We start from the raw sequence: 123410 nt of genomic DNA, 5'->3' as shown, positions 1-123410 counted from the left end.
TCTTTTTTTGCTGTTCGTATTTTAGTTCACATCAATATCTAAGTATAGTCTGGACTCGTAAGAACTTTTAATAATTCTTAATTTAATTTAATTTAATTTTTTTTTAATTTTTATTTAATTTGCCATTTCTTAACTCCCACTGTCTTAAGTTGAATGGTGTGTGATATGTGCCTCTTTTGAGTGTGTGTATGAGGACTCTGTACTGCAAACAAAATCTACCTCTGGGTACAAAAATCATTTTTATTTCAATTTATGGAGAAAAATCTTAACCCAAGATCAACTTGTTAACTTTCAACAAAATCTTATTGTCTTACTCAGTGGGGAGTTGTCTTATGTTACCATTGACATGCAGTAAAATATAAATATAGGTTTGTGTATGTTAAACTCTTTTATTTTATGTTAAATCATTTAGAGCCCAAATTAAGTTAACACCCTACGGACTTATATAAACCATTAACTTATTAGCTTGTATTTTAGTATCAAAATGGTTCTTTATTAGTCATTATTTAGCACTTACTAATGCCTTATTCTGTACGACAATATTCTATAACTAGTAGGCCATTAACTCAGAGTTTTCCCTCAATAACCTCCTAATAACTGCTTATTAATGGTAAATAAGTTGTTTTACATGAATTCTAACCACAATGTTTTGCTCACTTTAGACCCAGTATAACAATAGTTATTCCCCCTTAATAACATTTTTATATATGTGGTGTATTTTTGGTAGCTTCTAATGCAACAAATACTGCAACTTAGAGGAGGAAACATTAGGTAAGAAGTGTCAATCTCATACATATTTTTGAAAATATTCTGAGTGCGAAAAACCTCATTTAGAGCTCATTTATTTTTTTGGACACTAAAATAGACTTATCATAGATATAATAATAGTGAACTCAAAAGAAGAAAATGCAGGCACTCTGGTGGATTGGTGGAAAAGTTAAAAACCCTTTATTTTAACATTGGTTACATATAAAAAAAACACCAACGCGTGTCAGCTTGCGCCTTCCTCAGGGTGTATATGATATGATATGATATGATATGATATAATAATAGATTTGATTTATTAAATGTTATTAGAAGATAATAAGTGTGGTCCTACCACCTTATATGGCCCGTACAGAGCAAATAAAGATTGTCACTCATTGATTGACTTACTTATTTTCTATAACATCATATCTGCTTCTGGCAAACTGAATTGAAGACTGTGCACCTTACCTCCTTTTCTTGCCTATGTTTACATTATATCGTATATATTTTTCTTTAAATTTGCTTGCCTATGTATGTTTATGTCTATATTTTATATATTTATATATTATTTATTGTCGCACTGCTTTTTGGAGTCAGCTCTCAAACCTCATTGTACATGTGTATAGTGACAATAAAGGCATTCTATTCTATTCTAAATAATCTGTAAATAAGAGGTTATTGAGGGAAACATTTGGTTAATGACCTAGTAACTGCAGAATATGATAACACATTAATAAGAGCCTAATAAGGACGCATAAAGTCAAAAGCCAAGAGCCAAAATGATACTAATATAAATACTAATAAGCAACTAGTTATTGGAGAATATATGTGAATATACCTAAATTCAAAAAAGTAATCAATTCTTTCAACCTCCCAAGCAGAGGCGGTTCTACACAGGGGCCTCCAGGGGCCACTGCCCCTGTGAAGAAGCCCTCGGCCCCTGCTGTGGCCCCTGCTGTGGCCCCTGTGTCAAATTAATAATAAAATGATCAATTTAAAACGATGAACGACGGAACAATTCTTACCTATTTTTACAATATCGCATTGTACACAAAAGGAACCCAAAATGTGTACATTGTGTAGTTAAATAAAAGCAATAAAAGCTTGTGTATATTGAAAAAAAAGATCATTCTCACTGTACTGCACTTTCAAAACAAATAAAAAGTAATTGTGCACAAAGATGAGAAATACCATTTTCGTACAAAAATAACTGTTCTTGTTGGTAAGTCTCATTGTTTCAATCATTGTATTTGTATCTTCCAAATATACACCACTGGTCAAAAGTTTTAGAACACACCAACTTTTCCAGAATTTAATTGAAAGTGATGCAGTTTAATGTCTCAGTGTACTCTAAAATGAATGCACATTTGCAGCATTTAAAATTCTTTATTGAGTATGATAGTTTTGAAAGTAAAAAAAAGATTCAAAATCACATTTTATGTTGGACTAAAGGACTAAAAAAAGACACAAAATGACCCAAAAAAAGACACAAAATGACAAAAAAAGACACAAAATGACTTTATAAAGACACAAAATGACCAAAAAAGACACAAAATGACTTAATAAAGACACAAAATGACCAAAAAAGACACAAAAAGACACAAAATGACTTACAAAGACATGAAAAGAATTCAAAAATGGACAAAATAGCCCGAGACTCCTGAAAAAGGCCTTCTTGTATAATTCTGAAACGTACATTTTTACATTTTTCAGCTTTGGTTAAGCTTACCTTTTTTTTATTTACCTCTGGCAGTTCACCACTTACCTTTGTACCCTTTCAAGCTGTTCATTTGACTTGAACTGCTTGAATTTCAATAAAAAACTGGAAAAATTGGGGTGTTCTAAAACTTTTGACCGGTAATGTACTTAAATTAGATTTTTAAATAAGGTAAAATAAAGGTTTTGAATGCTTAAATATCATCTTTGCAGTTTTTAAATATGCCCCTCCTTGGCCCCCCACAGTAAAACTGGTCTAGAACCGCCACTGCTCCCAAGACGAATCAAACCTTCTAAACAAATGAATTACAGTGAGTGACGTGTAAATCTTGTTTCTCCATAGATCCAGAGAGGATTTCACGGAGCGATAGGACACACGAGGCGACAGCATCATCATCATCATCATCACGTGCTGATGAGGAGATGAACGGAGACCAGCCCTTTCCGCGGGGCTGTTGACTAAGTGCTGTCAAAAGTGCCGCGCTGAAAAACATGTTGACTCGCGCGCCTCGCGGTGAGTATGTGGCACATCAAAGCAGCACATTAAGTGAAGCTGTTGAAGTTGTCTCGCGCCATGCTAACTTCCAGTCTGTGAACGCAGCGTGGAGAGGCAGCCAGAAGAAAAAATGTCATCTAATAGGCTGACAGCGAATCAAAGGCAGCCCTGAGAGGCAACAGCAAACTTAAAGCCAACTCGTTATCAGCAAAGACAATTACTGACATTAGTCAAAACAGGGAGCTGAAGAATCTGAGGCCTTTGTTCTAAAGTCTGCAGTAACAGCTTCACTTCATCAGGGGATGAGACGCTGAGATGCCATTGTTTGTTTATTTATTTATTTTCTTAGTATTCTAGCATTTTACATAATGATAAGGTGGGATAAGGTGGAGGATATGTTTTTCAGACCAAACTATTAACAGAATTGTTTAAAAGAGCTTGGTACAGGAAAACAATCGGTAACGCTTTTTAATAAGGTCCTTAATAACCATTAATTAACAAGTAGGCCTAATAAGGCATTGTTCTCGCTTTAGATCCAGTAGTTGCAAAAAGCATAGTTAACTTCAGTGGCGGTTCTAGACCAGTGTTCCTGTGGGGGCCAAGGAGGGGCCAGAGTTTAATCAGAGGGGCACATTAAAAAATGGCAAAGGTGATATTTAAGCATTCCAAAGCTTTATTTTAGCTCATTTAAAAATCTAATTTAAGTATATTTGGAAGATGCAAATACACTGATTGAAACAATGAGACTCACCAACAATAACAATTATTTTTGTACAACAATGAAATTTCTCAGTTTTGTGCACAATTACTTTTTATTTTATTTTGAAAGTGCAGTACAGTGAGAATAATCTTTTTTTTCTTAATACACAAGCTTTTATTGCACAATTAAACTATTTTACAGTGTACACATGCTGGGTTCCTTTTGTGTACCATGAGGTATTGTTTGAACCAAATATAGGTAAGAATTGTTCCGTTGTTCGTCGTTATAAATAGATCATTTTGTTATTAATTTGACACAGAACCGCCACTGGTTAACGTATAGTTAACTTATAATAGATGAGCAATAAAGTATGTTTTATTATCAATAAGCAAACAAAATAAGATTAATAAAGGCATGGCAAAGACATAATGGGTGGGCCATGGGTGTTTGTAATGCCATTATTAACACTTATATAAGCTTATAAACACACAATAATGTTAATAAGCATCTTGTAAGGACTTACAAGGGCCTTATTACTTGTTAATACATGGTTATTACAAGGACCTAAATATAAAGCGTTACCCAGAATTGTTTAAAAGAGCTTGCCACAGAAAAACAATCGGTAACGCTTTATAATAAGGTCCTTAATAACCATTAATTAACAAGTAATAAGGCATTGTTCTCGCTTTAGATCCGGTAGTTGCAAAAAGCATAGTTAACTTATAGTTAACTTATAATAGATGAGCAATAAAGTATGTTTTAATATCAATAAGCAAACAAAATAAGATTAATAAAGGCATGGCAAAGACATAATGGGTGGGTCATGGGTGTTTGTAATGCCATTATTAACACTTATATAAGCTTATAAACACACAATAATGTTAATAAGCATCTTGTAAGGACTTACAAGAGCCTTATTACTTGTTAATTAATGGTTATTACAAGGACCTTAATATAAAGTGTTACCAAACAATCTGCTGATTGTATAATCATTTAATGTTAATCATCATTATTTGCTCTAGGGATGTTTCAGTTATTAAAATCAGAAGCAGGATCTGCGTATTAGGAAAATGTACCATGTGGCCTTTATGTGATACATGTAAAAAAAAATTCCTAAGACACTTATACCATATAATCAATGTTTTTAAAGAAGAGTTTGAAGATGTGAATGACAGTTGGCAGAAAGCCAATCATCATCTGTTAATGTTTACAAGATATTTCTATCAGGACTCAGTGGTCTAAGAATGGCATAGCCTTCAGTGCAGAAAAATAAGTTTAATTTGAAAAGTAAGCCAAATCATAAGGACTGTACTCCTACACCAAACCACAGATTATTTCATCCATTTCTTTCTGAATGTTTTCCTTTTGTTTCTCCCCTTTTTCTATATTTATGTATTGAACTCACAATTAACATGATCATTAATATCATTTATTTACCTATTTATTAACTTATTTATTTATTTCTCTCCTCCTCAGACATACACTACTGGTCAAAAGTTTTAGAACACACCCAACTTTTCCAGAATTTAACTGAAAATTATGCAGTTTAATGTCTCAGTGTACTCTGAAATTAGTGCACATTTGCAACATATACAATTCTTTATTGAGCATGATAGTGTTTTGAAAGTAAAAAAAAGATTCAAACTCACATTTTATGTTGGACTAAAGGACTAAAAAAAGACACAAAATGACCAAAAAAAGACACAAAATGACAAAAAAAAAAGACACCAAAAGACACAAAATGACTAAAAAAGACACAAAATGACTTACAAAGACATGAAAGTAATTCAAAAATGGACAAAATAGCCCAAGACTCCATAGAGTTAAGTTGTTAACCCATTTCTTGTTCCCTGAAAAAAGGCCTACTTGTATAATTCTGAAATGTACATTATCTTTCAGTTTTGGTTAAGTTTACCTTTTTTTATTTACCTCTGGCAGTTCACCACTTACCTTTGTACCCTTTCAAGCTGTTCATTTGACTTGAACTGCTTGAATTTCAGTAAAAAATGAAAAAATTGGGGTGTTCTAAAACTTTTGACCGGTAGTGTGTTACATATATATGATTATATGACACACTCACACATCACACTTTAATCCATGCACACAAACAAACAAAAACAAAAAACATTTGTACCATATTCAACACCTGACATCTGTTTCATACGTTAATGTCTGTATATATTTCGTGAAAGCTTTGTGTGTCTTCTTTGTCACTTGTTTGTACTGTCAGACTGACAACATTTGAAATAAATAAATAATACATTTGGCCTGCATCTCAAGTTTTACATGAAAACAAATAATTTGTGAATGCCATTTATACAGTCTATGCATTATCACACATGTGACAAAATGACAAAATAAGCTACTGTATATTAATTGACAAACAGTTAACTGGTTTACGTATATTTATTACATCGTGATCAGACATTTGGACATAAAATTACAGATGAACACATTTTTATAAATACATTGGAGTTATGTGCACAGCATCGAATGTAAATACTCAAAAATGTTGTAAAAAAAGGAATGTTTGGAGCCATTTTTATTCCAGTGGAAACACAGTGCACTGTATTAAATACATAAGTTACACACAGAGGAACAGGACACATAAGACATTGTGCTTACTTACTTTTTGAAAAACATCACATTTCAGCAGGCTGATGTGCATCTTACACATACTTTAAGACAACAGAGAGAAGCCACAACACAGACTGTATTTAAAAAACAGAAAACAGTCACCACAAACATCTCAACAGACAGAACATTCATTCTCTACATCATATGATAACAAGCATTTCTGTACTTTGGCCTTTGGAGTATATCATTTACATTTATTCATGATGAAAAGGAAATATTTTCATATCGGATCCCAACTCTGTTTCTGACTGTGTACATTCTCCTTTATTTCTAACATTGATTCTCGTCATGAATCACTTTTCTTGGCCAGTTGTCCTTTGAAAAAGAGATCACAATGTTCTCACCTGGGTAGTGCAAATGTGAGCAACTGTACAATCGTAAATACACCAAATCTCACAATAAACGAATAACTTTTGGTCCTTTTATCACATCTTTAAGTGATTGGTTGAAGTGTTTTTTTAAACCTCTTGCTGATCAGAAAATTATTTAATAGAAACACAAAAAACAGGCAACGCTTTCTTTTTTCATGGCTGAAATGTTTAAATAAAAAGTGAAAAAGCTGCAATAGTGTAAACAAAATCACAACAATTTATGAATATATGAACTATATAATGACAGTCAATTCTGAGTATTTCCGTTTTGATGCGATTTTCTTTCAAATATTAACATGTTGGTGAGAATTTCAGGTCGTCTGGCACTAAACGCTGAAGATAAACATGAAGTTCAGATGGTGAAATGTGTCAATTGTAGTCTACATCCCTGAATGTTCAACCAAGGCTTACTTCACTGCTTTCGCACTTCTCACTTTAAAGCCTGAAACTGTTTTCTTGTCATTCGAGGTCAAACAGATGCTCCTCATCCTCTTCAGTCATGCCGTGCTGCAGACCAGCTGCTTTCACTGTTGGCATCAGAGATTCTTGATCATTCAGATTCAACACTTCGTCTTTGAGGAAAAGAGATCTTGAAGAGGTGGAAAACAAAGACAGAATGGTCAATTATTGCAGCCCATTAGTCATTTACTGATTTTTTTTTTTTTTTTGGAAAAATCTTTTTATTGGTATTTGTAATTAAACAAAAAACAGGTTACGGATTCTGTAAGTGTACACAATAACTCCCCCCTTTCCCCCACCCATCCCACCCCATTGTCCCATATCCTCTACAAAAAAAAGGAGAATACAACAGAGAAAGTAATGCAATAAGGAAAACAGGAGAGAAAAAAAAAAAGGTAACAGCTGAATTGGCTGCTAAAATAAAAAAAAAGGCTATACATGTATATATATATATATATATACATACACATATATACATACACATATACATACACATATATATACATATACATACATACACATATATACACATATATATACATATACATACATACACATACACATATACATACGTACATACACACATACATACACATATATGCACACATACATACATACACAAATATATACACATAAATACACATATAAATACATATACATACCTATAGAGTATTTAAAAATAAATAAAAAAATAAAATAAAGAAAGAAAAATTGACTGATTTTTTTGGGAGTTTGCAATAAACAAAACTCACTTCTGGACTTGTGGAGAGAAGTTCTGTTTACTTGTTGCTTTGTTCTCCTGCATTATGGAGTTTCTGCTAACACACTCCTTCTTGAATCCTGGCAGTGACGCTTCAGCCAGGGCCGTCTACGGAAAAGATTGTTCAGAAATCAAACTGCAACCTAGATCAGCTCCACCTCCTGCAATCAGGAAAAGTGTCTAAAAACTCCAACACCTCTCACCTGCAGGCTGGCGTTCAGAACGGTCCCAAAATCAAGGTTGACGGACACATTTTTCATCAGCGATGGACTCCTGAGGAAAAACAAAGGTAACAGAATTTTAACACTGACACAATCCATGTCTTATTCATGGCAAGCAAATCAATATCTTGTATATATTCAACAAGCAACAACATGGTAAACAGCAATAGTTTGAGGCAAGGTCACTTGTGATGACAAATAATTCAGTCGCATGAACAATCACAAATGAAACTTCAACTAGAGCCTTGAACTGTCACCAGAATCACTCCATTCATATGTATTATTTACTCACTGAGGCCTATTAACAAGGAACACATGTGCAGTACTGTCGTAATAACTATCCAACAGTATTTTGTCACAGGACTATGTGTTTTGTCAGTTCAACTTCAGGGTCCCCATGACTTTCCGCGGACTACACTGTAAAAAAAACCCTGTTGTTTTTACGGTAAAAAACTGGCAGCTGTGGTTGCCAGAACTTTACTGTAATAAATACGGTGCAACTTTTTTTAATGTTACGGTAAAAAGATACTAGCACTGTTGATTTCACATTTAAGATTGCGATTTTCTTTAATTTTTTTACTGTATAAATAAAAGGTTTTTCCATCAAAAGAAACACTGTTTTGCCATATAATCGACAAGAAATACTTTATAAATGCCGCATAAATGAAAGATTTTACCTTTAAATATTACAGTATATTTCTGTTAGAGATATGCTGTTTAGTACATTTAACAGTGAGAAAAAAATATAAAGTATATATATTACATTAAATACATATTACAGTGTATTTTACAGGGGAGTAATGTATGTTTCAAAAAACAAAACTGTAAAAACTACTGTTTTGGCTGTTATATACATTTACGATGTTTCATTTTTACTGAAACTGAATTAACTCATTTATCATTTTACGGTCTTTCACTGTCACGGTTTAGCAGTTTTTCACCGTAAAATCTACATACATTTTTTACAGTGTATAATACATTTTCCATGACTTTTGACAACCTATAAGTACACACACACACACACACACACACACAGGACTGTAGACTTTACTCCTCATGTTAAATATTGTATGAGAATAACAATAGTCTTGCAGTGATATTGAAACATGAGGGGAAACAGAATCAAGTTTACTATCAGTGTTTTCTTAATGCATTTAATTATGAACTCCTTTTGAAAAACAATGCTGCAGCATGAGTAGGTAGCCTACATAACATTTCATGGCTCCCTATTAGACGATAGAAATTGTATTGGTCAGTAGAGAGCCATGAAATATTAAATGTACACTTGGCTGGCATTATTCAGACACAATTTCAGCTAGCTGGCATACATGTGGAGAGAGACTACGCGCTCAGAGAAAATTAAAACATAAATGATGGTAAACAAAACCTCATTCATCAATGCATGTTAGAGCTACAACATGTTAACAGCTACAGCAACTAACTTCAGTCACATTTTACTCTACGTGGAAGGTTATCCATGAATGAAAAGTAACAATTATTTAAACAGTAAACTAGGGCAAGCGCAATATTTTTTAAAGGCAAAATGTGTGTTAAAAACCTGAATTAAGTATTGTTGTGCTGCAAGACTACAGAAGAAATCGTTGCAAAAAAACTATGGGAACAAATTATCATTCCCTTCAATATTGTAAATCCTATCACCATTTCCATAGTGCAATCACAATATTAGTCAAAATTATTGCTTCTTTCACAAATTGTGCAGCCCGGCTTAAAACACAGCAAAGTTCCTCAACATTTCCAAAATGTTCAAGAATTTGATTAATTCCATGATCCATGACCTTTCCATGACCGTGGGAACCCTTTCCCTTTTGTTTGTGCATCAGTATTTTTTTGGAAATATATTTGATCTCAGGACTAGTTTTTCATGTTGTACTTCATATCTCACAACAATTTGCAAGAATTTATTAGCATGTTAAATTGCCTACTCTCTCAATGTTTCTGTTTTTCTATTTTACACACTTGAGTATATCTGCTTCTGCACTTTGTGCCATTAAAATTGTATGTTTTTTTTGTTTTGAACAGATTAAACGAACCTGGTCTCACAGGAATCCGTGGAATAGCCACGGATTCGCTTAACTCAAAATCTGTGGAATAGCCACGGAATAACTCAAATTTCCGTGAAACTGACACGGATTTCGCTACAATGCAAGTTAATGACTAATGACAAGTTAATGTAAGTTAATGGATATTTTTTCCTATTGGTTTGTTCCAAGCGACGTGACTTTCAAGATCCCGGCGGTCAGAATAAAAAACATGGCGGACCGTTCTCTCATTTTTAGTGAAAAAATCAATATTTTGACTTAGTTTCTGCATAAAAATGGATTTTGATCACATTTCTAGCGAGAAATATATGTTTTATTTTCTAAATATTCACTCAGTGAATGTACATAATCACTTTGTATGTTGGAATAGCCACGGGATATGACTGTCATTAACTTGCATTGTAGCGAAATCCGTGTCAGTTTCAAAGAAATTTGAGTGATTCCGTGGCTATTCCACAGATTTTGAGTTAAGCAAATCCGTGGCTATTTCACGGATTCCTGTGAGACCAGGTTGGATTAAACACATCTTGAATATCATGATATTTTATCTGAATCAGCAGATAAGTGTAATAAACAGGAGGTCATGTAGTGTACCCTGTGATCTTCTGGGATCTCCTCCTCTGGTATTCCACCTCATCCACCGTCCACACGGCGCCTTTCACATTCTCCACACGCACAAAACACTTGTGCAGACTCAGGTTGTGGCGCACTGCATTCTGATCCAGAGAAAATCAAGAGTGAAGGAGATATTACTGAATACATGCTACATAAATCAGGTATGACACACACACACACACACTGGGATTACAGAGTTAATTATGTCAGGGTGTGATACCTTCCACGTGGCGGCGTTGCGTCTGAAATAAGCAAACGTCCGTGTGAACCAGTTGTATATCTCGTTGAGTGTTAGTTGCATGTCTGATGTTTCCATGATAGCCTGTAGAAGGAGGGGAAATTAAAAAAAATGGAGCACATTACGGGATCAAATTAAAGCCCTGGCTTTATCACTTGTGAAAGGAGGACACAGTCAGTGTTTTATATTGTCTTTCTATGAATCAAATGCTATTTTAGAATTTAAAAAAAACACTGACTGAAGACATGTTTGGGGCTGCATATTTTTAAAAAAATCATCATTGATCAATTTGAAAAGCTCCACAGGTTCCACAAAAGAGAACAAAACAGCATTTTTGCTTTGAAAAGTTACTTAAATGTCATGGTTAATCGACTATAAAGACTTAAAAACAGGTTGTTTAGTGGTAAGAAAGGCTTTCAACGTGAAAATGTTCACATTCTAGAGACAAGAAAAAGCAAAATAGGAAAACAGTAAAAAGCATAAAGGAGGGACCATCTGGATGCGTCTAAATTTCAAATTATAACATAATTACATAAGTAAAGAAAGAAATCACTGTTATTCCAAGTAATAGACTGTACCTGTCTTATCAGTGTTGCATAGGTGAAAGGTGGTCTGATATCAGTGTTCTTGTAGAGCTCATATTCATTTTCTGAAACAAGACATAGTAAGTGGAAACAAGAGATTGCAACTTCTGAAGGTGGGAATACTGAATAGCTGATGATAGGCTGCCAAGCCAGTGGGAATGTGTCAGAAGAAGTTGGTGTGGGAATAGTTTGGAAAGTGTGACTGTATGGAATTAATCTGAATGTAATTAAAAGTTGAATAATACCAATAATGTATACAAAATGTGAAATTTCTAGCTGGAAAGCATGAATGAGCAACTAATGCATAAAAAAAGGGTTTCACGTTGCTAAAAAAAATTCTGGACTATGTGGAATATTTCTGAAATAATTAAATGAATGATGAAATATGAATGAGCATTCCCACCAACTGGAGTACAAAATGTGCTATGAAGTAGTTTTTTTTTTTTTTCCAATATATTTATTGTCTTTTTCTCATAATATAATGTCCCGTCAATGAAACATTCAATAACAACTTAACAGTTTGGGACTGGAAATACTTATATTGCATAAACACACATACACACACACACACACACGCACACACACGCACACGACTTGCACCAGTATCAGACAGGATTAACATAAAATAAAATTAAACTGTTCCCCTACATTTTTCACAGTCGCCGCTCAGGTAAAGCCTACTACTATTCCAGCTTCGTTGATAATCATGTACGGTTCCCAAAGCTGAACAAAGTCTTTCTGTTTGTCTTAGCAATGTAAGTTAGTCTTTCGAGGAACATGGTCTCACAGGAATCCGTGAAATAGCCACGGATTTGCTTAACTCAAAATCCGTGAAACTGACACGGATTTCGCTACAATGCAAGTTAATGACAGTCATATCCCGTGGCTATTCCATGGATATTTTTTCCTATTGGTTTGTTCCAAGTCACGTGACTTTTAAGGTCCCGGCGGTCAGAACAAAAAACATGGCGGACAGTTCTCTCATTTTTAGTGAAAAAATCAATATTTTGACTTAGTTTCTGCACAAAAATGGATTTTGATCACATTTCTAGCGAGAAATATATGTTTTATTTTCTAAATCTTCACTCAGTGAATGTACATAATCACTTTGTATGTTGGAATAGCCACGGGATATGACTGTCATTAACTTGCATTGTAGCGAAATCCGTGTCAGTTTCACGGAAATTTGAGTGATTCCGTGGCTATTCCACAGATTTTGAGTTAAGCAAATCCGTGGCTATTTCACGGATTCCTGTGAGACCAGGTTGCTTTCGAGTCCATTGCAGTCCAAAAGCTCCCTCGTCCACATTCTCAATGATGGAGCGTCCATACTCATCCAACATAATGCAATAGCTAAGTATTTATTTATTAAGTGAGGACAGTATTTTGTTTACCTGAGGACAGCGAGTACACCAAAGGGTGATGGCGGCGTCTTATGGCCCCGGCACATGATGCATCAGAGGGCGACTCTTCCTCGCTCCCCTGGGACGGCGTGCTGACGGGGGCCGAAGGTCGGGGGGACACCTGGGGCGAGTCTGACAGGCTCAGTGAGGGCAGGTTGTTGGCGGAGCCGAGCTGAGAGCGACACAAGCGGAAGATCCCAGTTAACAAAGAAATGGGTGCGACGAGAAGAGTGACAGAGAAACAAAACAGAGCGGGAGATTTTTAACAGAGTGTAACAGAGCGATTCGATTCGCCTCCTCAGAGGTGATTCCACTAATATCGCAAGAAGAAGGAAGCCAATTATTGTTAATTATAGGGTGAAATTGTTTGGTGAGTGTTGTGATTATGGTGCAATATTTGCAAGATTAACATCTGATTAGCTTCCACATTATGAGAGCATGTCTACTGTCTGAAAACACAATGGCAGCCATCTGGTGCCAACAGCTGGGCACCGAAAGGAAAGGAAGCGCTCAGGACTCACATCGTGCAGTGAGTCACACTCAATCATGAAGGAGATCTCAACAAAGGAAAAGTAATTTCAGAGTTATGGAATAAAACACAAAATGATAAAACTTTTGTCATCCGATCTGGCATCCTTTTTCTTTTTCTATCTACTGTTTCTGACCTGAAGATGTACCCTGAATTCATGTTTTTTTTGTTCTAAGAAAACATATTTGTGCAACTCATCCAACTGTGAAAGTTCACCAGGTCAATTACAGGCTGGTGGCATCTTCATCAGAGCTGCAGAAGATGAGATTGCAGCCACACACGTGTGCTTTTCACTCCCAAACCTCATATCTAGCTTACAGTTTACGCCGTCCACTTTCCGGCTCATTTATTTATTCATCTCTGTTGTTCACACACACTTTCTACCTGTGGACCGTGCGGGTCAGCGGCAGAGCCATCAGACGGTGGCGACTGAAGACTCGCGGGTGCAGAGATCGACTGGGACTCTAAAGATGGCAGATGCAGGTGAGCCATCATTGCTCGCAGACGCTCCCGTTCTTTGCGAAGCTGTTAGAGGAGATGAAGGCAGGGAGAGGGAATCAGTGTCACTTCAAAATCACTGAACACAGATTGCTGAAATGGGACGCTGTGAACCAAATATGCTTTGCAAAGTGCATTTTCCTGCAGGGTCAAACAACAGAAAGGAGGTTATTTTTTGGCAAACAGTACATGAATATTTACCATGAGCACGACTGTGTTTATGTGGTGAAATGTGGGGAAAAGAATCCAGTGTTTTAGACTATTATTGCTAGAACCTGGTCTCACAGAAATCCGTGGAATAGCCACGGATTCCGCTTAACTCAAAATCCGTGGAATAGCCACGGAATCGCTCAAATTTCCGTGAAACTGACACGGATTTCGCTACAATGCAAGTTAATGACAGTCATATCCCGTGGCTATTGGTTTGTTCCAAGTCACGTGACTTTCAAGGTCCCAGCGGTCAGAACAAAAAACATGGTGGACAGTTCTCAAATTTTTAGTGAAAAATCAATATTTTGACCTAGTTTCTGCATAAAAATGGATTTTGATCACATTTCTAGCGAGAAATATATGTTTTATTTTCTAAATCTTCACTCAGTGAATGTACATAATCACTTTGTATGTTGGAATAGCCACGGGATATGACTGTCATTAACTTGCATTGTAGCGAAATCTGTGTCAGTTTCACGGAAATTTCAGCGATTCCGTAGCTATTCCACGGATTTTGAGTTAAGCGAAATCCGTGGCTATTTCACGGATTCCTGTGAGACCAGGTTGTATTGCTACTATAAATATCAGAGAGGTCTGCTTGGCATCTACTTCACATCCAAGCAGTAATTCTAACTTTTGTTTTCAGACATCTTTACGGCACTGAGGCCTACCTGAAGCTCGAGTTGCTGAACCACCTGCATCTGGACTCTGCACTGCGCTGTGCTTCTGTCATCCAGAGTGTGCTCGCTGCCTATGTGCCTGAAACACACAAACAGAGGTGCGTTTAATGAATATGAAAATATGTCTGTTGTGTATCAAATACACTGAAAGGTCTGCAGCTTGCTCCTTTACAAAGATAGCAGCTGTACTTATCTGCAGTGGCTTCCAATGAAGACCAAGAGTCATGGTTGAAAGACAAACACATTTTTCAAAACCGCAACCCCCAAAGTATGTTTTCGTTAAGAAATTGCCAAAATACACTGTTTTTCATAGAAAGAAACTAAAAAAAGAAAAGCTCTATCATTGAAACATGAACTTTCCGTCAGTCATTGATCATAGGTTAAGAAAGTTTCCGTTAGAAAAAGTAACCAAAACGAAGCTTAACATTGTGAATCGTCTGTCCAAATCACTTTATTCTACGTCTCGTGTAAAATGCCAGCAGAAATAAATTGTTTGTCATAACTAGATCCTGTTAAAAACTTTAAATTCTGCTCCTCAGCGACACTGTGAAGCTGTGATTGATTCTGCTGATACGAACGTTAACATGACAAATATTCACTGAAAATCTGTTTACACAGAGCTGAGAGGAGAGGACAGTAGAGGCTGTAAAATGCATATAGTTCAATACATAAATATATAGCATGTGGAGAAAAAGTTATTTCCCCAATATTCATGACACTAGTGGGCACTTGGAAAAATGTTGGATATATCAATTCCATTTCATTCCAATTTTTAAAAAAAATATTTATGAGATCAATTTAACCAGCGTTTTTTTTTTCTTTCTTTTTTAATGCTGTATGTTGTTATAACTGTGTTACTCTGCACAAAAGACATTTTCGAGTTGTTCACACTTCCAGCCATGATTCCACAGAGGTGCAGGATTTATAGATTTTATATATATTTTATATATTGCAGTGAAATACAAGGCCACAGTGAGTAAGTGTTTAGAAGAGTTGTTAATGATAGCTTCCAAAAAGCAGTTCAGTTGTTTTTAAATGACCTAATGTTTTTTTTTCAAAGATCACCAGGGATTTATCTTTCAGAGAAATGGATCCATAGCTCTGTGACTTGAATGTAATGATAAAACTGTGGCTACAAACATTCTAGAGCCACAGGGGTATTTCATACTGATGAGATTTTCATCAAAAGACTCCTTAAAGGTGAGACACAACAGGCAAAAACATTGTTTTTTCATGCACTGGTCAATTTTGAGGTTTGGGGCTATTTTTCTCCCATAACATGTCTTTTTTCAGAATAGTGGAACGAAAACATGCAAAATAAACATATAGGTGTATAATTTACTATATTTTACCAATCTGCGCCTGTAGATTTCTCTTAATTCACTAAAAGTTATCGTTTTAGTGCAACATATACTGCCAACGTAGTCTAAACCTCGTCATCACAGGCATTGTTAGGAAGCTCCCACTCTCCTGCACACCATTATGTGTTCTATTTTGCTGTTGCAATAAATTAGATTCAATATTTAGTCTTCAAATAGTCATTTTCATTAAAAATGCATAAAATATTTATACATAACGTTTTTTTTTTAGGCTGTTAGCCATACACCTCAACTTCAGCTCCACTTACATCCACATTCAGACTTACCAGTTTTATTCCTGACTATAATCTGAAGATTTTTACTAAGCGGTTTGTCCATATATCATTCATACCCTGATTTATAGAATATTTTGGTCCTAAAAACATGACGAAAATGTATTTAAAAAAAATGTTTTTTGACAGTATTTTCCCATTTCTGAAATAATAAAAAGAGATATCCCAATTTCCTTCTGAAAAAAAAACTTTGAATCTAATATACCAACAACATAAAACAATAACTTTGAAATTTGCTTTAAGCAATGTTCAGTTTAATGTCCTGGAAATATATGCAAATTAGTGCATATCTAATGAGTTAACACCTTATTCGAAAATCTGGACATAACATTTCAGAAAACTTATAATGCAAAAAAATATTGTCTTTATGTCAATAAAAAACTGGGAAAGTTTCATGTATATATTTATATTTTTATATTATTTATAAGGTAGAAAAATACCTTTTGAGTCTCAATAAGGTAAACAATAAGGTGCAAAGAGTCAGAAATGACATACTGTAAATATTCACTAAACAAGCTTAATTTGGCAGTGTTTTATTTGGACCTATTGTCTCCTAAGTACATGTATAAATTTATTGATAAAACTTACCTGATGAACTGGCTAAAGCTGTCACACACCGACTCACATCCCGGCCAATTACACACACCGTGACCGTAGAGAGCGTGCGTGGCGGCGCCACCATCTTTGACAGCACTAGAGTGAAAGTATTGTCATGATTAAAAGCCACGGCAGGCAGAGACAACAGCAAACAAAACTAGAGCAAAGCAGCAATAAAACAGACATAAGGGTGTTTTCTTTTCTTTTCAGGTGGCAGAAAATGACAGAGAGAGGTGGAGAGGAGCACTTAAAAAACAAATGGAAAACTATTTACTTTTGATTTGGGACATGTAGTCATGTAAACTTTTTCTTTGCTCAACCACTTCAGGTGGTGCAGCACAAAGCAAACAAACAAGACAAAATATATCGTCCCAGGGGGAATTAAAAGTGAAGTCTCGCCGCAAAAGCAAACAGCTTGTCGCCCCGCACCTTGAGAGAAAATGTCTACAGATGACGAGTCTTTGATGTTTAGAAAGAAAAAGCAATATCATCTGAGCTCTCACAATCACCAGTTTACAGCAGCAACACGCAGGTCTTACCATTCTGCCCTGCGAGGGGAAGGAGACTGCTGGTCATTGCTCTGCCTCCCTGCTGTGTTGTTTGCAGAAGAGTCCTGATTGCCCTTCAATGTCATTTTATCTTCCATTATTCCGTTTGTGAGCTCTTTCCATATCTGCTGCATCTCTGCAGGGCTGACACCAGCTAAAACATAAAAAAAAATACAGTATATTTTGCATTTCTTTAAAAAGAAAAGTGTTTTGTTTTACATGTTCTACATGTTGGAACTGCAAAAAGGAGGGAGGGCTTATTAACTATATATAATACATGAGAGGAAGCTGACTTGTGCATGTAGCTTAGTGGCATATCTTTCCAGAATTATGATAATTTCTTTATAATGAGAATTTTTTGTTTTTAAGCTGTTCACACCTGCACTTTTTTATCCGTACTTCACATTCACCAAGTTTCTACTTCTAGAAATAGAAGAGCATTTCTTTCACTTGACCTCATGTTACCTCTCCGCTGCAATCCAACAATAATTATCACAGTTAGGATATGAGTAATAATGAATATTCTACTTTTAGGTTTCACTTTCATCACCATGTCTTTTGAGCTTGTGTGCAGTTATGTAACTGATCATAAAATCAAAAACATCTCAGTGACAAATGCATGTCCATTTTTGTCTATTTATCTCAAATCACACTAAAATCACAGGCAATATACAGAAGATTTAAAAACACAGTACATGCAAATGAATCAGCTGACATGGCTATTGCTTTACACAGCTTTACTGCTTGAGAGAGATGAAAAATAGTGACCTGGAGAGAGAGCAGGAGAGGACAGGAGCGGTCTCTGCACCCGGAGGAGCTGCTGCTGCTGCTGCTGGAGCTGGAGGAGCTGCTGGAACACGAGCTGCTGTGCAGGGAGCTGGAGGACGCAGGGAGAAAAGATGAGGTACTACTCAAGTACAACTTTGCTCTCACACCTTTTTTTCGGAGTATTGATCCTGAGATAAAATCTGTGGCATATACTGCATCAAGTGAAAAAGAAAACAGAAAACAACTCTTGATTCTGACATTACTGTAAAATACCTTCCTCCATCTGTCCTATTGAAATATAGTTTCATTATTTATGGCTTTCGGGCCACCAGAAATCGTAGTTTATGTTGCTGCAAACTGCAGCATTGACTGTTTACTCGAACTTTTAGCACATTCTGCAGCTTCTCTTACGAAATACATTCTGCCGCATGCAGTATGCATACAGTTGGGACATACTACTTCACTGGCCTTGAACTTTGACCCTCTTGCTCATGTATCTGTTACAGTCTGTAGCACTTCTGTTCAAGATTGTTTGTCAGAATTACCAGAAAAGCATGCTGGCTTGCATACTGCAAAATGTGACTGACTGCAGTAGGACATCCTGGTATTTTGTACATATCGTTTAGGAGATAAGGCGCGCAGAGTCAGTAACTTATTTTAAATCACTTCTTAAAACCCACTTTTATAGACTTGCTTTTATGTAATGCTGTCTGTCTCACCACTCCTTTTTACTTCTTCACTTTTTACTTTTTTTACTCCTTTTACCTTTTATTTACTGTGTATCTGAGAATGTCTTGTGATTGTTCCTGCTCTGTCTCTTATTGGTTTTCTTTAATGTTTAAAATAGTTTTTAGCCTTATGGCATCATTCTCGTTGTGCTTAACTGCTCTCTGTCCAAGCACTTTGTAATTATATAAATTAATATAAATTAAGTTATTATTATTATTATTATTATTAATAATAATAATAATAATAATAATAATAGTAGTACTAGTATCATTATTATTATTATTATTTTTATTTTTTTATTTTTTTGGCATATTGCATCTGACATACTAAATCTTTCTTAAAATGTAATGCACCCTTACTTTATCACATTTTATTGATTTTACTCATTAAAGTTTTTTTATGCCAAGCTGGGTATGTAAACTTAAGTGCAAAACAAACAACAAAAAAAACATAAATAGACAGAATTACAACAAAACAGATCCCAAATAACGACTCACCTCTTTGACTTTCTTGCTGGGCTTTTGTTGAAGCAGCTGCAGGTGAATCTGTTGTTGCTGCTTCTTGTAAAACTCTTTCAGATGTTGCTAGAAAAATAGTGATGGATCATTATTATAGACATTTTTATATTATTATTATTATGACTAATATTATAGGCATTAACCTCATTCTCAAACAACCAACAATGATACAAGTGAAACAGCACAAATACTGCATCCCTACATCTTTCTTTTGAGAGGTTTTCACACACATGATATGTTTTGTTGACTACTACCAATAATGAGCCAATTTGAAATGTGAGGGACAATTTCACTATTATTTTTGTACATAAAAATGTGTTATTTTGGTTCTAAATGGTCTTGGGTCTTAAAAATCTGGCACAAAAAATTAAGATCACATGAAAAATTCTAGTCAGGATATAAAAATGCTAACCTGTGTTTATTAAATGTTTCCAGTATTATTGTTTTACGCCATATATGTGTGCATATCTTTGACAATAAGCTTGTTATGAATACATAGATGATAAATACTTGATTGTGCTCCTTTTTGTTTTTGAGATGCAGTCATGTTGTTACCATACTATATTTAGTCCCTGGGCACATGGGACTACAGCTGTTTTTTCCCAAAATATAATGAAATATATATTTAAGAAGCTGTATTCCCATGTGCCTGAAAACTAATTATAGTTCGCTGAGAAAATATAACTTTTAAGTCAAACAGATTGACCGATGTTGAAAATTTCTTCAGATTTCTGTTTAGACGTACCCAGAGAACACTTCCACCAAAGAGAATAAAACTTTCAGTTGAGGGCGCAAATTGTTTAAAGATGGTAAAAAAAAAAATTGCCAAAAATGAATGAATGAAACTTCAGTAGGTAAAGTTAAATTAATGTTAACCAAAATAATTATATGCTACTGTATTGTAATGTTTTATTTTATTTATGCCTTTGCAGTCAAGTTTGCTGCTAACAAATGTACTTAGCATAGCTAATATTCTTGGGAGGCTAAAAGCTAATGCTAGCTAGGCCAAATAGTTAATATTACAAAACATTAACACTGATAACAGACACCTTATAACAGAATAGTTTAGACACTAGACAATAGACACTCTTCCTGCAATAGACCAATTTTTCAGCAGATTTGTGGTAACCTGGCCAAAAAAATTAAGATCTAAAATCAGATCAAGATCTCTCCGTCACAAGATGGGGGCGCTTATGGAAACATTACCGCTTTTGTCCACAAGGGCTGCCAAAATCAACACAAAATTAAAGTTTGTTGTAGTTGCTTTAAGTGTTTACCTTGATCTCTATTAACTTGGGTAACTATATACTGGTACATTTTCAGGTTTTTGGATATTTTTCTCCCAAAACATGTCTTCTTTCTGGATAGTGGAATGAAAATGTCCAGAACAAGCATTTAGGTGTATATTTCCCTATATGTTGTTGATTTCTCCTAAATTCACTAAAAGTTAGCATTGTACTGCAGCGTGTACTACCATGAATGTAGTCTAAACCTCGTCATCACAGGCATTGTTAGAAAGCTCTCACTCTCCGGCACAATATTATGTGTTTCACATGTTCTATATTGTTGTTGCTATGAATAACAACCAGTATTTTGTCTTCCAATAGGCATTTCCATTAAGAATGTATGAAATCTTTAAAGGCCGTTTTCTCAAAATGAGTTTTTTCTCATGCTCTGAGCCATAAATCTCAACTTCAGCTCCACTCACAGACACCAAACTGACCAGTTTTATTCCTAACTGTGTTCTGAAGGTTTGACTATATATCATTCAGACCCTGATTTACACAACATTTTGTTCCTAAAAGCATGACGTTTTTTTTGTTTTGTTCTTTATGGCTTTTGACAGCATTTTCCTATTTTTTAAATTATAAAATAAGATATCCCAACTTCCTTCAGGAAAAAAACTTTGAATCTAATATATCGACAAAATAAAATAATAACTTTGAAATTTGCTTTATTCAATGTTTAGATGTATGTCCTGGAAATGTATGCAAATTAGCGCACAACAAGTTCCCAGCTCATTTGCATATCCAAACATAACATTTCAGAAAACTTGTAATGGTGAAGTGAACTGGTGAAGTTTCATGGTGATATCTAAAAGTTCTAGAAAAGATGCCCTTTTCACCTGTAGTGTCCCATTATATTATACATTATATTACATTCAATCCTTTCCTTACAGGAATTCCAGTCCAAAAAATGTGTGTATACAACAAAACTGAAACTAATTTTACATGGGAAGCATCCAGTAAACTCAGAGTAGCATTAGTGTGCCTATGTTAGGGTTAGTATAGGCAAGGCAAGGCAAGTTTATTTATATAGCACAATTCGGACACAGGGCCATTCAAAGTGCTTTACAGGGGCAAGATTAAAATACATAAAACACATTAGAAGACATTTAAAAGCGAATTTTAAAAAAAAGTGAATGAATAAAACATTTAAAAGCGAATGAATAAAAATTACAGGTTAAAATGGAAACAGAAAAGTCTTCAGACTTGATTTAAAAGAGCTGAGAGTTGCAGCAGACCTCAAGTTCTCTGGGAGTTTGTTCCAGAGATTTGGTGCATAAAAACTAAACGCTGCTTCTCCTTGTTTAGTCCTAACTCTGGGGACTGTAAGTAGACCTGTCCCAGACGACCTAAGGGCTCTGGACGGCTCATAACGTATCAGCAGATCGCTAATATGATAATAATAATAATAATAATACATTAAATTTTTATAGCGCTTTTAAAGGTACTCAAAGTCGCTTTACATGACAGGAAATTAGACACACACAAACACAAAATACAGAATATATTCTGGCCCTAGACCATTTAGGGCTTTATAAACCAACATTAATATTTTGAAATCAATTCTTTGAGTGACAGGAAGCCAGTGTAAAGACCTCAGAATTGGAGTGATGTGATCCAATTTTTTGGTCCTGGTGAGTACAGTTTTTTGGAAGCCCTGCAAGGACACTAGTATATATAGTATAAATACCTGCTGGAGCAGAAGGGCTTGTTGCTTCTGGTGGATCAGAGCCTGCAGCTGGTTGGGCGACAGGAGCTGCTGCATCTGCTGTGGAGCCATCATAGCCAGAAACACCTTCAAGAAGAAGAGTTAGGATAAAATGATAAAAGACCCCAGTCTGCAGAGTGAAGACAAGCGGACGAGTGAGCGAGACAGAAGGCAAGTGTCAGGTGTTAAACAGTAATAACCAGCGAATAGGAATCTTTCCAATCCAATTAGAAGAGCAGTGCTGTCAACCTTTAGTGAACATCATCATGCTGGATTGTGTCGTCGACCCTAAATGAGATGGGAGATGGAGGCTGACCAAATAATTAGCAACACAATTACATGCTTGTTGTGACTCCTAATAGAAGTGTATGGGTATTAATAAAGGCAAACACTCACAGAATAATAACTGATCTGCACTGTTACGGATTGACTGACAAATAACAGAGTGATTGTCTCCTTTTGTGTTCAAACAGAGGCAAAAGCAATTGCCATGAACGCATTAAGAAACAACAAAAGCCACTTACAAATCCAACGTGTTGAATTATAAACAATGCTAGAGTATATTAGTAATTCTGTCAATTGATTGTTGGGGAAAATATAATTTATGGTTTTAACAAAAGCTTCTTATTTTCTACATATAAAAGACTGCACACAGACACGTGTAAAGGCTGTGACCTGATGTTCTGCAAAGGTGTAAGTGAAGCCGTATTTCTATATTGAAGTAATATCTTAGCGGCTTGCAGGATGTAATGAAAGACGAGCACATAAGGGAGCTCAAGTTTGTCATTTTTGTCCTCAGTCCTTTGTGGTAATACCTTCTGTGTCTACAACAAGACTGATAAGAGAAAGTAAGGAAATAAGATGAAGATTTCACACTTTGGCACAGCAGGTGTAACAATCTATGCTGCTTATTTAACAATAGGTTGATTAACTGATTAGGAATTTAAGATTTTACAGCCTGCTGAATGTGATTATTTGCTGCTTTTCTGTTTTATATTCAAATTGAACATCTTTTAAAGCTAAAAGAACCATTTTTGAAGAGACAGTAACATAAAAACAGAAATCAATAGCACAGAGAAGGTGGAAAAGGCTTAATATGTGCAGCATTTATTCAAATATTTGCAGTTTACAAAAAAAGTTTCTCTAAATGTAACTGTAGCAGGACAAAGAGGCATTGCAAATATTAATAAAGTACAACTTACTAACCAGCTCATAAATCTAGTGTTTAATAAAACTCACAATAAATTCTCCAGCAGTTGAAGTGTGACAAAACAAACACTTTAAAGAGGCAAGTTCTGGGAAATTGTGTTTTGTTTTTTTTGTTTGTTTTGTTTTTCCAGAAAATGCATTGATTAAAGTTTCAGTATGCAATCCTAGAGAACAATGTGGCCATCAAGTGAAGTCAAATGTATTTATGAAACACATTTAAAAACAATTCCAGTTGACCAAAGTGCTCTACAAACCAGAGCAGGTAGTTAAAATTCACAAATAAAAGATACAATGACGTAAACATCAGAGCACACAGCACATAGGAAATCATAGGCATCAGTCTGAAATCATTCACACTCAAACACTAAACTCATGTTTTGAGCCTGGACTTGAAGAGATAATGGAGGGGACATATTTTCCACCCAAGTACTGAAGCTTTTGGTTGGTGTTTCATCCCTACCAGCCAACCAAATCATCAACAATCAGCTAACTTTCTCAAAAATTGCATACTGCTCCTTTAAACTGATTGATCATTTAAAAAAAAAAATCCATAATGAAAACTACTGGTGGTTGCAGCCATAAAACTTAAACTTTTTATGTCTTTCCTGAAACTTCCTGTGCATGTCATTTTTTAGAGACTGCACCGACACACAGACCTGGTTTCATTATCATGCTTTACAAATCACTGGGTCACCCTCCGTGGTGTGTGGATTGGATGCTGCAGCTACAAAAGAAATGCATTACAGCTGGAAGTCCTTTTTTTTCAATATAAGAGGAAACCAGTCTTCATTGTAAATTGTCTTCATTTATGTGATTTTGCAGAGTTTGCAGATTGAAAAACTTTCATATCACAAGCCATTATCATTATTATTATGAGGACTAGAGTCACACTCGGCGTTGCATCGTGGCGTTGTGACATTGTCACTTACTGTCGTCACATTCGCTGAGAAGTAAATCAGCTCGTGTGGCTGCAGACAGTTCTAGCAGACCCTTTATATCAGGGGTGTCAAACTCTGGCCCGCGGGCCAAATTTGGCCCCCAGTGTAATTTTATTTGGCCCGCGAGGCAATACCAAATTATTATATTATTATTGTAAATGAATGACATTGATGTGTTTTTTATTTTAAATTTGATTTTGGATGTCTGCACTATTTAGTTATATATTGTATGTTTATAAGCGTTGCTGGTTCCATATTTAATGTTAAAGCAAAACATGTTTGGTATATATTAAAAGGTTTATTTGTTCAATGTTGGCCCACGATTTTATTCAAGTTTTCCATTTTGGCCCATTGTGTATTTGAGTTTGACACCCCTGCTTTATATGGACGGTGCCTATGTTGTTAATTCTTTTACAGGTTTAGAAAGTGAATTAAGAGAAAAGGGCAGAAAAGCTGACATGCCATGAGAGCAGACTGAAGGGAACGATGGCGTTCATTATCCTGTTGTTCCCTTGATCCCTCCGATTAAGATTCCCAGGGATGGAATCACAACAGACAACCATAAAATTACGTTGGGTCATGCTTATTTGCCGTGCACTTGCATCTGTTTGGCCTAGGTCTGTGGACAATTATTCCTCCCTGGCTCTGACTCTCAAACTAATAATGAAGGACAAACAGAGTTCTGCGTGTCAACTCCCAACCCGGATCAGATCTCATATGAAATCCCTGCCACTGTCAACAGAGCTGCAGGCTCCGGGTTTGGTGTCCTGTCAGAGGACGTCCAATATGGAGCTGGTATTTCTCTTGACATCTGTTTGCCTATAAGACTGTTCTATTTCCCGCTTATGAAGAGGAGGATGAGTGGGAGGCTGAGGAGTAGGATGAAGATACCTGTTTACGATGGAGACTCTGCCAGTTTTCACCACTCACTCCACTGCAGGAGTCCCCATTAGCCACTCTCTCTCCTGCACCGACGTCTTTGTGACTGAGCAGGCTGCTGGCTGGGGTTTGACGGGCTGCCGTGGGACTGAGAGGAGACTCAGGCATACTAGCTCAGGTCCTAAAAGAAAACAGTCAACACTAAATAAGATACAAGACTCCAACACTGGAGATGCAGCTCAGCAGCATGGCTTAATTACACCTTTGTGTGGCTTTACATTAAAAAAACAGGCAAAAAAAGAGAAAAATTCCAAATATGAGCTTTTTGAGGTGCTGATTAATAGGATACATAAACAGAAATTAGAAAAGACTACATTTGCACAAGGGAAATGAACAATACAAGGCTTCAAATGCAATTAAATTCTACAGATGTAATTTACAAAAAAAACTAAAGAGATAAACAAATCTGTGATTTGCAATCTAAGAATTTAGTTGCATGTGAGGTAAACCAGCAGAAAAAGCGTCAAAAGTTAATTTACAATTAAAAAGTAAAATCATTCAGACTTCATGCACAAACAACATAAACACACTACATTTACAGCAGGTTACCAAGTGAAAGTGTTCATATACATTTATTATAAAATATTTCTGAACATGCATATGACAGAATATAGTCAGCAAATGTGTCTGTGGATTCTTATTAGCAGGGTGAGAAAATCTTTGCATTGAGTTTTACAAATCCAACTTTTAATTAACTTATCTCAGCAGTGCATGAAGAAGAAACTACATTTTTTAAAAGATCCTACATAAATATTCAAGAGAGCTTGTAAAATACAGCCTATTTCTTCTACAACTGTGCAGAAATAAGAGTGTAACTTTAAGCATTAACTCCTCAAAACAAAAAAAAACAAAAGTCAGATCCAAGCTCTCTGACACCTCTATTTCCGTTAGGATTATATTAAAACAACATACCGTTAGTGTAATTCAGAGCAGCCAGGCAGGAGTTGATGTCTTCAAGTCATGCAGTTTGGAGTGAGGATGGGAGAGAACTGATGGAGTTGTGTGTCTACCTGAGGGGGAGGAGTCACATGTCGGCTGCTGAATTAGACAGGGATGATAGCAGATGATTATGTGACAAACAGGAAAATCAGATTTTGTTATACATCATTTTTATTTTAGGAAAAAAAGTCACAGTGCTTACCTGGTGAGTGTCTCCACATTTGTAGTGATGGTGAAAAAAAAAAGTCTTCTTTGCATTAATCAATAACCCTCACATCTGCACTGCATAATATATAATAAAAAACACCATGCATATTGCAACATAATATATAGATAAAACATGCTGGTCTTTCTTGTCACCTAAAATCCATTTTTGCAGGTATTTCTATTCTCTGTTGATATTCATAGACATGCACAATCGATCAAAAAAATAAATAACAAAACGGCTCAAAACAAGCATAATTTATTGTCTTTCATGATTAAAACAAAAATGGTTCGCTTTGAGAAAGGACAAGTATATTTGTCTGTGACTTTATTTAGATATGCAGTATCAACAACAAAAAGAAGTCTGCAGCTACACAACTGTCAAACTGTTATCAAAGAGCTATTTACAGTAGTGTCGGCACTTTTATTTGAATAACTTATCAGTGCATCTGTTAAAAAAACAAATAAAAGTGTTTTAATTTTAGCTGTTGATAAATGCAGTTTGCCCCAGAGTGTAAAAGCTTCAACACTGCGACAATGACAAATAACTCCTGAGATGAGTCATGACGACATGACTGCACAGTCATGTCGTCATGACTTTAACTTCTTTCTTTTTCTTTACCACTTTCTTTTTTACACTCTTCCAGCAGCTACTTTGATTGTCAACCTCTTTATTGCAAAATATGTTTTACAGACTGCAGGAACATGATGAAGGAAGGTAATGAGGACCAAAGGCCAGGCTGCCATAGCATCAGGAGTAATTATACTTTGGTGAGACAAGAGGCACATCAAGGTAAAGAACAAAGAATTCATTACTTTATATTTCTGCACACACACAATGTTAAGTGTATCTCTCTTTCCATTGCATAAGAAAAAACATGGCATAGCTATGAATCTATACAAAATAATGTAATATTAAAGATTAACAGCATGTAAATGTTATATCACATTGATATAAAAGCATGTCTTAATCAGGACAGAGCAGTTAATGATTGAATTATAGACACTGTTACAAAGGTAACTTTCTGCCACCTACTGGATTAGTATTTACCTGCCCTCCAGCTTTTACTGGAAGTAGAAGAGTAATGTAAAAGGGGAGAAAAATATCCCATTTCCATTTAGTTTCCACTTTATTCTACTTAAACTGCTTTACCTCTATGGAGTCTATGGGCTATTTTGTCCATTTTTGAATCCTTTTCATGTCTTTTCGTGTCTTTTGGTCATTTGTGTCATTTTGTGTCTTTTTTTAGTCATTTTGTGTCTTTCTTTAGTCTTTTTGTGTTTTTTTTGTCTTTTTTTTGTCATTTTGTGTCTTTTTTTGGTCATTTTGTGTCTATTATAGTCCTTTAGTCCAACATAAAATGTGATTTTTAATCTTTTTTTAAACTTTCAAAACACTATCATGCTCAATAAAGAATTTTAAATGTTGCAAATGTCAACAGGTTTCAAATATAACATAAGAGGGTTACATCCAGTTCTTATATATTTTATTCTTAATTAAATATATCTGACCTTGTCTCCAGTTTTACTTGGTATATCATCATCAAACTGAAACTGGCCTCGTGGAGTTTACAGCCAGAACTTTAGAGGTAAATTGACAGTAGGGCTCCACGCTGCTTTGTTTTCTAGTCTGGATGTGATGAAGAAGTCGTGATTTGGCGATTTTGGAGACTCCAGAGGGTTAAGGCTTTCTGAGATGAAGTTAAAAGTTTATTTTGTAAGGTGAAGGTTTTATGAGCTCTTTGACAACTGGGGACATACAGCAGGCAGGAAATCGGAGCTCTTGCACTGGTCGTGTCATGAACCGGCTGTCATATGACGCTTTCATGCCTTTAAGTGCAGGGTCACTCAGTCTGGAGTTTACACGTTGAGTGGCATGACCTCTCCCAGCTGCTGCCCTGCAGTATGAGTCAAGCAGTATCTCTGGAGGATAGTAGTGTCTCAAGCAGCTGGGGGGTTGTACCCAGGGCTGGTAGCGTGGCTGGGTCCAGTCCATCTGATATCTCCTTGGTTCCTGCAGAGGGCATTGTGGCTCCACACAACATAAAGTTCTGCTCTCATAGAGGCTTCCCAGGAAGCAGCTGGTCTCCATCCAAGCCAGACATCCTGCCACTTTATCACACCTCTCTTTCTCCCTTTTCCTCCTTCCCTTGGCCTTTCTGTACTGCCCGAAGTTCCCCTGCTGGAAGTCTCTCAGGTGAGCTTGGTGGACCCCCCAGTAGTGTCCCCGCCCGTCCTCGCAGCGGCTCACCTTCACAAAGCAGTCGTTCACGGACAAGTTGTGCCGGACGCTGTTCCTCCAGCCTGGACCCCGGCTCCTGAGGTAGGGAAACCGCTCCTCCATCGCTCTGTAGATGGACGCCAGGTTGAGTTTCTGTGACGGGGAGGACAGGAGGACTTTTGCAATCAAGGCAATGTAGGAGAGTGGAGGCTTTGAGAAGAGCGGGGTGTCCTCAGAGGAGGGATTGTCTGAGGAGCTCATCATATTGTCTGGTGGATGAGCTGCATCTGCTGTTGTTGCAGCCGTTCCCTGTGCAATCATTTCTCTGCTGCTCTCTGCTGCATTTAGAAAGTCACATCCTGCTTCTTCTTCTTTCATGTATGAAGAATCTGTGAGATGTTGTTTTCCTTTCTCTGTGTTCATTGTTTATTTTTAAGTAGTAGCCCTGGCAGGAAATTTGAAGTGTCCTGTTCATATCAGATCAGCCTCTTGACAGTTTGCTTCTTTCCTGTTGGACGTAATCTCCCAGACAGCTTTTACATGCTTTTATACTGTTCATACCAAATACGGGGGGAGGTTCGCACTCTTACACTCTTACACTCTTACACTCTTACTCTCTTACTCTCTTACTCTCTTACTCACTGTTAAAATATGTTTTTTATTTGCTCGGTAAGATTAAGGACGAACCGCTTTGGCTGGACATGCCACTTTGTCACAGTTGCAAGATAAACACAGGAAATAGTACAAACACGATAGAATGAATACTGATTTGGGGATAAGCACATAAAAGAATGAGCTCATGTGGAAGTTATTGCACCATCAGAGAGTCAGCGCCTGGTCAGTGGAAATTATTTTGGAGGCCTAAACTGGGCTGGCCAACATGCAGAAAATAAATATTTACATTTTTTTTTACCTAATAGCTCAATATTGATATTCTGTCAATAATAGGGTTGACTATAGGTGCTATTGGTAAAATATTGAGATACAATTTTTGATTAATAGCCTAAGATATGTGGATATTATGAGGTGAGTAAAGAAAGAAGTATACAGATCCCTTACTTCAGTAAAAGCATTACTACCACACTGTGAAATTACTCCACTACAAATAACAGTCCTGCATTCAGAACTCACCCAAGTAAAAGTAGCAACGTATCAGCATCAAAATGTACTAATAGTACCAAAAGTAAAAGTACTTGTTATACAGAACAGCCCCACTCAGATTGTTTTATATATTCAAAATATTGTATTAGATTATTTGTATTGATGCACTTTTTTGGTAAAGATGGGGCTCATTTTGACTACTTTATATACTTTTATGAGGTTTAATAAAAATAATTAAAACATGTGTAATCACTTTAAATTTATCATGTTTTTCATGTTAAATCTCAACCTGAAACGTAACTAAAGCTGTCAGCACAGTACTTGAGTAAATATACTTAGTTACATTCCACCACTGGTATAGACAAATAATGGCACAGCTAAAACAGTCTATTATGTCTTAAAATCACCTCCCTGTACTGTGATGCAGCCATTAAAACCCAGAAAAGGTAACATTGTCATATTAGGATACCGAAAATCTAAAATAATATCTAATCTCATGAGGATATTGATATAATAGAGATTAATTTCCCACCCTTAGAATAAACAGTATGCAAAGTTCCATTTTAGGCCTCATGTGACCATTTTTCAGCCAAAAGCAACAAAAAACCAATCGCTGCGTGCGTGGTTAATCTCATGCTTGTTTTCCAAATAGCATTACAACTCTCCAGGGAGAAATCAATGAAGTTACATAAGAATAAAGTTCACAAAACTTTTAGGTGTTGGAGAAGTTTTGCTGCAAGGAAATAAAATAATTTTCAGTCCATATACAACCGCTCTGATATATTCTCCTCCTGAGCTTTGACTACTGTACATAGTTTAAGTCCCTTCTGGCCTATTTATAGTGTTGGCCCTTGCAACAATGTCATCTGTAACTCGACTCCAACTGTTAAGTCAGAGCATGTTGAATGTCAGTTGCCAGAGGCAGAAGCGCTGCAGCTCACTTCCCGCTGACTCTCCTACAGAGAGCCCCATGGAGTTCGTGGGACAACTGAGACCTTCCGGGGCCTGGAGCCTCTTAGGAGTGCCGGGCCTCAGCTCCTCAGACCCGGACGACGATGACTGCGAGGTGGTGATCGGCATCAGGCCCAAATCTTCTCCTCTCCCACGGAGAAGGAGCTCTGACAGCGATGACGACTCGGAGCCCGAGCCGCCCCTGTCTGGCTCCAGGAGAGTGTCCTTTGCAGACGCCAAGGGCCTCAGTTTAGTGCAAGTGAAGAAGTTTGACACTTGGGATATACCCAAGCTGCCGGGATGTGAATTTTCTGAGGGCGAAGGTAAAGATGAAGAGGAATACTTCCTGTCTCCTCTCACTTTCTCCCTTCCAGTGCCTACTGAGGAGCTGTTGGTCAGAGTCCGGGAGCAGAAAGTGGAGTTGGAGGCCGTGGAGTTACTTCCAGGGACCACAGTGCTGAGAGGAGTGATCCGTGTCCTCAACGTCTCCTTCAATAAAGCGGTATACATCCGAACCACTTTGGACGCCTGGTCCAGCCACTTTGACCTCCTGGCAGAGTACATGCCCGGTTCCAGTGACAGTCTCATGGACCTTTTCTCGTTTAAGCTCACCCTAGTGCCCCCGTTCGGGGAGCAGGGGGCCAGAGTTGACTTTTGTCTGCGTTACGAGACACCGGTGGGGACATTCTGGGCCAACAATAACAACAGAAACTACGTTCTCTCCTGTCACCAGAGAATAAAAGAGAGGAGAGAGAAACCACAGAAGGAAAATGTGTTTAAAAAAAGCTGCCTTAAGACTGTCTGGTGAGAAAATAAAGTGTTTCACTCTTAGGGCTTTTTGAATATCAGCACTGATGATGTTTTAGACAGAATTCAGTATATTTAATTACATCAATCATACATGGTCACTCGTGATTAAGACTGGCCAATTTCTCACAAACAATTAAAAAATATTGGCTTCTGTTAAACCCACAAAAATTGTAATTGTTGTGATAATTATTGTATTGAGAGTTGGGGGAAATGGGTCAAATTACATTGAATTCTGCTTGTAAGTGCAAAGGGAAAAACAAGCAAGTCAGGTTTATTTAGGTGTCGACTATATGAGATCTGTATTTTTTAGGTTTTAAGCGGATCTGTGGACAGGTGTTCTTTATTCAGTATTTTTTCTAGGTTTGTGCAAGATTAAGATGCACTTATTTGGCAGCACGTTTCCCCCAAGAAAATCTTTATTTTTTAAATTAAAAACATGCAGTTAAACGTAATTCGGGACCAGTATTATTAACACATCTATGTACAAAGATGTGGAAAAGCAAGATAAATAAATAAACAAAACCCCAAAAAAGCTTAAAGACAAAACAACATTAGGTCTGGAAAAAGTAATTTAGGTCATTCTGATGCTTCCACAATGATTTTACCTTCATTCAGCTTTGTTAGGTGCTGCATTTTAAGTGTTATAATTGTAGGGAAAACTCTGATATTATTGCTGAATGAATAAGTGTTATGGTGCAGACGTTATGCAAACGATCCATGCTATTAATGAATGGGAAAATAGCTAAATATTTTAAAAATCCAATATGGATTATCACATATGGCACTGATAAACACCATCAGCAAAATTATTTCAACTATTTTTTAATCTAAAGGGTCTCAACATTGTTGTCTGTGGACTGGTGATAATCATATTTAAGTCTCACTGGTCACAATTTTATTGATTCACAGTCAGAACTTCTCCGCTGTTGAAGACTTTTCTGCAACGGAAGCTACATCTCAAGAAAACATTTCAACAGGTGAATACTTATTTTGCTGATTGTGAAGATATTTGTGGAATTTCAATAACAGCAAGCCTCAATATAGATTTAAATGTGTCTTTTCTCCAGATGTGGTAAAACATGAAGAGGAAGCAGACATAATGAAAGCCAAGCAAATCTCCGGTGGCCAGTCAGAAGCATCAGAGGAAGAACGACAGAAATTACTGGTGAGTAAAAATAAACAAACACAAAAACAAGATTGTATGTGCTTTTTTTTTTTCTTTTTTTTTTTTATTAAAGTATTTATTTAATTTTTAATTTTTCAACATATAATACAGACACTTACAAACAACCGAGACGGACACCAAAAACAGACAGGAAGAAAAAATAAATAAATAAAAAATAAAATAAAAAATAAAAAAGTAAATAAATAAAAAATAAATAAATAAATAATAATAATAAATAATAATAATAATAATAAAAAAATAATAAAAAAAAGATTGTATGTGCTTGTGTTTGCTTTTCTTTCCTTTTGTATTCTATTGTTTTAGCACAAAAGTCCAGTTTATTAATCCATTTTATGGTTTGTCTTCAGACTTTCTAGCCAAATATCCAAACTTTAAAGGTACATTTTAAATAATGTGTGCTCAAGTGTATTTGCAGATTAAGTTGGCAGAATACTTTCTATGCATAAATTAAAGTAACTAAGGCTATCTAATTCTTCTGAAATCCTAAATCACCCATCAGACACAGCAAATTATTTCTGATTGTTAAAACAAGCTCTTATTTCCAAACTTGATTTGACAGTTTGTTGCATTATTGGCTATAAAAAGGGAGCTTAAAGGCAGTGTGCATGCCTGTGAGGTACAGGATGAACAGAAAAGTTAACACGACCCCTGGTGCACTTTCTGAGAGACTATCACATGACCGGGACTTGAGTAGCACCAGAGAGACATAATGTACTGTGCAGCTAAAGTACACTCTGTGCATGCAGCTTGTGCTTCCTCCGTGTCTCATATTTGATCTTGCACACTATTTTATTACTGTTTCAATCATTTCTATTTCATTTAAAAAAGATGCAGTTTATGATATTGTGTAATCTGAGCATGTAACTGTGAGTGCAACTTTAAATGTCACCCCACTCCCTTTTCTTTAGACAGCATAACTTCTGTGTGAGCAAACTGAAATTAATCTCCCCCTGTTGTTGATGGATAGATCAAGAGCAAAGCGAACTGCAGCCGGAGAAGTCGTAGGAAGGCTGCACGGGTGGCTCGGGTGAGGGACTACTTTTCTCAGAGAAACGGAGGAGTGGACGACTCTGAAAGAGATGAATCACCTCCAGATGCAAAACAGGAAGCTCAAGAAGAAGCCTCAGTGAGAAAGCACTGTGATGTGCGATCATCTCCTGAGGGGAAATCTCTGGAAACATGCAGTGAACCTGTGTTTGATGTTCAACCGGCACGCAACTTCACATCCGAGAAATCTGAAAGCAACGACGTGGCTGACTCGATCACATTAACAGGAAGTGAGAGTGTCACAGGTATTCTAGACAACCCCTCGAATGATGATCCTGCACAATGCCAAAATATCAACAAGTCTGTCTCAGAAGCTGAGCAATGCAACAGAGCAGATGAACCAGCTGACAGCGTTATTTCTGCAGTGAGCAGTGAAAGCCTTGTTAGCCAGAGCAGCAGCTTCACTTTTGGAACTGTGGTGGCTCCGCTGTATCACCAGGTGTCTGGCAGAGTGGGGACTGAAAGTCAGAGCGCAGGAGGTTTGGGAAATCCAGAGCGAGCTCAAAGTTACCCTCATACTGAAAGAAGAGAGACTACTTGCGCTGATCCAACAGAGGCTCAAGATGAAGATGACAGCGTTCAGGAAAATTTGAATAAAACTCAAAAATCAAACCAAGAATGCTTAGATGCCACAGTGAATAATCCTCCCGTGGAAAAAGACGAAGAAGAAACAAGTTTGACACCAAATGACATCCTGGATCATACAGAAATTCTGCAGGATCAAGATGATATTATATCTGCAGAACAGAGATGCACAAACACATCAGAGGTTCCAAAATCAATTTCAGGAGACACAACAGGCATTCAACAGGCTGTAAACATTTTGAATACAGATTTGTTGAACCCACAATTACCCACTGAGGGAGAAGAACAGGAAGGCAATCTAACCCATGACATCCCACTGAAAGAGGATGCATGTATACAACTTAATCTAGATGAAACACCTGCAGAAAGTAAAGCACAAGAGCTAACAACAAGTCTAGAGACCTTATTTAAGCCACTTCAGCTTTCTCAGAGTGCATCAGGGTGCATTAGTGAGGAGACAAACCCCATCAGTATTAGTGGAGCAAATGATAAAGATGTTGGCAAAACAGTAACTCTGTCAACCACCAATGCCATTTCAGAGGAGGGTGAACTATTCGAAGCTACTAACTACATCAATAATTCAGCCATGAAAGAAACTGAGAATAGCTACATTTCTTGTTTTGAAATTGAGGAGGAAAAGGATGTCACAACGCCTCAGATATCTCCTGAAACTAATACTGTGGAAGAAGGAAATAAAGGGGTAAACAACTCCCATAAACACTCAGCTGAAATTAAGGAAATCAGTGATGTACCTGAGTCAACGACACAAGAAACAATAAGCAATCACATGCATGAGGACGAGTTTGTGGAGCTCAGAAATGAAGACACACAAAAAATAGAGCATCATGAAATGGAAGCTGCTGACGCAAAACAGGAGGATTTTTATTCTGCAGGCATCGCTGAGCTAAACTGGGAAATGATGGTTGAGGAAGAGGAGAAAAACATATTGACAGATGAAGAAAAATGTGAGGCATTAATGGTGGAGAAAGACCACGGGAAGTTTGAGGACGCAGAGAGCGAAACAGCAGCAGAAAATAGGGAAACAACAGAGACAGAAGGAGAGAAACAAGAGGTGGAAATGCTGGAGGACATCACAGCTGCAAGAGAGAAAGAAAACAAGGCTGAAGATGCAGATGTTTTAGAGTGCAAGCTGAGGACTGGAGAGGAGGAATTTGGGGCTGGAAAAGACAGGGAAGACCTTGAGGAAGAATTAACAAATGTTCAAGCCACAAAGACAGATGGAGAGGAAGAAGAGAAAAGAGAGGAACAAGAGGACAGTGAGGAAGAGAAACTCTTTTCAGAGATACAAGAGGGCAGTATTTGGGAGACAAATGTCCAACATGAAGAGGAGATAGAGTGGGAGGAAGAAATGGAAATCGACTGGTTAGATGACAATGAAGCAGATGTGTGGGAGTTGGAGAATCAGGTAGAAGCGAGGGAGGGAAACGGAGAAGAGGAGAATCCAGATTACAAGGAAACAGTAGAGTCAGAGAGCACGCCAATAGAAGACAGGGAAAATGAACCGAGGTTAGATATTACACAAAACGAGGATGATTCATGTGCTCCGGTGAACAATGTGCAGGAGAAGAGAGTAACTGACATAGAAAATGTTCACACCCCAGCTGAAATGTATCTTCACAACGAGGATGTCACACATGACCTCTCAGCAGCTGTAGATGAGAGCGAATCCGTCACAGAAGACGGAGGTTTGTGCCTTTTTACCGATGAACCTGAGAGCAACCAAGCAAGCCACGACAGCGCCTCGGCAGAGTCGGACTCAGACGACGAGGTGGAGCTGTACATGCACTGTCTGAGGGCCGTTCACGTGGGTGAGCAGGCCCAGAAAGACAGGAGCAAAGATGCAGGTTTCAGTGTGGGCAAAAGGCCCTCTGTGAGCAGAAGCAAGCTGCTGTCCACACCCATGCCGTCCATCAGCGAGTCTCTGGATGAGGAACACCTCAGCCGCCTTCAGGATAAACACGAGGACGACGACACAGCAGACTTCCAACCCACAGCTGCAGCTCTGCCAGGAAAGGAAAGCACCAACACAAGTGTTTCATGGTGGAGAGAGACTTTTTCCTGCAGCAATATCTTAAAAACACTGTTATACGGCACCTTGTTAGTGGTGTTTTTAGTTGTCGCCTACTGTTGTGATTTTCTCGCCTATTTTGGGCTTTACTTGATAACAGTAGTTTGGCTCTACTGTCAAGGACAGAGGCAGCCAGAACAACAAAAACAACAAAAGAATAGGTTGAATAAGCTGTAAAAAGCTGTTTGGTGCTGATGTGACACCCACAAAACTAATAACTCTCCCTTCTTTCTACATACACTACTGGTCAAAAGTTTTAGAACACACCAACTTTTCCAGAATTTAATTGAAAATTATGCAGTTCAATGTCTCAGTGTACTCTGAAATGAATGCACATTTGCAACATTTAAAATTCTTTATTGAGCATGATAGTGTTTTGAAAATAAAAAAAGATTCAAAATCACATTTTACGTTGAACTAAAGGACTAAAAAAAGACACAAAATGACCAAAAAAAAGACACAAAATGACAAAAAAAAGACACCAAAAGACACAAAATGACTTACAAAGACATGAAAAGAATTCAAAAATGGACAAAATAGCCCAAGACTCCATAGAGTTAAGTTGTTAACCCATTTCTTGTTCCCTGAAAAAAAGGCCTACTTGTATAATTCTGAAATGTACATTATCTTTCAGTTTTGGTTCAGCTTACCTTTTTTTATTTACCTCTGGCAGTTCACCACTTACCTTTGTACCCTTTCAAGCTGTTCATTTGACTTGAACGGCTTGAATTTCAATAAAAAATGGAAAAATTGGGGTGTTCTAAAACTTTTGACCGGTAGTGTATTTTCATACCAACATTTCTTTTTTGACCTAAATGGAATAAGTATAGGACAAGGAGAACAAGAAGAAGAAAAAGGAAAAACAGTGCATAAAAAGGGCATTTAAAGTATATATGACACATATCAGGATAAACTCTGTATATTCCCTATGGGAGTTAACTCTATGAACCAATTTTCTTTATGTTTTACTGTAAATAAAACTTAAAGGCTGCGGACCATTGCTCACACTGATCAGTTCTGCAGAGTGTTAATGGGTTGACTGTTGATTGTTGAGGTGTAAATGAAACTCATCAGTGTGTTGGATGCTACCTAGAAATCATTTTGTTTGTGTAGGGAACATTTAGATTTAATTTAAGTCTGGAATTAATAAATTTTACTGTCCAAAAGTAATGCACTGTGTTCAATGGCTTTTTATTCATATTATTCTAGCAATAGCAGCACGCTTTTCACCTGGGCCAATGCAGTCTATGAACAATCTGAAATTATGTTACTTTAACTTTTAAACAAATTGAGGATGGGTGTCGTATAGAGCCCGGCCAATATGGGTTTTTTAAAGACGATGCCGATACTGATTTTAGAGGGTAAATATTCACTCATTGTGCACCAATTTTTCACCACTCTGCAAAGGTACCAAGATAGCTACTTCTGCATTGTCAGCAAATTATATGAATGATAACTGAGAAAATAAAGAATTAATAGGGAGTAAATAAATAGCTGAATAAACATAATTACAGTTCTATTGCAGTCAATCGCTGACTATTTAAAAGAAAAGAAAAGAAAATGAATGGCTAACGCAATTTCTAAATCACTCCAAACTACATTTTCTACATTATGTATTATGTAAAAAATCTCATATTGGCTCATGTCGGCCTTTGATAGGCCAAAATCTGTCAACTGATACATCTGTTGGGCTCTAGTATCTAATGAATATTGTGATAAGACCTCAGAAAGTTTTACATCTAATTCTACTACCCATTGTCTTTTGGAACCAAAAATTTCATGGCAATCGGTCCCGTTAATGTTGAAATATTATAGTCTGTGTGGCTCAAAACTGGGTTACTGCATCATTAAAAAACTGTCTATAATATGGGATTTTTCTGTCATAAACTGGACTGCACGCTGATACACTTGGAATAAAGTTTACTTCCTCTGAAAGTATGCAGGTTAGTAACAGATAATCTGTGCTTTTCAAAAGAAAATATGAATTCCATCAGGCGTATGTTATGTCAGAGATCTGCGGTCGAACCCTGAAACTCAAGAACAAAGAAACCGGATTCTGACCTGATGGTTTGGATTTGTGTTTCTGGTGTGTTGAAATGTTTTTATCTTGAGCTGCATTCTGATCAACTCCGGTATCATGTTATCACCACTTATCAGTATTAAAATATGTTTGGCATCAAGCTGACCATCGGAAGTATTAAGCTGTGTTTTCACACTGTTTAGATGTTATGTCCGGGCTTTCGAAGGTTTAGCTTGAAAATCAATATTTACACACGAACAAACAGCTATAGAGGTCAATAGTTCTTAAGGATTATTCCGTCCTTTTCTTTCTCTGGAAAAGAGTGACACATTTCAATTGAGTACAGGACAAACCAAATCCATGTGCATTTTTTTGGTGTGCTGTCTTAAGCGCACAACAATAAATCTAGTTGAATAGTTTCCAAGCCTGCTCAAGGTTGGGAAATTACTTCTCAGAATGGAGGAACATAACGTTAAATCATGTGACTAGTGATTGCATGTAGTCAGTGGCGGTTCTACACCAAGGTTATTATAGTTAACGAAAACTAACGAAATAACGAAAACTAGAATTAAAAAAACATTTTCGTTAACTGAAATAAAAATAAAAACTAGAGTTTTAAAAAAAACGATAACTAACTGAAACTGTTTTTTGTGGTTACAAAACTAACTAAAACTAACTGAAATTATAGTGAAAATGTCCTTAGTTTTCGTTTTTTTGTCAACTTTTTCCATTCATAATTCAGTGTTTCTATTTGAACATGCAACACATGGTGAATATGTTTACAGAGACTGGGATGTCTACACTCCAACCAAAATTCAAATCACCTGGAACTGTAAGAGTTAATAACCTTATTGGGGCTAATATGGATAAACCAAAGGAAATAAAGGCAAAAAATGTTATGACCTCTTTGAATCTGGCACCCAACATATAGCCCTTTTAAAAAAACTAAAACTAACACTAAAACTAATAAAAACTAAACTAAAACTAAGCATTTTCAAAAAATAAGAACTGAACTAAAACTAAAAAGCTCACTCTAAAAACTAATTAAAACTAACTGAATTTGAAAACAAAAATTCACAACGAAATTAAAACTAAAACTAATGAAAAATCCAAAACTATTATAACCTTGTTCTACACAGGGGCCTCCAGGGGCCACTGCCCCTGTGAAGAAGCCCTTGGCCCCTGCTGTGGCCCCTGTGTCAAATTAATAATAAAATGATCGATTTATAACGATGAACAGCAGAACAATTCTCACCTATTTTTTGTTCAAACAATATCTCATTGTACACAAAAGGAACCCAAAATGTGTACATTGTAGAATAGTTTAATTGTGCAATAAAAGCGTGTGTATACAAAGAAAAGATCATTCTCATTGTACTGCACTTTCAAAATTTTAAAAAAGTAAATATGCACAAAAATGAGAAATGTCATTGTCATACAAAAATAGTTGTTATTGTTGGTAAGTCTCATTGTTTCAATCAGTGTATTTGTATCTTCCAAATATACTTAAATGAGATTTTTAAATAAGCTAAAATAAGGGTTTGAATGCTTAAATATCACCTTTGCCATTTTTTAATGCGCCCCTCTGATTAAGCACTGGCCCCTGCTTGGCCCCCACAGTAAAACCGGTCTAGAACCGCCACTGCATGTAGTTCCTGCTCCCTGTTTGAACTTTGGCTTTTAGCTTTTTGAGCTGAACACAGCTGCAGTAATGTGCTCACCAAGGGACTTCACTGCAGTCCACTGGGAGGTTATCACTGTCTTTTACCATATGAGTGAGGACTTTTTAGCCACCAATAGAAGCACAATAACATTTTCGGCAATTCAGACATACAGAAGGGTATATCTTTCTGTGTAAAAAAGAATAATGACCTATGCATACATTTCAAATGGATAAGGTTCCAGTTATATCCTCCACGGAAAATGATCGACTGTAGGTTTCTTTTTTTTTTTTCAGAACTTTTCAGATTCTGATTTTTCAGAACCCAAAACACACAGAACTGCTCAGACATGACAAAAAAGAGGAGTAAAAAAACAAAACAGTATAGGTACAGCATATAGAAAATTGTTATGGACAAAATAACAAATGACAGTGGGCACATTTTCAGACCAGTCCCTTCCCTATTAATCTCCTGCAGCAAGACACAACAGTATCAAGATGACGTAGGTTTCCTTTTTAATAAACTGATTATCTGTGAGTTCTGCAGTTTAACCCAAGTTTTTCTGTCTTTCAGAGGTTCGAAATTAGATTACAAATCAGATATATAGTGCCAAACTTCTTCTGTCAGTATGTTTGCATACAATGTTTATTTTTTTAGCATGAAATCATAATGTCTTTTGAACAGAATTGAAGTTCCAGCAAACTCCATTAGAGCAATAATCATTTTGTTAGCTGTGCAGGTGGAGCTTATGTTGGCCATGTATCACCAGGGCTTGTTGGCTGACCCGTCCACCTGTCAGACTGCATATTCTGATAACAACAACAGTGTTTAATAGCTGCAGACTGCACCCAGCCAACTGTCCTGTCTTCATTTCCGCACACACACACACACACACACACACACACACACACACACACACACACACACACACACGCACACACACACACACATTCTTGTACTTCTATCTTTGTGAGGACCCTCATTGGAATAGTTAAATTGGATTTTTCATTCATTTCTATTTAAATTTTGTTGTGAATTTTTGTTTTCAAATTCAGTTAGTATTAGAATTTAATATTCTTTTTTTTAATGCTTTAGTTTTAGTTTAGTTTTTATTAGTTTTAGTTTTTTGTAATGGGGTATTTGTTGGGTGGGAGATTAATAGAGGTCACAGTAAATTTTGCCTTTATTTCCTTTGTCTTATCCATCTTCATTATGTATGAAAAAAGTTGACAAAGACGAAAACGAAGGACATTTTCACTATAATTTTAGTTAGTTCTAGTTAGTTTCTAACCACAAAATACAGTTTTAGGTTAATATCATTTTTTAAACATGAACCTAACTGTAACCTTTAACCCTTAAAACAAAGTCTGAAATTTCAAAAAAAGGAAGTGAGGACCGGCCGAAATGTCCTCACTTTGCAAAAATGTCCTGACTCTGTTGGTTAAAAACGTGTTCCGGTCCCCACTATGTAGGAAGTACAAGAACACACACACACACACACACACACACACACACACACACACACACTCTTGTACTTCTATCTTTGTGAGGACCCTCATTGGAACAGTGAATTCCCATGCAAGGTTATAATAGTTTTGGATTTTTCACTAGTTTTAGTTTTAATTTTCTTGTGAATTTTTGTTTTCAAATTGAGTTAGTTTTAATGAGTTTTTAGAGTGAGTTTGCTAGTTTTAGTTTAGTTTTTATTAGTTTTATTTTTTTGTAATGGGGTATTTGTTGGGTGGGAGATTAAAAGAGGTCACAGTAAATTTTGCCTTTATTTCCTTTGCCTTATCCATCTTCATTATGTATGAAAAAAGTTGACAAAGACGAAAATGAAGGGCAATTTCACTATAATTTTAGTTAGTTTTGTAACCACGCAATACAGTTTCAGTTAATTATCATTATCATGTAACCTTTAACCCTTAAAACAAAGTCTGAAATCTCAAAAAAGCCTTTAAAGAAGTGAGGACCTGCCGAAATGTCCTCACTTCGGAAAATGTCCTCACTCTGTTGGTTAAGAACGCGTTCTGGTCCTCACTATGTAGGAAATACAAGAACACACACACACACACACACTTCTCTCTGACATCTTTCTAGGTCTTTTATTGCTCAAGTGCAGTAATAAATCAAATGTGCTATGATTTGCGCCTCATTTAAAACCAAAAAGTGTTTTAATTAGCAATAAATCTGCCTTTATACATACATAGTTTAAGAGACATTTTTATGTTTACTTAAAGAAATATTAACATGGAAACGTATCATCTGTAGCACATGAATTCTTTAAAAGTGAGATGAAATGAATTTAATGCATAAACATACAAATAAAACTATTAAGAAGGATTTTATGACCTCCTTCGTTTCTTTGTTACAAGCAACTTTTCCTGTTTACTCTTAGAGGTTTTATAAGACCTCACATGCTCATGCTCCATTAATACCCACTAATATTACAGTGTTTTTCATGGTGTAATTACATCCAACCACGAGAATATCACAGTGCAACAAGCAGACGTAGCTGTTGCTAAAAAGACAAGAAGGCCACCATCATGTGCTGTGAGTTATTTTTGGAAGGGAGGGGAATTATGTTTTGTAATAAAGTCTAAATAGACCTTGTTGCTAAATACAGGCTGGATATCTAACTTTAAATACAACTATATTGTCTTTACTTTCCAGTGAATCCAACTTATAATCAGGAGAAATGGGGTGTATAAACCGTAAAAAAAAAAATGTTTATGTTTCATCTGCTACAAACGAACCCATAAAAATCTACCCTGCCAATCATATTCTTTTTGATAAATGCAGGCTTAAATATACAGGCATATTAACTTTGTCAGCTAAACTTTGTTTTTCTTTGTGTGTCTGAAAATACTGAAATGACAATTAAGTGAATCTTCAATATCATATATTTGAGTGGACCATATATGAAAATCTGTTTAAGTCAAGTTAGAAATATATGTATGTTTCTGTGGAATTCATAGTCTTTGAATACATTGTCTCGTCTTTTATTTGTTTGTTTTTTTGCCAAGGTAAACTATCAGATTTATTTCCTCTGCACACCTGTATACAGATCATTTAGAGATTATCAGGTACCAGTTCAGGCATCAGCTCTGTTGTCAGACGTTATGGCAAAATATTCAGCATGGCCAGTGAATGATTTCTAGACAAAAATCATTTTCAGAATAGACTCAAAGTGTATCACTGGCTGCGCTCATGTTAAGTTTTTTTTTCAATCAAATTGAAACTAGACCAGAGACTGACAATAGAGGCTCAACAGTTGGGCTGTGAGCGCCCCCTGGTGGATTTTTGAGTTATTTACTGACCATCTGGGAGCATACAGACCTGTGGTTTACAATCATCTGCTGCAGCATAAATATATAGAAATAACTCCCTCAGATGTTAGTGTTGCATGATGTGTTGACAGCACTGACTGTAAGAACTCTGCCTGCTCCTGCTATTGTTCCACCACTACAGACACATTATTTATGTCTATGTTCATAAATTGCATAGTCTAACATTGCTATGTCATTTGCTATGGTCTATGTCTAGTACCATCAGGTTGAATGCACTTATTGTAAGTCGCTTTGGACAAAAGCGTCTGCTAAATGACATGTAATGTAATGTAATGTAATTTAGAAAAGTAGGACTCAGATTCATTGCATCAACAGGGGTCATTAATATACATAGAAAATCTCCCCTCCACAAAACATAACGACAAACCAAAAACTGGCCTAAAAAGTAATGACACAGAACAGAAGAGCAATATAAATATAAATGCAAATATAACAAAGCAAATATAGAAACCCAAAGGAAGAAGTCCAATCATTATACAACAAAAAAATCCAATCATTATACCACAAAAATGTCTTTATCACAGAAAGGATGAAAGGTCAAGATCCTCATTGAGGCCAGGAAAGCTGGTGGCAGAGGTTTTGTTTTGAAACAAAATTTTGAACTGAGCCATGTTGGTTTTGAAAAAGCTGACTCTTCAGAGTGAAACGGATCATTGGACATGAATCCAGTGCGCCTCTCTCTGCTTGAGGCGCCTGACTCTGTCCCCACCATCGACACAGAGCCCTATCTGGGGTCAAGACCTGATGACCTTATGCCCCCTAGTGACTTTATTATGCAACTCACTGAATGGATTTTAAAAAACAATGTCTTCCTATTTCAAGTCCAACTGTATAGACAAGAAAAAGGAACAGCTATGGGTGCTTGTTTTGCGCCAAATTATGCAAACTTGTTTTTGGGACTATGGGAGCAACAGTATATTTTTTCAAATCACAACCCATTCAAAGACAAAATTGTGTAGCGGCATGCAGGAGATAGCTAGCCTGGCTAACACCAGACTAATCTCAAATGAGATTTAGTCTGGAAACCAGCCATTCATTTCTCCGTAGAGGAGGCGTGGTTTACGATCCTCCAGAGCCGTTTATTTATATCTGATGATATATGATATGATGTTAAAGCAAAAACAACAATAAATAAATGTACACTAATTAGATAGGATAGAAGTCATCACAGCAGCTTAAGATACATAAGTTACGAAGATATAAAATACAAATAAGAAATTATATACTACATAAATATACATACATTACACATTATATACATAAAATACTGACATGGCTACTATTGATCGTTATTGTTAATATTGCACATAGTCTTTTTTCCTGAGAGTATATAGTATTGCACAGATATGGCACATTAGCGAGAATAGATTTTTGCATTGGCCTGAGAACTTTATTTTGTGTCCTGTCATGGGGTGTTGTGATAACTAACTGAAGTTGTTTGATTTCCAAGCTACACATAAACATAATAATAAAAAGTCTATATCATATAGTAAATGGGGTGGATATTAATTTGGGACACATTTCTTTGTCAGTACCTGCCATTCCTTTTATAGTACCTGGTATGGCAGGGGGTCTGGCTTTATGTAAGTATAGGTTTTATTTGTGTTTATAGAAGGTAAATGAATCGCGCTTTGTCGAGAAAGTCATCTTTCTCATCAGTTAAAGACAGGTGGGGAAAGTGTCACCTGAGAACATCAGAGACATAAGTTTTTACTCTTTTTATTTCTATCTTTTGAGAAATATTACCCATTTATTTCTCATAAAAATATATTTTTTGTTTTTTTTATCAACAAGTAACAAGTAATTCCTGACAAAGAGAAAATATAAAAACAAAAAAATCTGATTCAACAAGCAAAACACAGCATTGGGAAACAAACAGATTTTGTGTCCTGTCATGACATGTTGTGATTGTTTCAGAAGTTGTCTGATTTACAAGCTGCACGTAAACGCTCCACGGCACGCACGCAGGCTTCAGGTACGCTTCCAGGCCTGTGATTGGACGACGGACTGTCAGTTCCGAAGCATGTCTGTCAAAGCCGACCAATCAGATTGCGTCTTGTTGGCCGGTGGCACCGGTTCGCCGGTCGGTTTGCAGCTGGGAAAAGGGGAAGCGACTGGCAGAGGGACAGCATCGGCGGTGCGGCGCGGTGCTATGGACCTCCGGGACAATGTCGAGACAGGGGAGACGGAAAACCACACGGAGCTCTTCTACGTGCCGATCCCGGACGAAGAGCCATACAAGCAGGAGCAGGAGAAGCTGTCGGGGGTCGTCAAAAGCGTCCACAGAAAACTGCGCAGGAAATACAGAGAGGGTAAGCTGCCTCAGTGGGCCCCTCTGTCTCTCTGTGGCCCTGCAGCCGAGTGGCTAGCACTCAACTTTGGCTTTAATACAGAAAATTAAACCCTTTCTGTTAACATCAATACCGGAAAAGATAACTTTTCCTGGTCGGTAACGCTACTCCTTCTAGCTAACGGTCTTGCTCTGAGTCCTGTTAGCTGGTATGGAGGCAGGTCGCAGCAAGCAAAGGCCTTTAAAGCTACTTAATAATACACACCAGTGCTGCAGCCATCTATAAACTTTATTGCCAGCATGTATTGTCCCTCTTTTAAAAGCAGTGTGCATTATTTTAATATGTTACTAATCAGAGGCACTAACAAAGACTATCTATTGACAATGAATTACCTTCTATTGCCCCTTTATTGCCAATAAATGATAACTTGTTTGGGCTGGACAAACACTTGGTGCAACTTTTACAACCAAGTTATCTTTATTATTAAGTACTGATGTTATTCTCAACTAGACAACACTTCCAAAAGAAGTTCTTATGCAAGAAATAGTAAATACAAAAAGCAACCCATGGATGGAGTTTTTAAAGAAAACAAACACACTAGCTTCTGAGAGTGGATCTAAACTCAGCTTATTATGTGTCAAACTGCAGGGAGTGATCAAAAGTGTTGGGATTTGGAGAGCTCACAAGAAGATTGACCCTTTGTTCTAAATTTTTAAAAAAAAGATTGAGCCTGACTTGCTAGAAAGTAAGTCAGATGTTTCATAACAGGTGACAGAGGTCGGGCTGGACAGGATGGCTTCAATGGCATAATACAAATTCTATAATTATATATATATATATATATAGTAAATGGGATATTAATTTAGGAAACATTTCATAGTCCAAATGGCCTATGGCTGTTGCCATTACTTTTACAATAAATGAATCGCTCATTGGTGAGAAAATCATCTTTCTAAAATTTTACTCTTTTTAGTTCTATTTTTTGAGGAATATTTCCCATTTATTTCTCATAAATATAGTTGGTTTTTTTTTTGTTTTTTTGTTTGTTTTTTTAACTCAACAACGCAACAGCTTCCAAGTAAGTAATTCCTGACAAAGAGAAAATATAAAAATTAAAAAATCTGATTCAACAAGTAAAACACAGAATTGGGAAACAAACAGAATAAAATAAAAATATAAGTTAAAAAAACAATTTTGTAAATATTTAACAACAAATAAACAAAAACAGGTTGGATACAGATAAGTGGATCTAACAAACAGGTTAAAAACTTAAAATTTATCAACATTTAATACATTAACGTATATGTATTTACACAGTATATCATTATACATTCACCCCTACATATGCAGTCACATACAGACAAATCTGACACTTATGGATACAACTTACTTCTGCTTTTGCGAGTTGGGGAAGTACAAAAGTAAATCTAAAAAAATAACCAGATCAGATGATACTGTATGTATTAAAACTATGATTTCTCAGCATAAATGTTCACCTGACATCTTACCCCTTGAACACCTCACCTGTCTTCACTCAGAACAAGCCCAAAACTTTTTGCAAAACAAATTTGCAGGACTGTAATTGCCCCTTCCGTATGCAGAATGCAAAACTAAATCCAGCTTTATTATCTTGTGTTCTTTTGTTGCTCTGACTGAAATAAATTGAGTTAATGGATGTCTTTTTGAAGCTCTGTAAAGACTGTATCATGGGATAATTTCAACAAACGGCTAGTCAGTGTGTGTTCATCTCTGGCTGTTTGTCTTGAGTAGAAAAACATCTGTCTTCTTTCCTATTATGAGTCAATCTGGATGAGAGCATGATGTGAAATGGGAAGTTTGGAAAAACCCTTTTGCAAGACATCAGCACAAATATATGACACCGAGTGTCAATTTGAGTACTTGAGATCTTCATTGCTCAAAGAAGAAAAACTGACATTTGAAGACTGTTGTCAGTTTTACCAGTAATGCCTACCCACACTGACGCTTCTTTGCTGTTTTTGATGCTCATTCTCTTGTTCAGAGGAAATGCGTAGTCCTACTGGAGACTGTGTGGGAGGGCAACAAAAAAATGCAAATTCAAAACGGCAGGTGCAAAATCTTTATCTTGAGAAAAGGAAACTTGGTGTTAGTTCTTCATTATCTTGTCATTATAGCATAACAAGAGATAACAGTTGGTAAGCTATAGTATTTCTTTGACTTTGCAAGTTTAAAAATCACAATTATTATGATTTAGGTTGTCTCCTGCTTGAATTCTTTGTTGCTTTGTTTCAATGACTGCTTCTGAATCATCAAAAATATGCATGTGACTATTTCACTGTTTATTAATCTCGAAGCAAGCAGCAGGAAGAGAAGACTTGGCACAAGACAACTTTTACTAGTTTAACAGTAATATTTGTGGGGTCAATATTGTGCTGTGCAAATGTTGCCACATTCTCTACTATCAGTTATGCAGTAAGCAATGCATACTGAGGTCAGGTTTTGCTGTTATTTGTGTAGACTCTGGCCTAGTTTTCCACCATAAAACCACTACATAACTATGATGTAGTGTTTTAAAATGATGTTAGATCACGTCATTGAGTAAATCAGATAATATTCAGCCTAAAGAGAGAATAGCGGGTTGTTTTAGGAGACTAGAGCTGTGCAGAGAAGTTGTCCTGCTAGCAGACCTCATGAGTGGTTAATAAGTAAAGCATGATCTGGTAGGCTTGGCATTGAATCACAGTGGTCATGCTTCCAGAGCGCTGCTGTTTACCACCACTCCTCTTGTTGTCCTTTCATTTCTGCAAATCTGAACCAGAGTTTTTCCTTGTGGTCATGGGATTTCTCCCTTATCAGTGTGTTTGCCTATGCTGCTGGCTGTAAACTGTGGAGACGTGCTGAAAGGGAATTGCTGTGGACTTTAATATAACTGTGAAATGGCTATTTGTGTACGGTTTTAAGAGGAACAGTTCCACTTCTGTGCTGGCAGGGACGAGTGAACATGTAGGCAATGTAGCAGTAAGTGTGGTCTGAGCCTTTTTAGCAGGTTTTTCCAAAGGAGTGCTGCCATGTTTTGTTGCTAAAGAGGATGACCAAAGTTGGCAAGTAGGTAGTGAATGTTTGCTGCTTGCTGTGGATAAAAGTGTCAAGTGACTTAAAGAGGACACAAATAAGACTTCTGCACGATGATACCAGTAATCTAAGCTAACTTTGAACCTCTCAGCTGATTCTGCTAAATTGTGAGGTCTGTGGTTTACTTGTTTTTGTTTTTTTATTTGTTAGTTCTGTCCTGAGTTTACTTTTTATTTCCCTCAGTGGGCGACTTTGACAAGATCTGGCGCGAGCACTGTGAAGATGAGCAGACGCTGAGTGAGTACGCCCTTGCCATGAAGAATCTCGCCGACAACCACTGGACCAAAAACTGCGAGGGAGAGGGACGCATCGAATGGTGTCGCAGGTACGGCTGCCTTCAGATGTCTATCAGCTGCAGATTCAGACCTCATGACGGTGAAGTCTGACTTGTTTAACCCATAAGAACCCATGGTGACACCCGTGTAACAAACACGTTAAATCTTCTATTTTTTGTTCCGAGGCTAAGTTTAAACCCATTTAACAATTCTAATCCATTAACAGGGTGTCGTGTATTGCATTTAACTTGTGCTGACCATATTTCCTGAACAAATTAAAGTCACAATTTTGATATATGTTATGGAGATGCAACCAAAAAGACACATGGTTATTTGTATTTATTTATTATCGATTTATTATTATTATTATGCTACTTAAAAACAAATCTAACAGATAATTTGTTGTTAAACAGAACTAATAATGTCACAATTTTGATAAATGTTGTGGAGATGCAGAGAAAAAGGCAAATTTGTGTCTAGTTTTTTAAATTTTAAAATACGAAATATGACAAACATAAATATTATAAACATAAATACTATAAGCGAAAACTTGTTCCGACCATATTTCCTGAACAAATTAAAGTCACAATTTTGATATATGTTATGGAGATGCAACCAAAAAGACACATGGTTATTTGTATTTATTTATTATCGATTTATTATTATTATTATGCTACTTAAAAACAAATCTAAAAGATAATTTGTTGTTAAACAGAACTAATAATGTCACAATTTTGATAAATGTTGTGGAGATGCAGAGAAAAAGGCACATTTGTGTCTAGTTTTTTAAATTTTAAAATACGAAATATTATAAACATAAATACTATAAGCGCCCAATGAAACGTTTATGTCACATCACAGATCTTTGACATTTAGGGATAGTGTTTTTTAACTCATCAGAAATGGTGCTATATCCCCCATAACTTTCCTTTAAGAATAACTGGGTCTGGGTTCTTATGGGTTAAAAAACAAACCTGTAGGATGTGCCTTTGCGACATGTCGCTTTCACTTGCACGGAAAATTTGAGTAGTGTTTCTGATTCCACACAGTGTCTGTCAAGAATACTTTCTGGATGGCGGAATGAAAAGAATGTTAGAAAAGGATGATAAAAGTGCCAGGCTAGCCATGGGACTGACTGCAGCGTCTGTAAGTGCCCAACCGCACAGCATCAACCCCAGGTAAGCACACTAACCTTATCACAAAGCAAAATACAGTAGCTGGCCTGAAGCTTGCTTTACAGATCAAAAAACCTGTTTGTTTTTCTCCGGTTTCCTACATAAAGAATCTCCAGTCATAATTGCAAATTATGTGTGAACCTTGCTCCTCGTCAAAGCATCTTTACTGTCACTAGTAGTTTAAATCAAAGAAATGTAACGGACCATGGCATGTGATGCTGTATGTGTTTGTTGTAGGGGTAAAAAATGATCTGTTGATTTTATTTTAATGATGTGGTTGTTACAAGACAAAGAGACACTGTTGGATGCTAAAGTCACATGTTTGTTTCAACACTTGCTCCACATTTGCGTTGCAGTTCTATCTCTCAGCTGGGGAAAATGCGCCTTCTTGACGTGGGAAGCTGCTTCAACCCTTTCCTGAAGTTTGATGAATTCCTGACAGTTGGTATTGACATAGTGCCTGCAGTTGAGGTATGGATGCTTATTTTTTTTCTGCTCAATTTTTTTTTTTAATGTTTAGACAAACAAAATGCGTGAGGTTTCTGTTTTGTCACTGCTGGCATTACGACGCAAAAGCAACACCAGAAATGACTCATGCAGGGGTATGTTGTGGTTGTGAGCAAATTCTGCAGAAAGCAGAACAAAAAGTGTTGTGCATTCTGCAGCTGCAAATACAGAAACTACATAACTGGAATGACTGACAAATCACGATAAAGTGCAAAAGATCACATAACTATTATGATTAGGATGCAGGCTATAGATTTTTTTTTTTAAAAACAGGTACTGATCATTTCCTGCTTCTTATGGTCATTAAATTTTGTATTTAAAAAAGAAGCCAATCACCTTAAGTTTATGCACACCTGAGGCTAAGAAAAGTCAAGATGTAGTGGAAAAAAAGATGGACGATTTAATTTTCATAGATTTAAGCAATATCACAAAAACCAACAACAGGTCTGAATCTACCTGATGTTCTTTTATTTTATTTATTGTTTATTGTTTATTGTTAAAAAGATCCCCATTAGCTGTCACCAAAAGTGGGACGAGCTAGTCTTCCTGGCGTCCACAAGACAAAACAAAAATCACTTAACAATTAAACATTGTAGACATTATTATATACATCATCAGAAATCATTCCGAATAAGTTATTACATTCATATCTATTACATTAATTCTCACTTTCATACAGTAAATATGTTAATTCGCTACTCACATATTTAAATAGTGCATTCTCAAGTAATAATTAAAAGATACTTTACTATTCAGTTCACGTATATTCAGTGGGCAATTATTCCAATAACTGATAGCACGATAAATAACTGTTCTCTCTAAGGCATTTGATTTTGGACATGGTAACATCATCTGACCACCATTAGCTGACCTTGTCACATAAGAATGAACCTGATCACATCTGACAATTTGGTTATATAAGAAAACAGGTTGAAAAGAATATTTATTTTATATTGTAAAATCTTTAAAGCAATTTGACTTTGTTCCATCTCTACATTTTGAATTATCAGCCATTCATTTATCAGTACCAGTATATGTTGTGCATCCCTAATTCCAACTATTTGTGCTGAACTCCTGCCTGTTTTCTCTCCTTCAGAGCGTGTACAAGTGTGACTTCCTCAACCTTCAGCTCCAGCAGCCGCTCCAGCTGGCGAGTGACGCGGTCGAGGCCTTCCTCCGCCAGCTCCACAACCCCATCGACTCGCTGCCCGCCCAGCTGTTCCACGTGGTGGTCTTCTCCCTGCTCCTCTCCTACTTCCCCTCTCCTTACCAGCGCTGGATCTGCTGCAAGAAGGCCCACGAGCTGCTGGAGCTGCACGGCCTGCTGCTCATCATCACGCCTGACTCCTCCCACCAAAACCGCCACGCCCTCATGATGCGCAGCTGGCGGGTGGCGGTGGAGTCGCTGGGCTTCAAGCGCTACAAATACGTCAAGTACTCCCACATGCATCTCATCGCCTTCCGTAAGGTGTGCCTGGCCACCACCAGCGACCTGGTGTCACGCAACTACCCAGAGATGCTCTACATCCCTCAGGACTTCCACTCCAACGAGGAGGAAGAGTGTTCCGACGTTCCCGTGCAGGTGCGCTCCGAGTTTGAGGATGACCAGATGGCTTGGGGCTTCACGGAGCTACCTGACACGCCGTATGATTCGGATTCTGGGGAGAGCCAGAGCAGCTCGGTGCCTGGCTTCCATGAGCTAGAAGACCCCATCCTGCTTCAGAGCTAGGCGAAACCAGCTAACCCCCTCCTCTACTCCTCCTTCTCCTCCTCCTCCTCTCTCTCCTCTTCTCTACGTAACTATCACCTCCCCTTCAACTGCTGCGCTGCCAAATTCAACCTGCTGCATTCTTCTCCCACTTCTCCCTCCCTCCCCTCAAAACAATGCAGTTTGCACAGTGTGAAAGAGAGAAGTTTACAGATTATTTTCTCATATCCACACTCCTCTCGAGAGTACACACACATACACACACACAAAAAACGCATAAACACACACACTAAGATGGTTATATTTTGATAAATATCTAGGTTTTTTAAGAGTTGGAAAGTGAATGCCCTTAAGATATCTAAATCCCTGCTCCTTAATTTCCATACCATCTTCCAATCAGCTTTCAATAACAAAAGTCGGCTTGTCTGCATTCTGTACTCAGTCTCTGTTTGAATAAGCTAGAGTGGCAGGCTGCTTAGTACAAAAGACAAACACAGCAACCTGAGCAGTCTGACAGGAGTATGATTGCACTGGAGAGACTGAGATGGAACGACTGGACTGGTACGCTTGCTTCTGTCACAGTCATGCAGCTAGACTTTCTGAAAATTTCTTGATGTGCATTTAGTTTTCCAAGACAAAAAAAACAACATTGTTTTGAAATATATATTCTCAAACAGTCAAAACATTGGTGTTGTCCAGTGTAAAGTGTGGCAATGCCATTTTAACTTGGCATCCTCTGAATGATTTGTGTATCTTTTACAAGAAAGTGGTATTTGTAGCATTTTAAACATTTTCAGAACCATACGGTAGGAGTATTACTAGGTTTACTAATGTGAAACTGTAACTGTGTTTACTCATTGTGTAACAAGGTACGAGTGTTTCAAAGTAGCTGTTAGACTTTTTCCCTCCTTGTTGTCGTCACAGATGTTAAGACTGAATTATCTCCTGTTAGATCTCCGGTACATTTTTGTTTTCTAGCAGAGAAATATTACAACACTGCAAGGCGGTGACCCATATCAAATGAACTTTAAAGCACCAGTATCCTTTGACACAATTTTGTAACTTTGATGTGAAACTGCAGTAAGTACCCTGCCTCCCAAAAAAAAAAAGAAAAAACATCCAGATCTGAGCTCCTCATAGAAAATTCACCTCGACAGAAGAAATTTGCACTAATTTACTGTTTTGTCATACAGAACCTCTGAAACAGGTGAGAAAATTTGTAGATTTTAGCAATAGCCAGCGAGACCAGATGTGAAGATGTTGTGTCTGGCAGGGAGGGGGGAGGTTTTAGCTAAAGACACTACCAGATGAAATGTTAGTGTGTGATCCTGCCTGTCCCTGAATGGGCTAAACGTGTGATTGGGTTTGTCAGTATGAATGAAGGAATGGATTGATGTGTTTTTGTCAGTGGCACTTTATCATTGATCCCAAAGGGTGTCACAAGATGTAATTATTTTCCTATGATGACAGTTTTACAACCAATATGATGGGGCCCATAAGATAATACCAGTAAGTATAAGGTGCCTTCTTTCTTCACATTTATTGTATGTTGCAAGCAGACTTTCATCCCCCTGGAGAAAATGAAACTCATAGCTTTTAACAGTAAAACAGTTCAGGCTTCTTTGGCCAAACAGTGCAGACTAACTGACCGGTTCTCTTTTTGTCATATAAATGAATAACAATAAACATTTCCAGTGTTGATGTAATGCAGCGTGTTGTTGCCATCCCCATATCATTTTCCAGTCAATGCACATCTCTCTGCTGATATCTTCTTCGTTCATAAAAATATTTCACAATACCACACATATTCAGACTTTGACGTTTTGTGATTTAATTGGTGCATTTGTCTTCCAATATTTCTTTTGGCCCATTTTGCATGAGTTGTTTCATCTTCATTCTCAACAATGCAGAACAATGTGTGCTTATAGTATGGTTGTATTTCTCTTTTATAAATGAAGTAAATGTAACGTGTCTGCTTGTTTTTTGTTGTTTGTTTTTGTGTATATTGCACACAGAATGGGTCATTGATTGATAGGTCTTCTCAAATACAGAGTATTTATCAATATATAGGATAGGATATTAGGTTTACTTCATATGTACTGTACATTATGCATAGCAGACACCTAGCCTTTATGAACATTTTGACACTAAGGCCATGTCCTCAATATTTATTTCAGGGGTTAAGGTTCACACTTGAAACTTATGCAAGTATTTTACTAGCTCGAATATCTCAAACTTACTATCTCAAAGTGAATTAATAAAGTAAATGTGAAAAAAATACCATTTTTAAAATCTTGGCTGCTATATTTTGGCTGATATTTTGGGCATTTTTGACCAAAGTGCTGCAGCAGTAGGTAGACATTCCCAGAACCCCCTCAAATCTGAAACATGGACAGATTAGATTAAGAGATAGAGAGTTGGTTTAATTTTCCAGTTTTATTCAGTTGGAACGAACATTGTTGGGGTTAAAATTTGACTCTTGACCTTTAAAGAACAATATTTAGTCAAGATCCTTGTGAGATACACGACTGAAAGCTCTGGAAAAGAGAGAAAACTTGTGTAAACCTTACATTCAAACCTTTTTTGGTTACATACATACAGTTATGGAATTTAACTAGAGTAAATTTACACAAGTACTGTACAGATATACTTGTACTTTACTTGAGAATTTCCATTTTTTGGAACTTTATACTTCTACTCCACTACATTTTGGGGCAAATATTGTACTTTTTACTCCACTACATTTAGCTGACAGCTTTAGTTACTTTTCAGGTCAACATTTAACACAAAAAGCATGATTAATTCAAAGTGAATCTAAACATATATTTAATTAAACCTAATAACAGTATATTGAGTAGTTCAAATGAGCCATATTGTTACAAAATGTAAACACTGCTTGCATAAATGCATCAATACAAATAATCTAATAATATATTTAGAATATACATTTACAATCTGAGTGGGTCCATTCTGCGGAAGGCCTGAAAGGCATGGTGAACTTTTTTTCTTTCTTTTTTCGGGCATTGTTGTCTCATATGTACCAGTTAAATTTAGGTTTTGGTTAACAATGAAAAAAGACAAAACCTTTCCTAAATTCCTAAATTCGCCTTGCCTTTTCAGGGCTTCCGTACCATTCTGCATAAGGAATACTCTCACTTTTGATACTTTATAACTATAATTAAGTACATTTTGATGCTGGTACTTTTGAATGCACACCTTTTACTTGTAGTTAAGTAATTTCACAGTCTGGTATTAGTACTTTTACTTAACCCATTGACGCCTGGAAAGCGTTTACGTCGTTTTGTAGTATTTTTATAAGCTCTCAAATACCTTTTTGAATTTCATTTCTATCTGCTACAGAGGCTGAAAAATCTATTATTTAGTAGAAGAATTGACACTTTTTTTCCCAGAATTTTCCAGAATTTCCAGAAAATTAGAGGCTTATTTTAAAATCGCCCAGCAATTTTTCAGGCCTCAATGGGTTAAGTAAGGGATCTGAATATTTTTTACAATCACTGCATGCAATCTTATTTACGGAAGAGGATTAGTTTACTTTAAAGTCAGAATTCTGACTTTATTCTCAGAATTCTGAGTTTAAAGTCAGAATTCTGTATTCCGTATTAATTAATCTGGAAGTATTTTGCCTTTACCGTCGGCGAAAGGCATTTGATCCTGTAGGCTTGCCGTAGTCGAATCCATCATGGCGCCTGTCAACTGACTCAAAACTTTTGTCGTTCCAAACTTTTTTTTAACGGACATGTCTCTCACTCTCCTGACAGCTGGTTTCAGGGCACTCCATCTTTTTAAAGCCGCATTTGACATGAGATGAAGAAAGAGCACGAAAAAAGATTGTCAAGATGTAAATATTTCTGTGTGCTAACTTCTGTGTGACCGCTGTAAAGATGCATCGCTAGTTGCTAACTAGCCACTTTCAGATGTCATAACGGACAATAACCCGACTGAAACTCACTCACGTGCCTGTTTTTAACTTCCGGTAGCTGATCGGTCTGTTTGATATCTAAAAATGTGTCGTTTTCTACGCTACTGTGTCAGCCACTTCCTCCATGCAGCGATGACCCGGCTGGAGGAGGTGAACGGGGACGTGAGCCTGTGGTCGTCGGTCCGGTGTCTGGGCTCCCTCGCCGGGCTCAACCTGCTGCTCGCCCTGTGTCTGGGGCTCTATGCTCGCTGGGAGAGGACCGCCGACACCACTCTGCTTGTCACCTTCATAGTGGCTCTGATTGTTCTCGGAATAGCGAGTATAGTTTACTACTACTTCAACATGGAGAGAGTCAGCCTCAGCCTCCTCCACCTGTGGTTCGGGTTCCTGCTGGGGCTGCAGTGTTTCCTCAACAGTCCCGCCCTGCAGGGCGACGTGAAGGAGCAGGCAGCCAACTACCTGCTGCTGGCCAGCGTGGCTCTGAGGACGCTGTGGGCGCTGCTGGAGAGACTGTTTGGATGCGCCAAGTACCGTCCTGCCTTCCTCACCTCTGCAGAGCGGCTGGAGCTGGTGGGCTTTGCCACCGCCAGCACGGTGCTGCTCATCCAGAAGTCCCTGAGCGTGATGGTGCTGGTGGTGGCGCTGGCCACGCTGATGGTTGCCCTCCGGATGAAGGCTCTCCTGGCGCTGCCCAACTTGGTTTGCTTTGCTGTCATCACCGCCGTGCTGTTCTTCAGATCTCTGAACATCACCATCAATCCTTTCGCCCTCGCTTGCTTCTTCAGCCAGCTCATCTGCGACCCTCTGCTGGATGTCTACTTCAGCGGGCTCTCTGTGACCGAGCGATGGCAGCCTTTCCTGGTGTGGCGAGGTCTGTGGCGCCGGCTGTCGCTCCTGCCTCTGCTGGTGGTGGAGGTGGCCTTCATCATTCTAGCTGCTCGAAAGCTGACAGACCTGGAGCAGTGGTACCTGATGATCCCAGGCTTTGTTGTCTGTGTGCTCTTCTGGGCCATCTGCCACATGGTGTTTGTCGTCACAGTGTGGGGCTTTCACACCAAGCTCAGCGAATGCCAGAGGCTGTGTTTGTCCCAGGGGTCAGGGGTCAGCGGCCTGGACAAGGTTATGGCCTCGAAGGGCATGAGACATTTCTGCCTCATCTCTGAACGCCTGGTGCTCTTCTCTCTGGTGTCAACTGTTGCTGTTGCAGCTCTTTGTTGGCAGGTGAGGGCAGCCAGACAACATACAGTACAGGCCAAAAGTTTGGACACACCTTCTCATTCAATGCGTTTCCTTTATTTTCATGACTATTTACATTGTAGATTCATCAAAACTATTAATGAACACATGTGGAATTATGTACTTAACAAAAAAGTGTGAAATAACTGAAAACATGTCTTATATTCTAGTAAGCAAAGGGTGGTTACTTTGAGGAATCTAAAATACAAGACATGTTTTCAGTTATTTCACACTTTTCTTGTTAAGTACATAATTCAATATGTGTTCATTCATAGTTTTGATGCCTTCAGCGAGAATCTACAATGTAAATAGTCATGAAAATAAAGAAAAACACATTGAATGAGAAGGTGTGTCCAAACTTTTGGCCTGTACTGTATATCTTATAGTTTTATAGAGAGATGCCACACAGCATCAAAGGAAGAGAAATGGCATTGTTTGGGTATTTATTCATCCTTAGAGCAGTGGTTCCCAACCTTTTTGGCTTGAGAACCCTTAAATGTTTACACGAGGCCCCTCATCAGTAGTTCTAGTATTTTCCATGAATTCATGAGAAAAAAAGTAACGATTAGAGGAAATTAAATATAAGAGACACATTTTGTCCTTCTCTCTTCTACTGTTAATCGTCTTCTAGCCCCTCACATTTATCTTGCAAACCCCTGTGGGGGTCCTGAACCTCAGGTTGGGATCCACTGGTTTGGACTATGGGACAGTCTTGAGAGTGTGCCTAACATTTATTTATTTCCTGTTATTAAAAGGCAAACTGCATTGCTCAGTTTCCTTAATATTTTTATTTGAACTGAATTTGAACAAAACAGCTTAAACTCTTATTGTTGCTTGCTCCTACTCCACATTCAATCAGGATTCAAATGTGTTATTAGGAGTAAATTGCTATCCTGAAGTGAAGTATTGTATTATATTTGCTAAAATGTTGCAAATGTAACAAATTAATATCCATGTTACAGTTTCTTCCATAGCATTTTCCTTCAAATGCCATGCTCTTGTAAGTGAAGTGTAGACTAATATTTTATTGGGTCATGATTGTTCTCTGCAGGCCTCCAGCAGCATCTTTGTGAGCATGTTCCTGCTCGTCCTGCCTCTGGAGTCTCTGTTTCACGGCCTTTTCCATGAGCTGGGGAACACCCTGGGAGGAACCTGTGTGGGCTACGCCGTGGTCATCCCCACCAACTACTGCAGGTAGTGTGCAACACATACAGTACAGGCCAAAAGTTTGGACACACACCTTCTCATTCAATGCGTTTTTCAATATCACAAAAACCAACAACAGGTCTGAATCTACCTGATGTTCTTTTATTTTATATTGTAAAATCTTTAAAGCAATTTGACTTTGTTCTATCTCTACATTTTGAATGATCAGCCATTAATTTATCAGTACCAGTATACAGTACAGGCCAAAAGTTTGGACACTACTCATTCAATGCGTTTTTCTTTATTTTCATGACTATTTACATTGTAGATTCTCACTGAAGGCATCAAAACTATGAATGAACACATATGGAATTATGTACTTAACAAAAAAAGTGTGAAATAACTGAAAACATGTCTTGTATTTTAGATTCCTCAAAGTAACCACCCTTTGCTTACTAGAATATAAGACATGTTTTCAGTTATTTCACACTTTTTTGTTAAGTACATAATTCCACATGTGTTCATTAATAGTTTTGATGAATTTACAATGTCAATAGCCATGGATATAAAGGAAACGCATTGAATGAGAAGGCGTGTCCAAACTTTTCGCCTGTACTGTAACTGCTGGCAGAGAAGGAAACACTTACCTTCCAGTAGAAGGCCCTACTAAAAAATGAATCTAACACATCCCATAATATGGTGACAGTTCTAAGAGGTATACATCAAAACATTCCTTGGCTTTAAATCAATATTCTTCTGTATATGATTCCTGGTTTGAAGTGTCAAGTGCATCTTGCCACAAAACAGTTTAGACATCAATGTTTTGCATTTCCTGCACATTGTGATTCAAGTTTAAACATGGCCATGTCTATAATTAGAATTTTGTTAGCAGGCAAATGCTACATTCCTGCAATGTGTGCTGGCTCAGTATTCAAAGCCAAATAGCTGTATGTCATAGTGTATTCATGAAGCTGTTGCTGACTCATTGGACCCCCCCTGACCTGTGCTGAATGTAGGGGTGTGCCATATCGTATCGTTCACAATAATATCAGTATATTTTTTTTATGGTTAAAAAAAATGCATATCATGATATTGGCAATGTTCTTACTTCTTGATGTAGTGGTTAAAGTTGTTTTTATCACAAAAAGCTACTTACTCCCTGTCGCTAAACACATGCAGCTTTCAAAATAAGAGCACAGTGTGTTAAGAGAATCCACCACAGAATTTACAAGAAGACTGTCAAAATAAGATTCCTTAAATAAAAAAAACAAGAACCTTTATTCTCCTTTACAAAATTTCATTAAAATATGCCCCCGGAACCCCTAAATGTTTTTTTTTAATTATTTGCTCATACTCAAGAGTCAGGAGGAAATGTTTTTGTATTTAGCAACTGTTGAGATTTGCACTTCACACTACATTTTAGATTTTTAATTATTTATAAAGACAAAAAAAAAATCAATTTTAAGTATTTCCTAATATCATCAAGAATATCGTTATCGCAAAAATAGCCTGCAATATCGTGATATTCTTTTAGGGCCATATCGCCCAGCCCTAGCTGAATGATCTAAATGCTAATTATTTTTTGTCTGCCTCACAGTCCTGACGGGCAGCCCATGCTGCTGCCTCCAGATCAGGTTCATGCGCTGAACAGGCGCTCTACGGGCATGTTGAACAATGTGCAGCGCTTCTTTGCCCACCACATGATTGAGGCTTTTGGCTGCGACTACTCTACCAGCGGGGTGAGCCTGGAGGCTCTGCAGGCCAAGATCAAATCCTTCTTGGAGCTTCGCACGGCAGACGGGCCTCGACACGACACCTACATGATCTTCTACAGCGGTCACAGTCACCGCTCCGGAGAGTGGGCATTAGCAGGTGAGTGGGGCATCACGTTTAGGCAATTCTGATTAATTATGATGATGATATGATGTTAAAGTTGGTTAATTGACCATTTTAATAGTAATATGATTATTAGACTGTACAATAAATTGTATATTAATTGTGAAAGTTAATGGAGCTTGATTAGGTACAGTAGTGTTGAGTGCGTTGTCATCGTATCAAATTCATTACTTACTTCTGGCGTTCTTTACTATGACATCTTTTTAGGTCTTATTTTAAACACATTTCTAGTGCTTTTTTTACATTATACTAAAGGAGATTTGTAGCCTGGCTTTGGTCTGGACACCTACAATGCTTTTCTCCGTAGAGGAGGTGTGGTTTACGATCCTCCGGAGCCGTTTATTGGGCGCTTAGAATGTCTATCAAAAGCGTCTGTAGGTAGCTCTTAGCCAATCAGATCAGTTATACCAGATGACGTAGTAGAGCTACAGAAATGGATGTTTGTTGTGTGTGTGTCTGTGAGAGAGTGTTGCTTGCTGCTTTGCTTCTCCAGTTCTCGCTTTCTGCAAGATTATTTATTTTCACGCTTTATTCCCCCTCATGTCATTCAGCCACACACATCCACTGATTTTATGGGCAATAAACAAGCTGCTGCGGGTCTCTGGGGGCTCCGCTGTCCCCCGGCTGGTAGCCAGATCACCGTCGGTGACCCGCGGTCTCGCCGGCTTGGTGCTAATCACCGGCGAGACCGATGATGCGCTACCGGTGATCTCGTTACGAGCCGGGGGACAGCGGAGCCACCGAGAGACCTTTCGCCTTTCAACTTTCGCTCTAAACTATTTAAAACACCATCTACAGCTAAAGAGAGTTTCGCGTCTGCAGCAGCCATGTTGGATCTGTAAGAAAACTACAAGCTTCCAAGTGCCGAGTAGTACGCGTCATCGTCTTGCCGTCCCTCCCCGCTCTGTGATTGGATCCCTAAAACAGGGCTAAGAAACCTTCCTGGTTGCCAGACCGCCTGGAGGTTCGAAATTAAATTCGAGCGCGCAAGGCAGTCTGGGTATACCCAGGCTAGGAGATTTGTATATATACCAAGATCTTTTCTAAGACATTTTTAAAAAAATACTACATATGCTATGAAAGTTCTTAATTACATTTTTACAGCACACTAAACTATGACTTTACTTAAATGATATTTTAATGGTATACTATACTGTTACTTTTTTATGACATTGTTCTGGCATGCCATATCGGTGTTTTCATCAATCTGAGAATCATATTATTCTTGTCATGCACTTTTTGTTTCTGTGTAATCCAGGATTGTCACGATACTAAAATTTTCAACTCAATACCGATACTCAGGAAAATATTCGATACTCGATACCATTTTCGATACCACAAGGATAAAAACAAAGACCCCAAAATTTAACAGAAATATTTTTGTTAACAAGAAAAATGCAACATGCAAAAATTAACAGAACCACAGGTTAAATATTTATAATAAAAAACAGTTGTGCAAAAAGAAACTGCAACTATGATAACAAGCTTCAGGTCTGAGGTAGTGCAAAAAAATAATTAAATACAATAAACAATAACAATAAGAACAATATTTTGAGGTTGTATGGTTTAGCTGCTTAATAAATTGTTGGATCGATACTTTTGAAAATGAGTATTGTATTCGGATACAACGTTTTAGTATCGATCCTTTTTTGAGTATCGATACTTTTGACAACCCTAATGTAATCTAGCCTGGGTATACCCAGGCTGCCTTGCGCGCTCGAATTTAATTTCGAACCTCCAGGAGGTCTGGAAACCAGGAAGCTTTCTTAGCCTGTTTTAGGGATCCAATCACAGAGCGGGGAGGGACCGCAAGACGATGACGCGTACTACTCGGCACTTGGAAGCTTGTAGTTTTCTTACAGATCCAACATGGCTGCTGCAGACACGAAACTCTCTTTAGCTGTAGATGGTGTTTTAAATAGTTAAGAGCGAAAGTTGAAAGGCGAAAGGTCTCTCGGTGGCTCCGCTGTCCCCCGGCTCGTAGCCAGATCACCGGTAGCGGGGCTATTAGCGCCGCTAGCGGCTAGCGGCGCTAATCACCGGCGCTAGCGTAACGGCGGTGATCTCGCTACGAGCCAGGGGACAGCGGAGCCCCCAGAGACCCGCAGCAGCTTGTTTATTGCCCATAAAATCAGTGGATGTGTGTCTGAAGGACATGAGGGGGAATAAAGCGTGAAAATAAATAATCTTGCAGAAAGCGAGAACTGGAGAAGCAAAGCAGCAAGCAACACTCTCTCACAGACACACACACAAGAAACATCCATTTCTGTTGCTCTACTACATCATCTGGTATAACTTATCTGATTGGCTAAGAGCTACCTACAGACGCTTTTGATAGACATTCTAAGGGCCCAATAAACGGCTCCGGAGGATCCTAAACCACACCTCCTCTACGGAGAAATGAATGGTTGGTTGCCAGACCAGATCTCATTTGAGATTAGGTCTGGTGTTAGCCAGGTTAAGTGTTATCTGTAATCAGCTGGTTTCTGTGTTCATCACTAGGGGGAGACACTCTTCGTCTGGATCAGATCTTGGAGTGGTGGAGGGAGAAAAACGCCAGCTTCTGCTCCCGGCTCATCTTAGTGCTGGACTGTGACAACTCACTGCCGTGGGTGAAGGAAGTCAGGAAGGTGGAGGGTCTGTATGTGGCCGTGCAGGGAGCGACGCTAGCTCGAGTGACGGACGTCGAGTTGCAGGATCCGCCACAGCTGGGAGACTTCACCTCTCAGTGGGTCGAGTATAACTGCAACTCCAACTCCAACATCCAGTGGTCTGGAAGGGGAAGGCCGGTTTCTGCCACCTACGGTATCTCCAAACACTGGAGTGACTATATGCTGCACCTGCCGTCAGGAAGTGACGTCACCAACCACTGGAGCATGTACTTCCCTCGGATGACCTACCCGGTGGTCCAGTTGGCGCTGTGGTGCAGCGGGCTCAATGTGCTCTGGCTCTGCAGCGTCTGCCTGCGATGTCTTAAGAGAGTTAAACTCAACTGGTTTCCACCAGCGATACTGGACACTGGTCAGGGCTTCAAACTGGTCAGATCATAGAAATATGAACACAGGCTATTTTTATTTTCAGAATATATTTCCCCGACCCTGAAAATAGGCAGCTAACCAGTAGTTACTGAGAAACTAATCACTTAGTTACTGATTTGGAATTTGTCTTTTTTAGTACCAGTTTTTATAGTCTTTGCAAAGTTTTCTATTATTTTGAGTTTCTAGCTACGATTTAGATGTCGTAACATCCCTGTTGAACAAATATGTCAACATAGAGACTAAGGATGAATCTATTTAGCTAATTTTGGCGTTGCGTATTTACTTTCAGATTTGATTCCACCTTGACTTTAAGAACATTCGTGCCTTGTACCAAAAAATTACCAAAGAACATCCAGGTCTTTAGGCTGATTTTTTCTGTTTTTTAACTTTAACCAAAGTTGCCGTGGTACATGAATCATTTAAGCAATCTAGAGACAAATTTCTAGAGCTCAAAATGTATTGTTCTTGTATTTTGATTGTAAAATGATTCCTTTTTTACTGCATTTTTACGCTCCAAGCTTTGAGTATATTCAATGCACTGCTTTATGACTGTTGTAACAGCATTTTATAATGCTTTAGGGGTGACTTTTAAATGCTCTCCAGCTGCTTCAGGGAGTTCAGGAACGGTTGTTTTATTTTTAAATTAAAAAAAGAAACTATACTGATGAATGCACTACACACAGAAATGTGTGCGAACTACAGTATTTATGTCATTTTAAACCCCCAGGATTGATATGATCCATTTACTTCCTGGGGTTTAAAGTTTTCTGAGCTATGCAAGATTATTCAGGTGAAAGATGGGTGAAACTATGCAATAAAGGAGAAGTGGAATTCACTGCTCAACTTTAATTAAATGGTCTCTTGAATATATTCTGCCATAAACTTAATGAAACATGAGAAGAGTGACAAGAAATCTGTCTAATTATCCATTCATACAAGTTAAAAAAACACTTTGCCTGGGCTTGTTTTTCATAGAACTCCAAAGAAGCTAATTGGCCAAAGTTAGTTTGATTAGAATATACATTTTTTTCTGATTACTGCTGTTTGTATGGTATGTGGCAAAGGTGTCTGCTTCTAAGTGGAGTGCATGGTTCCAAGGTTTCATGACAATCATGAGTTGAGGTACGTGTCTAACCAGTTTAACTTATCAGCAGAATAGTTGTCTGCATTCATTCATTATCCTTAATCGCTTATCCGCTCTCGGGGCTGGAGAATAGAATAGAATGTATCTTTATTGTCTGTTCAACAGAGCAGAAATTTGTCTTTCGACACGGCTATAAAAATTCATGCAAAACACACAACAATTACATGAAGTGACGTAAAACAACAACACTTCAGTAAAAACACAACATCAATAAAAAGAATGACGTGGGGTACAGTGTTACCGGCCACTATTTATTATTCCTAAACATTTAATCCAAATGGCTATAATTTAATGGTTTGATTCTGCAAACTGTCTTTTTAATTTAGAATTTCCTGTCCCAGCTGACATTGGACAGGTCGCCAGACACACACACTCTCATTCACTCCTACGGGCAATTTAGAGTCACCAATTAAACCTTAGTGCATGTTTTTGGACTGTGGGAGGAAGAGAACCCACGCTGACAATGTACATCAACCAACCGACTCTTCCTGTATGGATAAAACTTCTGTTAGTAAAAAACAAACATTAAACTTTTGTCTGTGAGGAGTAAATTATAAGTGGGAATTCAGGTGATGTAGCAGCACAAAGACAGGAATAGGTACAGATAAATAGACCTAGAAATAAAATAAGCGGTTGATATAACTGGTCCAATGGTTAAGTAAAAAAAAGACAAAGTTCCCTTTTTTTTGTCAAACTAGTTTTATGAAATTTTCTATTGATTTTTATAGCATCTTGTGCTATGACGTTTTTTATATAGTTTTATGGCACACTATACGATGACATTCGTAATGACATTTTTGCATCTTACATTTTTTGATAACATTTTTATAGCATGTGAGTAATGTCATAGTACAGTAATACTATATTTTTTTTATCACTTTATGGCGTACTATGCTATGACTTTTTTCTTTTTTATACAACATACTATAATTTGACGTTTTTTATCACTTTTTTACGGCATACTAATAACATTTTTTTAAAATTTTTTATGACATACTGTGGGAGCCAAGTTAATAAATAGAAAAAAATTCAGTGTGTTTTATGTTAAGTTACAATCAGTCATAAAAACATAATTAGATGTAATTCATGTTCATATAAGAATAATATTTGTATAAAGATGTTATTTTTTGTACCTTTTATTTAACTTTATGTTACTGTGACTTTAAGAGAAAGATTTTTTTTGTTTTTTGGACCATGGGATTTGAAGTAAGTTCCATTAGTTGAGGCTCACTGAAGGACCGGGCTACATGGTTTCCTTATCGCAGTTATATTTATTCATAGGGGAAATCAACAATACTCTTGTAAGAACAGAACCGTGGAATAAAGATTTTTGTTATAGTTTTTACATCAGAGTGCTGAGGAAGTTTTTTCCTTGTTCCTAATAACTTCCCTGCGTCTGAAAAGTCTGTCCATCTATCTGACTCAATACTTGGTTGGGGCTATTTGACTTGAACTACTGGAAATGAACATTTCTACGATATTCTAATGTATAGAGATGCACCTGTAAGTGGCAGCAGCTTTCTCATGTTACATTAACACACATCTCTGAGACAGTGATCCAAAACTCTGCAGTTCTAAATGTTCTAAACAAATAGATTTTATGTATTTATTTGCATATCTTTATAATTATGTTTGAAAAATATATATTGACTGCTTTCAGATAACTATGTTGATTGTTGCACCAAACACCAAAACAAATTTCTTCTATGTATGTGAAAAGCCACTTGGCAATAAACCTCTTTCTGGTTTTGATTCTCTTACAATTTTTATTTCATACTGTATTTTAATTTCTTTTATGACATATTTATGGCATGGAATGCTATGACATTTTATGACATACTATTTTATATTCATCTTTGGACAAAAAACACTATGACCAATTTTTGACTTCTTTGACATAATACACTGTGGTGTTTTTTTGTTTTGTTTTGTTTTTTCAGCATACTATAATATGGTGCGTCTTTTTTGAGGGGGTTATTTTTGGACATCCCATAATATGGTCCCTTTTCACGATTTGTGGACAAACTATACTACAACATGTATGGGCAAACCATAATTGACCCAATTTAAGCATTTTTAGGCATTTTCAAATTCGACCACTTTTGACAAAAAATCAGCAAAACTTTTTTTAGTTTTTAGACATCGCATAACATGGTGTTTTTTTGTCATTTCTATATTATGCTCTAATTTGTATCAACAGACTATAATTTACCCATTTTAAGCATTTTTAGGCATTTTAAAATTTGACCATTTATGACAAAAATCGACATACGTATCCCATAATATGGTGTTTTTTCACTATTTTTGGACAAACTATTTTACCATGTGTATCAACAGACTATAACTGACCCATTTTAAGCATTTGTAGACATTTAGAAATTTAACCTTTTTTTTTGTGGACATACTATTATGGTGTGTTTTTAATATATTTTTGGACAAATCATACTATTACCTTGATCAACGTGGTATTCTATTGTGTTGCTTGTCATTTTTGGACAAAAAACACTACTTTTTTATGACACTATGGGTTTTTTTTCCACCTTTGGACATACTTTAATATGGTGTGTTTTTGATATTTTTGTTCAAAATATAATATTACCATTATCAGCTTATTAGTCTCTTAGCATTTTTGGCCAAAAAATACTATAACTTTCGACATACTGGCGTTTTTTCATTGTTGGACATGCTATAATATGGTGGGTTTTTTTAATATATACATTTTTTGGATAAAACTATACTATTACCATTATAAGCGTAGTATTCTATGGCGTTTGTCATTTTTGGACAAAAAACAAGATTTAATTTTTTTTTTTCGGTATACTTCACTATACCGTTACTAATACTTCCCCATTACATTTTTATGACATACTATACTGTGACTTCTTCCATTTTGAGGGGCATACTATGGGTTTTTCATCACATTTTGGCATGCTATTCGATAATGTTTTACTGATGAATTGTGACTCTTTGACTTTTTAATGACATTTTTATAGCATACAATATATATAAAGATAATTCAAATACATAGCAAAGCACACACACACACTCATATTTACCGCTTTGTGGAGTGATTTGTTAAAAACCAAGCAGACCAAGTTCAGGTTTTCTTTTGATTTTATTGAAAACATTATAAAATTATGTGATGCAGCAGCATATTTCAGTTTTTATGATCTTTTAACATGTTCACATTTACACAAACCAGGTTGAAAATGGCTTTTACAGCAAGTTGCGAATGATCATTGTCAAGGAGACCAGAACACTGGGCAGAGACAGAAAAGAACATCTACCTCCCCCATGTGGCTGCTCATGAAACTACATTAAACTCTCTGGAAAAGGTCCTAATTTGTGGGGACCAGATCCTATTTTGTTTCATAGCTCATTGAGTTCATTTCGTTTTTATTTAATTAAATATTTTTATGATTTCAGAGCTGATGTGCAAATTCATGACTTGGGTTGGTAGAAGTCTTCAGAACACTTCTACCAATCCAAAGCATGGACACAGGTAGACCGTGAACCCCAGCCCATGTCTAAAAAGCTTTAATTTAAGAAAGAAAGGAGGAAAACAGGAAAAAAACAACCTTCTGCTAAGTTCACAAGCAACTGAATTAGCACAGCACGGGTAACAAGTACAAACCTTGACATGTCAAGTAAACAAAGTTTTTAAATTTGCACAGCAATCTCTATTCAAAAAGAGGGTAAAATATTCAAACAGTTACAGCCTGATAAGCATGAGAATGAGCCTCGCAGAAACATTTAGTGTATATGGCAAAAAAAAAAACCCTGATAAATTATGATCAAACCCTCTCATTTGAACAGCAGATTCTGCTTGATTACATTCACAAGATAATTATTATAGTGTCATTACACACCAGCCTATTTTACAACAGGAACATTTGGACCTAAAGTTACAGATGTTGTCTACTTTGTCTTCAACTATGCAGTATGTAGCCACTGGGACACAATGAGTGACACACAAAAATTTACAGCTCATTCTTTGACAGCCACGAGACCTGAACAGGACAAAGACTGAAGCTTTCTGAGGGACATCTTAGGGAACAATGGATATCCAACCAGACTGGAACAGTTATAGTTTCAGGTTGACCAATTTGGACTTTTTAAAATGTAAAGCTTTTCTTTTTTTTAAATAATGTATCATGAAAAGTTCAAAACATCTAAGGCTGCAACTTACTATTATTACTTTAATCTGCAGGTTTTTTTTGTCTCATTTTGTCCACACATGGTCAGAAAAAAGCTTAATAAGTATAGTTACTTGTCTTCAAATTCCTTGTGTCTGCCAAACAGAATGTCCAAATCTAAATATTCAGTTTACTATCACACAAAAAAAGAAAAGCAGTAAATTCCCCCTCGGAGAGGCTGCTACCAGAGAACGTTTGACATTTTTGCTTAAAAAGAAATCACTAAAGAATCGAATGAAACTGTAGAGATGATTTCACATAAAAAGACAATCAAAGTTGCAGAAATGGGAGAGTTGAGGTATCCAACTTGTGACAAAAACAAATTTGTTTTTGACCTCCAGAGTCAATTTCCTTTTGTAACATAAAAATAGCTGACACGACTGATCCCGGTGGCTTTGGGACTGTGCTTCAGCTGAAATGAAAAGCAATCTGAATGAGGTTTAACAGCTGTTTGAGCAGCTCAAGTGGGTCTGAGTGGCATTTATGGCTTTAGCAAGAATGGGATCAAAGCTTTGGCTTGTTGCATGTGCAATATGGCAATCCCACAGAAGAATGGTTCTCTTCCAAAAGCAAAAACACCACTAAACCTTCATTTTCTCATCTTAAGATAAGGCTGGTTTCAAGTTGTTTCAGTCAGTTCAGACATCAGAACATGATATTTTAATAAAATATATGAGTTAAATTTTAAAAAATGGCATAAAAGGAATCGGATTAGGAAATGTGCATTCTGATGTGACTGAATCAGTTGAGTCGAGCCTTATTTACAGTCCTGTTGCACCGGAGGAACGTTTAGATCTCTGCCGTTCGTTTCTGTTGGTGCTGAATGTCTCCATCAGGTGGGAGCACGGCTTTCCATCACTGTGATTGTCATGGATGTGTTCATTAGAGTGCTGCAGCTTCCTCAGCGCCTCCTTTCACAAAAAGGAACTTGAGTACAATCTAGTGTTCATAATGGTTTACCCTAAAGCAATAACAGCAATGGTTACAAAAAACCTCTACCAAAAAACACCCAAATCAACCCCCATATATCATGGATAATCAGTAATTAAATAACTAGAATATGGTACATCTTGATTTTTTTTTTTTTTTTAACTGAGAGTAAAGCCTGAGGAGAGAAAGGCTTTGGCCACTATTTTCTCTCAGTCAGACTGAGCGAGGATCACCAGCAGTTAGAGGACCTTGAGGCTCAGTGCAAACTGCAAATTAAAAGCTGATTTTTGTGTCCCACATGTAAATATCTATCCGGAACCTGCAACCAAGCCAAAGAAAAGAGTGCTCTAAACTGTAGGAAAAAAAAAACCAGACAAAAAGTGGAATTTAAACTGACAAATGACAAAACAGAAATGTGTTATTATTAACCAAGCTCCATTTAACTGTTGCCTGGTAAAATTCCCAGGTTGATACTGAACATTGGTTACCTACACCTACGTCACTGCTCCAAATACTCTCCTTTTTAAATCACCTGCACTGATGCGACTGCACAGAACGAAGCTTATTTACAGCGGCCGACATGTTCCTCACGCTTCTCTTCTAAGACAAAGTGTACAGCTGAGAAAATGGAAAAACTGCCGTTACTTATTGGTCACAAAACTCTTTGATTCAGCCTTCTCTTTTTCCCCTCATCGCTAAACGTTCAAAGTATAAATAACACAAAAAAATGTATCTTGTCCTGTGTAAAATTCCCCAAATGCTCTTAAAAAAATAGAACGAGGTAAATTCCTGTAGTAAGACAATAACTAGACAATGCACCGAATGAAAATTCCCCCTTCCACCCCCTCGCCTCTGTTGAATGACTACTTGGTTCATGTAGGCACAAAATAAGTCTACACAGCACATACATGTGTCCGTCTGTTTGCCTCTACATTTGTCTTTGTTTCATGATTCCCCTTCAGTCTTCTTATTTTTCCCATCACACCTCGTCCTTCCCTCTTCAGTTGCTGCTGATCGGCCGGTGACAACTCGTGTTGCTCCCTCAGGTCTTCCTCTGCCGCACCGTCTCAGAGCTGCCGTTCAGTTTGCTCCGCCCCGACGGGGTGGCTGTGCTGCCGTTGCCCAGAGGACGGTCCCGGTCTGTGGGGACTTCCTGTTTGCGTCGGCGGGTCTCTTTGTAACGGAGCGTGATGTCACTGGAGGAGATGGAAGGAGAAAAAACACATCAGTCTCTGGAAGAGACTAGTTTCTAATATTTTCTGTTTCCTCTTAAACCCTCTAAACTCACAAGGGTTGTTTGAAAGGCATGTAAAAGAAGAAAAAGCTGCAAAGTTAAACCATTTATCATAGATAAGATAAAAACAAAAAAACAGGAAAAAATTAAATTTAAGCTTAAAAAAAATATTTTCCATGTCTCATTTAACCCATAAGAACCCATGGTGACACGAGTGTAACAAACATTTTAAATGTTCTTGAATCTCCCATATTCAGCTTTATGCTTCACCTTAACTCATTAGGTCCCTAATCGTCCAAATCCAAAATGTGGATGTGACTGGAAACAGATATCTAAAAAAAGTAGCTAAATACAAAAAGCTTATTTTTTGTTACTAGGCTAAGTTTAAACCCATTTAACAATTCTAATCTGTTAATAGTGTGTCCTTTATTGCATTTAACCCTATTAGGGTTGGGTTTTTTTTATCTATTATTGATTTATCATTATTTTGTTACTTAAAAACAAATCTGAAAAACAATTTGTTGTTAAAAAGCACTATTAATGTCACAATTTTAATGTATGTTGTGGAGATGCAGAGAAAAAGGCAAATTTGTGTTTTCTGTAAGCAAAAGGTGTCAAGTTTATTTATTTTAAAATTAGAAATATAAAAATAAATACCATAAACGCATCACAGATCTTTGACATTTAGGGGTAGTATTTAAAATTAAAAAAAGGCAGAAATGTGTTCTATGTGGTCCACTTGGTCTGTGGTATATCCAACAAAATTTCCTTTAAGGATAACTGGGTCTGGGTTGTTATGGGTTACATTTTTTCGAAAAAGAAACCATTTGCATTAACCACATCATGTAAGAAACATTAAATTCTGCACTCCTCAGTGCAACTGTGAAGCCATGATTGACTCCATTGAGACCAACAGTCTGCAGGCTGTTTTAACAGAGCAGAGAGGAGTGGACAAGAGAGGTTGGAGTTCTGTATGTTCAGTGTGTGTGGCCCACATTTCCCCCCCAAATACTGGTAAACGTTTATGCTGCTGATGAACATTTTCAGCAGACTTATTGGTGGAGTACAAAAACTCTTTAATATCTCGAGAGGTGAAGTGAAACATCCCCATAATACTCACCTTGGGTCTGCTGATGCTAATGCAGTGTGTTAGATGAAGGAGAGGAAAAATGACACACCTGAACCTGCACAACTGGGTCAAATAGTATTTGCAAATAATATTGTTGTTTGTTTGTTTGAAGCTGGGTTAGCAGCATCAACTTGACAAAGTGTACATACCCCAAAAATGGTCAAAATGCTTATTTTCTTGGATAAAGGCAGCCTATTTGTAACTAAAGAAAGCTAAAACAAACCATTAAAAGTGTTTGCAAGTACGATTTCACCCAGGTCTGAGAACTATAACATGGCATGCTTTAGTGTCTTTGATGCACTGTGCTGCAGTATGCAATAGTAAGTAATAATATGCATGACTCAATTGATCTGTGATATGTGCAAACACTTTCTGAGTTTCATTCAATGAGCCCTCGCGTCTCCTGTCTATCACTTCTGCAGTGTCAGCACAATCGGGCTGTCTTCTGTATTAAACTGAGAATAAAAATGGCGTGAAGGGAAATGCTAAAAAAAAGGAAGAATGATAAAATTCACCACAGCAAAAAAAAACAACAACTGAAAAGTGCCATGCAGGAGAAGTGGAGCAATATCTGTGTCGTCTCAAGGATCTTTTGGGTATTATAATGGTGTTTTAGAAGGGGAAATAAAAAAACAACACTGCTGATAGGAGGGAACACCTCTGTCCTATACCTACCTCACTGGACATGGACATTACTGCTGAGCATGAGCAAGGAGGAGTTGGGAAGGAGAAAGGGAGGACGGGGGAGGCGGGGAGGGGGAGAAAATAGACGAGAAGCTTAACATGCTGGGATATGGCTACGCTGAACAGGAAACCAAAAGAAACCTAAAATATATATCGCTGCATGAGGTCATGAGGAAAAATAAAATAAAAAAACGAGCCTCCTGATAATAACTCTCCTTGGATAGGTCTTGGCCATATCCAGATATTAAATAAATGATTGATATCATGTTAATAACACACATTTGATAATATCATGTAAATAAACATTTTTGCTTCTTTTTTGGATACTTTTGTACAGTAATGGTTAAAGACTCTACAACTCCCTATACTCAAATTAAATAATAAACTAAATTGCATATATTTGCCAGAAAAAGCGACGTAAGTTAAAGATGTATTTGTCTAATCATGTTTTTTTCTCTCTAAGTTTTCTATAGATATTGCAATAATATTGTTATTGTGAGTTCTTGTAGTGACTCTGATTCTTGTTTTGTTTTTATTTTTCATTTTATTTTCTTCTTTTTTTTTTTTGTTGGGACAGTTAGATTGTATAAATTATATGTTGATTGTAATTCAATGATTGTACATATTGCTTTCTTTTATTGTTATTCGTTTTTCTTTTCTTTCAAAATGAACACCAGAATTATAATAATTTATTGTAAATATTGCTTTCCTTATCTTGTTATCTTTTTTTCTGATGGTTGCTTTGGCAATATATACATTGTTACGTCATGCCAATAAAGCCAATTGAATTTAATTGAATTGAATTGACTCACATAAAACCATGTTCAAAATGAAATAGATTTTCGGGATTAAAGAGCACTTTCAAAATGCAATAGTGAGATAAAATGGTTATTTATTCAACTGCAAAAGCCAGTACTACCTTGCTATAAAACAGCAGCAGACTAGCTGAACTGAATGTTTAACTCTTCTTGTATTTCAATCTTTAGTGTGTTTTGATTTATTTACATTTTAGACAACGCCCCAAATTCTTCCAGTGATGCCCCCCACTGGTTCTTACCGGATGAAAAACCGCCACAGGGTCCAGGTAAAGATAAGGAGGATTCCTAAGAACCAGCACTGCGTGATGAAGAAGGGGATGGGCAGCATGATGGTGTTGGGATCATACTTGACCACTATGAGGAACTCAGTCACTGTGATTGCTGCCACCAGCCACGCCTGCTGACCCAGTTTTTTGTGGAACTTCCTGCAAAGAGATTACAGAAGGTGTTGTTATGGAAAAGTCATATAAATGGCAGGATGTTTTATTGTTTAAGGGTAGGCTTGTGGTGTGGACAACACCCACAATACACTAACTATTGTTGGAGTGTGACATCATACACAGGCAAAAAAAAAGCTTTCTACACAATACTCTGGAATACAGTTTCTGTGAGAGGTTCATGTAATGTGGAGCTGGTAATTTTTGTAGTCCCAGTTTCCTTCCATTGCAAACTGAGTCCCTATCCCATATATGGATTGGTGTGTGTGTGTGTGTGTGTGTGTGTGTGAGATGATTGGGAACTTTCTTTGAGTGGTCTCCACTTCTTATTCATTTTCGGACATGCAATATTTATTTGGGCTTTATTATATTGTTTATTGAGATTTTTTGCTAAATGTCTGAAAAAAAAAAGCTTTTTATTATTTTGTATTTTATCATACCTGTTTTATTATTATTGTTATTATTATTATTATTAATAATAACATTTTGTTTGTTTTTAACATGTTCAACCAAAAAAAAAAAAGACTATTAGGACTATCTCTCTCCACTACAAAAAGCCGAAGTGTTGTCAGTTGTTAAAGGAAAAGCAAAGTGTTTGCATATTTGTCAGACAAGCAGAAATGCTTGTTTTCAGCAGGCGGATGTGATAAGAAGCTTACACTATCAGGGAGGTAAATATACTCACTCCTTAAGCTGCTCTGTGGGTTTATGAACAACATTCTCACATGCACTGATACTGGTATTAACAGTGAACTGATAATATGAGATTTAATGGTCTGCAGAGATAACCAGCACAAACTGACGATCTACATGAAGTCATTAGCAGCTAAATGTCCCTTTACAGAACACTTTGTGGGAATTATTTGCACTCTTTGAACATGTTTTTGACAATTCATCCCTCACTATCCTTTTTCACATTTAGAAAAATTGGATAGCAAGTACTTTTACTAACTAAACTTTCTATATGATAATCACTTAAGAAGATTTGAATAGCATTCAGTGCGTTAACATGCATGATATTGGCATCTAATAGGACTAATGTCCTTGTCCCAGTTTACATGCAATTGAGATGCGTTTCAGTGGGTTAATATGGCCCCCTTTCCGGTTGACCTCAGTTCAACACTTTGTGCCGTCGCTACTTACCGGCGACCGGCTAATGTGCCACCAGCTAATGCGACCGGCTAATGTGCAACCAGCTAATGTGCCACCGGCTAATGTGCCACCAGCTATTGTGAATGGCTAATGCAACCAGCTAATGTGCCACCAGCTAATGCGACCGGCTAATGTGCAACCAGCTAATGTGCCACCGGCTAATGTGCCACCAGCTATTGCGACCGGCTAATGCAACCAGCTAATGTGCCACCAGCTAATGCAACCAGCTAATGTGCCACCGGCTAATGTGCCACCAGCTAATGCAACCGGCTAATGTGCCACCGGCTAATGTGCCACCAGCTAATGTGCCACCGGCCAATGCCACCGGCTAATGTGCCACCGGCTAATGTGCCACCGGCCAATGCAACCGGCTAATGTGCCACCGGCTAATGTGACCGGCTTTCTTGGATGTTTTTGTTCCGGGGTCATACGCCAGGGCGGGGGTGGAGCGTGCCCACATGCGTTGTCTTGTCATACATGCCGGCTAAAATCCTATTCCAATCACATTATCTGGGTGTCCTAATCGGAGTTGGAGAACTGCGACATCAGTCATACTAACAAGTTTACAAGCACTCCAGAATCCAGTTATAGTCAGATTAAGGCAATAATTCGTTTTTTCAAGTGTCATGTAAATGTACTGACTAACAGCACATTACAGCTATGTTGTGCACTCATAATAAGTAAATGGATGCAAGTTTCTAACAGTCTTTGTTGTGATTTAGTATTCCAGACACTGTATGAATTTACTCACTCCACATGTGATTAACTTATGAACCTGCACCTCCCACCAGCCGACTTCACGCAGCTGCTACTCACGGGTCATCCATGAAGTCGTAGATTTCCCTCATGGCTACACCTCCCACGTTGACAAAAAACACCAGACGGAGCAGCACCAGGTAGTGTTCAGGAGGCATCCACAACACAAACTTCAGGTAGAACGTGTTCAGCTCCGCCAGCAGGAACTGGGGTGGAAGGGGATAAAATAACACACATCTTAATTTAGGGGTAATGAGAATATAACACACATAAAATAACATAATATAAGAAAAATTGTGCTCCACAAGTTATAAAAACATATCTACATTTGTAGATCATTCACGATTTATTTAGAAATAGTAATGTTATAGAATTAAAAACATGCCAATAATTGACATTATAAGTTCATCAACTGATTTAAAATTTCTGAGACAAATGTAGAATCTGTGTAGCCGAATTCCTTCAGGAAAAAGCTGAGCATATATTGTATATCTTATATAACCAATATAAAAATGTATAATAAAAGAAATCTCAAAAACAACAAACATTTAGGGTAACATTTGGGTTAAGACGCTGAGGCAACATGGACATGTATGTTGAATCTATGATGAGGGTACGTGTTTAATTTTCACCATTTTTCATTATACTGTAATCTCACTCTTTTTTTAATAATATAACACAGTGTCAATTTATCGTGTCAATAAAAACAGGATATTTCTTACCATAAAGATGATGCCTAAAACTGCAAGCCAGCGACGAAGGTTTGAAGCAGGCTTCCACTCAAACTTCACCCAACTGTACGGAGTGAACTGGAATGCTATACGCTTTATCTTCCCCCTGAGAGAGAACACAGGAGAGAGAGGTTAGAAATAAAAATACAAACTAACACAGCTTTGTTGGTACAAACTGCCATCACAGGTCGCGACAGCACCACACAAAGTTAAAATATTTAAAAAGCCAGGGGCACGGTGGCGCAGTTGGTGGCGCTCTCGCCTCACGGCTAGAAGGTCCTGGGTTCGATTCCTGGGTTCAAGAGCGCTAAAACATGTAGAGAACATGCAAACTCCACACAGAAAGGTCTTTTTGCCGACACCGACCAGCGCTACGGACACCGGAGACATGGAGCTGGGGACACGCCTCCAACGCCCACAGCGTCCTGGCGCAGTTGGTAGCGCTCTCGAACCCAGGAATCGAACCCAGGACCTTCTAGCTGTGAGGCGAGAGCGCTGTATCCCCTGTATCCCCCCCGAGGATCCCCTTACAGGGACCTCTCACAAAAACATGCATTGATCTGGTTGCTATAGTGCCTCCCTCTGGTCGGTCGGGGCGCCTGATGGGGGCGAGAGGTGGGAATAACGTGATCCTCCCACGCGCTACGTCCCACCGGGGAATCTCCCCGTCAAGAAGGGCCTGCTAACTCCACATGTATAGGAGGAAGCATGTGACTAGTTCAGGGCTCTCCCCTGGCCGACAGGGACGAGGTAGCGCCCAGTTTGTCACATAGGACAAACTGGGTGATAAATAAAATGGGTTACAAAATCGTGGGATAAAAAAATAAAATAAAATAAAATATTTCAAAAGCCAAAGAGGGAGAACTTTGTTAATATTTTTAAGCAAGAACATAAGAGCATAATAATATTTTTGTATTATTAGTATTGTTATAATTAGTTATTATTATTATTTATTTTTTTATTTATAGAGCACTTTTCAAAACGCATGTTACAAAGTGCTTTACAAAGACAAGTTAAAAACAGACATGAAACTACAGATAAAAAAATGCTAGAGAATGACATAGTTCTGTGCAATTAAAAGACAGTTCAAGGGAAGGTAAAGTTCAGGTAAAATCAGGAAAGGCTATTCGATAAAAGTATGTCTTAAGAAGAGATTTAAAAGAGATCACTGATTCAGCCGACCTGATTTCCTCGGGCAGGTACCTTATACCTTAGACCTTACATCTGACATACACTTTTAAAATTGACACACTTTAGGTGTCATTATTTCCATTCTATAGGAAAAGAGTTCTGATTGTAGGTTTTTGAATATTTCAGTAAACCAAATCCAGGGTTTCCGCCAATGAACTGTAAGCATGGGCAATAGCTCCCCTCGGAACTTAATTATTTTCAAAAACTAAACCACGTTAAAAAAGTAGAAACCTCCATTAAGGAAGTGTGTAGGTTGTGGGCTTTAAGTTAGCGAGTGTACAGTAGAGAGAGAGGAGAGTGTTAAGTTATAGCTGTGAACGTAACAGGGCAATGTGTGTCCAGTTTAGGCTATTTGTAAATACTAAAACTCCTGAAGACCCAAGCTTAGTCCGCTTCACATGCTTTCCAGCTGCTGATTAAAGTGAAGGCAGCTACACTTTTCACTTTCCTGGCATAAACCCTGACATCCTGCCATAGAAAGACACTTGTTTTATGTGACATTTAGTGTTGAAGTCGTACTTGTATGTAGGAATGTTCCACAGGCCCTGCCACTGGTAGGGCTTCATTGACAACCAGGCCAGAGTCTTCATGCCACAGAAGATCCCCAGACCATTACACACCAGCACATCCATGATCCACTGGAGAGGAAAAAACACATTTTTATAAATGGACAAAAAAAGGTCTAGTAGCACGCCTACACAACTGTCGTCCACCTACAAGTTTGTTGGGTTTAATCTTTTCTTTGGACTGTGTAGGCATGGACAGAATGGTCTCCCTGACTCTGCTATTCGTTTTGTTGCAAGCTAGAAGGGAAAACTCAAACTTAAGCATTCTTTTAAGACTATTAGTGAGCCGGCTTAGGACCAGATTTAAGAATAAAGGGGACACGCCGGACAAAAGCACCAAATTTCTTCCACATGCTCTCTATCACCATAGGTTTAAATTTTTGGTAGGAGCCACATCATCAAGATTGTGGATCGGAGATGACACCCATATAAAGTCTATGAGAACCAATATATCTTCCAATCCACTTAAAAGGTCAATCTTGGTGTCAAAATATGCATTTTCTGGGTAAAGGAATCATTTAAAGCTATTGAGAATATCACTAGAGATCTGACATGAGATTAAAGCGTTCCCTTGATTTTTTTTTGAGCAGTGTACATTGCAGCTAATCCGCACTCTCCCGTGAACATAGATTAATTTTCAGCTCAGGATTCCTTGCTGCAGCACTTGAAGACCTACCAGTCTGGGTGAAAATGAACATATCTATTTGATCAAATAATTATCTAGTGATATTCTCAATAGCTTTAAATGATTCCTTGACACAGAAAATGTATATTTTGACACCAAGATTGACCTTCTAATTGGCTTGGAAGATATAGAGTTTCTCATAGACTTTATATGGCTGCCATCTCCGATCCACAATCTTGATGAAGTGGCTCCTACCAAAAATTGAAACCTATCGTGATAGAGAGCATGTGGAAAAAATGTGGTGCTTTTGTCCGACGTGTCCCCTTTATTTGGCTAAGCCGCCTGACTATATGGTGTTTGTGACCTTAGAAAAAATCTTGCCATAGCGCCTCATTTTTTAATGTACACCTTCAGAGGCATGATAACCGTTTGTTTTCAGATGGGTTTCTCTCTTTAAATTATATATATAGTAGACATTAACAACTCACTATGTGTAAACTTGTACTGTTACAAATATTTACTGTAAATAAGCAGTTGTATAACAGGTTAAGTAAATGCCTCCACTGTCTATTTGCACAGTCTACTTAATCTGTTTTTACAGTCAACAGTTTATTATTTTTAAATACCCAACAATGTGTCTGTTTATTCTATTTTGCTGCTCTAATGTTCATATGATTCCCCCTGCTTTCAGGCTCCCACTGGTATAATATGTTCTGATCACACAAACAAATGACCATTAATAGCCATCATAAATCTCAATAAAGCTCAACAGCAGGCATCGGGTGACAACGCTTCTTCTTCTTCAACTCTTCATGTAAGACACTGCTCTACATTGAACTTGAGTAAATTACTATTATTACACACTTACTGAACATTTTCTAACAGATTAATTTACTGCACCATAAACCTCTGATGTCAACAATACTGTACAGACATGTTTTTTAGTTTATTTCTACAGTTATACTACTTTTTGTCTGTTCACAGCTGTAAGACATGTCTGTTCTCGAACAAACACACTCCGGGCCTCTTACTAAAACAAATTTACCAAATATTTCAGTTGGCCTGACTCATTTTCAGTTGATTCGGCTCCATGAAGCAAATTTAGTTTCCCAGCAGAAGTGGCTGTAGAAACTGAGCTGGAAATATCTTTTTATGCTCGCTAAAAGAACCAAATCAGCTAAGCATGCAACTGGCTTTTGGTAAACTCAATTTATGGTTTGTTCACTGCTGCATATATGCAATATTTTACACCATTCTGAAAACACACGTTTATTCTACAGTAATCAAAGAAGAAGAGCTGTAATATTTGTACGTACATGGTCCCACCAGCACTCTGAGAAGTTAGGTAACTGGTGCTCCAGGCTGTATTCCAGGAACTCAAACATGACACTGATTATCATACACATCCACCAATCCCGAATCATCAGAGTCTGAGGAAGAAAGGAGAGCAGTAGAGGAGGGGGAGTAGGAGGAGGTGAATGGTGTGGAGTGGGAGGAGGTCAGATACCATAGAAAATAACTTAACATTTTTTTTTTTTGCTGCAAATGCAACAGAGCATACCAGTTCTGTCAATCTGTTTAATATAGCCACAGGCTGCAGATCCTGATCAGTTACAGAAAAAACTCAGTTTTTAAAGACAGTTTTTTCTAAATTTAGGAAGCAGGCAATAAATCACAGGTCTTATCATGATTTACTAATAATATAAGAGTAATGATTCAGGGGTTTGCAATCTTATTGAATCACATTTAAGAACAGGTTTATTAATATTTAATCATGCTTTATCTGTAAAAAAAAAAAAAAAAAAAAAAAAAAAAAAGAACTTAGAAATGGTTCTGTGCTAACAAGACTGTTTTCACAATGCAGCAACTGAAAAGTAATTCGTTTAGATTTAGCATCTGAAAATCTCACGGGCAGTTCTTTGGACAGAAGCAGTTAAAGTTGATGTGCACACAGGTTTATAGTGTTCATACAAACCTTTATATACCATCCCAGGAAGTGAGCAGGAACAAAGCCATCCATCTTGTCCTGTAGAGTATAAAACAAATTATGTTAACAAAACGTGAATCTTAGATTTATGATGTAAAAATCAGTTCTAACACACTATAATTGGCCGCACTAATTAAGATTAAACAATTATTATGCTGCCTTTCACTTGTCCATGATGCACACGTTTTGTCTTGTGTTATAAATCCAGCGCTTGTCTTCCTTTAGTGACGTGCTTTCGCCTGTGTTCACTGCTTGCCGGCTGGAATTACTGAATTTAGTTTACCAAAATGTTGAAGAAATACTTAGTGGTTTCCACTGAACTGTGGCAGTGCACTACAACATATTAATCTAATTTATTTTGCTCAAATGTATTATTTTTATATACTCAATATATGTTAAGCAGTTTTCAGTAGGTTGTTGAAGTGCACTTATTATTTATTTCTTATTGTTATACTTAACCCATTTAAGCCAGGAAAGCATTACCGAATTTCTACCATTAAAACCGGGAAATCGGATACGTCATTTTGTAGTATTTGTAGTTTTTTCCACCTATTTTCATTCTCTTGGCCAATGAAATGCATCGGAATACATGTGGGAGTGTCGCAATGCAACATGGGACTTTTCCAGAACTTTGAAATCATCACCAAAAAAAGACACAAATGACAAAAAAAAGACACAAAGACACAACATGACCAAAAAGACACAAAATGACAAAAAAAACACACAAAATGACAAAAAAAAGTCACAAAAAGACACAAAATAACTAAAAAAAAGACACAAAAAAGACACAAATGACTAAAAAAAGACACAAAAAGACCAAAGAAGACACAAAATGACAATACATGTGGGAGTGTCACAATGCAACATGGGACTTTTCCAGAACTTTGAAATTGTGGTGGAAGACGACTATAGCGGAGGAAGCTCGGATATAAAAGCTATAAGTTCTCAAATACTTTTTGAATTTCATTTCTATCTACTACAGAGGCTGAAAATTCTATTATTTAGTAGGAAGTGTTGACACTTCTGTTGAATTTCTAGAAAAAAATTCTTATTTTAAAATCGGCCATAGGTTTTACAGGCATTTTTTCCAGGCGTTTTAGGCCTAAATGGGTTAAAGTTCTAGAAAATCCAATCCATTGTTAAAAAAGTTGTTTTTAAGTTCAATAAATGCATTATGTTTACAAAAGTCAATAATTAATCGTGTTAAATTATCTGTCTACCGCATCTAGTTCAGACTGACAGCAACCAGAAATGAGCACAGTGAGTACTGGGTCACTGAACAGGACAAAACTTGGCCAGGCATCATAAAGCACAGAAATAATATGTTTTCTAGTCTGTCTCCTTTAACAGCAACCACATATGACTTGTACTAATTTCTTTCTGCGCAGCAATCAAGTACATTTTAGTTTCTTTATGTCTATCCACCTATAGGTCTAAACTTGTCAACAACTTTAAATTTGTTTCATTTTGATATTTTTACAAGGTTATTCACAGAGGTTGGCAGTAATTTAATGCGGTGAATTCGACCCACTGTCCGACACTGAAATCAGGCCAACAGGAGAGATGGGGTGTGGGTCACCGAGGCGTCAGCAGCAGCAGCAGACTGCCTCCCGAGGGGGATAGAGGACCTGGTTCTACTGATGGGCTATAAACTGTGCCAGACGAGCCTCTGGAGCCAGTCAGCACACAGCCACACCAACTGTGCGTGTGTGTATTAAAGAGAAAGAGACAGGGCGGGAGAACTAGCGTCAAACAGAGAATTTGTGTGTGAATGGATGAGGGAAAGAATGAGATAGATTTAGCCTGTCGCACTATTTGAGATCTGGATCATTTCCTTACTAGGAATAATTCAGGGCAGAGTGTACCCAATGTAAAAATAACAGTCGAAAATGTTATTTCTTGGATGGTTGACTGTTACTCGCCAGGAACTTGAATGACGAATGGTACTGCATATTCAAAATATGTTTCAAACATAATGAAAAAGCGCACTTTTCACTCACAAATGAGTCACAAAAATTGCAAGTGTGCAGGTAAAATGAATGAACCCAGATGGTTCTGTGCTAACAAGACTGTTTTCACAATGCAGCAACTGAAAAGTATTTCGTTTAGATTCAGCATCTGAAAATCTCACGGGCAGTTCTTTGGACAGAAGCAGTACACTCAAGGTTCATACACTTTTTGAGTGGCACTCAAGGACATTCAAGGTCCATTTTGAAGCTTTTCCAGGACCTTACAACGGTTGTAAGTTGCATGTTTTAGATGAGTACTTACATGCTTAAAGGGGTAATTTCACTCAACCATACCAACAGCGATGGTTTTAAACTTTTAACAACCAAGGTTATTATAGTTAACGAAAACTAAAGAAATAACGAAAACTAGAATTGAAAAAACATTTTCGTTAACTGAAATAAAAATAAAAACGGGAGTTTTTTAAAAAACAGTAACTAACTGAAACTGTATTGTGTGGTTACAAAACTAACTAAAATTATAGTGAAAATGTCCTTAGTTTTCGTCTTTGACAACTTTTTTCATACATAAACCTTTTTGGTTGATATGAAATCTATTTCATCTATCTGGTTTTATGACTTAGTAAATTTATTGGGGCTGAGATGGATCAGACAGAGGAAATAAAGGAAACATTTATTGTGACCTTATTGAATCTGGCATCCAAAAAATACCCCATTACAAAAAACTAAAACTAACACTAAAACTAATTAAAACTAAACTAAAACTAAGCATTTTCCAAAAAATAAAACTAATCAAAACTAGCAAACTCACTCTAAAAACGAATTAAAACTAACTGAATTTGAAAACAAAAATTGACAACAAAATTAAAACTAATGAAAAATCCAAAACTATTATAACCTTGTTAACAACCAAAAGTACAGTTTGCTAATCTCAATATTGAATTTATAATTTTTTTCATTGAACATGTGATTATCTATAGTCAGATTGCAAGAGAAACACAGTAAGAATTTCAAGCATTTTCAAGCACTTTTCACTCACAAATGAGTCACAAAAATAGCACGTGTGCAGGTAAAATAAAAGAAGTTGTCTTACCCAGATGTTGTGGAAAGGGTCGGTGGTGTTGCCAGGGTCGTACATGAGGCAGTTTCCTCCATAGTCGCGCTCAGGGAGGGGAACCCCGAGCTTGGGGTCAATGTACTTCATGAACTGTCGTCCATCATGCACCGTCTGGAAAACGGGGTTTAGAGGAGACAGTGCAGAGCCTATCAGCACTTATTCTCCCTGAAAGGAGCTTTTATTGAGATCCATATCGAGACAGAAAGGTGTATGTTGCAATTAATTCTATATTCTATATATACACTACCGGTCAAAAGTTTTAGAACACCCCAATTTTTTAATTTTTTATTGAAATTCAAGCAGTTTAAGTCAAATGAACAGCTTGAAAGGGTACAAAGGTAAGTGGTGAACTGTCAGAGGTAAATAAAAAAAGGTAAAGTTAACCAAAACTGAAAAATAATGTACATTTCAGAATTATGCAAGTAGGCCTTTTTTCAGGGAACAAGAAATGGGTTAACAACTTAACTCTATGGAGTCTCGGGCTATTTTGTACATTTTTGAATTATTTTCATGTCTTTGTAAGTCATTTTGTGTCTTTTGGTGTCTTTTTTTGTCATTTCGTATCTTTTTTTTGGTAATTTTGTGTCTTTTTTAGTCCTTTAGTTCAACATAAAATGTGATTTTGAATCTTTTTTTTTATTTTCAAAACACTATCATGCTCAATAAAGAATTTTAAATGTTGCAAATGTGCATTAATTTCAGAGTACACTGAGACATTAAACTGCATCATTTTCAATTAAATTCTGGAAAAGTTGGTGTGTTCTAAAACTTTTGACCAGTAGTGTATATATTTCCATATTCTGAATATATTCTGACATATTCAGAATGTGGTAATAAATGAATGAACTGTTGTTATTATAACGACATCATTATCATACCATGATAACAATTTAAAATACAGTTGTACCCATGCAGCATTACCAAGAAAACTATAGAAGAAGTAAAGGTTTTCACTGCTTGTCACTGTTACAGTGCTTGTTCCAAATTGTAAGACATTCAATCAGAAATACGAGTCTGTCTTTAATCTGTTTACATTAAATTAAAAAGCTACTGGCCCAATTTTAATTAAACTTGAAATGGGCATTGGCGGAGGTCTGTGCTCTCCAAGTGCCATTCTAGTTTTGAAAGTCTCTCTCTCTCTCTCTCGCTTCTATGAGTTTTCATCTTTATGGCACATTACAGTTTTTAATGGAGTATTCCACCAGGCTACCATTTTAATTATCCCTGCATGATTAAAGAGAGTAAATGGTCTACATATATTTTTAAGAATCACAAAGGTACATGGTGCCAGCTATAAAGTATTGCTATTTTAAAGAGTCTGGCTCAAAGAGATTTTAATTAAACTGGAAGAGTGCAAAGAGGCTTCCAGAGATCCAGATTAAGGAGGATGGATCACAGCAGAAAAAGTAGCAGAGATTGGCGCAAAACATTGAACAAAATCCCATATTTTGGCCAGTGACGTCCTTCTTTAGGGTGTAGTTTTGCTGTGGTTTGTGTACACAAATCCAAGATTTAAACCAAAATGTCAATGTGGAAATGAAGAAAATTAAAGAGTTTTGTCAGGGAAGGACTTGATATCATCAGCACACCAACCTGGAACAGGATGAAGATGAGGAACAGCTCGTAGACGACAGTGACACAAAGCCAGAACCGCCAGTAAGCTACAGAGAGAGAGAGAAAGAGAGAGATGGTGAGAGTTTTAGCAACAAGTTAGACATTCATATGACCCCAGTTTTAGTTTGTCTGTTGTTTAAAGAGGGCAAATCAAAGACTACATACACTACCGGTCAAAAGTTTTAGAACACCCCAATTTTTCAATTTTTTATTGAAATTCAAGCAGTTCAAGTCAAATGAACAGCCTGAAAGGGTACAAAGGTAAGTGGTGAACTAAATAAAAAAGGTAAGCTTAACCAAAACTGAAAAATAATGTACATTTCAGAATTAAACAAGTAGGCCTTTTTCAGGGAACAAGAAATGGGTTAACAACTTAACTATGGAGTCTTGGGCTATTTTGTCCATTTTTGAATTCTTTTCATGTCTTTGTAAGTCATTTTGTGTCTTTTTTTTTTGGTAATTTTGTCTTTTTTTGTCATTTTGTGTCTTTTTTTGGCATTTTGTGTCTTTTTTTAGTCCTTTAATCCAACATAAAATGTGATTTTGAATCTTTTTTTTACTTTCAAAACACTATTATGCTCAATCAAGAATTTTAAATGTTGCAAATGTGCATTAATTTCAGAGTAGACTGAGACATTAAACTGCATCATTTTCAATTAAATTCTGGAAAAGTTAGTGTGTTCTAAAACTTTTGACCAGTAGTGTATATGTTAAACAAGCTAAACAGAATCTAAGTGAGGCTTTACTACTGTGTCTGTGTAGTGACAATCCAAACTAGCCAGCTGTGATCTGGTTTATAAGTACACTTTTCACTGATGCTCAGGTCAGCGGGTTGACATAAAAATCAAACCACTTTAAGCTTGTACATCAGACCAGACCAGAAAAACCAGAAAGTGACCTAACTCTACTTAATATCCAGACCAACATACAATTAATAAATGAGCAATGTGTCTTCTGGTGAATGTAATTCACACAAAACACATGACTGTACACAGTGAGCTGCTCGGGGTATGGGAATTAGCACCAAAATGAATCATGGCTCTGTCAAAAGATTACTATCACAGAATTTCTATGAGAGCCCAATATATGGATTTTTGATATGGGATATGGGATTTTTGAGACGAATGCCGATACCGATATTAGACGGGGAAATTCATCAAAATGGTGGCCAATATAGTAATTTAAATAGAGCGTGAATGAAAATAGATTTAAAAAATGGACTATACTTGGTCAGCCAATTATATAAAACGATGACTGAGAAAATAAAGAATAAATAGGAATTGAATAAATAGCTAAATAAACATCATTACATTTTCAGTCAATCGCGAACTATTTTTTTTAAAAAGGGATAAAAAATAATTAATAGCTAACACCATTTCTTTATCATGCCAAGCAATGTTTTCTGCATTATATAATGTGTAAAAAAAGTTTTCATAACGGCACATCACTGATACTGATATGTCTTTGATAGGCCAGTATCGGCCAGTAATATCTGTCAACTGATTTATCTGTCGGGCTCCAATTTCTATCACGAAGGACGCATTCCAATTCAGTAATGATCGAGTACTACAGTGGCTTGCAAAAGTATTCATACCCCTTGGAATTTTCACCCTTTTGTTGCTTTTACACATTAAATCAAGGTCGATATAATTTGGCCTTTTTAAAAAGAATTTGCAAAAAAACCCTCTTTAATATCAAAGTAAAAACAGATTTTTACAAAATAATGTAAATTAATTAAAAATCTATAAGGTAAAATAAATGAGTGCATAAGTATTCATACCCTTTAAAGTAACTGAACTAATTCAACAAAGTTCCAGCTAGTTGATGCAGCAGAGTCACAGTTAGTGAAATGGAGATCACCTGAGTACAGTTGATGTGTGTCAAGTGATTATAGTATAAAAAAACATGTGTCTGGGAGGTCCAGTCTCTGGTTCATCACTATTCCTGCTACAGTTGTACCATGAAGACAAAAGAACACTTCTAGTAACTCAGAGAAAAGATCATTGAACAGTGGAAGTCAGGAGATGACTACAAAAATTTTTTAAACTCATTGGACATCACAAAGAGTTCAGTTAAACCATCATTAAGAAATGGAAGCAGTATGGACCTTGTTTAAATCTGCCTAGAGCAGGCCGTCCTCACAATCTGAGTGACCGGACCAGAAGAATATTATTAAGACTATAATAAAATTATAGATTTTTAATTAATTGACATTATTTTGTAAAAATCTGTTTTCACTTTGATATTAAAGAGGGTTTTTTTGCAAATTCTTTTTAAAAAGGCCAAATTATATCGACCTTGATTTAATGTGTAAAAGCAACAAAAGGGTGAAAATTCCAAGGGGAATGAATACTTTTGCAAGCCACTGTACCAACAAATAATGTAGCTTCCAAATAAAAATTTCAACAGTCACACCAATCTTGTGGTGAATGATTGTGTATGAGCTCAGGCTGCTGTGACACTCCCCGTCACTGATCCACCCGGAGTTGCAGGTCTTAAAGTCCCTCTGGGTCTTTTCCCAGGTTACCAACAGAACTACTACAACAAGGTGAACAACAACTGAACCGACTTGGCTGGCTCAACAGGTCATGGAGTATGACGCAGTCACTCTCACACACAGAAACAAGAAAAACCCTTGTCTTCTAATCGACAAGGAGGGGGCAAGAAGGCACAAGTAATGCAACAAAAGCAGCCAAATTCTTGCCCTGCCACTTCACGCCTCCAACAACCGACAACATTCAGCGTGTCTCCATCTGACCTCCACGCCCTGTTATCTTCCTTCCTTCCTTCCTTCCTTCCTTTCCCTCTGGAGTCAGTAGGAAATGTTGTGTAAGAGACAGGATGGTCCTCTTGCATGACTGACCTTGTAAAAACTTAAATAAATCTACTGTTATGAACAAAGTTGTTGAAATAGAAGCATTAACAGTATTTTAACGTATTAAGTGTCCTTGTCCTTGTTCTATTCTGTGTTTTTTTTCTATTGTTGTTTTTATTTATGCTACCTCAGTATCTTATTCTATTGTATTTTATTGTACTTGAATACCGGACTGCTGTGACAACTGAATTTCCCTTCGGGGATGAATAAAGTAATCTATCTATCTATCTATCTCTCTATCTCTCTATCTCTCTATCTATCTATCTATCTATCTATCTATCTCTCTATCTCTCTATCTATCTATTAAGCCTTAATACTGCAGCAGATTTTTGTTTTTCAAGCTCCTGTCACATTTGCAATCAGCGGACATGCATTACCACTAATAACTACTTTAAATACATACTTAGACTCATCATAAGCAAGTAACAATGAGCTTAAACTGCTTAGTAATGAAGAAACACAGAGGCACTAAGGAGTCATTTAAACTGTTAACAGGGAAAGTAAAATGCCACGGAGCTTCTGCTGCATTCAAGGACCATACAGTTTAACTCATGGTCACTTTTCCTTTTTCCCTTCTGTCCCTCAAATGCATCAGCCAACACATACAGTACAGGCCAAAAGTTTGGACACACCCATCTCATTCAATGCGTTTTTCTTTATTTTCATGACTATTTACATTGTAGATTCTCACTGAAGGCATCAAAACTATGAATGAACGCATATGGAATTATGTACTTAACAAAAAAAGTGTGAAATAACTGAAAACATGTCTTGTATTTTAGATTCCTCAAAGTAACCACCCTTTGCTTACTAGAATATAAGACATGTTTTCAGTTATTTCACACTTTTTTGTTAAGTACATAATTCCACATGTGTTCATTAATAGTTCTGATGAATTTACAATGTCAATAGTCATGAAAATAAAGGAAACGCATTGAATGAGAAGGTGTGTCCAAACTTTTGGCCTGTACTGTACCTCAAGCCCTTTATCTCATCTCACTGTTACTTACCAACCTACAGTCTGAATACCTAGAACTGCAAAGAAACACAGGTGTTGTTGTTGGTTACTAGGCACCTGTCAGCCAATGACTGATGGCTTTTTAACTGTAACAATTAGAGCAATGTCAACTTACTGAGCTAAGCAAAAGTTATCAAGGTTCATGTTCATACAACGTAAGGTGTCGCTTGTTGATTTACATGCATGTTTGTTAAAAAAAGAATGTCACCAACATTCAAGTCAACATGCCATAACAAACAGGGTTTTCCCAACCACTTTTTCTAGCTTAACGGACAGAAAAACTAGTAGTGAGAGATTTTGCTGTCGTGCTGCTTCTGTCCTCTCAGTTGCTCTCCATGTTGGAGTTTCTCTATTAAATTCATTGCTCTATGCAAGTGTATACTTACATAGAGCAACTTAATCACTATGGTAATATATAATCATTTAATTAGTGTCATTCAATTGTCTTAAAATTACAACAATACTGTTGATCGGGATCATTTCTGGGACAATATATATTATCCAACAGAATGAGGATATTGTGACAGAGCTGGGTATAATGCCTAATATTAAATCTGTATTTATGTCGGTGTTTAGTTACTGAAATAAATGTATGTAAATGTGCCTCAATAGAGTGACTTTAATAATTCTGGAGTGTTAGTGGTCTGGCAGTTCTATAAGCAGAAATAAATCCATAAAAAAAACATTTTTTAATGCTTGTTGTTGGACATCGAATTATCTGCATTTAAACAGCAGCTTACTGATCTGTGTAGGAGCTTTATGTGTATAGCTGAGCTGAGAATCATGATTCATATGTGCACTACAGTCCTTTAGATATTACTGCTTGAAGCCAGGGGACACATGTGATGAAGATGTTCACCCACTGTTTCTAATTTGTTCTCTAAGGGAAATGCTTAGGCCAAACCCATGCCAGAAAAACAACCCACCTCCTTTCATTTACCCAGATGTCTCCTTTATTTTGACAATTACATTTAGTATATTGCATATTGATTCCCAGCACTCAGAGGATCTTTATTTTATGTTAGAAGCCAACATGAGAGTCTCAAATGTTGCTATTGATTGAATTAGCGGTAACTGCCTTCAGGTACTCTTACATTTCCACACAGGAAGGGATAGAGTTACAAATAATGTACCATCAAAAAGTCAAGATTCATCACCTGTTCTTCTCCTGAGAACAGCATGATATATTAATAAATATATGATATATGAACAGTGTAAAGTTCTTCTTGTCAATTACCGTAATGGACGATATATTTCAATGTCTCAGTTTGTAAAAACATGTGCTTTTAAATGCTCACGAGGCTGCTAATAGATTATTTTGAACCCTTTCACTTGTCTGAAAGTAATATTCTAATAGGGAAACTAATTTGACAAAATCTATATATTCAGAGTGGAATAAGCAGCTCTGCAAGAGCTTGACCTATTGAGCAAAATGCATGCTCACATTCTGTAAGTTTTAAATTATAATATTGCTTTGACTGAGATTTGTGACATGAAAGAGGTGAAATGTTGCCGTAAAGTTGAAGAGAGCAGGTTCAGACCAAGGTTATTATAGTTAACGAAAACTAACGAAATAAAGAGTTTTTAAAAAAACGATAACTAACTGAAACTGTGTTGTGTGGTTAGAAAACTAACTAAAACTAACTAAAATTATAGTGAAAATGTCCTTAGTTTTAGTCTTTGTCAACTTTTTTTCATATTTTTGGTTGATATCAAACCTATTTCATTTATCTGGTTTTATGACTTAATAAACTTATTGGGGCTGAGATTTATTGTGACCTTATTGAATCTTGCACCGAAACAAATACCTCATTACAAAAAGCTAAAACTAACACTAAAACTAATAAAAACTAAACTAAAACTAAGCATTTTAAAAAAAAATTAAAACTAATTAAAACTAGCAAACTCACTCTAAAAACTAACTAAAACTAACTGAATTTGAAAACAAAAATTGACAACGAAATTAAAACTAAAACTAATGAAAAATCCAAAACTATTATAACCTTGGTTCAGACTGTGCCATTCTTACCTGGATGTGGTCTGGTAAAGGGTCCATCTTTGGCTTGTGTCACCCCAAAACAGAGGAACACCAGGATGCTTGCAACAATCCCCCTACAGGATCACAATTAGAAACAGAAAAATGAAAATTTAGATTGTTTTTTACTACACTACCATTACTATCATTGGCAAATATTGCGGCTGCTTTATGTGTTGCATTCTCAAGCATAGCCACCAATGCTGCAGTGAAAGTGAACATATTTACGCTGAGAGTGAACGCAGAGGTGTTTGATTTAACACAGAGTAAGGCAACAGAAAAAGAAAAAAAAGCTTGCAAGAAATAGAATATCACTGGCCGTCACTGCTGTCCTTTATTGACCAGCCGCCCTGAATACGATCAATAAATGGGGGTTTAACCCATTGAAGACTGGAAAGCGTTTACGTTGTTTTGTAGTATTTGTATAAGCTCTCAAATACTTTTTGAATTTAATTTCTATCTGCTACGGAGGCTGAAAAATCTATTATTTAGTAGAAGTGTTGACACTTCTGTTGAATTTCCAGAAAAACTTCAGATTTTAGGGGCTTATTTTAAAATCGCCCAGAGGTTTTACAGTCAGTTTTAGGCGTCAATGGGTTAATAACAGTGGAAATTTGCAGAGTTCATAGTTTTTTATAAAGCTCAACCATTTATCATGGTACCTAAACCGACAATTTTCAGCCTCGAATGCCGTCATCAAAACATCTTAATTACAGGAAGAGGGCCAAAACAAACAGATATCTAAAATCATTTGTTCCCTCAGCTGTTAGCTTCCTAAACAAACTAGGGTAGTAGCTTTGTCTTTCTTAAGCAATGTAAATGATTATATTCCATGATGTCTCCCATATGCTTTTATGCTTTAATGGTTTTATGTTCTGTGTTTTGTATTTATTATGATTATTTGTTTGTTGTGTGACATTTTTAACTACTGAATGCAGAACAAATTGCTCCTCGGGGACAATAAAGATTTATCAAATCAAATCTTAATTGTTACTATAAATGCAGCTGGGAAAACTGTATGCTTCAATATCATTGTTAAATGAATAATTACATGAGTTACTGTGCAGCTGAAAAAAATAGCTAATGTAGCTAAAGCTAATGTTCAAGGAGTAAATTCAAATTGAAGCAAATGCTTAAGCTTAAAAACACTTAATATTAAGCATTTTTTCAGACTTTCAAGACTTTTTACAAACCCTGGAATCTTCGTTTTTTCTGGAAAGTATCCGTTTGATGTTGGAGCAGCTGATAAGAGCACAGCCCAGGAAAACGGGACTAAATGTCCATGAGAAGTTTAAATTTTGCAGATTATGATATCTATTTTAATGCAATTTTTCAACATACTGTACAACTTGTTCTATAGGATCTTCTGGACAGATTTCTTGGCAAAAGCATGAAAAAGATCATTAAATGAGATTTATATTGAGATTTGAAGGACAGGTGCCAATGGCAGCTTGCCCACTCTTCTACAAGCCAGATTTGTGCACATATATGACTAATAAGCTAGTTTTTGTGGACTGCAGTCAGCTTGTGTTGCCTTTAATCGCTGCTGCGTTGAGATCTGACAACCAGGAGGCCCTGTGAGGTCTCTGAACTAACAAAAGAACAGAAAGCTTAGCAACTGGACACAATGAGATTTCAGCTTGTGCTGGCCAGTGAGGGCGGAAGCATAAGTGTGTGTGATTATGTGATTGATGCGAGTATGAGTGTGTGTGTGTGTAGGCGGCAAAGTGAGTTTATGCGATTACAATTATGTGTCAAAGTGAGAGTACATCTGTGTGAACTAGTGAGAGTGACCGATTAGGCCAAATGACAGTGTTTCAAAATGAATGTGTGGGGGTTAAGTGTATGCAACCATGTGTGAGTGAGAACATGAGCGGGAACCGGACTGTGTGTGTGTGTGTGTGTGCTCGGAAGAAGCTCTAGGGTCTTTATCCTGACGAGCCGGACTGCGCTGACTGCAGCAAATCCTGTTAAGAACCGTCCCGCAATCCCTCGCTAACACCAACATACACACAAACACAACCTACTCTCTCTCTGTCAAACACACACATGTCAGTTATGCAGTTTGCTTGGCCTGCCTTGCACTTCTCCAATTAAACTCCCACACACATGCAGCCACTTGTGCTAAAAAACAAATTAATCCTTAAAAATTGAAAGCGGTTCATTATCATAAGGAACTCATTTTCCACGCTTTCAGTTCACATGAGATATCAAACAAAGCGAGCCTTTTTCTGTTACAAGTGAGCTTTCAAACTCTCATTAGAGCCGAGCTGCGAGTTGTTAGAGCGGAGAGAAGCTCAGGCAGCTGTCGTCAGACTAGCGTGAATCAGACGTCAACTCCTGACTAAAATAATGAAGCCCAAGAGAGCAAAGCTAATAAAAAAATGTTTGAAAATATTTAAATGTGTTTTAGACAATATCAATAATATGGACTACTACCGTGGAAGTTGAGCTACAGTAATATCTAGGCATTTTTCTATATGAAATCAATGTATTGCAATGTAATGGATTTGATTGTGTTTGAACATTTCCACCATTTTTTTCGCATTAGATTCCAACTTTGGTGAACTTTGACACACAAATTTGAATCTTGAGCCAACTGCAAATCCACTTGAGGGAACATAAATGACCACTAAATTCAAATTAAAAGAAGAACCATCCAATTCTTGCTCTGCAGAATTAAAGGCAACACCAGTAAAGACCCCCTATTCATATCCATTTTGTCCCAACAAAAAAGTAGTCACTGCATAAACCACAAGTAGTCAGACATATTTCTCAGCCTATAAACATTAAATCCACCAAAATTAACACTTAAGGTGATTATTTTTGCTGGTTTTGACTTCTTGTGTTCTGTCTTTTTTTTTTTTTTTTACCTTGTTTTCATGAAGCATAAACCGACTTCATTGTGCCACGTTTTGGTTTGATCAAGCACTTAACCCATTGAGGCCTAAAACTGCCTGTAAAACCTCTGGGTGATTTTAACATAAGCCCCTAAAACCTGAAGTTTTTCTGGAAATTCAACAGAAGTGTCAACGCTTCTACTAAATAATAGATTTTTCAGCCTCTGTAGCTGATAGAAATTACATTCAAAAAGTATTTGAGAGCTTATACAAATACTACAAAACAACGTATCCGCTTTCCAGGCTTCAATGGGTTAATAAGGGAAACAGGATCGCAACTCACTTTTAATTTATCCAAGTCTCTATGGTTCAGTAAATGTACTGGGTAGCATATTTTCTCCGTGTTGACAGAGTAAGGCATAAATCCCACTTTTTTAAATCTAATCCAATGGTGACCTGACATTCATGCTCGCCCTTTTCATGGTCATCAGGCTTTTAATCTTTTTGTGAAAAGCTACAACGTGGCCTTGAAAGAGGGCCAGCTGGGTTCAAGGTGAACGCGTTACTAAAGAAATTATTCAGTTTGAATCAATAACGCAGCACCTCCCATGTGCTGTTTTGGCTGTTGACTTCTTGCCAAATAGTGTTAGGTGAGTTTAAAACTATTTTAATCAGACTAACATAGCAGAACCTGAAGATAAAGTGGCATCCAATGTCTGGTTATAAGAAGTAGGAATAGAAATCTAAATCTAAACCCAACATTTAAGAGCAAAAATAGAATAAATCTTGACAGTATTTGTGCTGCTGTACTAATAAAAACAAGTTTTCTCTCATGTTTAACTCTTGCAAAAAATGATTATTTTAAACTTCAGTCCAGTCAAAAAGCCTCAGTTGATTAAGTGGATTTTCTTGAGCCGACTGCTGGTTCCTGCAGGGTTTTGGCTTCGAGGAGACTGAGGAAGTGACGAGCGCAGTCTACTGACCTCTTAGTGTTGAAGGCCGTGTCCTGGGGGGTCTCTTCCAACAGTGTGACGTAGACCAGAGCACAGGTCAGGATGAACAGCACTGTCACAGTATGGGCTCGCCTGCAGAGAAAGAGGATGAGAAGGGACAGAGGGAGGGATATTAATAACTTTTGTACAGAGGAAAATTCAATAAAAGCCACTGGAGGTGGCTGATGCTGTGTGAGGTCACCCAAGAAGAACGTTTAACAATACTAACGCACTGTAATTTGAGCTGAGAACACAATTAATCACTAATACAGTGTCTTAACAAATCTTTTTAGCTGTGACTGGAAAAAAAATCACCAGAAGCAAATAAAATGAAGGCAGTGGAGATGAGATAAAAAAAAGATGAGTTGAAAGATTTCTTGCAGAGAATCTGGGTTACTTGAGCTAAAAATAGTAACAAAAAGGTTGGGCAAAACAGAAAATACATAATAAGGTGTTGGTTTTATGAGTCAGTTCGACCTTTTCTTTCACTTGAATGAACAAAAAGAAGTCAAAAATAGCTTTTGTATGAATCTTGTGGTGGCCTGCCTGACTGGACTGTGACAAACATTGACAGTGTGTATCTGGCCTGCTAAACTGATAACGTCTGTGTGCTTTGTGGACAAGTTGAAGTTGAGTTTGAAGGCTATGATGTTGGCCATAGGCTCATATCTCCCATATCACCCTATGGCAGGGAGCAAACCTTGGCCTTTGTCGTACGACGGTTACAGCTATAGTGGTTCAGATATACATCCATGCTATCTATGGGATTTATCTCAGCTCAAGGGGCACAGTTTTATTTGTCTACTTTCTGATATCTGTTACAAGAACACTTGCAGTGTGCAATTGATAACCCCGGGAATTCCCAGTTAGAAAGCGGGAAAAGGATTGAGCACTTAAATTAAATTTGGCAGGCTGACAAGGGCGTAACTGCAAGTAATAGGGAGTGTGTATGAACGGTAGCGGAGTTAGTTTAACGCCATACTTTGGATGATCAGACTGATCAGCCAGTCATGGAATCAGATGGTAAGTCTTGTTACCCAGGCTGTCCCAAGGCAATCTACGGGATTTGGATCAGGGCCGATCAAAGCACTTTTTAACGCTTGACCTATTGCCTGTTCTGTGTTTGTTTGCTCAATGTACCCCAGCTGTTGAAAACACTCCATGGAGCTCAGTAAAAACACCAAACAGCATTGTGAGCCAGTGACCTGCAGGTGAACTGTGAAGCTCACTGTGACGTAAATAAGCAGCAGTCAGCAGTGTGTCAATTAACAGTTTGCAGAAGTTGTGAGCGGTGCTGCTTTGGCTAAAGATCGTTTTTCTTAAATTTTACTAGGTGAGCATCTAAAACAGGCATGTCCAAACTATTCCACAAAGGGCCGTGTGGCTGCAGGTTTTCGTTCCAACCAAGCAGCAGCACACCAGACTTGACTCAGTTAATCAACTGATCTCAGTCTTCAGACAGTTGATTGGTCAAACTGTGTGCTTTTGCTTGGTTGAAACGAAAACCTGCAGCCACACGGCCCTTTGTGGAATAGTTTGGACATGCCTGATCTAAAATGTGAACCTGACATGCCAGATGGTTCGTTACACAGAACCATCTGAGAAGCCTTCGCTGGAAACTATTTGGAAAGGGGCAGGCACTTCTGAAAATAATTGGCAGGTGATTAGATGAACCATCTGTCTATCACAGGCTAACTTCAACCACACACGACTTAACCATGTTCATAGCTGCCAGTAGGTCCTCACAGGACACTGATTGGTCTGAGACACAAAAACAAATTACTTCAAGTCTGACAAGATAGATATACATGTGATGTTGTAAGCCCCCACTAGTATATGATACGATGTCATGATATGAAACAGGATGTGGTCCTGGGTTTTGGATATTGTAATATCGTAATAAGGCATAAGGATTGTCTTTTTTTTGGTCTTTATATGTTGAATTATAGTAAAATGGTGGTATTTTCTGAACTTAGACCGTTTTAGAAAACGTAGTCATTATATGCACATTATTAATGTTTATTTATCAAAAATCTCATTCTATATATAAATTAAGAGAGCAACAAAAGTCAACCCCATCATATGGTTTCAATAATGATATTGGGGGATTTGGTCAAACATATTGTGATATCTGATTTTTTCCATATTGTCCAACCCTACTAGCAAGTTATGCTCAAATGATACTTTTTTATGCCAATTAAGTACTTATATTTGATAATTAACACACATGTAATATGGCTGTATGGGCCAATAATCGCCTTCTAAAATACAACAAACATGTTTTTTTATAGTCTCTTGTTACATTTTTTTGTGACCAATGCACGTTATGAACTAGACATTTTCCAAACAAAACTTGTCATGGCTCTTTTGTGGACAAGCTGCATGATTATGGTTTCTAAATGACCTGATACATATCTCTGTCCTCCAATTTCCCCAGTCTGTGATAAGCACAACTAGCAGACAATATCGGTGATGCTGCTATCTTGATCAGGTTCTGGTTAAGACACCAAAACAGAGATAAAAGGATTGTAATTATTGGGTTTAAAACACAACAACATTTGGAGGCCTGTGTCTCAGCAGCTGACCATGAACAGTCAGACAACATGTATCTGCTAACGAGGCGGCCATCAACAACTTCCAAGCCTGATCATGGTATGTGGTGGCTGTACATTTCCCAGCTTGTATGGATGTTGTTTAACACAGGCTTTTATGTTAAACAGAGCAAATGTAGTTTATTCTCATTCACTCATCATGTTAGCAAAGCAATGCATTAACATGTCCCCACGCATTCACAGTGACATTTGCTTGGTAGAACCACTCTCCAGAGACTGAAAGGAATATGCAGTCATGGAGTTGTATCTGAATAAATACACTGACCAGGTAAAAGACACAGAGACAAAAAAAAACTGAACATCACACACTGGAAGAATCTGTTAATAGACCAAATCTCAATGGAAAAAATGTCAGCATCGATTAATCACAATATACCCCGATTCAACAAAACTTGGTCTACATTTATTAAAAAATTCACCTCTACAAATGCCTGATCCCAATTCCACATAACTTTTCAACACATCTCCTTCTTTCACCCTGAAAAATCCACATATATATACAAACACTTACTTAAATACAAAGTACACACACACTTTCACACACACCCACACACACACATCTGTAGCATTTACATAAAATCCCCCCATTGGTCTGTCTGTCTGTCTGTCGGTCTGCTGATTTGCTCATCAGCATATATGTATGGCCACACAATAACCCTCCTCATACCTTCTGTCAGAAATCAACGTAAACAACAACTGGTGTTGTAAATATCAACTCTTTATTTTTATTTTTTAAATTATTTACCTGATTTTCTGTTCAAGTTGTTTGACCTTTTTTTGTTATGTAAATAAAAATAAAGTCGTCCTCCAAAAGTGGGGGGGTGGTGGTGGGCCAAAAAAAAAAAAAAAAGGCACAGAGACATTTGCATTATCAGACTGTATCTACACTGAGGACGGTCTCTACAGAGGCCTTTTGTGAGAAAAAGATAAAACAGATTATTTAAGGGTACTCAATATTGCAATAAAAAACAAGCTTATTTTTAGTTGAGACCACAGTTGTCATCCGTCAACCTAAAGAACATCACGGCCCCCCTTCTGCAAGCCCTTCGGCTCAGAGTCTGAGTCACGGAGACGACATGCCAGGTGTCATTAGCATTTTCTCCCTGTTCCACCTCCTCATCCAACCTGTTTGGCAGGAGACACTGGGGAGGGCCTGGCTCCTCTCTTGCCTAACAACCACACAACACCACCGGGAGTGACAAGACGCAGCGGAAATACCAACCTGGTGCAACTGAAAGGCAGGCTAAGCTTAGGGCAAAATTAAGCACAATGATAAGGTTGAACATCCAGATAAAAACAAGCCGGTTGAGGACAGCCCAATGGCCAATCAGAGCTTATGCGGAAATATCCTGCAGGGTTGAAATAACCATGACAAATACAATCTGTGACTTTATTGACCTAAAAAATGTGACTTTATTTAACACATGCTGGATTGTCAGTGTGGTGTATTTGCAGCCTCTGATTTCCATGATCTCAATTAGTTATAAAACCCAGTTTCTCTGGCCTTGTGACACTAAATATTAAATCCTGTTATGAGCTTAATTTTCTTTTCATTTGTGTGACCTCCCTAATTTAAGAGTTCCTCTCTTAAAATAAAATTATTATTTTTTTAAATCACCTTTTCAAGACATTGTTAGCCGTCAAAATCCACAAAGCTTTCTCAGAAGCCTCACAGAACTGAAATGTGTGGGCAGTGAAGCTATTTAGGGAAAAATCAAAAGTAGTGTGCCAGCACAAAATTTAGTTTCATCAGACTGACTTCTATATATGGGTCTATCCAAGCGATTCCTCTTTTCTCTGAAAAAACACTTCTCCCCTAACTCCACTCTGTGCTAATAAGGCAGGCTGCCACATGGTTACCCTCCTTAACAACCAGAGGAAGCTGCCACCATCAACAAACCGCTCACTGGTGTATCTCTAACACTTGGGAGACTCCCACAACACAGTAATGTGATTCTGTACGGACTGCATGATCTGAAATTCACCACAAGTAACTTACTTAACTTTCACAACCACTTCTCTATTTCACTGCTGGCGTGTAGTTGGCTTAACACCTAATTACTTCACAGTTTACCACAGTCAGCTCCTATAATGTGTCCCTCATGGTTTATTTTAAGGTTGTGGTTTGCATTAGTGCATTTTCTAAAACATATTAACTGCTGAATGTACATTTTTCATCATTCAGGACTGGGAAAATGTGGAGTTTGCATATTCTCCCCGTGTCAGCCTGGGTTCTCTCTGGGTACTCTTGCTTCCTCCCACAGTCTAAAAACACGCACATAAGTTTAATTGGTGACTCTAAATCACCAATGATACACTAAATGAGAGTATGTTTGTCTGTTTCTATGTGTCAGCTCTGTGACACATAGAAACGTAGAAACATAGAAACATGTATGTCATGACAATGACATACATGTGCTTCACTGCTGCTGAAACCTTGCAAGAAGAAGAAACATTCCAATGCATGGCTTCAATTCATAAGGAATGATGACAACAGTGCTGCAAGTAATGACGGTAAGGGTGGCAACACCAGCAATATGCTGAAACATCATGGGTTTAAATTCCAGAAATGTCAAGTATTTGATACTATATGCAAGAGCCAATGCTTATTTGGTTTGGTTTGCTTTCTTACTGGACTAAGACAACGTTAATGAAGGAAAGCTGTACAAATACTCCCTCATTTCATCTTCACTGTGTATAGACTCAGAGAAAATAAACAGATGCATTGATGCAGAAAACTTGGATAAGCCTACTTTTTTCTACACAGAAAATTTAACAAGAATTAATAGAGGAATGAACAAAAAAAATCAAATAAATAATGCTAGATCCATCAATGATGCCATTGGTATCAATAAAAACCGTATCAATTCCTATCCCTACTGATGACAAAAGGCAGGACTAAGGTCCTGCAAGTTTTCAGTGTAATGCATTATACCCCTTGAACATACAAGCAATATTAGTGCTGAATTTCAATGATGCCGCTGATTCATGAGTTAAACAGCTATATTCTTTATTATCGATTCCTAACTATAACATGCTGGGGTCATCTGAAAGTGAGCTCACCTCAGTCAAGACCATTATAAAGCGTTGATGCAGTATCTACATATTGCATCTTAGCTATACACTTTGCTGCCAGTTTATTAGGTACACCCAACTGATTCCCTGATACCCTCATTCCCAAAAAATTGGGACTCTGTGAAAACCAGAATAAAAACAGAATGCAATGACCTGCAAATCCCTTTGTGGTGTAGATTAAATTGAATACATTATGAAGGCATGATATTTAATGTTTTAAATTGGGAAACTTTTTCCCCCAAATACATATATGCTCATTCTGAATTTGATGTCCAACCTATTTGGATTCAGGGTTGTATTTACTCTACCAAAATGAATATAAACTGGGAGGTCATACATTAGAAACTACTCTACATACTGCAGGATGCTGGCCTACTTTAATAAGTAGTATCTTCATTGCTGTTAATTTCTCCAGTGTTAGCCTAACAGGAAACCTGGATGTCAGGGCTGTAACCCAGTAATGAGAAACTCTCATTAAGGCTCCTCTCTGGGAGGACCAGTCTCTTGTGCTCTCAAAGATATTGGCCAGCTTAGCAGATTCCTAGTGCCCCTTGCTCTACACACAAAGCAGAGATGAGACACACATACACCTGCAAGGCCTTAAATATTCCTGGAGCGACAGGTTGAGGGGCCACAGTAGCTAGACATTAAATAAGGCTGCAGAGCAGAATGTCACTTTTCCAGACTAGCCTGGTGCCCACACATTGCAACACCTGCATGTGTCAATGCACTCTATCCGTCTGTGTGCCTTTGTGTCAGTGGGTGCATATAGAACTCACTCCTACACTTTACCGCATGGACAGAATATCTGTCTCGACTTCAAATCTGTCTCTTTCTGCTGAAGGTGCAGACTGGGATGTCAGGATATTGGCTTGTCCACACAGCTCTGCGCCTGGATGTGCAATGTAAGCATCCCTAACAGCCCAGCAAACATAAGCAGGACACCTTTATGAATGACACCTTGAGGACCTTGGTGATTCCTTTCTATCATTTTGTATTATCCCACCAAAAAACATTTCAGCTTGACTAATATTGACGTACTGTATATTTAAAGATTTGGAACAAGGTCACAGTATTTGTTGTGATTGATGGAGGTCACTTGGGCCTGTCTTTCAGTTCACCTTGAAAGCTAGGTTGTCATGCCTTTTCTTGCAAGAAAATGTGTTTTTTATGTAGTCACTGATAAAAAACAACAACATCATTACCCCAAATGCTGCAGTATTATGCACCTGTATTGTTGACATTGTTAGAAAGCACTCACCAGAAAAAGGTGTTGGTCCCGTCGTCATAGACTTCACACTCGGTGTTCCTCCGGTGCATGCTCTCCCTGGAGCTCTGCTTCATCACATGAGCTTTGATATGTGTGCTTTGCTCCGGACAGCCCGGCTCCACGGATCCGTTGTTGACCTGCTCGGCGGCGGATGCGGATGTGGTGCACTTGCCGCTTTTCTTCGACTCAGGCTTGGTCATGGCTTTTCCACCCAGCAGCCGCCAAAACCGGTGTTTTTTTTTTTTTTTGGTAGCTGCTCCTGTGCGGTTTGGTTTAGTCTCTGCTCCTGTATAGCGTCATCCGCGTCAGCCCCACCCAAGTGACTGTCAGCATCCTGGGGTGGTCGGGAGAAATGAGCGTTACTAAGGCGACACCGGGGAGGAGAGATAACCTGAAAATCAAGTCCTGCAGCTAGACTCCTGCACGCCCAGCCCGGTACAGTAGATCACGTACATGAGATGTTCTCCTCTGACATATCATTAATACAAACACGAGGCGATGTGTCATCAATGGCGACCACTTTCTGACCCCTAACGTTATTTAACTCCAGGTGCTAAAACAAATCACTGCACTGCGATAAGTGCATTGATGTCAAGCAGCTTTGGCTAGCTTTGTTAGCTAGTTAGCAAGCTATTTTCTGATTGTTTGACCTTGCTAACAAATAAACGGACGAGCTTGTTAACAGTTAGCCAATACGATCAATACTCGAGGCAGTGTTTTCACTGTTTCTGTTGTAAAATAGTCTTTACGTTAGCTACCCCGGGGTGGCGTTTCCGTTTAATTTAAGCTACAGTTACTCACCAGTTGACTTTATAGGATTACTGACTTGGAGTCCGGATGAGTTCAGGAGCTGCTAACGCTACATCAGTACAGACGCTTTGGAAACCGTTATGTTAGCAGCAAAAAATGAGCAATTTATAAGTAGACTGTGTCCCACTCCGCCTGGAAACTGTCCTGACTGTGGCAACAACAGACAACCCGCTCTAGACTGTGCAGGCTACACTCCAGACACATGATCACATGGGCATTGGGAGTATTTGCGGTAAAGCAAACAACGGCAACAATACTGTTTCCGGTTTAGCCTCTTCACAATAAAATACGCTTCTAATGCCTGTCGTAAACAAACTTTTATTTTGAAAGCAGAATATTTAGATCGGAAGTGTAACTTCTGCTGCTTTCCGTGACTTTGTTTCCATGACCTATCTGGCGGGTTTAGCTGAGGATCATCCTTTTATATGCTGTATCTGTAACAGTGGAGTTAAAGTAAAAGTTCTGAAAATCATACAGTGTCAGTTGGTTACGTATAAGTAACTCCACCAGATTGCGCCTTTTAACGGGTTAAATTGCTAAAATGTGTGATGTCAAACCGTGTCAACATGTTTTGGGTAATTTGTATGTCGTCACTTCCTTTCAGCCCACGTCTTAGTCGTATTATTAGCCTTGATAAATAAAGAAAAGAGCAAAAAGTAAGACAGCCTATTGAGATGCCGGCCTGAGCTGGGGCTGATGCCTTATGTATATTTTTAGCTCTTGAAGCACAGAACTTAGACTTTTAAGCCATTAATATCTTTGTATGCTTCTACAGACATCTACACATTCACAGATGTATGTAGGCTTTTCATTTAAATAAATGTATGTCCATTTGCACGTTTAAATACACATTTACAAAGCTCAATGCATTTGCAAATCTGAATACACTGGATTCTTAGAGCTGCTGTAAATACTGTTTTCAAGGTTTGAAGTGCTTGAATTTAAAATAAAGTTCTTTTTACATATGATGATAAGTCTACTTACAAACACGTAACACATTTTAAAACATAAACCTTTACAGAACAATAAAATCTTTTGTAATGTGTGAAAGTAGTGAAATATCAGTTTACAATTTTGTGTATATAAACATGTAAAATCAAATAGCTGTATGGTGCTGGAAAGCTTGAAAATGGCTTGAATTTGGATTTTGAAAAGGTGTTTTTTTATGGTTTTTGGTTTTGTTTACTTAATGCACACGTGGTTTCTGAATACACATTTGCCGTCTCAGCAAGCATTTAGAGATTTTTTTTACACATTTACAAATCTCATTACACCCACACAGATTAAGATGCAATTGTAAAACTCTGCACGCATTTGACTGCTACAATAATGGCCCCATAAAATAAGATTATTATCTACAATTATTATGTTGTATTATGTTGTATGCCTCCACAAATTAGTCAAGTCAGTTTTTCATCTACGTCTTTCCAGACAGTAGACAATTTAAATACAGATGCTACAAGAAAGCTACAAATTCAAAAACCTGGATGCTTCACACACATCTTCAACCTGGTAGATCTACAGAAAATATATACAGCTCTACAGTTTCATGGTGGGCATGCAAGATTAGTGTCACAATATCGTATCCAAAAACATAAAAATATTTCTGCAGAATATTATGAGAGCACAGTGAAGTTGACCTTTGACCTTTTGGCTATTAAATGTCATCACATAACCATTTTATCCTGTTCGACGTAAAAATGTTGTCATAATTAGTGTATGTATTCTTGAGTTGTGGCTTTAAAAAAATATTTTAATGAAATCTCAGTGACTTTGACCTCAAAAATCTAATCAATTCATCTTTGAGTCTAAATGGACATTTGTGCCAAATATGCAGAAATTCTCTGAAGGTGTTCCTGAGATATCACATTCATCAGAGCACAGTGGCCTTAGCCTTTTCCAAAAATGAAATACGTTCATATTTGAGTCATTGTGGATGTCAAATATGAAGAAATTCCCTCCAGGTGTTCCTGAGATATCAAGTTCATGAGAATGGGATGGCTAGATGGACAACCCGACTATTTGATGCCTCCAGAGGCATACAGACAAGTTCTTCAGCAACTGTTTACGATAACAAACTCATTTTAAAAATAAGCAAATACATCTAATAATTATCCTTTGTAATAAATGATTATTAGCTGTGGCAGCTTTTGATTATCACAATTTACCAGGAGATGGGCATCAGGTTGATCTAGAAGATGTCATGTTTTGGTGTAAACTCACCCAGTTTCTTTAACAGCTTGATTTGCCCACACATGAAGCAGCCGCTTTCTGTTCTTCAGCAGCCGTGAGACAGGCTTTAAGAGCTTTCTGAGCAATTCTAACCTTTACTTAGTCCACCACCAAGTTTGGCTTGTCAAAGATGCATTCATAATATTCTCCTTGAGACTTCAATTTTCAGCTGGGAAAATCCCTCAGCTGACAACACATGGCATGATTGCATCTATCTCGCTCTTGTGTAACCAGGGTTTTGGAGGCCAGAGGTAAAAAGGAAAACAAATCTTCTGTGCTAAAGTATTTTCACATTGGAACCTTTTATATGTTTACTCATGTGTATCTCAAAGGAAATTGTGCACTTTTTCACTCCCTTACATTTATCTCAGGCCTGCTGGGAATTAGTTTGCAAAATTAGATTACACATTAAATCATGACCGATGATTAATCGTTAATCAAACCTCATGGTAATAGTATCATCAATTCAAGTGTTTTTTCAGCCACTACCCATGCTTCTTTGCACAATTAGCTGGAATGTTGAGTTTATTTTGTGAGACCATAAAGCAGCAGAAAGAAAAACTTGTGTTCTGTGGATGGATGTTGAAGATGACAGGGATTTATGTCAGGAGACTCATCCTCATACAAGTATCATACTCACACTAAAATGCAAGAAAATATAGATTTGCTTTGTTATGTTTTGTTTAATTGGATGAAAAAGTGATTTAGCTCAGTTGTAGTGTCACAAGCTCAAACTGTTTGTAGGCTTGTAACTGTTTGCAAATGTCATGATTTGATTCACACATCAGTATGTATATATGGCACCGCAGGCAACACAAAGACTGAATTAATTTTAAGTTGTATAGAAAATATGTAAATGTTTGTAAACGGTGAATCGTGTGTATGTGTGTGTGTGTGTGTGTGTGTGTCTGTGTCTGTGTGTGTGTGCGTGTGTGTCTGTCTGTGTGTGTGTGTGTGTGTGTCTGTGTGTGTGTGTGTGTGTGTGTGTCTGTGTGTGTGTGTGTGTCTGTGTGTGTGTGTGTGTGTCTGTGTGTGTGTGTGTGTGTGTGTCTGTGTGTCTGTGTGTGTGTGTGTGTGTGTGTGTGTGTGTGTGTGTGTCTGTGTGTGTGTGTGTGTGTGTGTGTGTGTGTCTGTGTGTGTGTGTGTGTGTTGTGTCTGTGTCTGTGTCTGTGTGTGTGTCTGTGTGTGTGTGTGTGTGTGTGTGTGTGTGTGTGTGTGTGTGTGTGTGTGTGTCTGTGTGTGTGTCTGTGTGTGTGTGTGTGTGTGTGTGTGTGTGTGTGTGTGTGTGTGTCTGTGTGTCTGTGTGTCTGTGTGTCTGTGTGTGTGTCAGTGTAGTACAGACAGCCAAAGGCAACATTCACTGCAGCAGAATGAGGCCTGAGAACGATGTCAGCCACTCTAGGTCATAAAGTGTGAAGACAGAGTTTTTGTTATTGTAAGGGTAAATGAATGGCAGGAATAGCCCTGGGCTCTAACTCACTTTATAATGTTTGACTACATGGCATAAAAAACACTTTGCATTCAACACAAAAAAAACCCTCGAGTGATGCTGCTCCTTTGAAGATTTATTTCTTCTAAACTAAAAATATTCTTTTCACATAACACTGATCTCTCTGATTCAGAGCAAAGCATGCAGCTCTTTGAATCCCATAATTAAAAAGACATATAAAAAATACAAAACTGCCCTTTGCACATGATAAAAATGCAGCTGAAATAATGGAGAGGAGAGGCAGGGTTCAGATCTAGTTCAAGAGACAGAATGACAAACGCACATCTATAAAGTCTTATCTTGAAAGGATCAGCTCAAGGAGAAAGCAGTGAATATCTGCCCTTGCATCACACGTTTTTAATCTAGGTTGTTGCTTTTGCAGAAGTATTACGAAAGCATTCCAAGAGTTATTTTTAACTACTGAACAAGCAACTCTGTAAAAATGTGTTTAAAGCACAGGGCAGAGGTTTCTGCATTCAGAGCTGGTTTTGGCTGAAACATCACCCTGATGTATGATTGATTTATAACGGTTTGAAAACAGCCTGGCTGGTCTATGAAGGTGTTTTTAAAGTGTTTGGTTGACTTTACGAAAAAAATCTTGCCTTTTTCCTACAAACAGAAGAACATAATCTATTATGGTTATTTCTTATATGCGGTGATATAACAAAATCTTAATGGAAGATGCCTTTTCTGTTGTGTTTTTTGTTGAGAAAAAATAATAAATAAAAACAAGCTGCCATCTCACAGAAAATTACATATTTTTGTCTTGTAGTTCTTGTAGTTCAGAGTGTTGGAGATATCAGCTGTAGAGATTTTCTCAAATAATACTTTACACCTAGATGGCACTTAACTTGTGGTGCTCTAAGGGCAAAAAAAAAAAAATACATTTCTTATCTTATAAAACGAGATGTCCTTTTCCATAAATCGTGACCTTATTATTAGCTGCTGAAAGTGTTGCACTTTAAGATCAAAATAGAAGTAGTTATATTGTATATATAGTTATATTGTGTTATTATCCATTCATCTAGTCTATAGCTTGATTTAAAAAAACAAATCTAAGTGTATATATTGTAATAATTATAATAAAAAGTATAATAATACTAATAATACAAAATGCATGCATTTAAATGTAGCTGCAGGGTAAAATTTACTCTTATTAAACTTATATTTATGAAAGTCTTTATTAGTAAATGCACTGAATTAACTTTGACAATACAATACTAATAATCTTTTATAATAATAATGCTTTAAATCAACAGACTGGTAATTAGAACATTTTAGAAATATTTCAATCAGATCGTGTGTGTGTTCTGTAATTAAATGAACTTAGAATGTAAATGCATCACTTTTCCTTCCTGTTTCATCAAACAGGATGATGTAATATAACATTTGCATGTCTCACTGCTGTTACAAGGTGAGCTCTGATGAGCTGACAGACATGCATAATTTGGTGGAGTGTGTAATTAGGTAGGAAACAGTGGGTCATCAGCCGGGAAATCACTTCAGTGAGTCGGGTGTGTCAAACAACGGCCAACTTCAAGCTTAAAGGCAGCACGCCAAGAAAACTGTTTTATAGATGCCGCATGCGGTCGTGGGGTCAAATTACCATTCATCGTCCTTCTAAAGGGCCTGTGGTGATGCCTGCAGCCTCTCTGACATCAAAAGGATCAAGGTGTTCAGGTGAGTGGTCGAGGTAGAGGTGGGGGGAAGGCATTGATGGTAAAAAAAAAAAAAAAAAAAAGATCACCATAGAAACAACCCTAAATCAAAGTGGAAACATTTCTCTGGAAGGTGTCAATGTTTTTAACTGCAGCAGAGCAACTCAATAAGTACTTTACAAATGTTTTTTTTTGTTGTTGTTTTTTGCTCTGAAGCAACTGACTAAATAATCTTACTGTCCTGGCAAACACAAATTCACAGACTGTTCTTGTCTAATAAAAATGAATTCCACAATAATTCACCCCACGCCCAATTCCGTGACTTTGTTTCCATGACCTATCTGGAGGGTTTAGCTGAGGATCATCCTTTTATATGCTATATCTGTAACAGTGGAGTTAAAGTAAAAGTTCTGAAAATCATACAGTGTCAGTTGGTTACGTATAAGTAACTCCACCAGATTGCGCCTTTTAACGGGTCAAACTGCTGAAATGTGTGACGTCAAACCGTGTCAACATGTTTTGGGTAATTTGTATGTCGTCACTTCCTTTCAGCCCACGTCTCAGTCGTATTATTAGCCTTGATAAATAAAGAAAAGAGCAAAAAGTAAGACAGCCTATTGAGATGCTGGCCTGAGCTGGGACTGATGCCTTATGTATATTTTTAGCTCTTGAAGCACAGTACTTAGACTTTTAAGCCATTAATATCTTTGTACGCTTCTACAGACATCTACACATTCACAGATGTATGTAGGCTTTTCATTTAAATAAATGTATGTCCATTTGCACGTTTAAATACACATTTACAAAGCTCAATGCATTTGCAAATCTGAATACACTGGATTCTTAGAGCTGCTGTAAATATTGTTTTCAAGGTTTGAAGTGCTTGAATTTAAAATAAAGTTCTTTTTACATATGATGATAAGTCTACTTTCAAACACGTGACACATTTTAAAACATAATAATATCTTTGTACGCTTCTACAGACATCTACACATTCACAGATTTATGTAGGCTTTTTATTTAAATAAATGTATGTCCATTTGCGGATTTACGGAAAGTCCTCCTATGGATTAGACTCTTAGGTTGTTCAATTTGCATTTCCCAAACACACCAATTGCAAGTTAAACTGTATTTTAAAATCAGGCATTATCACATAAAAGTGTAGAACAAATACATAAAATGTCATAAAATTGGTATTAAAAAGTTAAAAATATCATAAAATCGGTAGAGAACAAGAACATGTAGTGTCTGAATATAATGTTTAAATTAAAGCTAGAATGTAACTTTATATCACATAAACTATAAATACAAACGTATATGTGTGTTAACTGCTTCAAATTCTTGTCTAATAAAAATTAATTCCACAATAATTCACCCCAGAAAGTCCTCCTATGGATTAGACTCATAGGTTGCTCAATTTGCATTTCCCAAACACACCAATTGCAAGTTAAACTGTATTTTAAAATCATGCATTATCACATAAAAGTGTAGAACAAATACATAAAATGTCATAAAATTGGTATTAAAGACTTGAAAATATCATAAAATCAGTAGAGAACAAGAACATGTAGTGTCTGAATATGTTTTAAAAAAAAGCTAGAAAAGCTAGAATGTAACTTTATATCACATAAACTATAAATACAAATGTATATGTGTGTTAACTGCTTCAATGTGGCCAGTGGAAATAAAACATAGAGCCTAAATGCAAAGTTTCTTTAGGATTTAATCTATTTTTACATGCAAACATTTTTTGTTGAGTGTTTCTAACTTTGTATTCCATTCCAAGAGGTATGCACGTGTGTTTAGAGATAAAAGAATCAAGCTGGCTGAAGGACATCACACCAGTTGGCTGACTGTACCTGTTACTCCAGTGAAAGTTGTGAGATTATCCTCCCCTTGAGAGATAACTAATACAGAAAATCTCTTTGCATTTTCATGACCTTCAAAACATCTGCTGATAATATCTGTTTGAAAGAACGCCTGAGGAACAGAAGTTTGCCTCCAGCTTGTCAAAGTAAATCTGTAACCAGAGTGAAACTGAATAATAAGATATGAGAAGTGATATAACTTTCTGTTCACGGATGGTTTGATGAACTGGAGTTCTTTTAATCATCATGGCCTTCAATATACTTTATTAAAATGGATATTAATCAGCTAAAAGTATCTACTTCGTTTAATAACTTATTAGATGAACCCTTTGATGCACAACATATGGACAACACTTCTAAAGTATAACATGGGTCAAAAATGACTCATTTATCCAAATTTGTATTAAAATTAAATTACTTAATACTATAATAATATTAATTTGTTTCAAATAGTTACTTTCCACACTCATATATTTAATATATTTAACGTGTTTATGCATAATTTTGTCACACATACAGTGTATCTTGAAGGTATTAACAGAGCTTCACTTTTTCCACATTTTTTTTATGTTTCAGCCTGATTCCAAAATTGATTAAATTCATTTTTCCTTAAAATACAATACCCCCATAATGAAATGTTTGACCCATGTTGTGCATTAGAAGCGTAGTGATACAAAAAGGGTTTTTATTCAAAAAGTAAGAAATGAAAAAAACAAAATTAGGATGTATGATGCTGAAAAACAAATTGATTGAGGAAAACCTGGAATACTGAATGATGAAATTAATTTATTGCGAAGATATAGAAAATTAAAAACTAATTCGGGTCACTTTAGACCCATGTTGTGCATCAAAGGGTTAAATTGGCTTTCTTTGGATGCACAATAATTCTTTTAAAAAGTCTGCTAAAAAGGCCACATTTTTTGTAAGCACCTTCCACCACTAGAGGGAGCCAACACACAACACTTGGAGATTTCTGCCTGCCATGATCACAGAGAGGGATTGTTTTTGTTTCATGTTTGTGATCAGGGACAAAATGATCATCAGGTAGGCGTGACATTAATCACAGCTCAACTTAAGAGAAAAAACATGTTGATCTTGTCTTTTTTTAATTAAAAGAACAAAAAAATCCAGAAAAAGTGCTTTAACCCATAAGAACCCAGAGCCAGTAATCCTTAAAAAGGAAAATTATGGGAGATATACCATAGACCAAGTGGACCTTATGATATATATTTTAATTTTTAAATGAATAAACTAGACACCTTTTCTGCTTACAGAAACACAATTTTGTCTTTTTCTTTGCATCTCCACCACATATATCAAAATTGTGACTTTAATAGTGCTTTTAGACAACAAATTCCATTTCAGATTTGTTTTTAAGTAACAAAATAATAATAAATCGAGAATAGATAAATATAAATAACACTGCCTTATTGGATGGCTTCTCAACAAGCTACTGTAGCTGTAGAACACTAAAAAACACACTTATGTACTTGAGAAAACATACATGAACATTACTAGAACATTTAAAATGTTTGTGACACCCATGTCACCGTGGGTTCTTATGGGTTAAAGATATTTGACAAATTAAAAAATCACACCAGATGAGTTGTTTAAGGACTAATGTTCACCCAAAAATGTTCAGAAGGGATTTGTCACAGTAACCAAATAGCCTCATAATTTATTGTCAAACCTAAACAATTATTTTGATGTCTGTCCAGGTGATTGTTATTGCCTGATGCTATGAAATGTATGTCCGTTTTGAGTAAAATTAAAGTAATTAAAAAGTAATTATTTAATTTTAAATATTAAGTGTATGCACAATAAGCTCAGGCTCCATCTTAGAGCTTCTTTTTTCAGACAAAATATTATGTTTGATTCTGTTTTACTTTCGATATAATGATTCGGTAATATTAAACTTCTAATAACTGTAAGGATAACCTGTTGTGTTGTGTATAAATGAGGGAAATATAAACCAAACTAAACTAAAATGTAGGTTTATGTAGCATCACTACAGCCAAATCACATGTCCAACCTGACACCCCTCATCAGGAGGTCTCACACTTGTAATCATGTGACTTTAGCAAGTTTCACATGTCCAATGTGATGATGCGTCATCATCATCTGTGACTCTCATGTGATGTCATGTGTGACAAGAAGGTGACCTGCAGACAAAGAGTCAGAGGATCAATCACAGCCAACAGAGTATTATTAAGAAGTTATGCACACTCATTCTAAAAGAAAAGTTTCAATTAATTAATTAATTAATTAATTAATTACAACTAAAAAGGTGTTAACACACACACACACACACACACACGCATATATAAATATATATACATATAGATATATACATATTACATATATGTATATATGTATATGTATATATGTATGTTTATGTGTGTGTGTGTATATATATATATATATACACACACACACACACACACACACACACACACATATATATATATATATATATATATATATATATATATATATTTGAAGATTAATAACCTGCACCAGAGTGCATACATTAATTGCATGTGACATTTTCTGATATTCCAATATTCACTTTAGGATCAATATATTGCCTTAAAGACTGATGGAAAATGTTAATAAATAAATAAATAAATAAATAATTCAAACGTGTATATATACTGTTAGTTTAAGTGCTACAATTTAGTAACACAAATATGTTTTTTTTCCTTTCTTTATTTTTATGACAAATCATTTTTACGTTAACAACCTCATGTTTCCCCACTAGAGGTCCCTGTAGGCCTGTTATCCATGAGCTAAGGCGTTGTCTTTCTGTCCTGGCTGGACGTGAGGACAACAGACTCAAGGGAGACTGGCTGACTTGATGCACTCAAAGTTGTTTATTTGTTCTGACATTGAGGACAAATATTGTTCACAGTGACCTGACTGCACGTACCAAAACATGATGCACAAAACAATAGTGATTAACCTGTAGCACAAAAACGGCTGCAGGGATTTATTTTTCACCTTTTTTGCATAACACTTAATCCAAAGTGATTTTTTAAAATTAATGTAACCCTTTACAATGTATAAAACAAAGCATTTTTTTCACTGCAGTCATATAATTGTTTGCAAGTGATAAAAAGGTGTTGGTTGTAATTCACTGATAAACTGGATTACCGTAATCTCTTAAAAAGATAAACGAGTGTAATCAGTTAGAAAAATGAAAAATACACATTTTAATCTTAAAACCGATTCTGCAGAAGGTGACTTGCTTTGTTTAAAGAGTTGAAAACATTTTTTTTAATTTATGACCCTGCCTTCCCTTTCTGTTGTTTGCTTATGTGCGTAAAAACCAAAGCAGCTCGGTCAGTGCAAACCCCTCACAGACGGCTGAGTGCATGATCCGAGGAGCTTGTTGTGTTATTGTGGTGAGAGAATAGAGAGGAGTGTGTGTTGGGACAGCGGTGCGTGCATGCATTGTTTGCATGAGAAAAAACATTAAGGGGTCAAACATCGGACAGAAACTTTAAATGGGGAGATTACGTTTCCTTTAAACTGATTTCTACCCGCAGATTTTTTTTAAACTGTGTTGATTAGGATGCGTTAAATGTTAGAAATAAACCATTTAGTGCTTCCATGTTACATAAGACGATCGAGCCCATATTAGTCCATTATCGAAAGCCCCCCACTGCAGCGAGTGTGAGGAGGAAGGAGGAAATAAAGTCCGATAATAAATGCACAGCGACCGGCTGCTTGTGTATGAAGGCTACCTGAAGGTTTTCCAAACACTGACATCGGGAAAGTCCGCTCAGTGTTATCAGAGGACTGACGCTCCGAGAGAAAAACCAAATCGCTGCGCTCTGCTCGGCGCACAGCCAAATACGCACCAGGGGCTGATGGGAAATGAGTGTAGGGGGGGGGGGTTGAGCGTGTTTTTGGAGAGGGTTGGGCTTAAGGTGCAGCCAATGAAAGAGTCGCTCGAGGTAGCTGCTGAGACTGAGGAGGTTATATACTCCACATCTCACTGAAAAGGTACATTTAAACTAAACTGCGAGGAGGAGAGAGACGTGCGAGAGAGGAGAAAGAGACGCACATTTTAGGCACAACAACAACAACAACAACAACACCTGATACTCTTTCATCAGGGGTCAATATAAAAAAATAGCTTAATTATTATTTTTGGGGTTTGGTTGGAAAGATTTTTGGAGATGACCAACGTCCAGTTATCGAGCAGCGCGCTGGAGAGGCTGGTGGCCAGGAGGACCTTCCCTCTCCACAGACGCACAAGCGTCTGCCGCAACCTCTTCGGACCGGTGGATCACGACGAGCTGAACCGGGAGATGAAGTCCAAGCTGCGGGAGATTTCAGAGCGGGACCAGCAGAGGTGGAACTTTAATTTCGAAGCCAACACCCCGCTGGATGGGGATTACGAGTGGGAAGAGGTGCCCGTGGATACGACCCCGGCGTTTTATCAGGACCCTGTACAGAACGGGAGGACCAGGGTGCCTGAGACACCCATGAAGCAGAGGCCCTCCTCGGACTCTGTTCTCCCCGAGAGCCCGGATATGGATGTACTGGAGCGCTTGGTCGTGCCCGAGAGCAGCAGCACTCCCTGCCCGGTGGAGGTTAACCAGGAGAACCGCACAGACAAACTGAACTCAGGGAAGCCGGCTCACAGACAGTGTGTTAGACGCAAGAGAACAGCAACTACTGACAACAACACACACATCACAGGTAAATAAAACACATTTAAAGCTCATGTTTTAGCGTGTTTTGGCTCCAGGGCTGCTCTCTGTATCCAAATCACATCCTTATCCGCGTCTCTCCTCTGTGCGTAATTTCACCTCAAGTGGAATCATTTGTATTAACTGTATTTTTTTTTTTTTTATCTCCACAGACTTCTTCGTGAAACGAAAGAGGGCTGCTGATAAAAAATCTAATGATCTGAGCGCTTGCCACCACTCCAAGTCTCCAATCCCGGTGGAACAAACTCCCCGAAAGAGGATTCGTTGAAGGTATGAGGATTTATCGCATTTTGTAAACTGCTCAAACCGTTTAAAAATCATAAAATCTAATGTAATATGTCAGTTCTGCTTTGTTATATGTGATATGATCAAATTGTTAATTAAACCATTAAATGATTACGTGAGCCAAATAAGCGCAGTCAGTCTTATCTGTGAGGGGGGTGGGGAGAGTTTGTGGTGGTGAAATCGCAGTAGTAGTGATAGTAGGAGCTGTAGTAACACCGGAGGTTGGGGGGAGGGGGATGTGCGTCACGATGTGGCGGGAAAAGGCTCAGCTAAAGGGTGACGCCTTCTGCTGAGGTCCTGTTTCCTCAGAAAGCTGACTCGCGTCTTTCTCTGGAATTACTCCGAAAACTGATCGTGTTTTATTCCCCTTTTTTATTCCAGGTGTTTTGCACTATTTGCCTGCGCATTTTGAGGAACAAGATGAGGACGTTTCTCTCTGCAACTTAAAACGCCGGAGAAAGAGAAGACAAGAGACGGTGTGTGGTGGGAGAGAAAAGAAGAAGCCCGACCGGCAGGGTGCTCCGGCTCGGTGCGCCCCGGCGGAGCGCAGCCCGGACACCGGAGCAGACTCTCAGGACTGAACGGTTTGGGGAGGGGGAAGGGGACGGAGAGAGAGGACATTCCGCCGAATGACTTCTATCCAGTACAAATGTAGCATTCATTGTTGCTTTTGCATACAGCCACTCGACAGTGTTAAATGTTTTAACATCTGTGCAATCCTAAATTACTTTAAAAGAATTGTCTACACTGGCCAAAAGTGTACAGCTTTATAGAGACAATAAAATTTTATTTCTGTTCTGGTTTTTCTGTAAATGTATATTTTTAAAACTATTCTAACTTATAATTTATTTATGTTTCTTTATTTGTTAAATGCCTTGTTGATTTAGCCAAAGGGCATATTCTTATTTTATTTTATTTTATTATTTCCATTTGTTTGTGTTATTGTGATGTTTTTGCAATCATGTAGCTCACCCATAGTAGTCCACACTTGAAAAAATATAGGTTTCTTTGTGTTTCTGAGCCGTTTTTTATGTATGTGTGTTTTCATACAAGTGCCCTAATAATGTCTTGTAAAAGATGAGAATAAAACATTTTTTTCACTTCAACTTCAAAGTAGATATGTTTGTTTTTGTCCAGTTTATATTTGAGTTGTTCTGAAACTAGATTCGAGTCGAAGTTAGGTCTTGAAACTGAAACTGAGAAAAAAGACTGGCGTCTTTTTTGTTGTCTGGTTTCTGCCTCGTGATTTAAATTTAGGAACAACAGCTTTATTGTGCGTTTAAATAAAGCTGGCTGTATTCTCCTGATTGGCTTTAATAATAGGCTATATTTTACATATCATTTTTCACATGAATCACAATAAACACCACGCAGTGCTGTGGCACTCATTTGTGACTCTGCACCTCCCTCTGAGGCGCAGGTACATTACTTTCCATTGAGCTCCGCCTGTATCTGTCTGTATACCTTGCGGGGGGAAAACGCATTGAGACGTGCAGCCTCGGGCCGCATGGCAGCTGCGGGATATAGGCTGGGATTTAAAGGCCCTTTCGCCCCTCTAAAGAAGCAGCAGCTGCCTTTGGATCCCCGCTTTGTCCGCCACGAAGACACCCCCACATCCACCCGCACTCAACAAGCCCTCTAAAGACCCACTCACACACTCTGTTTACCCCGCCGTGGATACACCGGGCGTGGAGGCCACCTGCCAGAGCTGGAAAAAGAAAACTACTAGTCTTTGTAATTGTCCTCGTCTATTGAAACAAACCATTCAACAGGTCATACTTGCAAGTTTACCCTTAATTGAAAGAAGCCAAATGCAGCAGCAGTGTGTGAATGCGCGCTGCTGTGGGCCTGCATGCGCAGTGCGCCATCGCGCAGGACACTAAAGGCACATTTCGTAATTTTTCCATAAGTTTCTTCAATTGCTTTGACTATCTGACATCACTGTTTTGATGAAAATGGAGACTTTTGATGGCCAGAGTGACTTTGTCAGCTCCATGCAGCCATAAGCTCTGACGGGCTTGTTCTGATTTCCAACACAAAGCGCTCTCCGGCTCCATTCTTTCCTTTTTGTTGCCATATGGCAAATCCATGTAGACATAGCCAAGACCCATTCAGTCAGCCACAGAATGTCCTGCATCAGAGAACAAAAGACACTTTGTCTGGCTGCTCTATTGATACGAATGGGCGAAAAAAATATTATAATTAATCTATGGCTATATCCAGCTAATTAACGCCCATATGCCCACGGGGAGCTGCGAGGCCATTCAGTGTAGTTTTAAATTCTCAATAGTTTACATGTTAAAGACAACAGCTGTTCATGTGTTACTTTAATGAAGTCCCCTCTATGTTGGAGACTGGACACATTCAAGGGCTCAAGTCCCCCCTCAGAGTTAAAGGGGTCATCTTCCTTTATTTGTCTCTACAGCTGTGTAACTATATAAAATTTGTCCCAATAAATAGAACTTTAAACCGCATTAGTTTTCTTAAAAAGGTATTGAATTTGAGCCATTGCTGCAGAGGTCATAGGTTAAGGCCTGAAATTCAACTCGGTAAGCTTGTCTTTAAATAGGGGAAAAAAGCAAATGCTGTATTTTAAATCATTTTAATCAGACTGTTTATGCATGATAAGTGTGTTTCATCACAAAGAATACAAGCTTTTTTATGCCAAGGCCTCAATTTTTTTTGTGTGTGACCACATGGAGTTTTTACAGTTCAGACAGGCTCCATAGAATATGACAATTATAACTTAATTCAGCCCTGCTGTATGTATGATGGACATAAAGGAAAGAGATGACAGCTAACATACAGACCTCATTAACAAGCTCAACACAATAGAATATGATTAAACAACCAGCTGCTGATGGAGAGAATCAGCCTCCCCTTCAGTCTCCCATCTGACCTTTAGCTCACACACACAGTTTCATTTGTCTCAGTCATCTGGAAAATCATATTTGATGTTATCAGTTAGTTGAATTATACTAAATCAAATGCAGTATGGCTGACTTATGTTTTATCAGTGACATAATAAACATTTAGTTGACATTTTCTCCTTCAATCACCCTGAAAAAAAACCCCAGATGTGAATATCAATAATGCAATGAGGCAACATATTTTAATTTAAAGAACAAGACATTCATTAAACTGGCCCAATTTCTTTAAATTAGATCAATTTTAAATAAAAATGTATTTAATTCTCAAAAAAGTGTGTTAAATAGCAAAAGGAAGCAAAATTAGTTTTTATTTTGTGTCTTTTATTTTGAAAGTGAGTGATAAGAACTCGGATTTCCATAAAAACTAACTTATAAATGTATATATATTTATACAGAATTTGTAAATAAGAGTGCATTCGATCCTTTTAGCAGTGTAATTAAATAGGTGATAAATAAGATTAAGATTAACTAAAATCGATCTTAAAAATGAATCTAGTGAGAGCACAATGCGACCCCGATGTGCAGAGTCTGTTAGTTCTATATTTAGAAATTAATCTGTTAATAAAACCTGTTTAGCTCTGAGTAAAATGCGTCACTGGTTCCTGCAAAATGTTGCTCCTTTGTGGGTCTGAAGTGGCAAAATGATTTAGATGCAGCCACTTTGACATGCGCAATGGCTTTTGGGGCTTCATGCAAATGTATCAAGTAAAAATATAATTTCAGAGGAGACGAGGAAGAAAAAAACTTAAATCGCATTTTCCTCTCAAAACACACAATTAACGGGACAGTCTGCAAAGGCTGCAATTAAATATAAAAAGGAGGAAAATCAGCCGAGGGGAATTAGCATTTTCCATGACCATCTGGCATTGGCGCAGGCGACAGGGAACAAAGGCGAGCTGGATGGAGAGGAGAGGCGAGTGTGCCATCGCATTGACCTGCAAATGAGGCTTTGTCACCGAGTTAAAGCTCCCTGACCCCCTTTACCCCCCTCACCAAAAAAGATTTTTTTTTTTAACCTATAGCGTAACGAATGGAGGCCTGGATTCAGGTCTGAGTGTGTTTAGGAGCTGCAGATCAAAACAATGTTTGGAAAAGTGCAAACAACCTTCGTCCCGCAGGTCTGTTTGTCTAATTAAAAGTCTGTAATTGAACAGAATTTTCTGCAAATTAAACAGTCCAGTATTTCCAGTATTCATTGCACAGGTTTTCTCAAATGAAAGTGGGTTATTTACGTGAAACAAGGCAGAATTAAGCTAATTATTCTTCCTTGGTGCAAGTTTAGGTTGTTTTGAATTAATCAAATAACACAAATGAATGAAACACTGATATATTTTACTGCAAAGTTGGGCTTTGACCTCCTGGCGCACTGGCCTGTTGTGCCACTTTACGCACCAAAAGTTCTTTTATTGTTCTTTGATGCCGTTGTTGCACAAGCCTCGCTTTAATTTCACAGTTAATATAAAAAATGAAGCAACATTGAATGAGAAATCGGAAATGATTCCGGTTTTATTTCACTCTTTTATTTGCCGTAATGCCCTAAACGGGCCCTGGGATCTCAAAGCGCAGTGACATAAAAGTGCATGTGTGTGGAGAGTTTCTGGGGGATGAGGGGGGTGTTTGTTGGATTGTTGGACACCTGTGACACCCCCCAATCACCCCCACCCCCCTCCACTCCACTAGTGAAGTGGGCAGACAGAGGCCCACGTGTTTGCATAAAGGTGATTGTATCCGGAGGAGGGATCTGCTGTTTTGTTTGTCTCTCTCTCTCTCTCTTTGTGTCCTTCTCTCTCTCGCTCTGTTTGTGTGTGTGTGTGTGTGTGTGTGTGTGTGTGTGTGTGTGTCGAACAAGCACAGCATAATGCACAATCATAACAGCACAGATCGAAGGCTTTCTTTGAATATCACAGGGGATTAACATGCCCAAACACAGTAAAACGCATTAAAAGAAATAATAAATGTAAAATAAACTTTCTTCAACTATTAAAGTTGTTCCTGAGATATTTCTTTAGGCAGCAGAAGTTAAATAATTTCATACTAATGAGGCCACAGCAGAACTTCAGCAGTAATCAGCGTGAACAATTTGTGTTATTTGGTTTCAATATATACGCCAAATATTTTGATTATCGTGACACCAGAGTTAATTTAGACAGTAAAATACAAAACTGTAAGGCCCTTTGCAGACGTACGGACAATTATGCAGACGTGCCCCAATGTTTTTCTTTTTTTCCTTCCAGTCCTGGGCCTTTTTCTTTTTACATCTACTCAGTATTCATGCCTGCGGATAACAAAGAGCACGGCTCAATCCACGCAGGAGGCGGTGTGACAGGGAACTCGTGGCAGCTTTTCAAATATCTTCTTTTCTGTCTCCTCCTTTTCTTTGCATCGCGGCTTTGGTCTCGGCTGGAAGGGGGGGTTAATCAGCCTCCCACCTCAATCTCTAATTCACTTTGCTCTCCCCACGCATCAAGGGGATCAGATTTAACACTGGCCAGAAGAAAAGCAGATCCTTTACAATGTTTCACAACGTGATGGAGCGAGCGGCTAAATGTCCAGTCTGAGCTGCGTCCCCCTGCAAACACAGGCCTGCTATGAGAAAGATGGCGCGGTTAAATCTCTGGTTTTTCTCAGGAATAATGGAAAACTATACATTTAAATTGCATTTCGAACATTTTCTGATATAAGAAATGCATAAAAAGATCTGATACTTCGTTAGAAAAGAGTTTTATCACATTTTGAGGCTGTTAAAATAGATATTTGGGGCAAAATTTACATTTAATTTCAGCAGGAGTACAGTGGGCATTAAGTCTGCAGGTTTTGCATGTTAAAGGATGCAGCAAATCTGCATGCACGCTGCAAAAAATGACCATTTCAACTAGTAATTAGCTACCATTTATTCAAAAAATACACAGTTTTTATATTCTATCATCCACTCTCTCGTTGGTGTGGAAGAGCTTGAAATATATTTATAAAGGCAGATTAAAGAGATTAAAGAAGAAACAAGCTAAATGTTCCTTTGACTCTCTGACTGAGATCTGAAAATTTTCCACATTAAGAAAAAAAGTTGATTCATTGATTTAAGGTGGACATTTTTTTCAGTGTAAAGGCCATCAATTAAATGACTTCTATTCTCTATAGACAGCCTATTTCCCGCCTGAAAAGGTGAAGAGGTCAGCTATTGATTTGGCGCCAAACTGCCCTAAATTCCTTCATTGTCATTCCACCACAGAAACATTCAGAATGTCCAAAATGTTTTCAGACTTAAAAGCTGTTTAATGTCTTTTTTGATAATTTACATTCACAAAAACGTGTCCTAAATGTGTCCTTATCTTTTGAATTTGCAAAACACACACACACGCGCACACACACACACTCAGCTTAATGGCATTCATCCATCGATAACGTTATGTCTGTTTTTCATCTGATGAAAAGTCAAAATCTTCATTAAATAGGTCTATAGGATCAGGTATTATTACTTTATTAATGTACTTTATATTATATTATATTCAACTGTATGTGTCAAATATTTTAAAACAGCAATATAGTCATACCCTCTTTGTACTGTTATGATCAAAGTAATTTATAACAGTATGTCTATGGATTTTTGCAGCAAGAGATTAAAGCAAAAAAGTATATCATTTATTGAAGTGGTGATAATTCAGAATGTTGAGCAGGAAACTTTTTTTTTAAGTCATCATCAGTTGAAGGACCAGGGGCTTCTTCTTTTCCTCTTATTTTCTTTTCTATGCATCAATATTCATTTATATATAAGTATATTCCCTAATTTTTCTGTATGCAAATATTTAGTATGGATTCTATGAAGAGTTTTATAAATGAGGTCCCTGATAAGTTATGTTGGCAAGTATACGAGCTACTGTTTCCATTCAATTGTCAAGTGAATTTTAAGTAGACTTTTGAAATGTAAAAAGGAAATGCAAATGCACAACTCCATTGACTGTTGCTGCTGCATAGTATGCTCCGAAGTCTTCACATGACTGTAATCAGCCAGTAAAAAGATTAGAAGATATAAAGATCATCTAACTCATGCACAGTAGAAAAATGGAGAGAGGTCTTAAGGAATTTGTTTCAATCGTGAAAGTTTTAATTGTTGTTTCATGTCAGA

The 123410-nt window shown here is 37.4% G+C and overlaps 6 protein-coding genes across 6 annotated transcripts; 4 read left to right on the top strand and 2 right to left on the bottom strand.

The window, feature by feature from the left end:
- Window positions 1-6122: 6122 nt before the first annotated feature.
- LOC131972939 (forkhead box protein P2-like) lies at window positions 6123-25923 on the bottom strand. Its single transcript, XM_059334761.1, has 15 exons — window positions 25768-25923; window positions 22712-22816; window positions 19715-19801; window positions 18489-18597; window positions 17712-17874; window positions 17164-17268; window positions 14916-15003; window positions 13921-14061; window positions 12999-13179; window positions 11599-11669; window positions 11003-11104; window positions 10762-10883; window positions 8090-8159; window positions 7879-7994; window positions 6123-7256 (listed from the first exon to the last, which is right to left on the bottom strand). The coding sequence occupies exons 1-15, from the start codon at window positions 25921-25923 to the stop codon at window positions 7127-7129; spliced, it is 1746 nt and encodes a 581-aa protein (XP_059190744.1). The 3' UTR covers window positions 6123-7126.
- A 5216-nt stretch (window positions 25924-31139) lies between these two features.
- On the top strand, window positions 31140-38111 carry ppp1r3ab (protein phosphatase 1, regulatory subunit 3Ab). Its single transcript, XM_059334823.1, has 4 exons — window positions 31140-32035; window positions 32951-33018; window positions 33109-33206; window positions 34195-38111. The coding sequence occupies exons 1-4, from the start codon at window positions 31140-31142 to the stop codon at window positions 37123-37125; spliced, it is 3993 nt and encodes a 1330-aa protein (XP_059190806.1). The 3' UTR covers window positions 37126-38111.
- A 7858-nt stretch (window positions 38112-45969) lies between these two features.
- bmt2 (base methyltransferase of 25S rRNA 2 homolog) lies at window positions 45970-55013 on the top strand. Its single transcript, XM_059334767.1, has 5 exons — window positions 45970-46291; window positions 49565-49706; window positions 50706-50834; window positions 51188-51302; window positions 52435-55013. Exons 1-5 carry the CDS (start codon window positions 46003-46005, stop codon window positions 53065-53067), a joined length of 1308 nt encoding a protein of 435 aa, XP_059190750.1. The 5' UTR covers window positions 45970-46002; the 3' UTR covers window positions 53068-55013.
- A 1659-nt stretch (window positions 55014-56672) lies between these two features.
- tmem168b (transmembrane protein 168b) lies at window positions 56673-65156 on the top strand. Its single transcript, XM_059334760.1, has 4 exons — window positions 56673-58207; window positions 59274-59416; window positions 60966-61240; window positions 63767-65156. The coding sequence occupies exons 1-4, from the start codon at window positions 57071-57073 to the stop codon at window positions 64312-64314; spliced, it is 2103 nt and encodes a 700-aa protein (XP_059190743.1). The 5' UTR covers window positions 56673-57070; the 3' UTR covers window positions 64315-65156.
- A 3386-nt stretch (window positions 65157-68542) lies between these two features.
- Window positions 68543-104301, bottom strand: ptdss2 (phosphatidylserine synthase 2). Its single transcript, XM_059334762.1, has 13 exons — window positions 104099-104301; window positions 103289-103631; window positions 96332-96433; window positions 92503-92585; window positions 86560-86627; window positions 84943-85077; window positions 81871-81921; window positions 81212-81325; window positions 79224-79342; window positions 77505-77619; window positions 76843-76988; window positions 74677-74862; window positions 68543-71768 (listed from the first exon to the last, which is right to left on the bottom strand). The coding sequence occupies exons 2-13, from the start codon at window positions 103495-103497 to the stop codon at window positions 71615-71617; spliced, it is 1482 nt and encodes a 493-aa protein (XP_059190745.1). The 5' UTR covers window positions 103498-103631; window positions 104099-104301; the 3' UTR covers window positions 68543-71614.
- Window positions 104302-115405: 11104 nt separating this feature from the next.
- Window positions 115406-117476, top strand: cdkn1cb (cyclin dependent kinase inhibitor 1Cb). Its single transcript, XM_059334769.1, has 3 exons — window positions 115406-116064; window positions 116228-116345; window positions 116742-117476. The coding sequence occupies exons 1-2, from the start codon at window positions 115539-115541 to the stop codon at window positions 116341-116343; spliced, it is 642 nt and encodes a 213-aa protein (XP_059190752.1). The 5' UTR covers window positions 115406-115538; the 3' UTR covers window positions 116344-116345; window positions 116742-117476.
- The last annotated feature ends 5934 nt before the right edge of the window (window positions 117477-123410 follow it).

Source organism: Centropristis striata, chromosome 6 (genome assembly GCF_030273125.1).
Source record: "Centropristis striata isolate RG_2023a ecotype Rhode Island chromosome 6, C.striata_1.0, whole genome shotgun sequence".
NCBI lineage: Eukaryota > Metazoa > Chordata > Actinopteri > Perciformes > Serranidae > Centropristis > Centropristis striata.
The sequence above is the reverse complement of the archived record's forward strand: the minus strand, read 5'-3'. Positions and strand labels throughout refer to the sequence as shown.

Bases quoted from the DNA above. Each gene is read 5' to 3' on its own strand.
- ppp1r3ab (XM_059334823.1), top strand. From the start codon at position 31,140: ATGTCATCTGTAACTCGACTCCAACTGTTAAGTCAGAGCATGTTGAAT. The intron at 33,019-33,108 runs GTGAATACTTAT...TCTTTTCTCCAG, and splicing joins TCAAGAAAACATTTCAACAG to ATGTGGTAAAACATGAAGAG. The intron at 33,207-34,194 runs GTGAGTAAAAAT...GTTGATGGATAG, and splicing joins AAGAACGACAGAAATTACTG to ATCAAGAGCAAAGCGAACTG.
- cdkn1cb (XM_059334769.1), top strand. From the start codon at position 115,539: ATGACCAACGTCCAGTTATCGAGCAGCGCGCTGGAGAGGCTGGTGGCC. The intron at 116,065-116,227 runs GTAAATAAAACA...TTATCTCCACAG, and splicing joins CAACAACACACACATCACAG to ACTTCTTCGTGAAACGAAAG.
- ptdss2 (XM_059334762.1), bottom strand. From the start codon at position 103,497: ATGACCAAGCCTGAGTCGAAGAAAAGCGGCAAGTGCACCACATCCGCA. The intron at 86,628-92,502 runs GTAAGAATGGCA...CTCTCTCTGTAG, and splicing joins CTTTACCAGACCACATCCAG to CTTACTGGCGGTTCTGGCTT. The intron at 81,326-81,870 runs GTTTGTATGAAC...TTTCTTCCTCAG, and splicing joins TCCTGGGATGGTATATAAAG to ACTCTGATGATTCGGGATTG.
- bmt2 (XM_059334767.1), top strand. From the start codon at position 46,003: ATGTCTGTCAAAGCCGACCAATCAGATTGCGTCTTGTTGGCCGGTGGC. The intron at 49,707-50,705 runs GTACGGCTGCCT...GATTCCACACAG, and splicing joins CGCATCGAATGGTGTCGCAG to TGTCTGTCAAGAATACTTTC. The intron at 50,835-51,187 runs GTAAGCACACTA...TTTGCGTTGCAG, and splicing joins CCGCACAGCATCAACCCCAG to TTCTATCTCTCAGCTGGGGA.
- tmem168b (XM_059334760.1), top strand. From the start codon at position 57,071: ATGTGTCGTTTTCTACGCTACTGTGTCAGCCACTTCCTCCATGCAGCG. The intron at 59,417-60,965 runs GTAGTGTGCAAC...TCTGCCTCACAG, and splicing joins ATCCCCACCAACTACTGCAG to TCCTGACGGGCAGCCCATGC. The intron at 61,241-63,766 runs GTGAGTGGGGCA...GTTCATCACTAG, and splicing joins CGGAGAGTGGGCATTAGCAG to GGGGAGACACTCTTCGTCTG.
- LOC131972939 (XM_059334761.1), bottom strand. From the start codon at position 25,923: ATGCCTGAGTCTCCTCTCAGTCCCACGGCAGCCCGTCAAACCCCAGCC. The intron at 13,180-13,920 runs GTAGAAAGTGTG...TGTCGCTCTCAG, and splicing joins CTGACCCGCACGGTCCACAG to CTCGGCTCCGCCAACAACCT. The intron at 7,257-7,878 runs GTGAGTTTTGTT...CACCTCTTCAAG, and splicing joins TTCTCTCCACAAGTCCAGAA to ATCTCTTTTCCTCAAAGACG.